This window comes from Crocodylus siamensis, chromosome 1 (genome assembly GCF_052110815.1).
Source record: "Crocodylus siamensis isolate JL-2025a chromosome 1, ASM5211081v1, whole genome shotgun sequence".
Classification (NCBI taxonomy): domain Eukaryota; kingdom Metazoa; phylum Chordata; order Crocodylia; family Crocodylidae; genus Crocodylus; species Crocodylus siamensis.
The window spans coordinates 204,289,197-204,406,452 of record NC_143395.1 but is presented as its reverse complement, the minus strand read 5'-3'; the positions used below and the strand labels follow the sequence as shown (position 1 = coordinate 204,406,452).

The 117,256-nt window shown below is 47.5% G+C and overlaps 1 protein-coding gene across 2 annotated transcripts; it reads left to right on the top strand.

Annotated features, from left to right (window-relative positions):
* The first annotated feature begins 10,499 nt into the window (after positions 1 to 10,499).
* MERTK (MER proto-oncogene, tyrosine kinase) lies at positions 10,500 to 89,622 on the top strand. Of its 2 annotated transcripts, none has more exons than XM_090053089.1 (19): positions 10,500 to 10,945; positions 17,720 to 18,146; positions 20,896 to 20,996; positions 21,340 to 21,513; positions 35,245 to 35,331; positions 37,760 to 37,875; positions 48,072 to 48,255; positions 50,118 to 50,269; positions 65,668 to 65,821; positions 66,844 to 66,997; positions 69,977 to 70,062; positions 70,645 to 70,740; positions 71,810 to 71,890; positions 73,443 to 73,535; positions 75,069 to 75,187; positions 79,931 to 80,040; positions 81,181 to 81,340; positions 81,843 to 81,979; positions 88,763 to 89,622. In XM_090053089.1, the coding sequence occupies exons 1-19, from the start codon at positions 10,870 to 10,872 to the stop codon at positions 89,265 to 89,267; spliced, it is 3,012 nt and encodes a 1,003-aa protein (XP_089909215.1). In that variant the 5' UTR covers positions 10,500 to 10,869; the 3' UTR covers positions 89,268 to 89,622. The 2 variants fall into 2 exon arrangements, with proteins under 2 accessions (XP_089909215.1, XP_089909225.1); XM_090053099.1 differs by having other exon boundaries at positions 10,501 to 10,945; positions 65,671 to 65,821.
* Positions 89,623 to 117,256: the final 27,634 nt, after the last annotated feature.

The following is a 117,256-nucleotide window of genomic DNA, read 5'->3' as shown; positions in this document are numbered from 1 at the left end:
CTCTCTCTCTCTCTCTCTCTCTCTCTCTCAGTGGTGTAGGTTGTAGCCCTGTTCGTCTAAGGATGTAGGCAGACAAGGTTCTTCGGGTAAGTGTGATAAATTTATTAGACCAACTCAGACAGTTGGAAAAAAATTTCTTTGCAAGCTTTCAGGTATTTCATAGATTTCATAGACATTGGGAATGGAAGGGACCCTGGAGGATTGAGTCCAGCCCCCTGCCCCAGGGGCAGGAAGTCCCAGCAAGATGAACATTCAATTATCCCTTTAAGGTGTTCAAGGTGGGTGTTTGAACCGCATCCGGTGGCAGTCTATTCCAAACCTTGGGGGCTCAAGACAGTGAAGTTCTTTCTTATGTCCAGCTTGAATCGGTCGCAGCGGAGTTTGTGACTGTTCGATCTTATCATTCCTTGGGGTGCTCTGGTGAACAGACATTCCCCCAGATCCTGGTGAACACCCCTAATAAACTGGGGGGGGTGGTCGGACTAGATGATCAGACTAGATAATCTACTCAGGTCCCTTCCGACCCTAGAAACTATGAAACTAACAGGTGGCCACCAGATTACACCTGAGCCTGCACTTTTCCAGGCTAAAGAGCTCTCAGCCTCTCATCATAAGGTCTGTTTTCCTGACCTCTGATCATGCACGTAGCTCTCCTATGCACCCTCTCAAGCTTCTCCATGTCCTTTTTGAATTGTGGAGCCCAAAACTGGATGCAGTACTACAGCTATGGCCTCACCAAGGCCAAGTACAATGGGAGAATGACATCCCGGGATTTACTTGAGAAGCATCTGTGGACACAAGCCAGTGTTTTGCTTGCTTTACTAGCTGCAGCATCACATTGCAGGCTCAAGTTCATCTTGTAGTCAATCATAACCCCCAAGTCCCTTTCATCCATAGTGCTAGCCAGTGTAGCACTGCCAAGCCTATAAGGATGCTGCAGGTTTTTCCTCCCAAGTTGGAGAACCTTACATTTTTCGGGGTTAAACACCATCAGATTCTCATCTGCCTATTTCATGAGCCTGTCAAGATCTGCCTGGATCGCCCTCCTGTCCTCAGGTATGGATGCTTTACCCCAGAGTTTGGTGTCGTTGGCAAACCTGGCCAGTCTGCTTCTGACACCAATGTCCACATCATTGATGAAGATGTTAAACAGTATAGGCCCTAGGACAGAGCCTTGTGGGACCCCACTGGTGACCACGCACCAAGACAATTGGCTCCCATCAACTACCACCCTCTGGGTCCTGCCGCAGAGCCAGTTCCCCAGCCAGTGGATCATGGTGAGGTTGAGGCTGCCGTTAGCCAGTTTTGCCAAGAGGTGATCATGGGATACCAGACTGAAGGCTTTTTTAAAGTCAAGATATACAACATCAATCTCTTCCCCCTTGTCCAGGTGATAGGTCACCTGGTCGTAAAAGGAAATGAGATTGGTTAAGCAAGACCTTCATAAGGCTGAGGAAGCTAGAATTTTTTCCAACTATTTGAGTTGGTCTAATAAGAAATAGCAGCTTTACCCAACGAACCTTGTTACAATATATTAGCAGCATTCCATATTAATCATGGAAATGTGGATTTGGGGTAACTTTCTTAAACTGGAAATCGGAGATTTTTTTTCAGAAAAAGCCAGGATCCCTGACAATCAATAATAAAAAAAGTGTTCAGAATGTACCTGTTTTTGAGGCAGCTCATTGACACAGCATGTGCAAAACCCAAGTCACTAGCAAGGAGTCTTAACTGACCTTTGGGTTTGCTGTCAGCATTTTCTTATGACGGCTTACCTTAAAATAAGGAAATGCTTCCACTTGGATGGCCCAGTTCTCATTCACTCACTGGTGACTTATGATGAGCAATATAAAGTAAATAAGAAGGCTTATTTGTATATTCATTTGCAATTTTTTTTCAGTGTATAGTAGTTTTTCAGCAAATACAATAATTTCATACTTAAGACCTGGCAACATTAGACCTCCTGCAAAGCTCCTGGCAGGTATCAGTGGCCCAGAGGGAAGGGACCTGCTGCTGCCACCTGGCTTTGGCCATGGATGTGGAGATGGAGGACAGTGATGCTGTGGCAGGAGGCCCCTGCCCCAGGGTAAGGCAGTGCTCAGGCATGCTAATGGCCCTGTGGTCAGGGATAGGGGTGTGGGGCAGAGCCATCCATTCTATCCATGTCACTGGCAGTGGGGGAGGCAGGTGGGAGGTGAAGCCACTGGTACAGACATACCACCCGACAAGAGCTTCTGAAGACTTTTTAAAGTTCCCAAACACGTAAGCATCCCTGATTTTTCTCTGCATGCTCTAAGGCAGGTGCCCTCCCCTCCCCAGTCACTGCAGCTTTCCCATTTGTCCCAGAGCTGGGGAAGCTTCTGTGCTGGGTACTGTGCAGCAACAGGAAGGGGCTAGGTTCCTCCACACTGCCCGTTCCCCCCAGGAGTAGGCACTGTGCCTGCCCTAAGTGAGGCTACCCCCTGTCCTCCCCCTCTGCCCCTACAGCACAGTTGGAATGAGTAGGATCAGCTCTGAAGACTCCCCCACCCCTGGGGGAATTGGAAACAGGAGCAGGACAGGTGGGGAACAGAGGAAGGGGAAGAGAGGGAATGTGCCTCTGACCCTGGAGGAGAAGGGAGGATTCTCATCCACTTAAAAAGAAGTCCCCGGAGGCTACAGCAGCACAATCCAGTCCAAAAGAGGGATGCAGCCACACTACTGCACCCCCTCTGGATCAACCCTTGGGATGAGGGGGCAGAATGCCTTTGCTGTTATTATTAGAGCAGGGAATCAGCCTTGGAAGAGGGAAGCTATCACTCAGCTTTCACCAAGGCAGTGAGGCTCTCTGTCTTGGAGTTGTCACCATAGTGGCAGGTTTTGCTCAAAGTGGAACTCAGCTGCCACTACTGGGATGTAGAGGTAGGAGCAATGGCAGCTGTTCAAAGACAGGAAAGACAGGGATCTCCAAGAAGTAAGGGAGCTAGGGTCTGTCCATACCCTGGTATCCAGGAGCTGCTGCAGGAGAACCTGGGTACTTCTCAATGGAGAAAGAATGCTCTGCCATCTGGGTTTACTGGGAGAAAGTAAATCAGGCATAATGCAGGAGTCTCAAGCCTGCTATCTAGTTGGGATTCTCAGATACGCATTCTGCCCCTGAAAACAGAATGGGCGAAGCTCCTCTACCTCCAACCTTTTGGCCTGCAAGCCACTTCCCTTCCATTTCTTTGGAAGATGATCTCCCCAGTTATGAAACAAGTAAGAGTGACCAGTTGGTCACTGTATTGTGAACTGGCTACCCACAATGTGAGGGAACCCCATACACCCCTGGTCCCAGCAAACTGCAGCTGCCACAATCCCCCAGGCCCAGGGGACCAAGGCAGCTGCAATCCCCCATGCCTGGGGGTTTCACACTAGGCAAGGTGCACCCCTGTGGCTGGGAGGCCTGTCAGCTGAGGGGATTCCCAGCTGCAGGGGAGACCCTGCTTACACATGCAAATTAAAGCTAGATAGCAACCAGCTGTAAAGTTAGTACACATTTTCAAGGTCTAACTTCATAGTTGGTTGGAGCTTTTCATTGTGTGATATAACTACTTTGCAGGTGTAGCTAGTATCAAGGTAATTGCACAATACCTGTAACATGTAGAGGGGGCCTCAGAGGAAGGTGTTTACAGATATCCCCTAACTGACCAGCCCTTGGCCACAGTCTCAGTTTCCCTGTAATGTCCAGATCACTGAAAATGACCCTAGTGTCACTGCATCACTAATTCACAATCATATTGAACTAGTCTTATGTCATCCCTTTTAAGATCCTAGTCACCTTTATGAGTACAAGTTATTTTCATCAAGCACTTGGCCCTCCTAGCCACAATAAGCTGCCATCTCAAGCAGCCTCCATTAAAAGGGAACATCTCATACTCCCTCCCCCAAGAGGAGGACTGGAGAATGAGTAGCTTTACAGAAAAATCTTTTTTAAGATGCCCTATAAAAATCCTTTCTAAGTTTCCAGATTGTGTCATAAATGTCTTGCAACTAAAAACATTTGGACTAGTAAATTCTTCAGCTCCATACAGCTTAAGAGTTCAACTCCAGATAAAGAACAGCCCAACAAAACCCCAGCATAAAGGGACAGCTCTTAAGTCTCCACTGCTTTCTGATCAAACACCTGTTTTGTTTCCTCTTCCATGAGAGCTATCAGAGCTTCTCTTTAAGCTCCTGCCACAGAGACTCAGCTCTGGGCACTTGGTAAGGCTCAAAAGTGCTCCAGCCTGTTTCTCTGAAACTTCTGATGCTTTTTAAGAGTCCCTGAGTCAACTGCAGGGAAGGGGGCAAAATCTTCCTGTTTTCTAGGGTGGGGGGGGGTTGTTTTTGTTGTTGCCTTTATGCTGCCAGGTGGTTTACTACTTTAGAATGAACTTACATACAGCTGACAAAGACTGTTAGATGCTGTGAGCTAGATTCCATGGGGTGGGTCACAGGAAGACACTTTTGACTTTTGCAGGTCTGTGAACAAGCTGCTTGTGGGAGGGCCCAATCACCAGGCTGGAGCCCCACTGAGTACAGTGTGGCTCCAGGCAGATAGAGATATCTACCTACATGGGACCCAGAGCAGGATCAGGGCCTCTATCATCTTCTCCTAGTTGTGAGGGTCTTTCATACAGCAAATTGAGAATAGGAGAACACTTTAAAAACAGGAAGCTGATTGTAAGCTGGGAGGGGTACTTAGCATCAAATTTAGGAGCCAAAAGTAGTTTTTAACCCTTTTTTAAAATTATGGCTGGCTGACAGGACTTCCCTACAAAATGTACTGTTTGGCCAAGTGCAACAGAGCTGCAGGGTGCTTTCCAAGAGGCACTGAATAATGACTGTAGCATACCCCATCATATTTCTCAAGCATTCTGCCTTACAAGGAGGAAAGTAGGATTTTTAGGATGTCATGGTCTTCTGGAGAGAAAGTACATCGCACCCAGAGCCAGATTACATAGCAACAAAGATTTAAAAGGGACCTCATACCTAGGTCATGGTGTACTGTCCCCTGCTAGAGCAGGGAGCTTTTCCATCTGATCCCTATTTCAGATTTAAAATGTGCAGCTGATGTACATTCATATAATTCCACTGTACTCTGAGCTTCTTCAGCTGACACCAGCAAAGAACCTAGCCCATAATATGCTTTGGGTTGGAGATTTGGAGATGGCTATTCTCTTATCCTTGATGAGACAGAAAGGGTTTGTTGCCTACTGAGTTTTTCTAAATACAGTCTCTGATCTTTCTAAATATCAGTGCTACAAATGAAACCTAATTGCATCTCCAGCTGCCAGCACTAGATGTCAGGCAGTTACCATTTTCTGTTAACTACCGGAACAGCTACTATTTTCTGTTTTTCCAATGAATCTAGTCATTGTTCCAGCGAGCCTATAGGGAACAATGTAATTGCATGCAATTTTATTTAATCAAATATCACAATACATAATTAGGCTATTTGGACTGCTAAGTCCCACTGTTCCAGTAAATCCTCAATTACTGCATCATCTAAATAATATTGCACACTAAGCACAAATCATTCTATAGGATTCAGTTTGTACTCGACTGCCAAAGAAATACAGATGTGTAATTTATTTTTGTTTACAGTAAGAACTAACTGAACCTATGAGGTTGCCATAGTAACATAATGTTGTCCATATTGCATGAACTGTCATTTGTATAAATGTACTAAAACATACATTAAAACATACATAAAATAGCATACTAACATGTTTTATGTGTGGTTAAGTAGTAAACAGTATATGTGCACAGGGAGCAAAGTGTACTCTATGATCATTTTACTCATGGCTGAACATTACAATTACAAACAATATCTTCTCCAACAGTGGTTCCATTACACATATAAATTTAAAAAATAGGAAAAGGACATCATCATTGCACTCCTGACTGTTCAGTCAGGCAAGCGTTAACCGGTACTCAACACTTTATGTCCAAATACAGCATCTGAATCCATCCTATGGATGTGCAGGAGGAAACCCATCCTTTCTAGAGTGGCCAGAATAAATGTGTGCCATGCAATCATGTTTCTTTTCTAAATTCAGCTTAAGTATAGCTACATTCAGTTTCTGACATTGGAAAAGCCAAACCACATCTCTCAGCTGCACTAAGGCTTCATGGATTTGTCTTCCCAGTACCCCACAGACCTGATCCGCCATCCCCCTCCTGATCACTAGGGATCCAGGTTTTCTGTTCACCACAGAAAAATGTGGTGAAATGCAGATTTTCTCATTTTAAGTAGAAAAACACAGATTTTCTCTTTTAAAGATGAAAAATGCAAATCTTCTCCTTTAAGAAGAATGTGGGAAACAGTGGGTTTCCCCTTGCAGACTGGAAGAGTTCTAGCCTGCAAGGGGCTGGGGGGAGCAGGAGGAGGGCAATCAGGGAGGTGGTACCATGTTAATGTGCACACATGTACATGGTAGCCAGGCAGCATCAAGAGCACATACCCCCAGATTTGTGTATGGGATGGGCATGGATGCAGGTTGGCAGCTGTGGGCTCAAGGCTCCCTGCCCTGCTGCCCTCTTCCCAGGGCCTCTCTGGCCCAGCAGGCGGGGCCTGGCATGGCAGGGCAGAATGGGTTGGGATGAGGAGGCTTGATGGGTGGGGAGTGAGGAGCACTGGCAGGGCTGTGGGGCTGTGGCTTGGGAGTGAAGGGCAATGGCATGGGCAGAGCACTGCCATATCAGGGCTGCTCAGTGCCACAAAGTGCGGGGGAAGGGACAGCTGCAGCTGGATCCATGTCTTGGTGAGCGAAGGGGGCAGGGGGAGCTCTGATTTTCCATGATAAAAAACCCCAAAATCAAACATCAAAATGTATATGTATATGTATTTAGAATTTACTTATTATACTGATTGAGGCACTGGTAGGCTTCCAAATTGCTTTAAAATTGTAAATATATCAATAAAACATTGTGTTCAATTGATACATACATATATATATATTATATATATAATATATATAGTGGAGTTTCATTTTAATAGCAAAAAATGTGTATTTGGGGTTTTATCAGAGAATTTACATTCTTTCTTTCAAAACTGAAAAGCAGTGGCATGGGCTCAGGTGTTGGTTGCTGGGGCAACCAGGAGGAGCTAAGGGCCCACACCTGGTGTGTCAGCTGACCAGAAGGGTCAGGGCTGACTACTATAAGAGCCAGGCTGGAGGCTTTGAGTGCTTTCTCTCTCTCTGCCGGCAACTAGGAAGGAGGAGTACTGCCTGGCTAAGGGAAAGAGAATAAGGCCTGAATGTACCAGCTGCTAGTTACATGGGTGAGAGATGACATCATGATCACACCTTTGGAGAGGGGCTAAGAAAGCCTTTACACTTGTGACCTATTAGTGGTATTATCTGATGCCTGGGGAAGATGAGCATTATAAACATGGTACTTGTAGTGCTGTCCATGAAAGGAGCTATACCAAATTAGCTGTGACCTCCTCAAGAGTACTGCAAAAGGACTGGATAATCCAACCTACTAAAAAAGTTGGGCTCCTGTGTACAGCCAGATTTATCTTTTTCTGTGAGCAAGATGGGATGGCTTAATTGTTTATGGCCTACTATATTCTATATAGACATCAGCACATGCTACAAACGCAGTCCATAGTAAAAATGATGATGATAATAATAATTATCATTGTCATTTTGAGAACTTTCTTCTAAACTTGGAGAAAACTGTATGTAGGTTTCCCTATAAAAGGGAAATTCATGGTACAGTTCAAATAACTTTTTTGCATCAGAAGGAAAAAGATCTAAGCATAATATTCTGGGCAATGTTCATGCCCTTGGCCATCTTGTTAATTGCAAACATTTTGCAAATGTAAGCTCCATCCCATTAAGCAATTTTTTTAAAGCTAACCATCTTAAGACAACTTTTTTTTCTAAATCAATCTAAAATGAGAAGTCCCTCAGATCCACAAAATCAAATGTCCAAGTAAACAAACCCACAATGTATGTCAGTCTCTCACTGAAATAGAACATCTCTGTCCCATCCTGGCCACCTTTTGTGGAGTGCTTTCCCATCTGATTTGCTTGGGTAAACCACACGAGAGAGTCAGGTATGACTCGTACTTCTTCAGACACATTACTATATCAATGGTAAGGGTGCTTACCAAGGATGTGGGGAGAGAGATTTGAACCTAGGTCTCCAAGTCAGAGTTGCTGGGGTTTATGCTTGTGAAAAGTTTGCAATAAATAAGGTGCTGGGTACCTGCTTCCCTATGGTCTTCAGGCTCCTGACTGTTCAAGGCCCAGATCAGCTACCACCAAAGCAACAACAGCTCTTTCATCTGATGCACCAGGAATCTCCAGAACTACAGGTGGTGACAACATGTGCTGAGGCTCTGCATTTGCAGGGCCTGTGGACCACAGCCTGTTCCCGATTGACTAACTCTATTCTAGCACTAACACAGATTGCCTCCTGGCTTTTTTAAGACGCTCAGGGGTAGACAACACTGGCAAAAATGTTGATGGCTGGCACACACCTGGCCATCTACCTACAACAGTACAAATCATTGCACATTTTATTCCAACCAAGGGTGGGTGGCAGGGTTGACAGGCTCAGCCTACCTACAGAGGTAGCTTAATGAACCTCATACAGGTTTGATGAACAAAGATGGGTCTTAGGCAGAGAAGCTTATGCTGCAAGAACTGAAAGACCTAAGTTTGATCCCTATTGTAGACAACTGCCCAGAGGAATGTTTACTCTGGTGCTAACATAGTTGTAAAAGACTTTCCTACACTCCCACTGTGGATTTAACTGTAGTAACAAATGCAGCCTCTGTGCTCAGTAGTATAATTTACATTCATCTCCACCAACCCCAAAGGAACCTATTATCAATTCAGAGAATACTAAACTCTCCATTACACAAAACAAAATGAAATAGATGTAGAAATAAGTAGAATAATGTCACAAGAAAGTGATATCACCTACTGTGAGGTTACAGAAATAACAGTGCTTCATAAATAATGATACATCAGTTATGTATTGTTATGACTTTAAATTATGCTTTTGTGGGGGTGGGCCTAATACATTATGCCCCCAGAATCCCAGCTAAGGGACCCACCATGAGGGAAATGAATAGGATTTGGTATCTCACTCAGGACCACCAAACCAATCATCATTGGATGATTTTACTCCTAAAAATGACAGGGAGACATTTTCAATGTGCATGAAAATGATGAAATGAAAACAGAGATAAGTCCTTAAAAATATGTGCAAAGAGAGCATTAAAAGAAAAGAAAGGTGTTTATAAATCTACATAGTGGACTTCCTTAATGTTTTCTTACCTTTGGTGGGAAGCTAGAGGATTTGGGATCATATTCAGATCCCCTGACCACTGCCCCCTAAATGGTATAGAAATACAGTAAATTCATGAAAAATCCTTAAATATAAAAGAATATACGATATGCAGGGGGTGAAGTGTTTCACTGGGTAAAGGTATAAATAACACAGTTCAAGAGCTGAGAAGTATCACTGATGACTGCTGTTGTCTGTCCCTGCTCTTGAGCACCTAAAAGCTTGGCTTTTCTGTTTGAGGCTATAACCTAGCATTCTGATTGCTGTGTGAGGATGACAGAGTAGGCAGTGAGTGCAAACTGCATAATACAACCATCAGGTTCTGCAGTTACAGGAGGTGGCAAAACTGGCCCTGTTTTCTGTTGATAGCCAAGTCATTCATCCTGCTGACTGCGGCATTCACCAGGTGCCTACAGTAGGTGGGAGCCTTTGTGAGTGAGATGAGGTTTAGTTAGTAATGTAGATGGGTCGTTCTCAACCTTTTTTGTACCAAGACTCATTTCTAAAGTTCAATAACCAGTCCTTATCCAGTGCCCCTCACTCCTGACCTGCTGCCCCCAAGTGTGGCAGTCTCCTTTAAAGGAGAATCCATTTTTCAAGTTTGTGACCTATTGTTGTGACCCACTTTTTTTGGGTCCTGACCTACAGGTTGAGAAACACTCCTGTAGATAACGTTGTGCCATTGTGTGTGGATAGTTGGATGCACCCCAACAAAAACAACAAACACTGGTCCTTTTCCATGGACTCCTTGAAAACTAGGGAGCCGCTCTAGGAGAGACAGAAGCCCCAGGAAGAGCAGCAGTGGGAGGGCTTGACAAAGGCACACTGATAGAAAGCAGGGTAGATTTGCACCTCACGGGTTAACTAAATCGGAGATGCATAAACTTTCATGAGCCGTGGCTTATTTCACCAGATGCCGGTGAGGGGGCTTGTAACTAAAACGCACTAAGTAGAATAGGAGATTAGAATAGGAAGGGCAGTGAAAGGGGAGGAAGAAAGGAGGGGGCCCTGCAGGGGTAGGCATAATCTTTTCTCCCGCGGGAACACGCACTGGAACAGGCCTGATGGTTTTGGTAGGAGAGCTGGCTCTTCAGTGGCGCCGAGCTAGCCCCGTTTTCCGAAGCCGCGTGGAGCCTCATAAGGAGGCGAAAGCCTGTAGTTGAACAGGAACAGGTTTCCCAGGCACATTTTGCAGCCAGCATTTTTTTTTCCAGAACCTGCAGTCCCGATTCCGGAGCTATTCCCCATTTCTTTCACGAACAAAACAGGGGCAGAAGGAGTCGGGGCAGGGGGCTCCCCCGTGGAGGCGGTTCTGAGGGAGGGCTCAGCAGCCACGCAGCAGCCCGGCGCCCCCAGGCACAGCTCTCCCGCCTCCGCGGCGCCCGCGGGGGGAGCGCGGGGCGGGCCCGAGCCCGAGCCCGAGCCCGGGCAGGACACTCCGGCCCCGCTCCGCCCCGTCCAGTCCCGTCCTGTCCTGTCCCGCTCGGGGCAGGCATTTGCTGGGCGCTCGGCTGCCCGGGGCGCTCGGCTGCCCGAGGCGCTCGCCAGGCTACCGCCATGGGCCGGGGCTGGGCAGAGCGTCGGCTGCTGCCGCCGCTGTTGCTGTTGTTGCTGCTGCCGGGCTGCGGAGCGGGTGAGTCCGGCGGCGTCCGTGGGCTGTGCTGTTTGGGCAGGGACCTGTGCCCGCGAGCGGGTGCGAGACCATCCCGGCCCCGGAGCTGCCCGCAGGCAGGGGCGGGAGATGTCCGGGGGGCGAGCAGGAGCCTGTGCGCTCATCCAAGCCCCGGGCTGCGGCGGGAAAAGTCTGGGAAAGGGGAAGTGTAACCCTTACTGGCACTCTGGGAATGAGGCTGTCTCTCTCGCTGGCCTCACAACAAACCGTAGGCCCCTTCCCCCCCGTTTGCCTCTTCAGAGTGTAGGGCAGGGCCGGAGTGGCAAAGACATCCCAAGCTCACCCCGCGCCTCGACGTGGCGTGTCCGGGCAGAGGGAGGGGGAACCACGAGGGGCCCACTCCTTGTTGCTGGGCTCGGGTCCCCGCAAACAGCCGGGGATGGGATGGGGCTGAGCTGCTCCAGCTCCTTCCCCACAGTGGGCCCTGGAGGTATGTGAGAAGACACCGAGCCTTAAGCAGGGCTTGCAGCCTCCCTGCCACCTGCTGCGAGTAGCCTGGCCTCTGTAGTCCGCACCAGCTGCCCAGAGCCCAGGCTGGCTGTGGTGTGGCGAGCAAAATGGCACGCCACAAATGGCATGTGATATGCTCTGCTGGCGCATGTACCAGGGGTTGCCAACCTCTGGGGTAGGTTCTTTGGGGCAGGGATGCTGCTGTGCTGGGCTTTAACCAGGTGTAGCAAAATGGGACCCCTTTTCTGTTGGTCCCTAGACATGCTGATGTGATCCAAGTGAAGATGATGGGAACACACCAGTCATTGGGTTCAGTCCTCTGCAACTGTAGATGACTCTGTAACAGATAACAAGACTGTAAGAGTCCATGGGAGTCCATTAGCGGTCCCTCCCACACATCACAAGCTGACAGAAAAAAACCCACAAATATAAAAGCTCCAGCTCCTTCAAAACAACACTGCTATGAAGAGAGAGCAGGAGAAATCAAGAGTGTCACTGATCCCTTGGGCCCTATCAGTGACAGGGAATTTGTTGGGTAAGGTGTGCCTGGGTGATCTTGGGAAGTGCCTTTCTTTACAGAGGAGAGCATAACAACCCCAGTGGTCCCTACCAGTGTGACCTGGAGTAAACTTCCTTTGTGGTCCTGATTAAACTTGAATAGCTGAACAAGCTCCCATCAGTCCGAACAATTTGGTACGCATATGGGACTCTGCCACTCTTCCCCCTCCCCCCCAATCAGCCAGGTGCCTGAGTATTTCCTAGTTCATTTCTCCCTTCTCAACTGTGGCCAATCTCTCATGCTCCAGAGGAAGGCAGGGAAGCAGACTTGTGCACTAAAAGAGGGAGGATAAAAAAGCATGGGATTAAAAACAGTATGATGGTATATCAGTACATGTATTACAGTGCAGCAAATATAGTGAGCATGTGAAAAACTCAGGAGAAAGAAGGATGATCCTGAAAGGGCATTGCAACTGCCTAGCCTGCCCTGGCCTTCCTTATTACCACACCCAAACCATAAAATTCTTCACATTTTGAGTGAAAGCTTCCCTTTGAAAAGAGCCCCATGAAACGGCAAGGCAACCCCAGTGCAAAACCACTCCAGTACTGAACCCAGACACCCGTGGGAAGCTGTCTCTCACTTTGAGACTACTTCCTCTCTCTTCAGCCACTCCCTCAACTCCTGCCTGCACCATCAGCAAAGTCAGAGGCCCCATGACCCCAACAACTTGCAGCACAGTGAGAAAGTGTCCTTTCCGCCTGTCTTGGGGACAATTACAAAATGAACACCCAAAGCTCTGTATCACATGTCCCAGTTGCTCACTCTGAAATCACCCTATCTTAGCCTACTGTCCCTTCAAAGTTCTGCGATGGTCATTTCAGAGGCCCATGATTTGGGTGGGATTAGAAGGAAATGAATTCTCTCTCATGGTGGGCAGGTAAGAGCTCTGTTTCCATATGAGGGGAGCATATCCAAATAGTCCTTTTATCAGGGTAAATATGTAAGTATTTGTTGTGATCACTTGGATATGCATGTTGGATACAGTCAGAGAAATCCTGAATTTATAATACTACAGAGAATGTGTGGAAATCTTCCTGGATTTACACAGTAATCCAGTAATATCTCATTAAAAAAATAATTGGACTCTGTAAGGTTTTCTGATGCAGGGCTCTCAGTTTAGATTCTTTCTTCTATTCTCTGCACATTCCAAAAGTCATTAAGGGAATCTGTTGAGAAAGCAAGACTGCCATTTGGGTGGGTGTGGGGAAAGGGAGAGAGTTTTTTTTCTTTTTTGCTTCAGTAGCTGGGTCTTTATTATTAGCTGGCTAGTTGGTCCCTTCAACTGCAGGCTAGGTGAGGTGATTGTATTGCTGTCTTTTGAAAGTGAAATAATAATAAAACTAAAGTTCTAAATCAGGGGTCAGCAGAGTGCCAAAAACACTTGCAACCTCAACTTGGAAGATGTTGGCATGCCAGGGGTGGAAAGCCATGAGGGGCCTGATCCATGTTGTAGCAGTGCAACCTCAGCCCCTTCCCTTCCATCCACCCCAAGGTGCACGTGCCAAGCAAAGTGCCTTCACGTGCCACTCGGGCACCCATGCTGGGGGTTGCCTACCCTTGTTTTAAAAAGTAACATTTTAGCTTGTATTTCTGCTTCCCTTTCCCCCCCAAACAGTTTGCTGCTGGAATGAGGGGGTGGGTGGCAGGAAGGGAGGGAAGGGTGCTCCAAGGATGAGGATGCTAGCCCAACTCTGGCAAGAATGGAATTCAGTGCCTACTGTGCCATGAGCTCAATGTCTTTAGGACACAGTTCTCCGCCTGTCAGTGGAGAACATTTCTCTTCCTCTCGGAGGTGTTGTGAGGACAAATACCTACTATGTTGATGGGAGCTGTATCAGTCCCCAAGACAGAGTTCTAGATTAGAAAAGGACTCAAGTAGTAAAGGTGGTGGCACCTTTCTGAGTGCATGTATTAAAGGGAAAGGTATTGGACCCTTGGGCTACCAATACTTTTTCTCTGGGTAATAAATGGAGAAACACCGGCTAATATTTTGTTGTTTATGAGAGTAGATTTTTTTTCCTGAAAACAAATCGACTTTAAGAAATAGATATTGCTGTCTCAGCTCAGTGTGAGATTTCTAATTCAAAGGAGAAGGAGGGCTGCCTGGCTGGCCTGTGTCAGGAAATGAGGATCTCAAGTTTCAGAGGTCCCTCGCAAGGCAAAAATCTGTCTTTATTGAGCCATTCAGCCATTTTGCATCTGGTCGCCTGGTTCTTAGCGTGGTATAAGCAAGCAACAGTAAGATGTTGAAGGTTCAGCCATACTCACCTGCTTTTTGTTTGTGTTATGATGGTTTAAGAGATGAGGCACTCTTGAACAGCTTAGTTGTTTTTGTAGGGGAGGATAGTTGTTTAGTAACTTAGACTGGGAGAGCATTTCTGTTTACTCTAAAAGTAGTCGAAACTAGGAGCAAACTGTTGCGACTGTTCAGGAATTTCTTTCTAAAAGTATCATTTTTCATGAGTAAAAATAGAGATCAGCTTAGTAAAGAAATGTATCCAGCCTCAATATTAGGTCACTGGTTCTATGTAATGTACACCGTACTTATCTGAGTGCTCAGTTATTCACAACGGGAAATTTAATGACATACCATTAAACCTTAGAGATGTTTGATTTTTCAGGACTACTTGCTGCCTAAAAAAAGTCTCTTCTGAATACTTGTTGAGTAAAAATGTCCAAACCTTCTACTAATTTTTTGATTTAATTCTAACCACTTAATTCATTTTTTTGAAGTGGCAAGTTAACTAAGATTGATCAAATTTACTTTTTGAAAAGGAAGCATAATTTTACTGATATCAACAAGGTGGATTGATCAGACCTGTAGTTTTGCTTGAGATATCCAGTAGAAGATTTTTAAATCTTCTCAACCTGGAAGGACGTGGGCAGTGGGGTTCCGCAGGGCTCGGTCCTCTGGCCCGCACTGTTCAACATCTTCATCAGTGATTTGGACGAGGGGGTAAAAAGCACCCTGTTCAAATTTGCTGATGACACTAAGATGTGGGGGGACGTGGGCACACTAGAAGGAAGCAACAGGATACAATCAGACCTAGACAGGTTACAAGGGTGGGCGGATGAGAATAGGATGGGGTTCAACACAGACAAGTGCAAGGCGATGCACCTGGGGAGGAAGAACCAGCACCATACCTACCGGTTAGGGAACTCCCCTCTTGTCAGCACGGAGGTGGAAAAGGATCTTGGAGTCATCACTGACTCCAAGATGAACATGGGTCGGCAGTGTGGGGAAGCAGTTAGGAAGGCCAACCGCACCTTGTCATGCATCCACAGATGCATTTCAAGCAGGTCCAAAGAGGTGATCCTCCCCCTCTATGCGGCACTGGTCAGGCCACAGCTGGAGTGCTGCGTCCAGTTCTGGGCACCACACTTCAAGAGGGATGTGGACAGCATGGAGAGGGTCCAGAGGAGGGCCACTCGCATGATCAGGGGACAGCAGGGCAGGCCCTATGAGGAGAGGCTACGGGACCTGAACCTGTTCAGCCTCCACAAGAGAAGGCTGAGGGGGGATCTAGTGGCCTGTTATAAACTAGTTAGGGGGGATCAGCAGGCACTGGGGGAGTCACTGTTCCCCTGAGCACTGCCAGGAGTGACCAGGAATAACGGTCACAAGCTGGCAGAGGGTAGGTTTAGGTTAGACGTCAGGAGCCGCTATTTCACAGTCAGGGCGGCTAGGGCCTGGAACCAACTTCCAAGGGATGTTGTGCAGGCTCCTACCCTGGGGGTTTTTAAGAGGAGGTTAGATGAACACCTTGCTGGGGTCGTTTGACCCCAGTACTCTTTCCTGCCATGGCAGGGGGTCGGACTTCATGATCTGTTCAGGTCCCTTCCGACCCTAGAAACTATGAAACTATGAAAACTAAACTAGTAAAAATATTTATCTGGAAAGTATTCTTCTCTTAAAGTATGCTGCTTTATTTCTTAGAATGTTTTTATTGCTCCTCTTAAAGACTTGTACAGGCAAGAGTGGGAAATGCTAGCAAGCTAGGAGGAAAAAGTAAGTTGAATGCTTAATATTCCTCATCAGTGTTAAATAATATGTCGCACTGTATTTTCAGGAGGCAATGTGTGTTACTTTCAGGCTGCTGCTGACCAGGGTGTCAGCAGGGAAAACCTCCATAGTAATTGCCTCCCAGGTAAAGCACTTTGTAATCATTGGTTCCTTTGCAAAGAGAGGTAGCTATTTATGTTACCTTGAAGTCAAGCGGAAGCTAGAGTAGAAGTGCACTTTATAGACTACCAGAATCAAAACATGCATACGCTTTCATGAGCTACAGTTCACTTAATCAGATTCTATATACAGTACTGTGCTCAGCTTCTGATGAAGTGAGCTGTGGTTCACAAAAATGTATACAGCTCTGATTTTGTTAGTCTTTAAGGTGCATCTCTACCCTGCCTTTTGCCATTAATATTCTATGCAAGGTAGTAGTCCCATTTCATCAATAAGGACACCAAGGCACAGAGGCTAATGGACTTTGCCCACAATCAAACAACCTGGTCCAGGGCAAAGGAAAGAAGAGACTTTGGATTTCAAGCCTTGCTCATGTGTACAAGTTCATCCTTTTGCTTGAGTACTTGCTTTGTTCTGCCAGACTTGGGGTCACCCTTGAGACTCCACAGCTCACATACTGGAAGTCCTTAGACAGCTCTCAGCTGTGAGTGGAAGGCTGCAGTCCAGGCTTGAACCCAGGTTAGAAAAGCACAGAGGCTCAAGTGTATGCTAGGTCTGTATGGTTGGGTGACTTTCCCACCCATTTTTGTTTTGCTGTTGCTGAGTTCACAGTAACTTCAGCTCTAGCATTCTCCCAAGCTTAGCTTTTCCTAGAGGGTTTCTATCCCAAACCTTTTCTGCTCGGGGACCTTCAGATCTGCTTACATTCTAAAACAGGAGCCATTAGGGGGGTTGCCTGACCTGACAGCAGCAATGACTTTGTATCTCAGGGTGGGACACACACCTCAATTTAGCAAGTCAACCAAAATGCCTTGCATTGACCATGCCTGTTCTGTTTCAACACAGTCCACTGCACCAAGCAGAGAACTCTTTTTGCCTCACTCCCTTATACAAAATTACAAATGGTCCTATTAGGATTGGGTGTATGAATAGGAGGGGCTATGAGTTTATATGCCATGAAGCATTTTCTACTCTATAAGACGTTTTTATTAACACAACACAGCCACAAGTTACTCATCTATTTTTGGTGCCAACATCTCAGCTGAGTGCTTCCATGCTCCAGCTCAAATGAGTCCTGGGAGGAGGGCCAGTTGGACTCCTCAAACACAGTGATTCATGCAGAGAGCACATGTTTGTGTGTCTGTCTCATTCTCTTTGTAACTTGGCTTCTCCATTTATGTGGAGTGCTTTTTATAGGGTTATTTCATACCACAGTAAAGGAAGCATTTGAGGAAACATCCTTGGCAGTACACAGCCTAAAGTTTGTAGGTCTAGGGGTTGTGTGGGGAAGGCCCCTAGAGATCCACAAAGGGAGGAGCCACCCTGTGTGGAAGCCAGTCTCTTCAACCAGCTGTGCTCCCTGCTCCCACCAGAGCTTGTAATATGGGTGAGCAGTAGGAACCATGCTGCCACGGATGGAGAGAGTCCTGTAGCTGCTGAGCTGTAGCTGTGAGAGGGTCTCTGCAGGAGATACCCTCAAGTCAGGTGGAAGTCTGCCTTCTGATATTGAAAGAGGTTATAAAGTGTGGGTGTTGTTTTACAGATAAAGATGAAGGAGGATCAGAAACAAGGACATCACACCTGGTGCCACCCAGAAAAGCAGCTTCAGTGGACTCAGCCACTGCATCCCGATTTCCCCGGTCCCTTCTAATCAAGATGAACCGTCCCACCCAGAGCAGTACACAAATGCAACCTGAGGAGTCAAGGACTGGCCATGCAAATGGCGGACTTGTAAACCACTCAATGCAGTCAGTTAAATTTAATCCCACAGTACGACACATAGTAATTAATGAGGATACAGATGTCACTTTTAATTGCTCAATTAATGTACCTCGATTATTAATCAATCAAGATTCTTTTGTTATTGCCTTGTGGAAAGATGGGAAGGAACTGCATGTACCTGACCGCATAGCCAGCCGATATTACGAGGTTTTTGATGGGGAAGAAATAACATTGATCGCTACCTTCAGGTAATTTATAAAGATGTCTGGAGTGGTGCTAACTGATTGCTGTTTTCATTTCAGGAATGTCTAGTGGCTGGTGGCTTAGATCAGTGGTTCCCAAACTTTTTCTATCTGTGGGCCACTGCCACCCCTCCAGTGTTTGTGTAGACCAGTGTTTCTCAACCATTTAAGTAGCATATTATTACTTGGGAATTTAAAGGGCTGTGCGATGCATGGCATGCCAAATCTTTTGCCATAGTTTTGGGAGGAGGAAGGGGCGAGAGAGAGAGGAAAAGAGGGTGAGAGAGAGAGACAGACAAGGAGCCAGCTGCTGCCAGCTGTGGAGCCCAGGCTCTTCCCAGCAGGTGGCTGGGAGTCTGCAAGCCCTGCTGCAAGGAGCCCGAGCTCTGTGGCAGGCAGCAGCTACCCAGAGCCTGGGCTGGCTGCAGCCAGGAGGCTGCAAAGAGCTGCTCTGGGCTCCAGCATCAGGCACCTTGGAGCAGACAGTGTGGAGAGCCCTGAGGTAGCGCAGCCCAAAAGAGCTGGGCAGCTTTTTTGCAGACAATTTTCTGCCCAACATCGCTGGTGGAGGGGAAGGTGTGTGGGGGAGGAAAGCGGTGTGGGGGGTGCAGATCGAGGCCCCCCCCATGGTGAGGGAGGGAGTTAGGCAGGGGCTGAAGCTGGGGTGGAGGTGCTACCCAGTCAGGGTGGTGAATGGGACCTTGGGGCTGGGGCGGGGAGTGGGATGGAGCTGCAGGCAGTTTGTCTAGGGGGTGCAGGGGGAGAGGGTGGAAGTGGCTCCCTGCTGCTGCACGCACTACTCAGTGATGGGACGAGGGCATGTGTCCCCTGCCCCCAGATTTGTGCGTGGGGCAGATGCAGGCTGCCCACTGTGGGCTCAGGGCTCTCTGACTTGCTTCCTTTGCCCTGGGAACTTGGCAGCAGCTGCATGTCCACTGTCCCCCCAGCAGGAGCGGGGGCAGCAAGTTGTGTCCCCTGCCTCTGGGCAAGCAGGGGACACGGCACAGCCAGCATATGGCTCCCAGGGCAAAGGCAGCAGGGTGGAGAGACCCAAGCCCACAGCAGGCATCCCACTTCTTCCCTCACCTCGCATAAGTGTCCCCATGCTTAAAAATGGTGGTGGCAGCGCTTGAACTAAAGCTCATTTGACCAGCTTTAGTTCAAGCACCCCCCTGCCATTTTTAAGTGTCAGGATGCTGATCCTCTGAATGAGCCGCCTGCAGCTGTCCTTCTCCCTGCCCTGGCACCAGGGTCCCATTCACTGCCCTGGCTGGGCAGTGCCCCCCGCCCCTACCCCACTCACTCCCTAAACATGGGGGCCTACCCCCCACACATCCCTTCCCTCCCTTATGCCCCTTCACCTCCACAGACTTACCTGTAGGGCACTGCTCTCCATGCTGCCTGGATGCATTCCTGAATATCAGTTATCAGACTGGTATCAGCTGATATGGTTGGTGAATAATCAGCTATCAGTATCTGTCCTGAAAATCTCTATCGGTGCACCCCTAGTATTAGCTGCTCTGCCAGCCAGCACAGCAGAGCCTCCAGTCCTGCCAATGACCTCAGTGGGTCAGAATGATGCCAGATGATGAAGTTTCTGTTTGCTTATTTTTTTAAACCAGGGCACTTGCATACACAGCACTGCATTTCCAGGACATCCAGGTTGCTCAGTCAAGCACCCAAGATTTAAGAAATGCCTGGGTATTGGTTACCATCCATCTTAATTTGTCTCCCTTGTGCATGTGCATCACAAGGCAGCCTTTAATTACATAAGTGCAGACTAGTTTTCCTAGAGGCCCCTGTGTCCTGCATTGTGCAAGGTAGATGGTGTGCCAGGGCCAAAACAGGTTTATGCCTTTGTTGCAGAAGCCAAAAGGTGTCCAGCAAAGAAGGTGGGGCACTACAGAAACAGAACAGGTGGTCTCATGGTTAATGCACTTGAATGTTTCCCTGGAGACTTGATTTCTGTCCCTGCCTCTGCCACTGAGCTCTCTTGTGATGCTGGGAAAATCATTTACACCATACATTTCACACCTGGCCCCTAAATGCAATTTTCATTTTCTGGGTTCCCAGTTTAACAAATCTAGACTCTGATTTTGCAGAAATTCTGAGCACTCCCTGTAACTACTGAATCAGTGGGAGCTAGGCTTTGAACTTACAAGTCCTTTGTAAGGTTTAATTATGAAAAATCAGGTCTAACTGCATCAAACAGGGCACTGAAAATTAGTGGACACTTTTGACTTTAATCTCTGTCTCTGCTCCCCACCTGTTAAGCAGGTAATAATAATAATGTCTGATCACCTCATGGGTTTGTGAGAACAAAGTAACATCTTTGAAGCACTTCAAAACTGTTGTGAGAAGCAAAAAACCTATGAAGAAATTACTCATTCTGTCTTTGACTAGCAAGCCAAGTAATAAGGCTGGCAGCCAAACACTGACTGAACAACAGAGAAATCAGATGATGAAGAGAAGATTGTGGAGTGAACACTACTTGGCCTACACTGATGCAGCAGCAGCCTGTGTGGAGAAACTCCCTTTTGACTTGAGTCTGAACACTTACCTTTCGTCCTGGTGTTTCTGAACCTTGGAGTGCTTGACTTCAACTGTAAACACCATTTTTGCATTAACATTATTTAGACCAGTTTTGGAAGGATTATGGCATTTCTTTCCATGTGTACCAAGGAACAGAAGCTGTTTGGGGTCAGTCTAGAGGCAAATGACCAAGCACTGGTAACTCTTTCCTTTTCCCCTGCAGCATAATCCGTGCACAGCGCTCCGATAATGGATCCTACAGCTGTAAGCTGAAAATCCACAATGATGAGATCGTGTCAGACCCAATATTTGTTCAGCTGGAAGGTATGCCTAGCTTGGAAAATGCCAATGGCAGAGGGCTGCAGAAGCACTGAGACCAGGGGAGTTCACATGAGAGTGCAGAAATAGAACTGGGCCACTGGGACTGCACCTGGAGAGATCCAGGAGCAGAGAGGGGTGGGAGGCAATGCTGAATTCAGGCCAGCAGGGACTGTGATACTTCTGCTGAGAGCAGGCATCACAGTAGACACAGGACTGAGGGAACTTCCAGCCTATCACCAACACTGCTGCCAAATCCAGGCATGACCGATTATTAAGGCAGTTGCTATAGTGAGTCCCGATCACTGTTGTTTCTAGAGCCCAGTGTTTTTTGTGTCTGTCTGCACAGGTCTCCCACACTTCATCCAGCAGCCCCGGAGCCTGAATGTTAGTAGGAACAGGCCTTTCAATCTCACCTGCCATGCGGTGGGGCCTCCAGAGCCTGTACAGATTCACTGGTTTTGGAACAGCAGCAAAGTGAATGAAAAACCTGACATTTCTCCCTCCATTCTAATTGTGCCAGGTGAGTATAGTGGTGCCACTGAAGGAAAGGGGGTGGGAAGGGATGCACTGCCTGCCCATCACTTGAACAAGAGAATGCTGGACTCTGATTGTAAAGCACCTGGCTTTGTTTATTGTACTTTGTGGCAGGCAGTTAGGTGCCAGTACCCATCTCCTGTTTGCTAATTTAATGGAGGAACAGCTAAACTGCTAATGTGACCATTAGGTTCTAATATCACCTCGTGTGTGAAAGGTCAGGAAGCCTCTTCCCTGGAAAAGTCCTAGCCTGGGCACATGTCCTAGATAAGTCACAGCTCTTGGAAAAGCATTGAATTACATGTCAACCCATGCACTGCATCTCTGAAGGGCTGATGTGCACAGGTAAGGGAATGTGTTCAGACCTGCAGCCATTGAATATGTCCATCTGAGCAGTAAAGACAGGCACTACGACAGCTGATTTTGTGGAGAGGTTCTTTGCAATAGCAGGGGGACCTGCCAGACATGCAGGTACTTGCCATCCACTGCAGCACTCCATTCATTTCACTGTAGCACTCCCTTCATTCAGCACATATTTTGCTTTAAGTGTTTAATTGAATACTGTATCTGTGCAGGGATATGAAAAGGGTGAGCACTGGCTTAATAGATAAAGTGATCTAACTGGGACGTGGTTTCTTTCCTCAGTGTCACTCTGCAATGTACACCCTGGAGCTAGCTGGTTGTTGTAGAAGTTGCTCTTGGACGTTATTTGGCCAGTGGCCTACAATGACTGCAAGCTTCTTTTGGTTTATTTATAGGCTTAGATATAATCCCACAGAATTTGTTAGGAATTTCTCCTGTAAATTAGGAAAATAGAACCACTTCATTTCAGCTAACCTGCCTACCAGAATGAGCTGGAACATTAGTAAGGTTAGTAAGAGGATGAAAAACTCCTAGACACCCATTTTAGCAAAGCAGGTTTCTTTCCCATGTAAGTTCGTCACTGCTCTCAGATGACCTCTTTGAAGGCATCTCCAATTTACTTGGTTGTCCTCAGCGAGCATCCTGTGGGGCTGCTGTGAAAGGGTGTAGAGTCTGAATTTTGAATGGGAAGATTTTTTGTTTGTCGAGCGTAGGTCTCTACACCACAGTGACAGAGAACTCAGTCTTGTTCTCAGAGGAGGTGCCTTGTGATGCACATGCACAAGTGGGCCCCACCCACTCCTGTCTGCATACATCAACGCCAGGGATATGGGGTAGGGAGCTGAGGACACTCTGAGGAATACCTCAAGCTGCTATTCTTGAGTACTTCAGAAACCCAGGTCTTGAGTGCAGCACTGGACAGCAGTACTTTCTGCCTCCCTGGTGTAGACAGACCCTGAGAGCCCAGAGGAACTGATGGAAATGGACCCTGAAACAGTTTGCTTTGTTTCTGGGTCTCTCCAGACACACAACTTAAAGTATACCTCTTGGCCCCCCCCAGCCCCCTGACTGGAGGCCCATGGGCTTCTGTCAGCGTTCAGGATCCCATGGCTGTCCTGCCCTTCCCAACATGGCTGCTACTGCACAGGGTGAAATAATTGGTGGCCACCCAGCCTTTAGTGGAGAATGGGAAGCTGTGAAGAGGCACTGGGTTTTTGGGTGGACCCTGTGCTTTTAATATCAGCAGGGGATGGGATTCCAGGTCCCTGCGCAAAGGCACTGCTTCTCTCTTTACTATGGCGTTCCTTCCTTTAGCCATGACTACCTTTCCTTTACAGCATGCTCTCCTGCTACTGATGACATCTAGGGGTCCATGGGGGACACTGAGGCTGAAGGCTAGCATGTCCAGCATTTTTCCCTTTGTTTTCCTCTAGCAGTGAAGCATGTCCCTGTGGAGTTGTTCCTTAGCTATAACCTCTTGCATGCCTGCACAGTGTGTTCTGCTCAATGCAAATGCGTGGAGAGTCTCCCTAATTCAGAAAAGCTGACTTGGTCTTATTGTTTCTGTGGTGAAAGGCCCCAGATCGTGTCCTGAAGACAGAGGAGGCATTATTGCCATGTCTCAGAGACAAGCTTTTGCGTAGCAGCCGGTCACAGGGCTCAGTCCTGTCGTCCTATTGTGTCCATTGTCCTAATGTAAGGTTGGTAACGATAGTAGAACTGCAGGTTACAAGTGACCTGGGGGAACCTGAGATGAACACACTTCCTCCATGGACACCACAGTGGGAGATTGAGTGCCTTGCTCAAGGCCAGTGGCAGGGCAGGGCAGCACCGGGTCTCCCAGGTGCCAAATGAACACCCTGAGCCATCCTCCCTTCCTCTCCCAGTCAGGTCCAGCTTTCCTGGGGAAGTGCTGTGCCAACCCTGAGTCCTATCTTAGGCATCCAAGTCTGGATTTATTTTCTCAAGTGTGGCAAAAACAGGGAGCTACACTGTTGGTGCCATCCAACTAGGATGTATGGCAAGCTTGGGGTATGCCCCCTACACAGGGCACAACCCAGTCATACTTTGGATGAGCCAGGTGAATCTTTTGTCCCCTGAAGCAAAGTCACTGGAGTTCTGGCTTCTGGCCCATTCTTCAGAGGGACTAATATTTCTTCTGAAAGAGAAGTTTGTGTCAAACTCTTTTCCTTCCTTAGTAGCCAATAAATTAATTTTTCCATCCCTTGGCCAGGCTGATCGGTGCCCAGCAGTTCCCAGCAGCACCAGAGTTGCATCCACAGCAAGCTGCAAGCCCAAAGACTTTGCAGAAGGCTAGAGATGACACTGGTGTAGGGAGCCCAAAACAACAGAGTTGTTGGCTCTGGTTCTGGCCCTGCCACTGCTCCAAGTCAGTCTGACCATCAGCCCATGCAGCAGTTTCCTTCATCTCAAGTAATGTGGGAGGGTGACTTCCTATGTGGCAGCCATGTGTTCTGCCCAGGGCAGGGAACACTATATTTCCTGTCCTCTAAGTGCTGGACCTGTGGGAATGCTGCCATTGGCTTCAGCAGGAACAGGAAGAGGCTGTCCAGGGAATTGGGTGCTCCCTGGCTCACATCCCTGAGAGCTGGATGAGGTCCTGGTGCACTGAGCAAAGCACTGAAACAGGGGGGGTAGAGATCGGAGAAGGTCCTGTGGTGAAATTCTCCCATGTGCTAGAGCAGTCTGTGTCTCTCTGGTATAGGCTGGCTTAGTTGGCCACAGGGGATTGCCCTCACATAGAGCAAGTTGCCCCTTCATTCCAGTGATCTCTGACCACTTGCAGCTCCTGTTGCCATTGAAGCCTGTTCAGGTTAGAACAGCTATGGGACTAGCTGACTGGTTTGGGTATATATATGTACAGATGACTTATTCTACCTGCAGACTCATCTCCCTGGGTGCTTGTGTCTGTGTTAGTGCAAGCAGCATGTCAGAGCAATGTGATTACAAGGTCTCCTATCAATGTGACTGTAAGAGAGGTCACATCTGGTTACTGTCAACTGCTGCTTCTAGCCTCAGAAGACAGAACAAATATAGATGTGGAAGAACCTCGAATACCCAAGGAGACAGGAAGGATTAGCAGAGATCAGGTAGGGGATAGAGCCCCTGGAAACCCAGGATGGATAGAGAAGTCCCTTCATTCCCATTATCACTATCCACAAGAGAAAAGGGAGAGGGGATGCTTGATTCACTCTTTAGAACAAAGTTCCTAGATAATTACCAGAGATGTTATGACTGGCATGTCATGGATTCCAAAGATAGATTTAAAAGGCAGTGAAAGTTGGAACATGTGACTCATTCGTCCTGCATTTTCTATGTCCCTGTTTGGCAAACTTTAGGTTGGATCCATGCAGTGGCCTTAGAAAGGTCAAAGCAACTGCAAATGTGAGTCAGGACTGTGTGGGGTGCAGGCATTTTCAGTGTGAGGCATTCACGTCAATGAACTGTCAAAAGTAGGGGCTTGAAAGTCAGTCAGTTCTTGCTTAGAGATCCACTGCCTGACAGGAAAATAGGTTTGGAAAAAAATATGGTGTTGTCTTTACAGGGGGAGTGAGTGAAAATGGGAAACTTTTGAGTACAAGAAGACAATGGGGGGGGTGTTTTTGTGTGTTTATAAGGTGAGTCCCACAAGCACACCCCATCATACACATGCACTCACACACCTCAGCTACCCTCCCCCCCACATCCCACATATCCACACATGTACCCACAAGCTCCCTCACCCCACAGCCACACCTTCCCCACACCCCACACAGTATACAGCCCTAACACTCAAGGCCTTAATCCTGCAAGATTGAAAGATGGAACAACACTCCTGAAAGACAGTGAATCCATCAATGCTTGCTGGAAAGAACATTTCCAGGACCTTCTGAATCATGACTCAACTGTCAATGAAGATAAGATCAACAATTTTCCACAAAAATCAATCAGAGAAGACCTTGGTTTGCTGTCTACCCTGGCAAAGGTCATAGTTTCGTAGTTTCTAGGGTCGGAAGGGACCTGAGCAGATTATCTAGTCCGACCACCTGCCATGGCAGGAAAGAGTACTGGGGTCAAATGACCCCAGCAAGGTGTTCATCTAACCTCCTCTTAAAAACCCCCAAGGTAGAAGCCTGCACCACTTCTCTTGGAAGTTGGTTCCAGATCCTAGCTGCCCTGACAGTGAAGTAGCGCCTCCTGATATCTAGCCTAAACCTGCCCTCTGCCAGCTTGTGACCGTTATTCCTGGTCACTCCTGGCAGTGCTCGGGGGAACAGTGACTCCCCCAATGCCTGCTGATCCCCCCTGGCTAGTTTATAACAGGCCATGAGATCCCCCCTCAGCCTTCTCTTGTGGAGGCTGAACAGGTTCAGGTCCCGTAGCCTCTCCTCATAGGGCCTGCCCTGCTGTCCCCTGATCATGCGAGTGGCCCTCCTCTGGACCCTCTCCATGTTGTCCACATCCCTCTTGAAGTGTGGCGCCCAGAACTGGACGCAGCACTCCAGCTGTGGCCTGACCAGTGCCGCATAGAGGGGGAGGATCACCTCTTTGGACCTGCTTGAAATGCATCTGTGGATGCATGACAAGGTGCGGTTGGCCTTCCTAACTGCCTCCCCACACTGCTGGCCCATGTTCATCTTGGAGTCAGTGATGACTCCAAGATCCTTTTCCACCTCCGTGCTGACAAGAGGGGAGTTCCCTAACCGGTAGGTATGGTGCTGGTTCTTCCTCCCCAGGTGCATCGCCTTGCACTTGTCTGTGTTGAACCCCATCCTATTCTTATCCGCCCACCTTTGTAACCTGTCTAGGTCTGATTGTATCCTGTTGCTTCCTTCTAGTGTGCCCACATCCCCCCACATCTTAGTGTCATCAGCAAATTTGAACAGGGTGCTTTTTACCCCCTCGTCCAAATCACTGATGAAGATGTTGAACAGCGCGGGCCAGAGGACCGAGCCCTGCAGAACCCCACTGCCCACGTCCTTCCAGGTTGAGAAGGACCCATCCACTACCACCCTCTGGGTGTGGCCCTCCAGCCAGTTGGCGACCCATTTGACTGTGTGGGTGTCTACACCACAGCCCCCCAGTTTCTTAATGAGAACGGGGTGAGAGACAGTGTCAAAAGCCTTCCGGAAGTCCAGGAAGACTATGTCCACTGCTACCCCTGCATCTAATGATCTGGTGATCATCATAAAAGGCCACCAGGTTGGTCTGACGGGACCTGCCACTAATGAGCCCATGTTGGTTGCCCCTAAGCATGCAGTCCCCTGCTGGCCCCTCCTGGATGTGTGCCAGAATAATTTTCTCGAACAGCTTGCCTAGGATCGAGGTAAGACTAACTGGCCTATAGCTTCCCGAGTCCTCTTTCATCCCTTTTTTGAAGATGGAAACCACTTTGGCCCTCTTCCAATCCTCCGGCACCACTCCTGAGCCCCACAAGTGCTCGTAAAGCTGTGCCAGGGGTCTTGCAATGACCTCGGCCAATTCCTTTAGAACTCTAGGGTGGAGATCATCCGGACTGGCTGACTTGAATATGTCCAGCCCCTCCAGAAGCTCCCTAACTAAATCCTCGCTAACCCTTGGCCCAGGTGTGCCTCCCCCGGGGCCCGAAGGGGGCCCAGCAGGGAGGTGGCTGTTCTGGTCCCTACTTAGGAAGACAGAGGCAAAGAAATCATTAAACATGTTAGCTTTGCCATCTGGTGTGACGACCAAATTTCCCAACGCGTCCTGCGAGGGCCCCACATTACCTGGGACCTTCTTTTTACCCCCTATGTATTTAAAAAAGGACTTCTTATTGTCCTTAATTAGTCGGGAGTGCCATCGGGAAAATGAAGAATAACAAGGTAGCCGGTGTTGATGGAATACAACAGAGATAGAGATTTACAATAGAGATTTTCAAAGGAGGAGAACATCTTGCATGTGTGTGTGTGTGAAACCCTCATCTCTATGGAAGAGCTGTAGAGCATTGCAACAAGCCTTTAATACTGTAATGACAGAAAAACAGCTCAGTTGACTTGCCACTGAATAAGGCTTATTAATCCAACGTATCATAGTCCAGTGGTTTCCAAACTGTGTTCTGTTGAACCTGTGGTTTCATGATAGCTCATCAGGAGTTCTGCAAAGAGATTGGAGATAATGGCAGAGCAGGCTGGAAGACAGTGGACCACCATTGCGGGGTTGGGTCACTGGCTCCGTGTTAGTCTTTAGATAGGAGTAGGGGTTCTGCAGCAGAAGTGATATGAAAGGGTTCTGTGATTTCAGGAGTTCTAGTCATCCTGGACAGGAACAAATTCTGCTCCTGCTGAAGTTTGTGATAAAATTTCCACAGACTTGAAGGTGGTATTGACTCACAGCAAGCAGATTTATTTTAGTTTTGCACTAGACACTGGTAAGAGGCTGTTTAATCTGTTTAATCTCCCTCACCTGGATGTCTGTGGCCAGATTACTGATCAACAGCCCTGCTATATCTGGGGTAGGACTCACTGGAATGCAGTGCTAGGGACCCAGCCACCCCAGATCAGAGGGTGGAGGTGCAGGCATGAAAACTTCCTCCTCCAGGTCTCATTTTGAGCAATGAAAGGTACAGCTTCCCTCCTCTACAGCCAGGCTCCCACCCTCCCACTCTGCAGGCACCAGGGCAAGTAAAAGTAGAATCTGAGCCCCTGAAATCCTCTGTGGTTCCCAGTAGTGGATGAGGACACAGCTGCTTAACAGCCATGCCTGAGGCAGAGAATTGTCCAGTGGCAAAAAATTTCCTGTGTGGACAGCTGTGTGCAGCAGCAAAATTGCTACTGGGCTCCCCAACTCCCATGACTGAGCAGGTCAGTAGTAGCTTTAGAGCTCTTTGTATCCTTTCTATTTGACATGTGGCACTTAAGTGTGGGAGCCAACAACTAATCCTCTGGGGAGCCCAAATCTCAGGTCCTTGCCTTCCTTCCAGGCCAAGGAGCCAGTGTCCCAAAGAGTACTGTGAAGGATCAGGCAGAGAAGGAGTGTGACACACAGGGCAGGGCCTTTTGAACTTCATGTCAACAACAGCTGATAAAGAATTCTCCAGTCTAGTGTGTGAGAATACTTCCCCTTTCTTCTGGATTCTGAAAATAAAGCCTGGTTTTGTGGCTTCTACCCCTAAGGGAAGACTGGTGTCTACGATAAGGCCATTGAAAGGTGGCTGCTGTGCACCAGTCTAGGACAGGATTCCAGACAGCTGTGCACATGTCTGATTCACTGCAGATCTTGGCACCAGATTGCAGAACATAGAATCATAGAAAATTAGTGTTGGAAGGGCCCTCAGGAAGTCATCTAGTTAATCCCCCTTCTCAAACCAGGACCATCCCCAACTAGATAATTCCAGACAGGGTTTTGTCAAGCTGAGCCTTAAAAACCTCCAAGGATGGAGCTTCCACTACCTCTCTGGGTAACCTGTTCCAATGCTTCATCACCCTCCTAGTGAGAGAGTTTTTCCTAATATCCATCCTAAACCTTTCTTGCTGCAACTTGAGCCCATTGCTCCTTGTTCTGTCATCTGTCACCACTGAGAACAGTCTAGCTCCATCCTCTTTGGAACCAGCCTTCAGTTAGTTAAAGGGTGCTGTCAAATCCCTCCTCACTCTTCCTTTTTGCAGACTAAATACATCCATTTCTTTCAGTGTCTTCTCAGAAGTCATGTGCCCCAGCCCCATAACCATTTTTGTTGCCCTCTGCTGGACTTTCCAACTTGTCCACATCCTTTCTATAGTGGGGGACCCAAAACTGGACACGGTACTCTGATGTGGCCTCACCAGTGGAATAATTACTTCCCTTGATCTGCTGGCAACACTCATACTAATGCAGCCCAGTATGCTGTTAGATTTCTTGGCAACAAAGACACACCACTGACTCATATCCATCTTATTCTAACATAAAATGGCTGCGTCCACACATGTAGGGATGTGAGTTTGCAACAGCACAAATAGTGGCACAGTTTTGTGTTGCTACTTTGTGCCACAGTGCATGCGCCTGCCCATGCACTTTGCAGTGGGACACATTGTCCCACTGCTCCATATGCTGTAGGGAAGGCTGGCTGGGGCACAGGGTGCCTCAGCACAGGGCTAGCTGGCAGGCAGCCCCTGCACTGAGGCATGCTGTGCCCCAGCAATCCAGGCAGCAGTACATGGAGATGGGGGAGCGGCAGCCCTGAGTTGCTGCTCCCCTGTCTCCACATGCCTCAGTGCGGGTGTCGATTATGGAGGCCTGGGGCTGCCTACTCCCCTGTCTCAAGGCACACTACACCCCAGCAAGCTGCAATGTTCAATTACAGTGTTCTTCAGAAAGAGAGCAGGGGAGTTGAGGGTACTATCAGTGCCTGGACCCCAGCAGTGAATGGTAGGGGATTTGTTACGTATAGTCTCCTCAGGGCATCCTTTCTGCAAAGCCCTTTCTTCTGAGCTCAGTCAGCCTCTACACCAGGGGTTGGCAATGTTTTGGGGCAGAAAACACCTACAACTTTGACTTGTAAGATGTTGGCATGCCAGGGCATGCAGTGAGGGAGATATAAAGGGCCTGATCCTTGTTGTGGCAATACAACCCCAGCACCTTTCTGACTGTCTGCCATCAGGCATGTATGCTAAGCAAAATGCCTTAGTGTGCTATGCTCTAGCACCCGTGCTAGGGGTTGCTTACCTCTGCTCTACACAAACATCCCAACTCCCAGGCCCAGATACCTGTTCTCAGTGTGGCTCTACCTGAAGAGTGACCTTCCTGGTTTCCCAGCTGTACAGGGGCATACAGGTTTCTCTGCTGGCTAAACTCAGCTCTCTTTTACATGCACGTCTCTGCCTTGACCATGTTCTGGGAGTAGAACTAGGCCTTTCAAACTGACCTGTACTGATTGTGCTGTGTGTTTTCAGCACTTTAATGCAATATCACTAAATCAAAACAAACCAAAACTGCAGGAGGGGCCTATAAGCACTGGAGACCAGAAGAACCAAAGAAACACAGGCCCCCTTCCTTCAAACACCCACATGTGAGCACAGTTAAGCATGTGCATTACTTGGCAGGACTGGAGCCATGTGGTTTACGGAGTGAACGTGCCTTGGAAAATAGTCAGGAACACTTCAAGAAAGCCTGAGTATTGCATAAAACAAAGCCAGCTTTAGAGAAGGTGGGCCAGATTCTCCTCTTGATTTCCTCATGTGACTGAGATCTGTGGAGATGCAGGAACAGGAGAGTATGTCACATATTGTTAAGTTTTAATCACAGAATTTTAGGACCTACTTGAATGAAACAGTTGCCAGTAGAAATACTGACCATCACATGATCATGGTCTAAAGCTGCTGGGAAAAGCAATGGCATGATCTGTAGGCAGTATTTCTGCCCTGTTAGCGCCGCCTCCTCTCCCCCCAACCATTTTGGTACCAAAGTGAACTGCAGCCTAAACACAACTGGAAGATTATTTGCCCTGGGCATGAAGATTAAATGGAAAGTATGTATTGTTTGCTGCTTGAAGAATTCTATATAGGTCTGAGTTTCTGCACTGTGCTTTTCAATCCATGCTTGGGCATTGGGTTTGATTGACAGGGAGATGGGTAGAAAACTGATTGCTTCCAATCTGGCTAAAATAGTCTTATAGGATTTAACATTCCTTGGGGGCAGCAAAAGGGCTTTCAGGGGAGTGAGAGCTGAAAGGATGGCCAAAGAAGTCACTGATAAAAGCAGAGGAGCCAGTGTGCCTCAGCAAGGCCATTGACTCCATGTCATTTCATATCAATTGAGCATCTCAGCCATAGTGTGTGTGTTTATGGCTCAGAGGAATGACAAAACTAACAAACCCTGGTGGAGGTGGACTTAATGGTAGGGCTGTGCAAAGCTTCAGTAGCTGATTTGATTTGGAGGAGGTTCGACCCGATTCAGCAGCCAAATCTCCAAATCGAAGTGGGAGACCTCTTAAAAGGTCGGAATTGAATCAGAAGCCTCTGAATTGATTCAGAGAGATTCAGAGATTTGGAAGGCTTGCAGCAGACAAACTGAGAAGAAGGAGGGAGATGGGGTGACCATGGGCATGAATGGGAGTGGGCATGAATGGGAGCAGTTGATCAGGTTGTATTCAATCTTAGGAACTGGTCTCCAGCATTGATTAACTCAAACCAGAGGCCTTGTTGCGCTGACAATCATGGGTGACTGGTGCCACCTTAGTTGGGCGGGGGGGGGGGGGGGGGGGGCACATTCCTCCCACCCCACCCCATGATCAGTCAGCAACCAGGCGGGTCCCCGCATGGCCAATGTTGCTGACTGGGGCGGGGTTCCCTCAGTGGCTGATCACGCTGACTGGGAAGCGACCACGGCACTTCTGGAAGTGGCTGAGGTGCTTCATCTGGTGCTCCCACTCCCCGACTGGTGCTCACAGGGTGGGGCACCGACACTCCCACCTGCCCCCCTGCCTGTCACTTAAATGGGGGGCTCAGCCTTTCAGGGGTGCACCAGCACTCTCAGGGAGTATACATGCATCCCTGTGCACCCCCTAGGCATCACCACTGCTGACAATAGAGTTAAATGAACTCCTAGTGCTGGTATTGATTTCTTCCTTTTCATGTCTGCAGGTGTTAATCACTGCTCCTTACCTTGTTATCACAGCCTGCTATGCCTGTTACTCAATCATTTGTTCATTCACCCCATTCCCATTATTTAGAGATCAACCCGACACAGAGGAGCAGCAGTTTGATTCCCCACTTTCAACAATGGTTTCTAATATTGTTACAGGATACAACTTACTTCTGAAGTAAAATATATTCAGTAAAAGTTTAGAAGTATAAAATATGAAATATAAAGGTAAAATGACATGGCACAGTGAGATAGATAATGGGAAAAATATAAGAATACAGAATAATACATTATACTTATACAAATGCCTTTTAAGTATAATTTCATAAAGATACAATTTAATTCCCTATAAAATACCTATATAATTTTATATCCTTATGCTTATATTTTATAAAATACTTATTAGACTGTAATTTCATTACCTATGCTTTATGATGGAGGGAGAGAAGAAGAGGGGGAGGGGAGGAAGGAAGTAAAGGTGGAAGGATGAAAAGATGAAAAGAGAAATGCATCAAAAGGGGGAGGGTGCAGGCAAGGGGCTTCTTGCTACAGCTTCATGCCCGCACGAGCAGCTTCCATCCCTGCTGTTTTTGTCCCACTCTGCCTTAACACACACAAGTGATATGAGTTTTAACAGTTTGAGGAGCACTTTCACAGAAACCCCTGCACCTATCTCCGTGAAACTTGGCAGGCTTCATGCCCTCAGAAGGGGCTACCTTCCCTGCGTTTTCATCTGAATCTGCAAAAATATGGTAAAAGAGCTATAGCTATTTTAATGATTCCCCATTATAGTCTATGGCCAAATCCCTAAATTGGTGCTGAATCTCCAAATCTGAATCAGTGAGATTGAATCGGGACAGCGATTTGAATCACCAAATTGAATCACTGTCCCTCCAATTCGGCCAAATCCAAATCTGAATCAAATACTTGTTGCTTCGTATAGGCCTAGTAGACATATCTCAGACAGCTTTAAATGAGCTAGCGTGGGGTCCTCTGGGCAGTGCAGCCAGAGCCCCACAGAGTGCAGTGTAGGCTGCAGAACTCCCTGCAATGCCACCCACCCCAGGAAGCTAATTAGTACTTAGGTGGTTCATCTGCCCTGAGCTCCATTCTGCTTTAGCTGTACTGCCATGACCCCCTGGCCCAGCAAGTGTAAGGCTGGCTGTGGCATGTGTCTGAGTTGTGTGAAGACATTTCCCCAAAAGTCACACCCAGAGAGGAGCATCACACTCACCTGCCATGCTGGAATGGGAGTCACACCCAGAGGACTGGCAGAGAGACAGCCCCCTGCTTCAGAGGACAAAGCGTGCTTTATGTGTAGAAGACAGCAGTGTTCATAAAGTGGCTCTTTGGGCTCTTATAGAAGTTTCTGAACTTCCTGTTTGTTGCAGATGTAGGAGGGTGCAGAACCATGGAAATGCTTCAGCTGAGTGTGACCTGAGCCCCACACAGCCTAGGGTCCCCAGGCTACTGTAACTGGAGGCAACAGCAGTCAGGTTGGGGTTTTCAACCTCTCAGGTGACTTCACCTTGAGAATTCAGTCCAGCAGTGGCTTTCCAGGGTGCCCCCTTTCAGATGGCGGGTCCTGAACTTTGTATGAGGCATCCCCATGGCCATCCTATGTATTACCAGTCTGGACCCTGGCAAAGACTAAAAAGACTAGACCTATTCAGTTTAGAAAAGAGATACTTGAAGCGGGGACATGAGAAGGGTTTAAAAACTACTCAATGGCGAAGAAAAAGTAAATAGGGATTTCTTTACTTGTTTCTCTCAATATAAGAAGTAGGAGTCAGAAAATGAAACTAATAGGTAGTAAGTTTAAAACTAATAAAAGGAAGTTCTTTTTCATGCAGTATAAAATTAAAGTGTGGAATTCATTGCCACTAGATGTTGTGGAAATTGACAGTTCAAAAAGGGATTGAACACATTCTTGGAGGAAAGAGGCATCAATAGCTATTGAGCATGGGAGTTAGAGACACAGCCTCTGAATTAGAACTTCCTAGATCTTAAATGCTGGAAGCTGCAAGTGAGAGACAAACAGTGGGGAAAAGCCCTATTCATACCTGGTTCTTTCTTCCTTTCAGCACCCACTCTCAGCCACTGTGTGACACAGGATACTGGGCAAGGTAGACCTATGGTCTCACCCAGTCAGTGGCAATTCTTATGTTCTTAGTAATTCTGCCAGTTCACAGAGTTGCTTGGCTTGAGCAACCTTCAAGGAATAACCTAAATTGTCTTGGATCCTCCCTTGAATTTCCTGTCCTGGAAATGTGCCCTGATATCGGAGATTGAGCACCGTCCACATCCAGGTTTGCTTTTAATCGGATAACTGAGACAGGCTGTAAGACCTGAAAGACTGGGTCTACCCCTTGCTTCTCATTCTCGTATGCTTTCTGGTTCTTCTTTAGAGGCTTTCAGTGCCATAAGTGGGATCAGGATGTTGACCTTTCAGTCTAGGCCCCAATGCCCTGCTGAAGCAGAAATGTAGCCTGAGACAAATTGGATGTGGCTAGTGCAAAGAGAACTTGGTTGTATTTCTGGGAAAAGAAAGAAGCATTAAAATGAGGAGAAGCTTTGATTTTTCTATTGAATTACCCTCCTGGTGCCTGGAGGAGTGCTCCTGGGCATGCATGGGCTGTGGGAATGACACCTGGAAATCTGTTCCTTCGTGTAATCTGAGACTCTGAGTCAAGAGCAGAATGAAACTGAAAGTAAAACAGGGTAGAAAAATCATGTTTTTGTCACTCTTCACTTGAGTGTCCATATTATCTGATTTCAGGGCTTAATGAACCAGCAGTCTTCAGCTGTGAAGCTCACAACAGAAAAGGACTGAGTACATCAACTGAAGGGCAGATTAACATAAAAGGTAAGGAATGAAGAGGCAGCCCATCTCGCTGCTGATACTACCATCTCTGAAGGATGCCTGGCTTCTTCCCTACTGCCATGTGTGGCTAGGGAGACTGTGGAATGAGGATATTTTCCTGGAAGCTGTGTTCCAAATACCCATGTCGTTCCTTCTCACTTAGGATATATCTATGTTAGGGCCAGAGATGACACCAGTCACCTCACCAGACATTTCTTTGGGCTGTTTTCCTCAGGGAGAGAAGGTGCTTCCATCCTCTCCTTGGGATAAGAGAGGCCAAACCACAAGTGTTCCAAGAACTGGAGGATGTCCTTTCAATGGAAGGGTTCAGGGAAGTGGGTAGTCACAGTGCACCACACTGTGGCCAGAGAGCCTTACCTTCACAGTAGAGCATGTCACCTTAATTTACCTCCCTGACCGTTGTGACAAGAGCAAAGAAAACAAATGCCTGACGTTTTTACCTACTCAAAGAGGGTCTTCTAGTGGCAGCATGAAGGGTCACCCCTTCAGCATTGTCTGCAAGAAGGAACCCCACGTGAGCTGGCAAAGGAAAAAAAACATGTCGCAGAGAGCCAAGAGCATGGAGCCTACTGTGGCAACACCCTTGCCCTGCCCGCTCAGCGCCAGTGGTGCACACCAGGCTCCACAGGACTGACCCTCAGAGAGGAAGTGCCTGGAAGTTCATTTGAAAAGAGAACTGTCAACTGAAAGTCTGTTTTGGAAGGGCTGTATCACTCTCTTCCTTCCTTTGTATGCTGAGCCCGCCTCAGAGTTTCCATAGGAAATGATGGAAATTCTTGAAATGCTTTTGCAGGAGTCACTTGGGCAGTCACAGGGAAGTTTTCTCTGAAATGTAACATTCACTCCACATCGAGGCTGAATTCTATTTTCAGTTCACAACCATAGGGCACTCACAAACTGCCCCAGAAATAGTCCTCTTCCACTCAGCAGCTTCTCTGCCCTGCTGTCAGCATTTCAAAATAGCACTGCTCCGACACCGAGGGCTGCAAACATTTCTCTTGACAGTGTAAGAACATACATGCACTTCTCTAGGGCTTCTGCAGCAGGCCAACAGAGCTCTGGGACAAAAGCTATCATGTGCTTAAAGCCAGGCCAGGCTGGCTTGCAACATTTTTCCAGGGAAACTAATTGGATGGCCTCTTTTTAAAATGGTTTATCCTGCAAATTGGGGCACCTCATAATACCATTGTATATGTATTCACCCTGGCCTCATGGCAGCAGCACATTCAAGCAGAGGGAGCAGTGGGTCTAGGTACAACTCCAAACCCAGATAGCCACTGCACTCTGTTGGCAGGTAGCTGGATCCAGGAAGGATGGGATGGAGCAGTGTCAGGACTGGATGCCCTGTGCAAAGGGAGACATTATTCTGGCTCATGAGAGAAGTTCAGAGCATGGTAAGAGCTACTCCCAGCTCTCTGCAGTGTCAGCACCAGGGACATAGCCCAAGATGACAGGAAATCAAGGCCCTTCTTTGTAAAATTACTGTCTTGGCAAGTGTACTGCCTTTTACCTGTCCTTTTCCCCCAGAGGGGAACATTTGCTGGCTGTTGGGCCCAGCACAAGACTGCTGGGGAGAAGAGTTGCCAATGGTCCCAATGGCACCTGTTCAAGTGACAGCCCCCCTGCCACTTCCTGCAGCTTTCTCTGTGCCTTCAAACCCACCATTTGGCATCTCCGCTGCCATGCTCTATTATAACGCCTTCCATATCTCTGTAGCCAGCCTATCTGCCCCCTCCGTGAGTCAGGCAATCCATCCCCTACCTCTGAGTGGTGTGCCTATGAGGATAAATATATTTCTGACTGTCAGACACTGAATCCAACCAATTTTCTGTGTTACTTGTGCAGTTCTGACCTGGCATATGCAGTAGATCAGTGATACCTGGCCAGGAGAGCTGCTTTTCAAGGGGCTGGAGGGAATACAGCTTTCCAAACACATTTAACTATGTGACACCTGCATCATGAGCATGTACAGTTTCTAAATTGCCTGGATACCCATGAGCTTGCATAAAGCACCTCTGCCGCAGAGAATGAGCATTTGCAGGACATCCACCATGTCTGGAGCTGTCGGGAAACCTTGGGGTGCCATGGTTCTCTACCTCTCTGCATGGCTTGGGTGTTGCTACTTGAATATGCTTTCTAGAATCTTCTGGTTGTGAGTGTCTCCCTTGTACCACAAACAGCCAGCGGGCACCATGAGGAAGGCTGAACCTATTCCTGTGTAGTGAGGCAAGAGTCTCTTGCAGGCCTCCTCTTTACTGAATTAGTGGTATTCCCTGCCCACACAAATGCCTAAATCTGCTGTTTTTGAACTGCAGCCTGATGCCTGCCTGCTACACGAGATAAGCATTGTGTTCATCAAGGATAGCATTTATGTACACCAGATCTGAACCTGCCTGGCTTTTTCCTGTAGGAATACCATCTCCACCCACAAATGTGCATGTTCGGAACAGATCAGCCCATGACATTTTGATTGCCTGGATCCCAGGCTTTGATGGCTATTCTCCTTTCAACAGCTGCAGTGTCCAGGTAAGCACGCACTTACAGTTTCATAGTTTCTAGGGTCGGAAGGGACCTGAGTAGATCATCTAGTCCGACCCCCTGCCATGGCAGGAAAGAGTACTAGGGTCAAACAACCCCAGCAAGGTGTACATCTAACCTCCACTTAAAGACCCCCAGGGTAGGATCCAGCACCACTTCTCTTGGAAGTTGGTTCCAGATCCTAGCCGCCCTGACCGTGAAGTAGCGCCTCCTGATATCTAGCCTAAATCTACCCTCTGCCAGCTTGTGACCGTTATTCCTGGTCACTCCTGGCAGTGCTTGGGGGAACAGGGACTCCCCGAATGCCTGCTGATCCCCCCTGACTAGTTTGTAACAGGCCACTAGATCTCCCCTCAGCCTTCTCTTGTGGAGGCTGAACAGATTCAGGTCCCATAGCCTCTCCTCATAGGGCCTGCCCGGCTGCCCCCTGATCATGCGAGTGGCCCTCCTCTGGACCCTGTCCATGCTGTCCACATCCCTCCTGAAGTGCGGCACCCAGAACTGGATACAGTACTCCAGCTGCGGCCTGACCCATACCGCATAGAGGGGGAGGATCACCTCCTTGGACCTGCTTGAGATGCATCTGTGGATGTATGACAAGGTATGTTTGGCCTTCCTGACTGCCTCCCCACACTGCCGGCCCAAGTTCATCTTGGAGTCAATGATGACTCCAAGATCCTTTTCCACCTTTATACTGACAAGAAAGGAGTTCCCCAGCCTGTAGGTATGGTAGTTCCGCAGCCTGTAGGTATGGCACTTATACCCTGTCCTCATTCTTTACATGGTGCATTGCAGGGGCCCTCAGAGGCTGCACACAGGAAATCAATCCTTTTTGGCCCTGCCTGTCTGCTTCTGGGCATCTGGGGAGAGCCCTTGGGCAAGGCTGTGTTGATTGCAGGGTGCATATGTTTAACAAATCAGAACGTGGGGTCCTCTTCCACCTGGGGCAAGTACTATAATTGGCTCAAGCATGGGATATGTGTTTTGTCTTTGTGGGGCACTTGGCAAGCCAGGTATCTCTCCTCTTGATGGGAAGGTGGTTTGAGGTGACACAAGGGTCCTAGCCTGATGATTTTATGGAGTTGATGCCGGAAGGTCCCTGGTGTCCAGATATTTGATGCTCAGTTGTGTGTAGTACACACTTTCAAGTATGTCATAGCAGTTGTGAGGTTGTGGTGATCAGGACAGGCCAGTGTTGCCCCTGGGGAGGCTCATGGATTGGGGGTAGTAAAAGAAGGAAAGGTGATGCTTCATTAGAGATCCTTAGAAGGCCCCAGTTCACCCCCAAACCAGGTTGGGTTTGTTGTTATTGTTTGGGGCGGGGGGAGGGTTTGGGGGCGAGGGAAGGTTAGGACATGCTTTAATGACAATTTGCTAAACCCATTGTGAAATCCATGCAAACTATTTTATATACCTCATGGTCCCTATATTTGCAATCTGTGTAGCTTCTAGTCAGTCTTGTGTTGTAATGGCATGAGGCAGAGCAGGGATGTGATAGGAATGCACTCCTGTGTTCAGGACAGGGGTGGGTTGCACTTTTACTGAACTGGAAGACTCATCCTTGTATCAAGGGACTACCAATGATGTGAGCAGGTTGCATCCAGAGGTGCTCACCAGCAGTGTGCCTGGCCTGCATAGCAGGCATCTTACTGAGCCCTCAGTCCAAAATATATGAGGAAGCAAGGAAAGGGGAGAGACCCCAGACAGGCATCATTTAGGCTCCAGCTCTGTGTGCAGCATGGGGCAGGGTCTGTGAGGAACTGACAGACTGTTTCCTGTACCTGGGGCAGTAGCTGGGTATAGGAGCAACAGGATGGGCCCGGGGCCAGCAGATGCCTCTTCTTCCAGTAGAGCGTAGTTGAAGATCTGGAATCTACAGGTATTGGTTGCCAGGAAATACCCAGTAAGTATGCTGCAGCTGATTGTTTCACACTTGAGCCATCTGTGTGTCATCCATGGAGCTTCAGGCTGTAGCTGCTCAGTGTCTTGAAAAGCTGCTCATTGTAGAGAAAGTCCATGTGCTAACATAAATCTAGGTGATGACTAACTGAACAGGGGTGGCACATGAGCACGAATCCTGACACCACAAGACTCCTAGAAGCTAGATGGCCATGGCACTTTTCCAGGGAGGGGAGAGAGTGGGTTGGAGGGGTGTAGGAAGCTGTCCTGCTGAGATTGGTGGGAAATACTTTTAGCTTGAAAGAGACCTTTGCCCAAGTCTCATCAAGTGGGAATGCACCCTTTCAGCTGGAGCCTGATGTTAGGGAGGCTGTCAGTGAGCTGGAAATGTACAGGGAGGTTGAGGCAGGAACTGCCAAAAAGGCAGGTGGGGTGACATTGTGTGTCCCAGTGGGGTGGAGGCCAGGGCTGAGAGGGTGGCTGAGAAGCCCCCATGCTGCCTGGCAGTGTGAGTAGGAGAAATCCTGCTCCCACATCAACCCAGTGCAATGAGGAAAACAGACTGGAAACTGTAGTAAATCCCTTATTTTTGAGGGCTGGTGGAAGCCTCCAGCAACTGTGTGCCTGAGTCACAATGTGATAGCACAGATGTGCAGTGGGAGAGCAGTGTATCAGAACAGCAGCCAACAGAAAGGGCAGTCAGTGCCTCATCTGTGGCTCTGAGGAGCTTGGTCTGTGAAGCACGAGACCCCTGCTACATGGTATCACTGTCTCCAGTGAGGCATCAGAGCTGGTGTGTAGCAATTCTCCAAATCTGAGCACTCAGAGAAAAGTTGTCTGGCATTTGTGCATTGCGTCACACAGTGGGAGGCATGAAAAGTTTAGAAAGGGCAAGACATTAAAAGGGTTGTATGAGGTCAGATGCAGGGTGGTGGCAGCTCCCACATCAGCGCTCACATAATTTCCACTTAATTTAGTTAAGAGATGCCAGTGGTTTGGCATCTTGCCAGTGGGCAAAGATCAGCAGCTGCTCTCTCTGAGCTGATGCAAACCCAGGGAGTTCACTTTAAAAGCAGGAGGTATTTGTGCAGGGATCCTATGCAGGGGCACTAACTCCAGTGTCCAAGGTAGTAATCATGTTATCTGGGAACCCTGGGTGCTGAAGAATATGGCTCCCTGGGCTGCTGTCTTTAGCTTGCTTGAGAAATGGAGTTCTGCTCTGTGCTGTAGCCCACTAGGGGCCAGTTCATTGGAAGAGTATGAGAAGATTATAATTTTGTGATAACAGTCTTCAAATACCTGAAGGCTGATTTCAGAGAAGATGGAAATGAGCTTTTTTCTAGGACCATAGGGAGCAGGACTAGGACCAATGGCTTCAAGTTTCAGCAGGGAGAATTTAGGTTAGAGATTAGGAGGAACTTTCTGACTATGAGGGTGATCAGGCATTGGAACAGGCTACCTAGAGATATCATGGAATCTCCATCTTTGGAAGTTTTTAAGGGCAGTTTAGACAGACACTTGCCTGGGATGGTTTAGTCAGGGATGATCCTGCCTTGACCAGGTGCCTGGACTGTATATTCTTGTGAGGTCCCTCCAAGCCCTATTGTTCTATGATTCCTAAGACAATGTGAGTTAATGGTTATACTGCTCTATGGCTGGCCTCAGCTTGTGTTAATGTTTAATCAGTGGATTGTGAACACCCCACTGTAGGCTCACATTTCACCTGGAGCAACTGAATGCAGGTTGTGAAGCAGTGAGTCGTGCCCCAGCCTCTGTAGCCACAGCAGCTTTGCTAGCAGCTGTAGCACTGCAGATCTGTCACATGGGAGTGGGTAGATACTTTGCATGACAGTGTTCAGCTGCATTTGGGGTCCTGGTGGGCCAGCACACAGGCCGAGGGTACTGAACAGTATACATGCCTGTCTCTACCTCTGTCCCTGGGAAAGCACAGTGAGGACATGTCTGCAGGGCAGGTACCTTTCTGCCAGGCCTCAAGCACAGCTCCCTCCTCATTGCTCCTTATTCCATAGTTGGGAGGACAAGGGACAGCAGCACCTGTATGCTTGTGCCACAGCCATTCTGTTGCTATGCCAGTACCCAGTCTGACCTTTTGGGTAGGCACAGGGTGGAAAGAACAGGAAGTGAGTGTCAGGCCATGGAGGATCCTGAGACACAAGTGCCTGAATCTTATTTCACTTTATACAACCAAGTGGCAGTTTTCCAGCTGCATAAGTGGCATTTTTGGCCCTTGAACACAGTGTGTGATTCTGTTCTCTATGCACTGCGAACATTTAAGTGTCCACACAACTTCTGAGCATGCTCAGTAGGCCATGTACTGTCAGGACAGGCACACACTTACATTTTTTTTTTATCGACTATCCCTTGTTAGGAGGATAATGTCTGCTGCGGGGATGGGGGAATTACTGGTGAGTTTTAAGGTGGCTGAGGAGTCCAATCTGTGCTCTGCAAGTTTTTCCACAGATATGACAAATGGTGCCTGAGTGGGGGCACAACTGTTGGCCAGGACGTTGTGCACTTTTTTTCCTCCTCTGTCATTTCTTGGCTTCCTGAGCAAGACAGTTCTCTTTGAATTAGGCTTGATGTATGGTGCAGCACCACTGAGACCTGTTCCCATCCAGCACTTCCCAATTTGTAGGGTTGATGCCACCCTTCTTAAGGTATGCTTTCAGGGTGTCCTTGTAGCTCTTCTGCTGTCTTCCACGGGTCCTCTTACCATGACTGAGTTGAGAGAAGAGAACTTGCTTCGGGAGATGAGAGTCAGCCATCTGCACACAGTGGCCAGCCAAGCAGAGTTGATGCTTCATGTTCTTTGCCTCAATGCTGGTTATGTTAGCTGCAGAGAGCATGCTGGCATTGGCTTAGTGGTCTTCCCATCTAATATGAAGAATTTTCTTGAGGCAACACTGATGGAACCATTTCAAGCGCTTAAGACCTTCAATATTGTCAGTCACATCTCACATCCATAGAGAAGCATAGGGATAACCACTCCACTGTAGACCAGGATCTTAGTTTCCATTTGCAGATCTCAGTCAGAAAAGAGATGGCGAAGCAGCTTTCCACAGGACACCCTATGTTTGATTTCTACATCAAGACTGACTGACTGTGATAGGTGACTGCCAAAGTATGGGAAATGCTTAATATTTGCCAGGTGTTCTCCACCAATGATAATTTGTGGGAGAGGGGGAAGCTTGTTCTGGGGCAGGCTGATGGAGTACCTTGGTCTTTCCAATGTTAAGGGAGAGTCCCAGGCTGTGATAGACACCTGAGAAATGGTCAAGGGTGAAAGTCAGTGATGCCAGTTTTGGTAATTTTCATTTTGCTGTGAAGGCACTGCAGGTTGAAAAGCTGACTGTCCATTTGATACTCAAGCCCAATTCCAGGAGGAAGGTGGTCATGAATGAGAATCAAAATCACAGCAAGATAGATGGAAAAAACAGTTGAGGCAATGACACAGCTCTGCTTGACACCAGTACAGATAGTAAATGGGTCTGTCTCTGATCCACTACAAAGGACTGTGGCATTCATCCTGTCATGGAGTCCACTGAACTTTAGTGGACAACCAAACCTAGCCAGCACCTTCCACAAAGCTTCAGAATTGATGGAGTCAAAGGTCTTGGGTAGGCCAACGAATGCCATAAACAGCTCCTGGTGTTGTGCTCTACACTTCTCCTGGATCTGTCATACAACAAAAATCATGTCAGTGGTACCCCAAGATGGTCTAAAGCCACACTAGGATTCTGAAAGTACATCTTTGGCAAGGGAGAGGAGGTGATTCAGAAGGATGCGAGTAAGAATCTTCCTGGCAAGAGGGGAGGACAATGCCTTGGTAGTTCCCACACGCTGACTTTTCCCCTTTCTTAAAGATGGTCATGGAGCCTGCTCCAACACACTGGAAATCCAGCATGTTGGAGTAGACTCAATTAATCAAGTCAGCTGGAGTACTGAAATTAACGTGCTCCAGCAGACTCTAGTACCATGTGTATCAGTGTCCCTGCACTGAAAAATGGAAGTGGAGCACTTTGAATTATAGCTCGTCAAATGAACTTTAGTTCAAAGTGCCCCACATGATGTTTAGGCATTTTTAATTAGCATGGCTCAGTAATTAAAGCGCCTCCCCATGCTTCCTGGCACACATGTAAAAATGCCTAAAGTTGGCATTTTTTAAGTCAGGTGGAACTTCCTCGTTAACCCATATTTTGATGAGAAGTTGGTGAAATTTTTGTGCTAGTGCTGTTCCACCAGCTTTGAAGACATCTGCCTTCATCTGCCCAGCGGGTCTTGTTTAGGGCAGCAATATCAATGTCATAGTTTACAAGTTCTCTAGCCACTATGGTGGTTCTTCTTTCAGGACGCTCGCTGTCTGGGGAGTCCATGAGAGTGCGGACATTCCGTGTGGCAAACTTCAGTATACACGTGTATACTTGGCATAGATAAGTCACGAAGTTCCACCTGGCAAAAAACCCACAACTGGTGGGTATGGTAAGGAGGACTCACTTGTGTTTGAATCCTGATAACTGAGTAACTATAGTACTTCCCCAGGAAGCAGGATATATAGCTTGTATGACCTCTCATCCCTCTCCCAGATGGTTTTTGAACCTGCATTTCTTTGATTTTCCAGCACAGCACTCTATTGGAGGTCAGTGTAGAGGTCAGGCATTTCTCAGTTCGCTCTCTAGCCCTCCTTTTGAAGCTGGCCCCCTGGGCACCAAGAGAAGGAGCTGTGTGGAGCAAGGGGATTGGTGGCCTTATCGAATGGCTGCTACCTTGGAAGGAAGGAGGCCCCTGCGTTCTAGTCTGGGCCTTTGTTCCTAATGGGAAAGAAACTTCCTCATTGCACTGTTATGCATACATTTTATCCAGAGACTATTAAATGCAAGGAGAAGTGATCGGACAGAGGTCTAGATAGTGGTCTGGTTGCTAGACATTCTGTGCTGGGAAGTCAGGACGATAAAGGTCCTACCCAGTAGGACATAAGTACATAAGTAATTGCATACCTGTATAGTTTACTGCACACATCCACACTGAAGTTGGAAAAGAATCACAAACTATGTGTAAGGGCAAAAAACATTACTTATGTGGCTTGGATTAGTGTCATTTTGGTGCAAAAAGGGCTATAGAATTCTTCCTCGAATGTCTGCTTGATACATTCACAGATTAGCACTGCAGCAAATCTTCCATTAAAGTAACGTATTGCCACTATAGTAATTGGAAAAAGAAGGCTTTTAATGCTCTGTAACATGCCCTCAACACATCTTGCTCATGAAGCGAATTCAAGATAGCAGGTACAGTTTTTTCACTGTAGTTTTCAAGATGCATTTCTTCCTTTTTTGTGCATGATCAGACACCCCAAAGTGAACTAGTTTTCAAAGCCAATGGAACTCCCTCCTGGATTCCCAGTTTCTGTTGTGGAATTTAACAGTGGAGGCATTTCATACCTCTCTGGCCCTGAGACTGAGGACAATGGAAACAAGTACAGTAAATGGAGGTTTGTTCCTGATGACTGATTGGCCAAGTATAGATAATCATTTATTTGGATCCTGTCTTTGAAGTTAAAGAGAGTTCCAAATCCAAGTCTATGTTCTACTGTTTTTTTAATAAGCTATTTTATAATTGATTCATTTAACTAGCAATGGGGAAAGAAATGGTAGGGGGCAAGTGGCAGAGGAATCAGGCAGCCTTAACTCCCCCTGCCTTTCCCCCCCTGCACCTTGTCCCCTAAAACCTGCTCCTCCCACCACTTTCCCCCACTGCTGCCTGCCTTTCCCTGCTCCCCCACCTCGCCAGGCAGCTCTCCCACTGCAGTGCTTGTGCTCCCTGAAGCCTGCCCCCCTGATCCTGCATTCTCCTGTGCCTGCCCACTCCTGCACCATGCTTACTCCTTGGCCTGGGAGGGCCTGGAGCACCCATGTTCTCCAAGCCCTGGACTAAATTGTGGCCAGATGCAGAGCTGCAACTCAGGGTAAGGAGCAGTGGTGGCGGGGACACAAGGCAGGACAGCACAGAGCAGAGGCAGTCAAGGTGGTGTCAGGATGGAGATGATGCAGGGCAGAAGTCTTGGAGTGGGGGGCAGAGGCTGTGGTAGGGGGGCAGAGCAATGGTTGCAACATACTCCTACCCTTGTGCTCAAATCCAAGATGAGGTAGTTTTTCCTCCATGTTGAATGAGGGGGAAACAGGGGGGATGACTCATCTTGGAAATCAAGCAATTACAGTAACTTTTCTGTTGCCTTTTATTAGGAATGTTAACATTTATAAATTCTATATTTTTTAAACTTCTTATTTGGGGAACATTTATCTTAGGAAATATGTTTTCAAGTTGCACATTTTAACAAAAAGTGTAGTTTGGTTAGAACTTACGTTGTGCAGAATGTTATTTTTAAAAAGCCAATGCCATGCCACGGAGAGAACCTTTGGTTCTAGGTGGCACTGTTGGGAATGCCTAGTACTTAGATATTCAGGACTGGTTAGGTCGAATCTTCAGTCCATTGCCTGCCCATGAGTCACAGCTCTTTTAGCACCTGCTGATGAATGTGAGTTTTGAACAGGATATACCATGAAATGAGTGAGTGAGCCACACTGCCTCTTTCCATTTCCTCTCAGTTATCTCCCCTTTACCTACATTTAAATGATACTTTCTCTGATACCATCTTGGAGACTGTGTGTCAAGTATAATGAAAGTGAAAGGGGTTATGGAAAGCATCCTGTGGAGAAAGATAATAAGTCTAATATAAGTGTTATAACAGTATCTAATAGCATATCCAACAATACTTTCCTACTGAAGCTCAGGAAATGGGCTGGAAGGTCAAAGGATTTCCTATGACTTACTTTTCATGACCTGCATTTAGAAAATAGCCTTTTAAATCAGAAAACAAGACGTGATTCCTGCAGAAACGCTGCTGTGACTAAGCCATTTTCCTCCTGCCCCTGGAAATATTCAGGCTGGCTTAGCTGAGCACTGTCTTATCAACAGTGTAGCTAATTCTTTAACAGGACAGTGATTAAATAGGATGCTCTCCTTGTGACATCCCTCAAAAGTGGAGTTACCTGTTCTTTTTCTGAAGGATCCAGGTAAACCCATCTTCTTGGGAAGGAACCATTTAGAGTTGAGATAACACCGATGCATGTAGAATTCACAATGAAGACTAGTCTCAGCTGTGTCTTGAGCATCCATTTGTACGTTCTTTTGGTCACTCATCATACATTCTAGATCTGCTTTGGACATTCTAATTGAGTGTTTTGTTGATATGAACTTCCTTTGCATTTTGTAAGCCAAATTGAACACTGACATATGCTACCATATGCAGCCATTTTCCATTTACTTTTATCAGAGTTATGGGCATTGGTTCAAATATAGCATTTGGCTCCATTTTTATTTAGTATAAGTTCACTGGTATTCAGTATGTAGTAATGTAAATTATATCAGGCAAATTCCCTTTACTTGCAGTTGACCTTGAAAGTGCACAAGAGATCATAGACTGGTAGCAATGAGCTAGAGAGATTCCCTATGAGCAGGATGTTGATAGGCTGGCTCATGCCATCACTTTAAGAATAGCCATGTGAGCAAAGTCTTTGTGTGGCAGGGCCTATTGACACTGCAGGGTGCCAGTGAGTAAAACACTTGCAAGTTCAAGAGAAGAATCCTGATCCTTCTGGGCTTCTGTCTGACCCCATTGTGTGTGCTTTGTGTTATGGCTGATCTCATCAGGACTTCTCCCCCAGTTAATTGAACAGTTTGAAAGATGCCTCAGTGCAGGGAATATGATCTTTTACACAGATCTGCCTAGTATGTTCTGTGATTTGCTGCTTTTTTCACATCCTTAAAATATTGGGATCATTAATAGAAAATAACTTTCTCTGAGTCATGGTGAACTTGAGAGCCTCTTATTGACATTTTAGAGTGGGGTGTTCAGTGCCAAATGTGATCTTCTTAAAGTTGCTTCTTTATTATGTTTTATGTGTCTTCCTTTGTTAACATGGGTGCACACAAAATATGCATTATTTTTGCTGTTCTACTGTGAGGCTCCAAAATGAACATGCAAGGTTGGAGTCTGAGGCCTGGCTGTCATTAGTGTCTTCCTCCCCAAATCTCTCTTCCATGTGGGCTGAGGCAGCATCAAGAAAACAACAGCTGCCTCCATGCTTATTGTTCTGAGAAAGAGAGTCAGACTTCTGAATCCTGTTTACAGGCTTAAAATTCCCGCCATCCTTCTGATACAGCAGGTTGTTGCTGACTAATCCCTGTTTATGAACTGTTTTTCTATGTAGGTCAAGGAAGCTGTTCCACAAAGTGTTGGCTCACTGATGATCTACAACATCTCTGTGCCGCCTCATCTGTATAACATCCAGCAGCTGTTGCCCATGGTGAATTATAGTGTTCGTGTTTCCTGTATGAATGAGGTTGCCTGGTCTGCATTTAGCTCCTGGATTCCAGCCAGCACAACTGAAGGAGGTAGGAAAAGAGCAGCTAATATGTACAGAAGGAAATCTGTGCAATGTAGGGTGCTCTCCAGCTCTCCATAAGTAGGGCCCTAATGGATTCATGGCAGAAATAGGCTGCACTGTGGTTCCTTTAATTTTGCAGGTTCTCCTGCGTGCCCTCCCCATCAGCAGGAAAGTGAAAACCACAGTTTTAAACATAGCGCCATTTTTGCCTTCCCGCCAGTTGGCAGCAAGCAGCAGGGCTGCCAGGGCCCCTTAGTCAATCAGCAATGGGGAGGCAAAAACGGTGCCATGTTTATTTAAAATCATGGTTTTTGCTTTCCTGCCAATCAGGAGTGAGCCACAAGCAGGGCTCCTCCACAGATCAGCAGTGGGGGGAGCGGGAGCACGCAGGGGAACCTGCAAGATTAAAGGAGCTGCAGCGCAGCCCGCTTTTGCCATGAATCCACTACGGTCCTATCCATAAGGCATTACATTGGTTTATGGGGCACTGACAGCTCCCCCAGCAGCACTAGAGGCAGCTCTAGTTTGTAGTTTGCATTGGGAATGTGTGGGCTGAACCAATTCCCCTTCCTCCAGCACTGAGATTTGAAGTGGAGGTCTATGTGGTCCCAGTGGGAGCAAGAGCAGGGCCAGGGCCGGATCCAGTGGGAACATGCAGTGGTTTGATTCCTGCTTCACTAAAGTTTAAATCCCACTATCTGGGAGGGGCACCAGCATTTCTATTCAGGCAGCAGTGAGGGAATCACTTGACTTAGTGGCTCATTATAATCAACCTGATTCCTGTTAATCTCTCTTCACTCCATAGGTGTTAATAACCCTCACCCTCTCTCTTTATTAATTGTCTCAGTGTTCCATTAATCAAGTCATCCTTTCTTCTGCAATTTTGCTGTATATTAACCAGTCCTGGTAATATGTCTTATTTCACAGCCCTGCAGCACAACTAGATTGTTTGGTTAATTGAGTATTGCTGTAGTTTTTGGCTAATTTCAATGTTAGGAACAGCAGGGAACCTCTTTCTCCACTCCAGGAGGAGTGACTCCTATGCTGCTGTGGGCAGCTAGGGCCATGTCCTATCCTTCCTGTTCAGAGGGGCAGGGAAGAGAACAGGATTCCTACTCAGCTGCATTTCAATTGAGCAGCTTGAGAAAGATATTTGAGCAGTGTTCATCAGTTTCACCTGGGAAGTGATTGTGAACCCTCCTCTGTAATCCAGGTGTATTTCATGTTCCTGTTGAGTTCTGATGTGGGTATCAGTAATCTCATAATGGGTGTGGTAAATTCAGTCCTTGGTCAGACAGACTCTACTGTTATTTTAAGGCCCACTTCTGCTCCATGGATGTCAATCGTTTGGCTGTCAGATTGAATCTTTTAAAGAGGCAACATATGCTCAGCTCAGCACATGCTGCACAGAGCGAAAAATATGGGAGTTCCTTCCATGCTGTGCACTGTGGTGCTTAGGGTGGTAAAAGGCTAGTAGGTGTAATGCCTGGCCTGCCCACTGGCCTATCTTGGTGCAGAGTTCCAAACCCTGCTGCATTTATGGTGCACTCTTGTAAGAGTGAAGGGAGAGGGCAGGGTCTGGCCCTTGTAGAACAAAGTTCTGGCACCGTTAGTACGGAGAAGGGCTTGGAAAGGAAGCTAACTCCCGAAGGAGCACTACCCTGTTGTGAGCCCCTGGAAGAGTACTGTTGTTCTTCAGTGGAATGTGCTGTAGGATCAGGCCCCCATACAAGACGTGCAGATCCCTGACACTGAGCTTCCCAGGTCTGGTTCTGTGACCTGGGAGCCCATCACACCCTTGCAGCTGGTGATGGACCTGCTTGCCTGGTGTTCTCCCCTCTAACTCTGGGATCTCTCTGTTTCTTATAGCCCCGTCTATTCCACCTCTGAATGTAACAGTGTCATTCAATGAGTCCAGCTCCTCCCTGGAAATCAGATGGGTCAAGCCACCCATTGGGCCAATGCATGGTGAGCTGCAGGGATACAAGATTTTGCATCAGTGGCAGAACTCCAAGTTAACTGTAAGTATGAAAAACACAGTAGCAATCAAACATATAGCTAAAGTATAATGTAGTGCTGACAGGAGTCCCAGCTCTGATTAAGCAGCCAGAGTGCGGTGACTGCTACCCTTCTTGCTGGCTTGCTGTTCCCAGTGCTTTCATCATGAAGTGGTCTCTTCCCTGTGTATTTATACAGTATCTAGCTCAGCAGAGCCTGGTTCTTGGTTCTACCTTTGTAAGTAACAGCAGTTGCAATAATAGTTTGGGTTATTCTTGTCTTAAAAGAGAACTGCAAACCTGGAAAACTTGTTTGACCACAACTACTTCCATCTCATCTCTAGCATAGCATCAAGGCACTGTGTATCATGTGTTTGCTTATGTTGGAAGGCTTGGGGAAAAGCTTTGAAGGAGGAGTTTGGATTTAGTAGGTTTTTTGCACCCGTTTTGTGAATGAAAATGATGATGAGGCTTGTGGCAAGGGAGTCACATCCAAGTCAAATCTTCCTGGTATGGGACTGACTCCAGGCCAGTTCCATAGGCTTGCCCCTGATTTACGCTGGAGGTGGCTCTTCAGCTGCACAGTCTCTTAGAGCAGGGGTTCACAGCTTATGGCCGGCACAGCCTTTGGACCTGGCCTGTAAAACTGTGGCTGCAGCAGCATTTGGCAGCAGGGGGCTCTGCCCATGTTGTGCCACAGCTGGGCGCCAAGGGCTTCAGTAGAGAGGCATCTCTCTCTGAGCTATGCTGCAGTTGAGTGCCCAAGACTTCAGCAGAGGGGAGCTCTCCTTGCACCGTGCCACAGCTGAGTGACAAAGAGAACCGGTGGAGATGTTCAGGTCCTAGGACCCATAAGTTTTAGACCTGAGGTGGGTCATTCTGCCTCTGCTGGAAAATACTGCTGAGCCTTGTCTTTGTGCATGCCAAGAGTGCTGTTTGGCATCATAACTCAGCAGCTTAAGTTCAGGGAGTGGTTTGAAGGGAAACTTTTGGATCTTGAATTTAAAACACAGAACTTTGCTGTGTGTCATTTTTGCTTTTACTGCGCTACCAAAACATTGGTTATTGGGGAGGACAATGGGCAGAACTGCACTTGAGACTGAAGTTATTGCACTGTGGAAATGCCCTGCATGTGACACGTGAACATACCATATCACTATAAACTAAGCCCGCTGGGGGATGGGGGGACTACTGCCACTGCTGGCCTGCTGAGCAACCCTTGCAAAGCCAGCAGACCAAGGCACTTAAGGGAGCCCACTCCTGCCCCAGCCCTAGCACAATCTGTGGGCAAGGCAAGAGCCCCCAAGGGGACACTTGCCTGCCTGTACACTAATGCCAGGAGCCTGGGCAACAAGCAGGAGGAGCTCATCCTCCTGCTTAGTGCAAAGAATTATGACGTCATTGGGATAACGGAGACCTGGTGGGACTCCACCCATGACTGGACCATGGGTATAGAGGGCTATACCCTGTACAGGAGGGATCGTGTTGACAAAAGGGGCGGGGGTGTAGCTCTCTATGTGAAGGAAAGCTACATGTCCCTGCAAGCTGATGTTGGTGACCGGCATGGACAGCTAGAGACCCTCTGGGTAGAAATTCGTGGGGAATACGGCACAGGGGACATAACGGTGGGAGTCTACTACAGACCTCCCACTCAAAGTCCTGAGCTTGACCAGGAGTTTGCCCGGGAACTGACTAAGGCCGCTTGCTCCAGGACCATGGTTGTCATGGGTGACTTCAATTACCTGGACATCTCGTGGGAAGATCACTCAGCAAAATCTGAGTGGTCGCAAAGCTTTCTCTCGTGCATGGATGACCTCTACCTGACTCAAGAAGTCTATGGGCCAACGAGAGGCAAAGCACTGCTCGACCTGGTACTGGCTATGGGGGACGACCTAATCGGCGACCTAGTGATCGATGGGAAGTTGGGTGACAGCGACCGCGAGCTGATCACCTTCACCATCCGCCATAAAGCTGGCAAGTCAGTCAGTAACACAGAAGTCCTTGACTTCAGAAAAGCCGACTTTGACAAGCTCAAGAGGCTTGTCGGTCAGGCCCTTAGAGACCATGACCCCAGGGAGATGGGAGTTCAAGAAGAGTGGTTGCTTCTCAAGGAAGTGATCCTCAATGCACAAGCTAAATCTATTCCAACACGGAGGAAAGGCAGCAAGAATGCACAGCAGCCCTCCTGGCTCTCCAGGGACCTAGCAGACCTCCTGCGGCTAAAAAGGAAAGCCTACAAAGGATGGAGGACGGGATTCACCTCCAAGGAGGATTATTCTGCGCTGGTCCGGTCCTGCAGGGAGCAAACCAGGAAAGCCAAGGCTGCAACTGAACTCCAACTAGCTTCAAGCATCAAGGACAACAAAAAGTCCTTTTTCAGATATGTGGGGAGCCGGAGGAAAAGCAAGGGCAACGTTGGACCCCTGCTAAACCAAGAGGCAACTGGCAACTGACGCCCAGGAAAAAGCCAACCTATTCAATAGGTACTTTGCGTCAGTCTTTCATCAGTCACACGGGATGCCCATGCCTGCTATGGGACAGGGAAATCTGGGTGAGGGGGATCCCCTACCCTCCATCAATGCTGACCTCGTGAAGGAACACCTTGAGAAGCTGGATACCTTCAAGTCAGCTGGCCCTGACAATCTGCACCCCAGGGTACTCAAGGAGCTGGGGAACGTCATAGCCCAGCCCCTGGCATGGATCTTTGAAAACTCCTGGCACTCTGGTGTAGTGCCCGAAGACTGGAAGAAGGCCAATGTGGTGCCGATCTTCAAGAAAGGGAAGAGAGTGGATCCGGCTAACTACAGGCCCATTAGCCTGACTTCTATCCTGGGGAAGATCTTAGAAAAGTTTATTAAGGAGGCTATCCTTGAGGGACTGGCCCAGACTAACATTCTAAGGGACAGCCAGCACAGGTTTGTTGCGGGTAGGTCTTGTTTGACCAATCTCATTTCCTTCTATGACCAGGTGACCTATCACCTGGACAAGGGAGAAGAGATTGATGTCATATATCTTGACTTCAAAAAAGCTTTTGATCTGGTATCCCATGATCACCTCTTGGCCAAACTGGCCAGTGGTGGCCTTGGCTCCACCACGATCCACTGGCTGGGAAATTGGCTTCGTGGTCGGACCCAGAGGGTTGTGATTGATGGCAGTCACTCATCGTGGTGCCCTGTGACCAGTGGGGTCCCTCAAGGCTCTGTCCTTGGACCCATACTGTTCAACATCTTCATTAACAATGTGGACATTGGAGTCAGGAGTGGACTGGCCAAGTTCGCCGATGACACCAAACTTTGGGGCAAAGCATCCACGCCAGAAGATAGGCGGGTGATCCAGGCTGACCTGGACAAGCTCAGCAAATGGGCAGCTGAGAACCTCATGGTGTTTAACACCGAAAAATGCAAGGTTCTCCACCTTGGGAGGAAAAACCTGCAGCACCCTTATAGGCTCGGCAGTGCTACGTTGGTTAGCACTACAGAAGAAAGAGACTTGGGGGTCATCATTGACCACAAGATGAACATGAGCCTGCAATGCGATGCTGCGGCTAGTAAAGCAACCAAAATGCTGGCATGCATCCATAGATGCTTCTCGAGCAAATCCCGGGACGTCATTCTCCCCTTGTACTCGGCCTTGGTGAGGCCGCAGCTGGAGTACTGCGTTCAGTTTTGGGCTTCACAATTCAAAAAGGACGTGGAGAAGCTTGAGAGAGTCCAGAGGAGAGCCATGCGCATGATCAGAAGTCAGGAAAACAGATCTTACGATGACAGGCTGAGAGCCATGGGACTCTTTAGCCTGGAAAAGCGCAGGCTCAGGGGTGATCTGATGGCCACCTATAAGTTTATCAGGGGTGACTACCAGGATCTGGGGGAACGTCTGTTCACCAGAGCGCCCCAAGGGATGACGAGGTCGAACGGTCACAAACTCCTGCAAGACCGTTTCAGGCTGGACATAAGGAAGAATTTCTTTACTGTCTGAGCCCCCAAGGTCTGGAACAGTCTGCCAGCGGAGGTGGTTCAAGCACCTACATTGAACACCTTCAAGAGTAAATTGGATGGTTATCTTGCTGGGATCCTATGACCCCAGCTGACTTCCTGCCCTTTGGGCAGGGGCTGGACTTGATGATCTCCCAAGGTCCCTTCCAGCCCTGAAAAAAAAAAAAAGAAAAAGAAAAAATATAGCTGAGACGAAAGGAACTGGGCAAATTTTGTCCAGACAGATGTTTCTGTCCAGATGTTGCCTGCTTGTTTGTGTGGTTTGCTGTGCTTTTCTTGTCGCCTTTATCAACTCAAAGTTTAAATCATATAAAGACACTGGATGCGCTCAGTCTTGAAATTCTTTGTGGAAGAAGTGATTCATGCTCTTTCTGTGGGACACTGCATTTTCTGTTCCCCTTTTATGCCTCCCAGGAGCCTATATGGATCAAGTATGATAAAGTCAGGAAGACACTATTATGGTCTTGTGACTTGCATGAAAAGGAAACGCTGACACTTTAACTGCCTTACAAGCAGCAAGTTAAGGACGGAGAGGCCTTCATTTCCCAGGAACATAACATCTGAGTATACAAATAAAACTGTTACACAACAGAAAGGTTTCTTTTCAGTCTCTAGTTCCCAGAACAACCCTTCAGCAGGGCTCTTTAATGTTCCCAAGTGACCTGTGTTCATTGTGAAAAAGCTGCTAATCTTCCATAGGGTCTAACAAACCCTATCCATGAGGAGGAGGTGTTGTTAGGAACTCAAGAGTGGAGCCTCAGTGAACAGGACAAGACCCTTTATAGAACTGAGGCCAATGCCTATTTTTATTAATGAATCATGCATCAATTTATGCCAGAGGCAGGCAATTATTTTTGGTGGCGGGCCGCTTATTGAGTTTTGGCAAGCCATTGAGAGCCTCACGACAGACAGCCGGGGCAAAGAAATATTTATTTTCTAAATGTTTTAGGGGCCCCATGGGCCAGATAGAATGGCCTGGCAGCCTTTATCCAGGCTGCAGGCCACGTTTTGGCCACCCCTGATTTATGCCATCCATTAAGACTAGGGACAGGCATTGTGCATAAACCAGTTTAAGTGATCAGAAACTCGTTTAAACCTGTAACAGAACATAAGTTCAGTGTATATAAACCAGTTTCAAAATGGCTGAAACTGGTTTAAAATAAATGTGGTTGAATGTAGTATCAGACTTAACTGATTTGGGTCAAACTAGTTTATGCAATGTCTGTCCTAGACCCCTTTCTGTTTTAAGTTAAATCAGAGTCCACCAGCATCTCAGATGCTGGGATGTGCTGTGCTGTCTGCTCCACCCCTCTGCTCCCTGGCTGGAGCTCCAGTGGAGACTGCAGACATAGCAGGGTCTGCCTAGCTTTCCTCTGCTCCTACTTCCTCGCTCGTCAAGCAGGGATCCTCCCTCCCTCCCTCCCAATCTCCCACAGCATGAACCCCAGCCCCACAGACCCTTGGCATGTGGTATGCAAGCTAATGCAGAGAGGTGTCTGTGTGTTTGTCTCCAATTTCACTGGGACAGGACAAAGGCAGACAGGACAGTGTCAGCTTAGGGCTTTTTGGAGCTAATCAACAGGTCAGCAAGTAATGACTCTCCATTTCTTCCTTGGAAAAAGCAGTTTAAGAAGAGCTTGAAATAATAAAAGAAGCTTTTGTTTTCTTGATGGGCTGATAAATGCTGTGTTATCAGCTCCCTGCTGGCTTCCTTGCCTATCAGGTTTGCAGACAGTATGAAGAAACAGGAACAAGGAGGTTGAAAAGCTCAGTATCATCAACAGATGCATGAACTCCACACGCCCCCTTTGCCTCAGAGTGCTAGCTGGGGGCTGGCAATACTCCTTGAGCAGCGAGTGTGGAAAAGCCTGGGACTGTGCAGGCCAAGGTGGGGGTTTAAACCCCACCCCCTAATCAAAGCTTCCTTCCGGGGCCTGGCCACACCTCAGCTCAGCATTGTAGAAGGGAAAGGAGGGCTGCTCTAATACCTGCCAGCTTCTAGCCTGAGCCACTGCAGGCATATGCTTGCATTTCTTCAGTCCAGAAGAAAAGTCTATATAGTTGCAAACTGATTCAGTTAAGGCAGGTTAGACTAACCTGCAAAGATTGAATCAATTCAGGCTCAGGCTTTTTGAATGTCTGTCCCTAGCCTAAAGAACAGAAAGGCATGCTGCTGTTACACAGCATCCCAGCATCAGAATGTAGACAGCCCAGGACAAAAATGTGGAGCCTGTCTTACTTCTCTTCATCCTTCCAAATGTGGAAGTCTCTGTATTCTTATGCTGACTTGCAGGACAAATACACAAAAGACCAGAACCATGGAGACACAGAGGCTATGGGCAGACATTACACATAAACTGGTTTAAGTGATCAGAAACTGGTTTAAACCTGTAACAGAACAGATATTCAGTGTAAATAAACCAGTTTGAAAATGGCTGAAACCAGTTTGATATAAACCTGGTTGAATGTAGCATCAGACTTAGCTGATTTGGCTCAAACTGGTTTATACAATGTCTGTCCCAGACCCTTTGCTGGTTTAAGCTAAACTAGACACCTCCAGCATGCTCTCTGGGCTGGACTCTCTGCTCCACAACAGAGCTGGCCCCTCCCATCTGCACCTTGGCTGTAGCTCTGTCAGAGACTTTCAGGCACAGGAGGGTCTGCTGGCTTCCCTGTATCTCCTCCCCCTCCCAGCACCACTCGCTGCTAAAGCAGAGATCCATTCCTCCTCTCTCCCACAGCACAGACTAGCCAGCATGTGGTATGCTAGCTAATGCTGTGTAAGGCAGATAGGACAGTGTCCACTTAAGGTTTTTTGGAGGTAATCAATGGCTCAGATGATAATGTCACTGCATTCCTCCCTAATCACAGCATCCTGTCCAGGCCTGGCCACACCCCGGGAAGGGAAGGCAAGGGAGGGCTGTGCTACCACCCCCTGGCTTCTAGCCTGAGCCACTGCAGGCACATGCCTGCATTTCTGGAATGACAAGGGAACGTCTATCCACGTCCAAATCAGTTCAAGCTTTGTAGGTTAGACCAGTGCTTTTCAGCTGGTGTGCCTTGAAGAGCTCCCTGGTGTGCCACGAGAATTTTGGGAAAATGAGAAGAAAGTTCTCCAGCAGCCTAGCACTGATGAATAAGCCATGTCAATGAGACATTCACAGAAGATTCAGTCATGTGTTGGCTGTTGGGGAGAGAGAGACCCAGCCAAGCAGAAGGAAATCATCTACTGCGCATGTGTTAGCAGTAGGGGACACACAGTTTGTGAACCTCTAAACAGCTGTGCCACAGAATTGTGCCACGGCAATGAGCTACAATGAGCTCATAAGTAAGGAAATGGGGAATGACTTAATAGGTGTGCCACGGAATACTTTTATTAATGTATGTGTGCCTTGGGCTGGGAAAGGTTGGGAAACACTGGGTTAGACTAACAGGCAAAGATTGAATCAATTCAGGCTCACGCTTTTTGAATGTTTATTCCTAGCCAGAGAGTAATGGTCTGAGCCCAGCATTCCTTTGGGAAGCCTCATGCTGGCCTCACAAAGCTCATTACAGCCAACATAGCCTCCACAGACTAGTGTGTGCATCCGAGAGGCTATTGCAAAAAATAATCTGATTTTCAGGGTTAGTAGAACTGGGTCACTGCTTGATTTGCTCCTTAGCCCCTACCCACAGCAGCCAGTTTGCTGGATAACCAGATTGTATTGTTGTGGGGTGCATATGGCCTGGAAGGTGCAGCCTGTCCTCTAGCAAAGGCAGACCTATGGAAGACCTCCTTTGCTGCCACATCTGGAAAAGCAGACTTAGAAGGGCTTGCTAATGATTCCCTTCTTGCATTGAAGGGGATGTTTACCTCTCTAATTGGACCTCTTTGAAGGAAATGCTCAGGATTAAGTTTTGAGACAAGTTGTATTGGACATGGATATATACATCCTTAATGCACATAAGGAAGTTTGCTGGTGTGAGAAGTCCCATTGCTTCCAGTGGCAGTGTTTATGCCATATGGGTCCTTTGTGGCGATATGTATTTAAAATGTTCTCACAAGATAATTCTTGGATGAGGGGAGTGAGGGATGATACCATCCAGGAAGTTGTTGTTTAGTAGCTTTGTATTCTAAACTCAAACTAGAATTCACCACTAGAGCCAGCAGCAGTGGAGGCTATAATGCAAACAGGATTGGGGTCATGTTAACCTTGTGTTATCTATCCCTACAAATGTGGCTATAGAGGAAAGAGGCTGAATTTAAAGAGCAGTACTCTTTCTGCTAAAATTAATTCTTTTATGCTAAGAAAAAAACCCTGTTTTTTCCATTTCCTGTTACTTCTGATTATCAAAAATGAAAAATACCAAATGTTTGTTTATGTGCTGGGCTTTTTGCTGTGGGACCAGAATCTTAAAGAGACCCTGCCAGAGTAGTCGAACCCAAGCATTCACAAATTGATTCATATCCCCAAAATAGCATGAGGTTGGCCTAAAGCTATAATAATTTCTAAATATCATATTGTTCTGATTTTAGTAGTCCCGCATATAAACTGACCCCATAGTATCATTTTCAATTTTGCAAAAAAATAGCTTTTTTTCTGACTATATGTCAGTTACTTCAGATAAAAGCCGTGAACTCCTCTTACCTTACAAAGTTCAATTGTATTAATTGAACAAATAACCAAGGAAAAGATCTAAACCATTAATTGTATTTCTTTCTTTTTTCATGTCTTTATGACAGGTATTTAGCAGAATTTTCAGATTCATTGAAATCTGACAGGGCTGTGCCATGAATTTTTCTGTTATGGCCTTGAACTTGTGACCTGTCAACATTGCGACTTAGTGCCCACACCACCTCAGCCTTCATTAATTATGGTACAAATACTAAAATAAAAAATAACGTTTTGGATTTGCTGTTTTTATTGTATACACAATACTTCTTGGGCAAAAGTCAAGACTGTAAGGTGCTGAATTATAGGTTAAGATCATATACAAGTTGAGTACAATATTTAGGGTTCTTTTGGAGAAAAGAAAAGATAGAATTACTGGTATTATCAGAACAATACAGTATTGTGAGATTTTTGTATAAATTACATTTTGGCTATTAGGGTCACATGCAGCTCTTATTTGCAAGCTTTTCCCTGCAACCATAAGAACTAGAAACCTGCTTTTTTAAACATGAGATTCTCACATAATCACAGGACTCCTGAAGTTGGAGCTTTGAGAAATGCATCAAATCTCACAAAAGAAAAGATTTGGCCATACTACATTGCAAAAATGGTTAATGGTATTGCTCTTACTGTTGAGTGATAATTAGAGCTTAGCTGTATCAGAAAAGAAGGAGGGGTTGGAGGTGTGGGCAGTGTTACCATTATCCTGATAACCCTGTTTCATTTGTAGTAAAAATTTCAGCATTTTAGCTCACTTTTACCACTAGAGGAACACTCAGGCATAACAGTTAAATCATAACAGCTGATGTGCACTCCTCAAACTGCAGCTCCCCCTCCCCTTTTAAAGCACTTGAAAGTCTGTCCACAGCCTGACAGACGCAACAAACAGTGTTTTTGTGATTTTTGCAAAGTAATCAGTTAGAGCAGGCTGTTGTTTCCTTTGTTCTCTGTGAAGTTGAGCTTTAGTTCTTTAGTATCAAGAGAGTTGGAGGGACAGATGGATTTAAACAGTACAGCATCCACTTGAAGCTTGTCAACTTTTGTGTTTATGGTCTTCAAAAGCGTGCATGTTTTCCCATGGTTGCCTTCTGCCCTAAATACTAATGCTGCACCATGGGAAGTATACTGAAGAACAAAGACACAGCAGTCTGAAGTGATGCAGGTGGGTAACTCCTCTTCTGGGAGATGTAGTAGTTGCGTTCAGTGTAGAGAACATTTGTACAGCCCCATGGGTGTACAGTGTATGTGGTGACAACCCCAGAATAACAGTGATTGTAAAGTGTGTCCTGTGCTGGGCCTGCTGTCTTGTGTCTGCTCTCCCATCCCTCTGCTTTGGCTCCAGCTCTGCACTGTCTTGTCTGGTTATGGACTGTGACTACCAGCTTAGATGGCTAAGCACAGGTATCCAGGCCCCTAATTTCACTCTGAACCCAGTGTGAAAACATATAAATATCAAATAGAACTTCCCCACAGCATGAGCTACTGCTATTGGTTTCCTTCCTTTGGGGGGGCGGCACGTAATGCAGGCTCCATCAGCCATTTCACAGTGTCACTAGGGGTGCACTGATAGAGATTTTTGGGGCCAATACCAATAACTGATTTTTAAGGAGGCATATTAGCCAATACCGATCCAATTTCCAATAGCAGCCCAGCAGCTTGGAGAGCTGTGGGCAGCTGGCAACTCTGGTGTGGTGGAAGGCAAGTGGGGCAGATCAAGGCCCCTGCAGTGAGGGAGGAGTGGGGCTGGTGCAAGCACTGCCCAGCCAAGGCAGGGCAGGCACGGGACAGAACAATAGCTCATCCGGGGCGTGGGGGCGGCTCCCGCCGTTGTGTACTCATCTGGGAGCCACTGCTTCGGTGCTGGCCGCTCATCCGGTGGCTCCCACCGTTCATTCAGGAGGGCATAAAGGGGGAGGGCATGTGTCCCCAGATCTGTGCAGGGCAGGGCAGGCTGGGGGCTGGGCAGCACTTGCCCCAGTCCCACTCCTCCCTCACCATGGGGGCCTTGATCTGCCCCCTCCAGGCCCATTCCCTCCCCCCTCCCCTTCCACCACACCAGAATTACCAGCTTCACAGAGTTGCTGGGCTGTTCTCTTCGCTGCCTACATGCTGCACTGCAGCTGTGTGGATGCACAGGCATTTATCAGTCAAATTATCAGCCACATCAGGCCAATTTCCGATATGATCAATTTTCTTTATATTGGTGCCGATCTGATATTGGACTGATGTATTGGTGCACCTCTAAGGCTAAGGACAGACATTCAAAAAGCCCGAGACTGAATTGATTCAGTCTTTGCAGGTTAGTCTAACCTGACTAGGCTGAACTGGTTTGAAACTGGACAGACATTCTTTCTGGACTGAGGAGATTCAGGCACATACCTACAGTGGCTCAGGCTAGAGCTGGGGAGCACTAGAGCAGCCCTCCCTTCCCTTCTGCAGGGAGCTGAGCTGAGTGGGGTGTAGCCAGGCCCTGGCAGGACTTTCTCATTCGGGATGTTTGCTTGTATGGTCCCAGGCCTTTCCCCACTGACTGCTCAAGGGGCGGGAATGTTGCAAGCCCCCAGCCCTGGGTTAGCACTCTGAGGCAAGGGTTGGGGAGGGTTCAGTGCATGCATCTGTTGATGATACAGAGCTCTTCAATCTCCATTCCTGCTTTGTCATACTGTCTGCAGCAAACTGACAGGAGAGCAAGCCAGCCTGGGAAGGAAGGGCTGATAACAGTCCTTATCACCTGACTAGAAAAACAATGGCCTCTCTCCATATTACTTCAAACTTCTTAAACAGCTTACGGGCTGACCTGTTGATTAACTCCTGCCTATTCCAGTGAAACTGGAGACAGACACACACACACAGACACCTCTCGGCATTAGCTAGTGTACCACATGCTGGCTATGGTCCATGTTGTGGCAGAGAGTGATGCACGGCGGGTTGGGGGGAAGAAGGGAAGGCAGTTGGAAAAGAACTCTAAAAATAAGTTTTTCTGAATCTCAAATTTCAATTTCATGATTAATGAAGATCCCAAAATACTGGTGTTTGCAAGCTTAAAGTTGACAATATGATCTGCTGTCTGAAGAGCAGACATCAGCATGTCTCTGGTACTTGTGTGCAGTTGGTTATGCAAAGTGATTGTAAGGGTATAATAGGCTGTTATCTGGTCCCAGTGAGGGACAAGACTCTATTGTGTTGGTCCCTGAACGTACATCTATGAAAAGACATTGTGTATGCTGCGTGGCATTGCTTGATCTGCTAGTCACAGGCAGCTGGTCACAGGAAGCACCATTGACTAACATGAGCACCTTGAAAGGAGTGGAAGGACCTGCTTTATTCTGAGGTGAACTAGAAAGGAGGCACATCTACACGATGCACTACGGCACCATAGCATCCGTTGGCAAAAACCATGACGCCACTGTTACATTGCCATAGCAACACACTCCCTCATTATAGTACATTGCTACAGCGACGTAGCAGACAAAAATAACCATGCACAACCGGCATGGTGCAGTATGGGCTGTCATCATGCTATCTTTTAGCACTTCTTTTAATGCTACTTTAGTACTTAATCAAATATGCTGGCACATGGACTTGGAGACCTGTTGTGGGAATGGTTGGCTACCCACAGGCTAGCAAGGTCTCTTCAGCAGAAGCACGAGCAGTTCGCTAGTGTACATATTTTACTGTGGCCTGGCAGCTTGGGGTGGCATTTTTAGCAATTAAATCCACTGGGGCAGATCCTTGAGCCAGGCCATTTCCTGACCCTGGGGCAGCTGCTCCCTAGGGTTCACTTAGTCAACCATGGATAACTGCGAAGTTAAGGTGACACCTCTCTCTTCACCAGGACCTTTCTGGAGTCCAGGGGCAAAAGGAGGTCTTCATAGTATTAGTTAAGCCAGTCCCTTTATGCCATGTGGCACCTTCTCTGTCCTAAGGGATTTTTCCATTAGAGTCACCTGACGGGACAGGTGATCTAATCCAGTCCCTTTTCATTTGACACTAGAGTCAACACTCCTCTGGCCTAATACTATGCACCATCTGTTTATACAAGCTAAGTCCTCAGATGTTACAGCAGTCACACAAAAACATGAACTTTTTAAATGACTTTGGGGGTTGGCTAATAAACAGCAATGTGAAAACAGTCTTGGAGGCATTTGTTTGCCAGAGGGCATCAGGAAAACCAAGCAGGAAGGAATCGAGAACATAGGAAAAGAGAAGCAGTGAGTTATTTCCTTCACTTGCCGAGCATAGTTTCATAGTTGTTGGCGGGGCTGGAAGGAATCTTGTAGATCATCATTCTTTAGCAGTTCTCTCCAGAACACAGTTGTTTTACTGGCACTTAAATGTGGCTAATATATGGCATGTTTTATTTCAATTTTTATAGTTCTTTTGGTAAATTGGATTTGGCCATGAAAGATTTCTTTCTATTTTTACCCAACTTTCCTCTGTTATTGCTTTCTCTTGGCTGCATTGTGTTAGGAAATGGTAGGCAGCTGAGCTAAAGTTGTTTGCTGCACACTAGTCTGCCAGATGTGTTATAAGAACAGTTGTTTTGGAGTAGTAAGTTACTGTAAAGCAATGCCAGTTGCTTTTTCAGCTAGTATGCTGACTCAAGAAATTCAGAAAATAACGGTGAATTTGTGGGAAAGGGAATCGCTTGTATTTCTGTCCAGAGAAATAATCTGTCATAGCATTAGACAAATCCAACATCATGATGGTGACAAGAAAGAAATTCACCCTAAAAACTGAAGGATCGGGAGCTCAACAGAAAAAAAAACATGTCAGTATTAAACTACCTGTTATAACATGTGCCTTATTCCTTTAATTATAGCATACACGGTCATTCTGACTTAATATCCAGAGAGGCACTCTGCTTGGGGAAGTGGGTGGGTGTCTCACTGTCTGCTGGTCCAAACAATGCTCCCTGATTTCAGCAGGGTTTGCTGACATACCCCATTGGATAGTTTGGCCTTGAATTTGGCAGCAATGATAAGACCTAAAGCTAAAATAAACATGAGAAGAGGATCTACAAGAGAGATCCATCTGTGTTGTACAGTGCATTCAAATGGCAAGACAGCCAGATAGCTCTCCACTAGGGAAAGAGAAACCTCTCTGAGTAAGAGAGCAGCACACACAAAGCCAGTCCTAACAGACAGTTATGTGTACTACTTGTAACCACTGGGCAGTATTCTCTGGTCTCTTCTCTGGCTCGTATTTGTCAGGGTAGATTTGCATTTTATAGACTAGCTAAATCAGAGATGTATAACATAAGCCTTTATTAGCCCAAGCTCGCTTCATCAGCTGGGGAAACACTTTAAAGAGGCTTAAACCAAAGAAGACTTGCTCTGACTAGCTCCTGATTTAGAGCTCAGCTGGGCACTAAATAGAGAAGGCTGCCCCCTCCTTTTGTAGTTTCACCATCAGAGGAGTGATGGCATCAAGGGAGAGATGTCCTGCCAAGAAGGCATGCCTTCCCAGCATATCTTCAAAGAGGCATGTGGCTGTTCCACTCCCACCTTTAGCAAAATGTGTTTTTCACAGGCTGGGCTCCACAGGTGACTAATCTCCTCACTGGTTCCCTGCAGCTAAACTTCTCACCCACCCAGCGCCCAGGTGAGGGACACAGGGTATGACAAACCCAACACAGAGCTTCCTACAGGGAACTTAAAATTCTTCAGGGTTCCCACCTTCCCAGGTCTTGTCTAGACTAGGAGAAAGAACCTTCCCTCTGCCCAGGAGAATCTAGGGCAAACAGCATCCAGCCAGTGACACTTGCCATAATGGAACCAGTCCTTGCAGGGTAGGCTGCTCTGAACCATTAGGGTGGCCCATGTTAAAAGTGTATACTAGTCCTTCCAGTTATGCTGACTAGCACACCTGTAAGTCCTCATCTCTGTAAGGCCTCAGTGGTTTTTCTTGTGCTCTCAGCACCATCAGTCCTTGTTTTCACTGTAAATTCTTTCCAGCCAAAGGGATCAAGAGAGAGTATAGTTTGAAGGTATGCCAGGGCATGTGTTAGTTACTCCAGGCTGCAGTCTGTAGTGATTTCAGCAAGCTCAGTAGCTCCAGCAGAGGTGGAGGAGAAAGGATAAGAAATAACAACATGCAGAGTTCATAAACTGCCCTCACTGCCCCAACCTGCAAATTATTAGCATTCCGCTGCCCAGCCACTTCAGATTTATTTTCCTGGTTTAGCCAGCAGCTTGTTTCCCTGTTGACATGGTCAGCCTGTTGCTCTGTTGGAGAGGCCATGAACTGGTGCTTCCTGAGACTGGGAGAGGCACCATTTGTAGTTGGTGGCAAGCGGAGACTGCCTGCAGATGCTGGTGGTGGTGGCGAGGAGGGGAAAGGTGGCGAGCAGCGACCACCTACAGAAGCTGGTGGCGACTTCGGCAGCGGCCAATCTTAAGGCGAGCACGTGCCCCACATCCCCCTCAGTGCATCGCCTGTGGGGGAGGCTATGTAGCAATTGTTTTGAAACCTGATTTGGACAGTGAAACAGTTAAGAGGAAATGCTGTTCAGCTATTTTATTATTTTCATCCAGTTCTTGAAGAACTATTATTCTCTATAAATAGCTTGTTGTGGCATTACACATGGTCATGATTCCTGCAGGCTATAAGGGCAAGTAACCATAGTACTTAATAAAGGGAAAATGTCAAGATAAAAATGTCCTAGATTTTCAGTCCTCATTCACTGTTTGACATTGCCAGGAAAAATAAACTTTTCCCTTCTGTTTGCTCCCACAGTATCAGTATTTGACTTGTTCTCTCCTTTGTCTGTGCTCAGCAGAATCTTTCTTCTGAAGTCAAGCAGAATGCCAGCTCTGCCACCATCCCTGTGGTTGCTACCAATGCCACATGTTCTGTGCAAGTTGCTGCCTTCACAAAGGGAGGAGTTGGGCCCTTCAGTGACCCTGTGGAAGTCTTCATTCCATGGAATGGTGAGAAAAAAGCAAGCATGTTTGTGGAATTAAAAGACTGCATCTTCATGTATAAGGGAGTTGAATTACAGTTGCCTTGGCAGCTTCCATTATGGCATTTTCTAACTTTAGTGTGCTTAACTTTGGAGTTTCAACAACTTTCTTTTAATGAAGATATTGTTTGCAGACTCACCCCACCTCCTTTCTCATAGGCCCCCCAGCCCTCACCCCACCTCCTTTCTCATAGGCCCCCCAGCCCTAGCATTTAGCCCACCTACCTGGGAGGGGAAGAACATGGTAGTTACTTGCTGGTTGCTGCTATCAACCTGTTTCTCCTTCTTGGACGTGATCATATTTACCCATTGGGTGTTGCCTGGGATATTTGGATTGCAAGCTCCTGCAGGGCCTGTCTATTATTACATGTACAGCACTAAGCAGTGACACTCAAGGCATTTTTACATATTCAAGTACCACAGCACCAGGCGCTTTGAAAAGAGCCTGGTGATCAATGTTTGCAGTTGTATAAGTGGCGAAATGCACATCAGTGCTGAGAAAATGGCAGTGATGCGCTTTTGAACTAAAACACTTTGGAGGTGCTTTAGTTCAAAAGTGCACCATGGCCGTTTTCTGCATGCTGATGTGCATTTTGCCACTTATACACCCTTAAGATGTGGCATGGCACAGTTTGCTTCAGCTTGTCTGCTAATCAAATCTGCTGTGAAGCAGCAGATCTCCGGTGCACTGCGGGAAAAAAAGTATGTGTATAAATGCCCAAAGGTGCTGCCCTGTTATAAAAAGTAAGCAGTTTCACAAGGAGAACCAGTTCCCCTAAACACCCTCAGGCCTTGATAGTTAAGTAAACCAGCATATCAAGTAATTCCACTGACATGCAGTAGTTTCCTCGGGCTTATATATTTCTTTTATATCTTTTATTTTTTATTTTGAAGGTATTGTTTAGTTTCAGTTGTTAACAGCCCCATTGTACACTCCAAGCACTACGGACTGATTCCCTTATATGTCTCTATTTTGGGATGTTTTATCAGGTTTAATAACCTTGGCACCTTCTTCAATGCCAGCATCTGGAAATACAGAGCCCTTTGTCATAGTCCTTGGCGTTTTCTGTGGGCTTGCTTCTGTTGGACTGATCCTGTATCTCTCGGTGATTATCAAGAAAAGGTTGACAGAAACAAAATTTGGGTAAGTCAGAGTAAACCTAACATGGGTGTTCAGAACTGTATAAATGCCACAATGAGCAGCTTGGGCTGGGCTGGGCTGTGGCATTCAGACAACGGCTCATGTTGGAGCAGGGTGAGAGGGCCTCCAGTATGAAATATATCCTCACCTGTCACTTTTGCTACAGTTGCCACATGCTAATTTACAGCATGCACAGTATCACCTGTGCAGGGCATTTCCCAGCCTCTCTGCTGTAAGGCATTTAATGTATACTCTGTTTGGGACCTTTCTCTGATCTCTTGGCCTCCAGTGCCTTCCCATCCATCACATCTCACAGCATCTGGTTTCGTTTTGTAGTCCCCAGTGCCATGGTACCTGATTCTTGTAAACACTGACCAGTTCATCTCTGTAACTGTAACATTCCAGTGAGGTCAAGTGGTGGAATTTATAGATGGAAACCAGGCACAGAGGGGTTTAGGGACTGATAGTTGCAGGTAGATACCAGGAACTTTTGGCATACTCACTTTTGATATCCTGCTAGGTGCCACCTGCATCTTTAGGCACATAAATACTCCCAAAATTTGCCCAGACAGATCAGCGCATCCTTCACACACATGTGCACTGCCTGCCTTCCTGAACCAAGGAGCCTCTTGGAGCCCATAGTGACTCATGCACATGTGTTTGCAGGCTTCAGGCACAAGTGATCTGCCCAGTCAATGAGTCGGGGGCAAAACCTATTACTGACCTAGTGTTCCCAGGCTCCCAGGGCCAGTCCCTTAAGCACAACCCCCCCACCATTGCTCGCTGTTTAACTCATGTACCAAATAAGATTTCTCTACTATTTACCCAGATCAACTGAAAAAGATGGATCACAAACGAATAAAGGCCAAATGCTCTCATACAGTTACCCAGCTATAATGCCATGGAAGGCAGGGGATTCCTTTCAGACTGCTATAGTCCTTACACAGCCAAAATTCCCACTGAAGGACCTGGGACTGTTTCCTGCATGCAACCTGAAGGGCCAGGGTATATTTTTACTGTGACACTGCAAGCTTTCATTTCCTTCCTCTGAGCATAGCATTTCGCTTTTCATTCTGTATTCTTCCTTACACTGGAGCAGTCTAGAAGGAAGCAGCATTGAGGAACTGAGTAGGATGTAGTCTTTCACCTTTCTTTTCTGGGATACAGTAGCAAGAGAGAGTAAATGCAACATATTCAGGTTAGTAGCTGAAGAGTGAAATCCCCTGTGTCATTTTCTATTGAGTCCTTTGTGACAGTGCTTTAATTATTGCACAGAATAGCTGTCTTCAAAGAGCAATTGTCAAACAGTTCATTTTCCTGGCTATTTTTAGTGCATCACCAGTATTGGAAATATGATCAATCTAGCCTTACGTGTAACATATCTGTGAAGAAAGGTTTTGCAATTGTCCACTTTTAAAAAAGATCAGGGAAATCTTTTTGTTCAACTCTAAAACCCATCTGAACTTTAGCACAGGAGCAGGCAAGTACTGAATGGAGTGGAACAGTGTTTTTCTGCTGCATTGCAAATAGTCATACTCTGAGAGAGGACTTTGACCTTTGTGGAAGCAGAGGGGTTGATCTGAGCCAGAGCACTGTGATGCAGCAAAGTCCACACAGTTCTGAGCCTTGAGTGAGGACATGCTGTGCAGGCTGTCCTGTACAACACTGCTAGAAAACTTGAGTGTTTCTGTCAGGGCATTGTTCTAATCCTTTGCCACCTCAAAGCCAAGAGACTGCCAGTACTGCTGCACATTTTGGTGTTTTTCCAATGGTGGGGACAAAGGTCCATTATGGACAATATTAAGTCAACAACACTCATTCTCCCTTGTGACTTTCTAAGAAGGATTTCAAAATAGGTCAACCCCTGCGCTTTAGTGGGAAAACAATTTAATTCTTTATAGCTTAAATGCTAAATAGTCCATTATGCACGTGTAATAGCATATCTTCAGGAAGTTGGCCCACAGGAATCCTAATGTAGAGCTTTGCTAAGTTATTTGTAAGGCTTTATAACTTCCTGCAAATGTAGCTGTGGCCCAAAAGACCACTTCCAGTCCTAAGTCCTTATTCCCATGCCTTTGAATTTCTGGAGTAGAGTGAGAAGCTTTCCTTAAAATGGTCACATTCCATACCACAACACTTTTCAAAGTCAAAATAAAGCGGTGTGTCCTTTGGGAGCATAGCATTGCCAAAAAAGAGTTTATCAAGCTGCATAAATGAGTCCTAGCTGCTGGATTTCCAAGGGAGTTGTAGTGGATCCCTGTCTGGCAACTGATGGTGTCTCTGGGTCCCTTCCTCCATCTGGCTGGCTTTCTTGGAAATGACCATTCCCTTGTATGACTTGATTAGCACTTGTTGATCTGTACTTCTTTATTTTTCCCTAATGCTGCCTTGCTGCAAAAGAACCTGAAGGTTTCAGTGTCTCAGCAGCATCACACCAGGCAGATTGCTCAGCACTGTCCAGCATCCTGCATGGAGGTCTGGTTTCACTAACCATTTTGCTGTAATTTCTTTTTGTTTGTAAAATATTCCTGTGCTAATGTTGAGAATTAGCATTGTAGTTCTTCTCATGGGAGAAAGGAGCTCTCAGTTTCTCTGTGAGACATTATAGTTGCACAAACTATAGGGGAAAACTGAAGTAAGTAATTGAGCATAACACCATATGATTATCAATAGAGCCTTTGCTTTATGATTAGGATATGAGTAACAAGTGTAGATGAGGTGGTTTTTCCCTCCAATAATTCTGTGACTCACCCTTTCTTATAGATCAGTTTAGTTTATCAAGCAGCTGTTCTGACAAGGCATTGTAAACAAGGATATGGTGTAAGGCAGCAGGAGGAAAATAAAATACATTTGGGAAAATGATTGTTTTCTTTTCACTATTAGTTGTTTCAGTAGTCTGAATGTCAGAGCCTCTTGCAGCTGCAGTCCCATCTTTTTGATTAGATAAGAAAATTTTTACCTGTTATGGTTCTCTCCTGCTAGGAATGCTTTCAGCCCCAGTGATTCAGACCTGGCAGTAAACATCACAGCGAAGAAATCCTACTGTCGGAGAGCTGTTGAACTTACATGTAAGCTATACTGACTGTCATTTAAACAGCAGAGAAATAAGGGAAGATCTGGTGTGGTGTCTGACCAGAGAACATTAGTGAAGGAAAGAAACCTCTGCATGCATTTATGCAATCCAGTTAATAACAATGAGCAGACTCTGGCCCCTTCTGGGGTCCTCTCTTGCTGGCCTGTCAGACAGAGTGTCAGGAAGCTGACTGAGTTGTCTGCCTGAGTGTCCTCATCAAGCTTCTCAGGGCTCCCTTCCTCCAGCATGCTCCACAGAGCGCATGGGTTGCACAATACTCAGTGCAAGACGGATATGACAACACCTACTGTCAGATATCACGAGCTTGAGTGGAAGCTGATGAAGATGTGTGGTCCCTGGGAACCAGGCCACAGTTAACTTGCACAGCACCTGCCACTGGGGACATAATGCAGGGACTAGTACATTAAGGAGTGTCAAGTAGAGAGGGCTTCTATTTCAAGCACCAATGCTGGACTTAGCCCTGAACAGGTTGATGATGTAGAATAGTCTGTGGGAGTTTCAGAGCAAATAGAACACGTACTGTTCATCCCAATTCACCCACCGGCCTGTCTTACAGTGGGCAGCCTGGGCGTCAGCGAGGAACTGCAGCAGAAGCTCCAGGACGTTGTGATTGATAGAAATTCCCTTACCCTGGGCAAGATTCTGGGAGAAGGTAAGAGGCAGAGAACAGGCCCAAAGGGCCTGGTCAGACTGGGAGGGTTTAGGCATTGAATTGAATCTACTTGATGGGAGCTGTATGGGAGCTGTAGCACTGGCCTGTGGCCAGCTACATCATCCAGAACTCAGCACACTGGGGAGTGACAGAGAGTGCCTGGGGACCAGCCCATGACCTGAGGATGAAGGGGCTTAGGTTTATTCCTAGCTTTGCTGCTGACTTGTTTGTGCACCCATGGGCTGGTCAGTTCCCTGCCATGTGCTTCATTCCCTCCTCCCACACCTTGTCTGTTGATGCTGTATGCTTTGCAAGGCAAGGGCTGTCCCTGTGCATCCACACAGCATACAGTGGAGTAGAGCCTGGATTTCTTTTAAGCATCTGGGGCCATTGTAGTAGCAATGAAAGCTGCAAGGACCCATTTGTAGAGCCGTGTCCCTATCAGGCCTTTGAAGAACAGGGAGGAAACTGGGTGCCTGCCTCAGGTCCCCATTGCATTGGGAGTGGCCTGCAAGTCCAAGTGGCCTGCAAGTCCTTGGCACGGGGCACAGCCCTGTCTATTTTCCATCCCTTTTTGGGATAGTATTGGTCCCAAGAGAGTTGAGTGGAACAGTCTAGTACTGCAGGGGTGTAGCTGTGCTTGTCCCTCATGAGGCAGTACAAGCGATGTGGATGGCTGCATCTGCTCCAGCTAAGCCTCGTGGGAGAGGCCTTGTGATTGATATGCCTTGGGAGAGGTTCTGCCTTTCCATGTGCCCTGGCCTTCCTTCCCTTGGGCTGTTGACTTGGCTTGTATGTCCTCCATCCCATGCTAGAATGGGTGGCAAGCTGGCCTTGAGACACAGCAGTGCATCATCTCTCCGCTTGTGCATGAGCAGTGGCACTGTAGTGAGTCAGGCACAAGCCAGATCAGCCCTATGTGTTCCACCTGTTGTTTGCTCAAACAGCAGCATCTCACAGCTCCCATGTCCCTGCTGCAGGTGTTGTGCAGACTTTGGCTTCTTCTGCTGAGGGTTTTAGGCTGTATGTGGGGGGAAACATGTATTCTTTCTTCTTCTCTCTGGTGCAGGAGAGTTTGGGTCAGTGATGGAAGGGCATCTGAGCTTGCCCGATGGGAGGACTCAGAAAGTAGCCGTAAAGACCATGAAGTGTGAGTACCAGGGACTACTACAAAACGCATTGTTGGTTGTTTCCCCAGTATGAGTGCTAGGATGCTTCCCACCCTTGTATAATGCTGGTTTGCCTTATACCATGCAGTAGGCTTCTTCTAGACAGTGGAACTCATTACCCATTCTTCTGACGGTCACTGTTGTGTTTTAGAGATTAATGAAGGAAGAGATGGGGGGCATCAATGCACCTGTGTTCAGTCCTCTTTGCAAGGGCTAGTACTGGAAGAAGTAATTGAAATAAATTGAAATATAGAGGACATGTGCAGAGCAGTGTCCATAATTGTGATCAGTATGTATCTAGGGAACAGTGTGTTATACTCCAGCGCACTTCTGGGAAGCTACCACAACATGCAGCCCAACACAGTGGAAACTGGAAATTCTGCCTACTTAATGAAGCAAAAGGGCCAGGTCCTCCCTCTGCAAGGTCCTCCTTCTGCAAGGAATTGGGTTGAGGACTGGGCTGTGCTGAAGCTCTTCCATCTTACTGCATGAAAGGATGAAAGGATGGTTCTCCCCATGGAAAGGGCCCATCTTTGGAAAGTGCCTATCTTTAGCCAAAGTGAAAGTGGGCCACCTGCTAAAGAGTTTCTTATAGGCTTTGTGGGCAAGAATCATTATTGTGCGTGCCTCAAGTGGCTACTTCTGTTTGCCCATTCTTCCTCCCCACCTCCAATCCTGTGGTTCACAAGGCCCTAGCAGATTAAGTGTCTTCCCCAAACAGCTCCCCAAGTTATATTTTGGCATGTTGCCAGACAAATATTAACCCAACTCCAGGGAGTGGGAGGAGGGATAGTGGGTTCCATGGGGCTGGTGGTAAGCCACTGGACTGGGACCATATTTGCATTGCACAGATGCTGGGACAGGATTAGAAAGACAAACAGAGTGTAGAAGGAAAGTGTTGCTGCAGTATGCAACAGTAGAGTCAGCACAGAAACTGAGCTCCCACATGGCAGCCCAAGCAGGCGTTTCCTCTGGTAGGTTCAGGCCAGGTTCCCTCCTGATAGACATAAGCTGAGCCAGAGCCCTGCCACTTCTAATGGGTGCAACCTCACACACAATGCATGCTTGGGAACCTGACAGTTATCATTCCTTTCCCCCCCACACCCAGCCAGCTGTGCACATGCTGAACACAGTACCCTGCTCACTTGTGAGCTCCTAAACTTTTGCTCTTCCTGTAACCCTTTGGTCCTCTGTCCCCCTCAAACCAGCCTTCCCAGCAGGCATTCCAAACAATTCTTTGCTTTCCTTAGGGCCCTGTTGCCCTGCCTGATATCTCTCTAGGAGAAGAACTGGGTCCTGGTACCCTCTCCCACACTGTAGTTGGTCTTAGCTTCTCTTCAAGAAAGCTGACAGCCTGGGCCTCTGTTACACCAGCTAGGAATGGGCTGGGCAGGGGATGCCTTTCTATCAAGCTGCAGCTTCTTCCCTGCAGATGCTGAAACTGATAAAAACCCCATTGCCATAGAGTGGTCCCAAGTGTGAGCATTCAAGTATGTTGGTTAATGAGGACTCCTTTGTTTGGTGTGTTTTCAGTGGATAGCTTTTCCCAACGAGAGATTGAAGAGTTCCTCAGTGAAGCAGCCTGCATGAAGGACTTTGACCATCCAAACGTCATCAGACTCCTAGGTAAGCAGGAAGGGTAGCTGGCTATGGGCAGGAAAAGACTTTTGGGTCACTGACTGATTCTGTCATTATCAAAGCCAGAGGGTCCTGCTCTGCTCTCAGTCCCACCTGGACCATCTCAGCTCTTCAGAGTGTACAAATCTTTCAGCCTTTTATAGACTAAGATGATGTGTAGTTCCTGAAGGCTCAGATCAAGCATAGTGGCTTCTTAATCTGGCAGGGAAAATACCAGATTATAATCTGTGTCCATGACGGCATTTTTCCTGAACCACATTGCAGAAGAACTGCTCTTTTGGCATAGTTCAGTACCCACCAAGGTGCAGCTGCTTTATGCCCAGTTTATGGAAATGGGAGTCTCCTCCCTTGCTTGCTCCAAGGGCCTTATGGCTGAGGGCAAGCAAAACTCTGGGGCATCTGAACCCCAAGCCTCTGCTCTTGGGCCTGCAAGTAGAATGCCTGCCAAAGGTTTTGGAAACATCTGAAGCCCCAGGTGTGCGTGTAAGATGTTTGCTGGTACTAGGACCTCTTATGGTTCTGGACTCTTGGATTTGGAATTAGTTTTGGCTAATTTGGCCTTGGATACAAGTAAAAAAAAAAACTCAGCTCTGATACTTCGCTATCCAAACATCCACAGGGTTCTCCACAGAAATGGTGGTGCCTGTCAGCTTTGTCAGGCCAAGCATGACACTGAAATCCAATTGGAAAGTGAACTCCTGCTGGGGAGGGTGCAGCACACTAAAGCCCAGATCCAGTGCCCTCTGTCCAAGGGGCATAGCACACTACATAGAGTCTACAATGAAGGAACAGTTCTCCATGAGTACTGTTTGCATAGCACCTTACACTTGGTGACTACTTTGGGAGACAGCTACTCTGCAGCTGAGGCAGAACGTAGTTCGAGAGAGCAGGGGACACTGTCGCTACATGGAGACTTGGGCATTGTTCTTTCTGTTGTGAAAAGTCCTTCATACTAAAGGTTGTTTGTGATTAGATAAGCCTCACAAATAGGTCATATGAGTGGAGCTAAGATGGGCTAGTCAAGAATTGCCATCCTCCACCTGTATCAGGGTAAGAGTGGAAAAACAGGAGAGGGTGCTGACGATCCAGCTGTGCCAGCTTTAGGGGACCTTCCCATCTCCCTTGCAAGGGCAGTCCCCAGGTTTTTGCATTAGTCAGACCCAGTCAGGCAGCACTTGGATGTGACCAATGCGACTGTATAGTCATGGGGTCCTCCTTGCGCACAGCTTTGGGATGTACAGGGTTGCATCCACAGTCCCAGGCTCCCTATCACACATCTCCTCCACATGCAGCAGAGCCACATGGATTTAGGGCTTCATGTTGCTATGGAAGGTAAATACAAGATTTTCCCTGCTGATAGTTTCATCTATATGCATAAGAGGGGTTCAGCTAGTAGATACATGGCATTAGCCACAAGGGCTGCAACTCATGCATGCACAGATATGTTAAGGGCAGCCAAAGCATTTTACTATTAAACCACACCTGCCAGGGGTGTGACACTGACTCTCATTCTTTTTCCAGGTGTCTGTATAGAGCTGAGCTCTCACCAGGTCCCCAAGCCCATGGTTATTCTCCCATTCATGCAATACGGGGACCTGCACAGCTTCCTGCTTCGCTCAAGGCTTGAAACAGGTCCTCAGGTAACTGACTGTGATTAACAAACTGAGCAATGGGGAAGAACCAGAATGCTAAGTACACAGGGCTACTTGGGGACAATGGGACAACAGATTGTATTCTACACTAAATCAGCTACTCAAAGCAAGAAATTTACTCTTCCTCTGAGAACACTAAGAGAACGCTGGCTTTATTTTTCTGAAGCATAAAAAGACACTGATTGTAATAGCACTTCCTGCCTCTGTAAGACACCTGGGATGAAATTCTGGTTCCATGGAAATCACTGAGAGTTTTGCCACTGAGTTCACGTCTGAGGGCCTACACACAAAGATGACAAAATAATTTTTTTATCTGGCTACATGGCTGAGGATCAAAAGTATGCAGGGGCCACATGATTGGTAGGCATTGTGTCTGAACCTCAGAGGTTTGAGGAAAGTTGATAGGAAAAGTGAAATCTAGCTGCATACTTACATGGGCGGAACCAAGGGGGGGGGTTGGGGAGTGTGACCACACCTCTCTTTGGCTGAGTGGAGCATGAGCAATGAACTCTCTGAGCTTATCGGTGTGACTCCAGAACCCTAGGGGTGAATGCTCCTGCTGCTCCCTGCCCACCTCTTTTCCCCTGCTGCTAAATTTGCCAGTGGGCAACGGGTTGAGGGGCAAGTGGCTACAGTGTTAACCCCAGGGTTCTAGAGCCTCACTCAATGCATGCACTGCACAGCCAAAGGGAGGTACAACCACATGCCCCTGGATCTACCCCTGTATGCTTATGGACAAGAGGAGGAGGCATGAAGGAAGAAGCAACCTACTATTGCAGTGCTAGGCTTCCCATCAAGCACGAAGGCCTTGACTCTGCAACACAGTTTTGCCATTGGCCTAAATGAGTGTACAAAGTCCTAAGAGCAGCAGAGTATGGCCAGCCAATTTCCCTACAACTCTGTTAATATAGACTTCAGGCAGTGCTCAGAGACTCATTGCCTCCAAGGTCACATTGTAGTACTAGGTTCGGTTGCTGTTTTCACTCATTAGGCCAGACTGGAATAACCTATAATGAGGTTAGACTGGATTTGGGAATGGTATAGCATGGCAGATAGTTCTTTTCAGTGTTTCCAAGACAGTGGGTTTGGCTCAGATACTTTTCCTACATGTTTGACTAAACAAATACTGTCCTTAGCTGCCTAAAGCTCCTATGTGGAGCATGGAATCATAGGGCTGGAAGGGACCCTGAAGGATCATCGGGTCCAGCCCTCTGCATGAGCAAGAAAGACATCTGGGGTCAGACAACCCCAGCCAGGTGATTGCACCACCTCTGGGGGGGGGCTTGTTCCATAGTTTGGACACCCAAGTTGTAAAGAACTTTTTCCTAATGTTCAGCCTGAAACTATCTTCCAGGAGTTTGTGGCTGTTGTTTCTAGTTTTCCCCCAGGGTGCCCTGGTAAACAGTTGTTCACAGAGCCCCTGAGGTACACCTGTGATATAGCGGTAAGCTGCAATCAGGTCCCCTCTCAGCCTTCATAGAATCATAGAAGTTGGGTCGGAAGGGACCTTGTAGATCTTCAAGTCCAACCCCCTGTCTGGGCAGGAGAAAAACTTGGCTCAAATGACTCCAGCCAGGTAGGCATCTAGCCTCTTCTTAAAGACCCCCAGGGTAGGAGCCAGCACCACTTCCCTTGGAAGTTGGTTCCAGATCCTAGCCGCCCTAACTGTGTAGTAGTTCTTACGGATGTCTAATCTAAACCTACTCTCCAGCAACTTGTGGCCGTTATTCCTTGCTATGCTGGGGGCACTGGGGGAAACAAGGTCTCTCCCAAACTCTTCTGGTCCCCCCAGTGAGTTTATAGAAGGTCACCAGGCCCCCTCTCAGCCTTCTCTTGTGAAGACTGAACAGGTTCAGGTCCCACAGTCTCTCACCGTAGGGTCTGCCCTGTTGTCTCCAGATCATGCAGGTGCCCTCCTCTGGATCCTCTCAATGTTGTCCACATCCCTCCTGAAGCGGGGCACACAGAAGTGGACACAGTACTCCATCTGTGGTCTGACCAGTGTCGTGTAGAGGGGGAGGATCATCTCCTTGTCCCTTCTAGAGATGCACCTGTGGATGCACGACAAGGTCTGGTTAGCCCTGCCAACCATGACCTCACATTGGCAGCCCATGTTCATCTTGGAGTCAATAATGATGACTCCAAGATCCCTTTCTACCTCCGTGCTCTCAAAAGGGAGTTTCCCATCTTATAAGTGTGCTGCTGGTTACTACTGCCCAAGTCCAGCACCCTGCACTTGTCGGTATTGAAACGCATCCTGTTTTTGTTAGCCCACCCCTGTAACCTATCCAGGTCTGGCTGTAGTCTTTCCCTCCCTACTAGCGTGCTCACCTTACCCCAAATTTTGGTATCATCAGCAAATTTAAACAGGTTGCTTTTCACCCCATTGTCCAAATCGCTGATAAAGAAATTGGACAGGACCGAGCCCTGGGGGACTCCACTGCCCACTTCTCCCCAGGTCGAATATGACCTGTCCACCACCACCCTCTGAGTACAACCATTCAGCCAATCTGCAATCCTTTTAACTGTGTAGGCATCAATGCCACAGTCATCTAGTTTTTTAATGAGGATGGGGTGGCAGATGGTGTCAAAGGCCTTGCTGAAGTCCAGAAAGACTACGTCCATGGCGACACCTGCTTCCAATGCTTTTGTGACCTGATCATAAAAGGCAATCAGGTTGGTCTGATGTGACCTGCCCCCATAATGAAACCACCCTGGTTGCCCTTGAGCATCATCCCTGAAACTGGCCCATCGCAGATGTGCTCCTTGATGATCTTCTCAAAGAGTTTCCCTAAGACTGACAGGCCCATAGTTGCCCAGTTCCTCCCTCCTCCCTTTTTTAAAGATGGGGACCACGTTGGCTATCTTCCAATCATCTGGCACCTGCCCCGAGCACCACGAGCACTCGTAAAGCTGTGCCAAGGGTCCTGCAATAACCCCTGCTAGCTCCCTCAACACCCTGGGGTGGAGAGCATCTGGACCCGCTGATTTGAACATATCCAGCCCCTCCAGAAGCTCTCTAACCCGGTCCTCCCCAACCTGAGGTCTGGAGGCATTCCCCTTGAGTCCGTCTTGCATCACAGTGAGGAAGTCCCGGTCCCTGCACAAGAAAACGGAGGTGAAGAATTGGTTAAAGAGGTCTGCTTTCTCCTCTGGCGCAACCACCAGATTGCCCAGTGTATCTTGCAGGGGCCCCACGTTTCCCAGTGCCTTCTTCATCCTCCCTATATACTTGAAAAAGGACTTTTTATTATCTTTGATCTTGGATGCTAGTCCTAGCTCTATGTCCACCTTAGCTTTCCTGACAGCCCCCCTACAGGCCCAAGCAGAGGAGGTATACTCCTCTTTGGAGATAGCACCCCCCTTCCACCAGGTGTACGCCGCCTTTTTGGCAACCAGGCATTCCTGGATGCCCTTGATGAGCCAGGGAGTCTTTTGGGCACTCTTGCCCCCCTTGCTTCTTGTTGGGATGGTCACCCCTTGGGCCCTGAGTATTGTTTCCTTAAGGAACAACCACTCATCTTGGGGACTGAGTTCCCTTGCCCTTGAGAACCCCAGCGCCTCTCCCACTAATCTCAACTCATTGAAGTTGGCCCTCTTGAAGTCTAGGGCTACCGCCTTGCTGCAGGCCCTTGACACCCTGTGCTGGATGGTGAATTCCAGCAAGTGATGATCGCTATCACCTGGGTGGTCAAGAACCTGGAGGCCCCTTACCAGGTCATCGCCTGTGGCCAGGACCAGATCCAACAGGGCATTTCCTCTGGTGGGACTGTGCACCTCCTGAATTAAGTGGAGGTCCTGTATCTCAGCCTTCTTTTCTTTAGGCTGAAAAGTCTGAGATCCTTCAGCCTTCCCTCATATGGCTTGACATGCAAGGCTCATATCTGGACCCTCTTAAGGGTGACTCTTCTCTGGACCCTCTCAAGCTTTAGCATGTCCTTGTTGAAGTGTGGCACCTAGAACTGGACGCAGTACTCCAGTTGTGGCTGCACCAATGTTGAGTAAAGCAGGAGAATCACTTCTTTGGGTTTACTGGAAATACATCAATTGATGCATGCCAGATTTTTATTGGCCCTAGCAGCTACTGCATCACATTGACGGCTCATATTCATGCTGGGGTCTATTGTTACCCTTAGATCCCTTTCATCTGTAGTGCTGGTCATGTTAGCAATGCCCAGCCTGTAGGTGTGCTGGGGGTTCTTCCATCCCAGATGCAGCACTTTGTGTTTCTCTGCGTTGAACCTCATCTGGTTGTGTTCTGCCCAACATGCCAGCCTGTCTAGGTCTGCTTGTATCTAGCAGTGTTAAGTGCCACACAATGCAGCAGAGTTGTTTGTGTTGTTCCTGTGACATTGTTTCATTTGACTCCTTGTTGTCAGTACCAGTGAGGTATTTCAGCATTTCTTCTCTGGATAGGTCTGCATGTTCTGTAAACCAAGGGAAAGCTAACTGGTGTTGTACCATGAATTTCTGCAGTAATCAGAGAGCCTTGTCCATTGTCCACTGTGTGGAAATGGAAAATGGGCTTCCCTTTCTCCCTCTAGAAACGGGAAGTGTATCATTCCTATTCAGGGCCAAATCCTGTGTACCACTGAGTACTTTTTCCAACATTTTAAATTGGCTTCCCTCTTACTGATTTAAATGGGAGATGAGGGTGTAATGCCTGGAGCCTGTAATGTTGCCTCCCTTATGTACTGCTTACATGTGTTAATCCCCTTCTTCTCTTCCCAGTATGTACCACTGCAGACTTTGCTGAAGTTTATGGTTGATATTGCACTAGGAATGGAGTACCTGAGTAGCAAGCATTTTCTCCACAGAGATTTAGCTGCTCGAAACTGCATGTAAGTTTGGTTTTCTCTGTCTCACTATGGATAGCTAGACCCTAGCCTGAAAAATTTCTGTTGGAGTGAAAATAAACCTTCCTCAGCATACTACTACCGCACAGGTCAGGCATTTTCATGACCCTTCTCTGAAAGTCCATTTCAAGTTGTCCCCCTGGGCAGCCACAAAAGAAGAATATGTGGGGCCAGGAGGAAGAGAATAAGCCAGAGGGTATGTGGCTCAGTGAGACAGCTTCTGTCCTAGAAGAGCATGTCTTGGATTTTAGCCTTGAGCCTTGTTCCTAGTGACATAGAGCCCTTGCCCTAGCCCAGTCCTCTAGCCATCTTTTCCAATAACTAGTAAATTCAAGGGGAAGTGGCTCAGTTTCAGAAGTGCTGGAGAGGATATTGTCTATCCTGTGACATAGTAGATGGAGCACTGCTGGGAAGTCAGAGAAACATGTTCAAACCCCCTCCTCGATAAGGTCCATGGTTTGAAATTCAGGGGGGCTCATGGAACTGAGCCCCTCTATAAGAGACCAAAGTGCCCTCATAAGAGCTCCCCCATAAGAAATGAGAGCCCCTAGCATACTCTGTGCCTTTCTAAGCAGCTCAGGTGGTGGTGGCAGCTTCTTCCAGCTGCCACCACCATAGATCCCCCCAGTCCAAGTGTAATTTGAGCCCTGATGAAGTCTAGAATCTGGGGTTTTCAGCTTCCCACAAGATTGCCATAACCACTCCATAGAGGAGCTTTGGACTTTTAGCCACTGTTGGGGCTAAAATTGAGGAGTGCCTTCCCCCTCCATTATTTTGTTTCTGGGACTTGTATCCAGGTGCATATGTACACAGTTATCTATATGTGCAGGATAACTCATCTGGGAATAGAATGGGTACCTGCATGCAAAAATGCCTCTTAGATAACGAAAAGGAAATAGACTTCCACCCAAACTGCAATAGAAATGGGGGAAAGAGAGAACATAAAATATCACTTCTACCTCTCTCATTTGAAATGCCCATTCACCCTAGTCAAAACAGTTGGGAGGTGCTCGAAGGGCCCTGGTTCCAGTAGCCAGTATGTGTACAGGTAACATTATACCTGGGAATAAATAAACATTGCCTGTATAGGCATTTATGTTAGTATTTTCTTTCTAATACTGACAGGTTACGGAACGACATGACTGTGTGTGTAGCAGATTTTGGTTTATCAAAGAAGATTTATAGTGGAGATTATTATCGTCAGGGGCGTATCGCAAAAATGCCTGTAAAATGGATTGCAATAGAGAGCCTTGCAGATCGGGTGTACACAACCAAGAGTGATGTGGTATGTAAACAGGGCACTGACCTCTACCACCCCACCATTAGAAATCTAGTCTTCAGTAATGCAGACAATGGTGCTAAAGGCGGGTCACTAAGGATATTTTAATATTCTGTATTTTTAGAACCTGTGTTAATAACAGTGCATGAGAGTTTGTGTGTGTGTGGGTGCGTTTGTGTTCATTTCTTGTAAATGTGAAAGCCAAATAAGAGAAAAAATTATGACAGTTCCTGACAGTCATCACAAGCAATATTTCTGAGTAGTGCATTGCTCTTTCCCTGCCTATATAATGTCCTGGAAAAAAGATTTATTCAGTGGGCTCTGAGCTATTATCTGATGTTTCATGTTGTTTCCAACTAAGACTGTGCTACTGTGGATATAGCTAACAACATTGTACAAGATCCTGATGGACTTTAGGAAATGACCTTTCCTAATGAAACGAGTCATTCATTCTTTCTGGAAATGTCAGCTTCAGCTTACCATGCTTTCTTTTCTTTGTTCTTTGTAGTGGGCGTTTGGTGTCACAATGTGGGAGATAGCAACCCGTGGAATGACTCCCTACCCAGGAGTGCAAAACCATGAAATCTATGACTACCTTTTTCATGGTCACAGGTTGAAACAACCAGAAGGTTGCTTAGATGAGATGTGAGTATTTGTGTGCATCCCTTGGGTTTTTAAGCGTGGCATGTGGACAACCACATTGCACACCAACGTGCTTGTCCTTGTCAGTCATGGCTGTTTAAATAATTCATGTAGTGTTTGTGTTTGACCTCGTTTGCTGCATAGTTCTGCTGCATATTATTCATCACACTGTTGTCATATTTATGTGGTTCTTGATAATTAAGCGGTTCTTTTTGTGAACACAGCAGCTAACCCCTATCGTACATTTGCAGCTGAGCCCTGAGTTTGGGGGAAGAAAATGCTGGCTGATGGCTGATTGATACAAATTATATGAATTAGTTTTTTCTTTTGAGAATTGTGAAAAGAATGTCTGGGGCTAGATTCTCAGCTGCCGAAAATCCACTGGTGTCAGTGGAGCTTTGGTGATTTACACCAGTGGAGGGCCAACCCTTTTCTTTAGGGGTTCCCAAGTCTACCAGAAACTAAAGCCATTGTTTCTGTTTGAATTTTATAAATGGCAAGCAAGTAGCCATTGAAGCAGCTTGAAACTACTTGGGAATAGGTTTGCAGAGGTGCAGTTAATTCAGATGTACTCTTAGAATGCAGGTGGTCTTAAAATAATTGTCATATCAATAGCATGTCTCTAACAATTCCTTTAATTTACCAGTAAAACCAAAATCAGGGGAAAAATGTTCTGTTTTATCTGGAGGTGCACCAATACATCGGTCTGATATTGGATCGGTACCGATATAAAGAAAACTGTCTGTATTAGAAATTGACCCAATGAAGCCGATAATTTGGCCAATAAATGTTTGTGCATGTGTGCAGCCACAGTGCAGCATGTAGGCAGCAAGGAGCAAAGCACAACACTGGAGAGCTGCCTTCAGCTGGTAAGTTCTTTGTGGTGGAAGGGGAGGGCAGGGACATGGGGTGGAGGCAGACCAATGATCCCATGGTGAGGGAGGGGGCAGGCAAGCACTGCCCAGTGCAGGTGGGTTGGGGTGCAGGACGAAGTTGCGGCTCATTGGATGGGTGGCTTCCACTGCTGTGCACACCCTGGGAGAGCCAAGCTCTTCTTGTAGGGGGCTGGCTTTGAGGCAGGGGCTGTGGAGTGGGCTGCAGCCACCCCAAATTTCACTATAGCCCTGCTCCCAGCACCGCTGCCTGCCTGGTGCAGCCCTGGGTCTTTCTGGTGCATGGGTGGAGGCGGGGCATTGAGCAGGGAAGAGCTGGGGCTGTGCCAGGCAGGTGGTGGCAGCAGTGCTGGGAGTGGGGCTATGGCAGAATTTGGGGTGGCTGCAGCCCCCTCTGCAGCCCCCACCCCAAGTCCAGCCCCACTAAGAAGAGCCCAGTGCAGCCCTGGCTTCAGCCTGCAGCTGCAGCCCACTTGCCCCACCCCACACAGATCCAGGGGCACATGCCCTCCCCTCCCCCCATGCCCTCCTGGGGTGTGTGCAGCAATGGGAGCTACCCCCTCCCTCCGCAAGCCATGGCTCCATCCCATGTCCCACCCCTCCCTGGCTGGGCAGTGCCTGCCTCTGTCCTTGCCCTCTTCCTCACTATGCGGAGCGTTGATCTACCCCTGCACACTCCTTCCCTCCCCTCTCCCCTTCCACCATGATGCACTTACCAGTTGAACGCAGCTGTATCAGAAATTGGATCGGTATCAGTCGATATGCCTCCTTAAAAATCAGCTATCGGTATTGGCCCCTAAGACCTCTATCAGTGAACCCCTAGTTTTATCCAAAACAACAATCAGTTGCATTTTAGATTATTAAACCCCTTTTTATTTCTTCAATATTAAAAGGAATTTAGTGAGAAGCAAAGTTTTCTTGGTGATATCTTTTATTAGACTAACTATATATTTGGGAGAGATTTTAAACAAGCTTTTGGGCACCAAGTACCTCTCTTCAGGTTCTCCAAAACAAGTCTAGCATCTCCCAACTATGCTGTTCCAATAAAAAAAATCACCAAAAAACCCATGCTTCTCTTATATTTTCTGGTCCATTGTGGCTACGAAAGCACTTATCCTCTACTAAAAATTTAAAACATTTTCAGATTAAATGATCATTTTAAAACAAAAAGTCAAATAAATAAAACTCTCTGTGAAGTAATTTTTAATTTTTTGCCTGGACTAATTTTTTAAGCAATCCAAATTTAAAAAGTTATAGTGGTCCTTAAACTGTTTTCTGTACTTAAACCTGGGGTGCACAACTCCTATCCCACAGGCTAGTCTCAATCTCACCACACAGGACTGGGCAGGGGTGGTGCTGGGTCCGAGGGCCCAATCTTAGTGTGGGACACTAGGAGGTGGTGGTGCCAGGTTCCCCATGCCCAGTCGTGGCATATGGGGAGCCAGAGTGGGCAGCACCGGTTCCCAGGGCCCAATCCCAGTGTGTGGGGTAGGGAGGGGGTGGTGCCTAGCCCCAGGGCCTGATCCATCCTGGAGACTGGCCCTGCACCACTCATTTAGCCTTCAGGGCCAAAGGCTGAGGATCACTGCCTAAACAATATTGCTATCTTTGCTGAAAAGCACTCCAGACCTGTGCAACTGCCACTTGCAGCACCTCCGTAGAATTGGAAAAGGAGCTGCACCTGCTTCTGCAGATCAAGATATCGCTAGAATATACATAAACATGGGGTGACTGGCTGGTGTTTTTAATATGAAAAATCCTTTTAGTTTCAATGGAGGTACAGATAAGAAAGGGCCAAGCTGGTCTCATCTTCTTGTGTGCTTAACTTGTTCTGATAGAGTTTGACTCAAGGAGTCAAGCACATTGTTTTGGTTCCAAAGGAGCTGTTGAGTTAATAAGAGAAATGTATGTATTTTCACTGACACTGGTCAGAACAATGTTATTAGTAGCCCGTTGGCTCTAGGCAGCTTGGTAGGACCAAAGAGTAGGCGTCTCTCCCTTAGATGTTATGGGTTTTATTGTATTTGTGTGCAAGCTTGGGATTCTATAGGTGTCTAGCATCAAACCTCCACCATTATGCTGTACAACATGCTGTTTAAAGGAAATACAAATAGACCAGTCTTCTGGCAAGAATTTTTTTCAGTAGGACATATAAAGCACATGCAGAGCTCTTTTCAGAAGAGAGCCCATGTTACTAATTAGCTGGTAAGAGCCACTGAGCTGTTTCACTGATGTGGCACAGTGCTTTGTAGGATCTTCCAGATCTGTTGTGTTTTCCCCTTTGCTTTGAACACTCTTCTACCAGCATCCTCCTTAGATCAATGCCAAGTCTTTTTCCTAAGTTTCAGTGAACTACTGGTGAGGATTCATTGCCTTTTAACAGAGAAGATCCACAAAAATGGTCTCAGGAATAGAAAAATGACCAACAGGCTCAAACTGTCTGCAGTATGAAACAGAAGACTGAGAAGTGACCTAATTAGTTACTTGAGGTTTCTTCAGGGAGCAGAAGGACCAGGTTCTCAGGAGCTCACTGACAGCGTAGAATGCAGAAAGCACTAATTTTTAATAGAGGGTGATTAACCACTGGTTCTAACTACCAAGAGGAGTGCTGTATTCTCCATCTCTTGGTGTCTTCAGATCAAGACTGGGTCCCTTTCCAGGAGATGGGGTTCAGTCAAACACAGGATATTAGGCTTAGCACAGGGGTAGCTGGAGGTTTTATAAGTCGCATGAGATGTGATGGCCTTCTTCTACAGTTAGGTCCCCATCAGATCTGCTCAGCAGTAGCCTGATTTCCTAGGCTCTGGAGCAGAGTCCTGCTCAGTGGGTGTGGACTAGTGTGGGTAAGAGGATTGCCACCTTTTCTCTTTAGTCAGAATGTGAACCTGTGCCTACTGAGAGAGAAGGATTCTACTACCCACCGATAGCCCCCCAATTTTGATTGCTTATTTTTACAAGATAAGAGAACCACTACTGCTTTCCTGGGGGTGCTGTAAAATACCTCAGAAAGCAACCTGCTCCAAACATATAAATATTCCCTTATGAATGTGTGAGGTTTTGACGGTGAATTTGCCCAGGCACTGATTGCAAAGCAAAGCTGCAGTGGGCTGATGACCTAACCCGGCAAGCTCCTTTGTGGTAGTTCTGTTATTCCCCTGAGTAGGCCCATTGGAGCTGGTGGGATTAGTGTATGCAAAGGCTTGCAGGATCAAGTCCTAATCTGACTTTGCTATCTCAACAGAGAGCCTTGTCATTAGGAGGGCTGGCCATCAGGGCCCCGGTGGAAGCACAGGGGCAGCGCAGAGAGATCCCCAGCCTCCCACTGATCCCCAGGACCTGCCAGGGTCTCTGCTTTTCTGGCACAGCTGGCTCTTCACTGTATCAGGGACACAAGGCCAGGTTTGAAGGGCGTTGAGGTGTTAAGCCACTGTCTCCTCTGCCCCAGGTTTGTTGAGAGTTCCTGGACCACCACACAGGACTTAGCGCAGGGAAGTGCAAGGAGTGGGAAGCATGTTCAGGAGCAGCAATTCAGCCCTTTCAGCTGAGTGAAGAGAGGATATAAATACAGCTGTGTAGACAAGATTGATTCTTTGATCTGTCAGACAAAGGGAGAGCCAGCACAATGGCTGGAAGTTGAAGTCAGGAGAGTTCAAATGGGGAATGAATGTCAGTTTTTTAACATTAAAGCTAATTAACCATAGGCCTGGGCTAGCTGGGATTCTCTCCAGATTGCCTATGGCTTCCAAAAGACATGCTTTGGCTCCACCAGTCTTATGGGTAGGGTGCAGGGTTCTTCGACTGCTGGTGTCTGGCTCCTAGTGGTGCACTGTGAGAGGTCAACAGAGGTAATTATAGTGGACCCTCCTGCACATTATATCTATAAATCGTGGTCCTGGCAGGCAGGAGAAAGGGAGGGGAGGGGACCTGCCTCTGAGCACAGAGGGGAAGGAGGGGGATTCTTACATCTCTTGGGGACTTTAAAAAGTCCCCAAAGACTCCCTCAGTGTGATCCAATCTAAAAGGTAGTGCAGCTACACCACTGCACCCCCTCTGAATCTGTCCCAGTATCAGCTTAAAAACACTAAATCACTGGATATGCAATATAATTTGCCAGCCAAGAGGGTGAACCAACTTCTGACTATTTGCTTTGGGGAAAAGCATTTAAAATACACAACTTCAGGGCTGGAATAAGAGTCATGACAATGGTAATTGGGCAGGAGTCCCACTGAGAAAGTCAGGCTTTCCATGCAGTTCTTTTGCCAAACAATTGTTACAACTGTGCTGATGGAAGGGTGGGTGTGGAGAGAGTGCAAAGGGAGCTCTATGACCTACTCCCATGTTAAATCCAAATGAGCTGCACACAGGGCACTATGGAGAACGTGCTCAAGAAATATGTCCTGCTCAACTCATAGGTGTGCCACTCCTTTCACAGAGCAGGTAGAAAATTATTACCTGAAAAGTTTAGTGAAGGCAAGAGCCAGAAACTTTTGTCAACAGAATCTTTGCTTAGAGCTCTTGGCTACTATCTTTGAGTAGGTCCCCTTTTAGGAGGGTTGTAATGTAACTTCTAGTGGCTTGTTTATTTAAATGATTTCCTGCTCCTGGCCACTGGGGGTTTTTTAAATATTTTCAGCTGTAATTACACACAACAAACCCTTGCAGACAAAAGCGGTTTAGCCAACTTTTAATACAAACCCTCTGTGATCTGTCCAGAAACGTAAAACTCCTACTGTTCTCTGTAACATGACAACATCTCTTTCCTCACAGATTTATAGATATAATGCGCAAGAGGGTCCACTATAATTACCTCTGTTGACCTCTCACAGTGCACCACTAGGAGCCAGACACCAGCAGTCGAAGAACCCTGCACCCTACCCATAAGACTGGTGGAGCCAAAGCATGTCTTTTGGAAGCCATAGGCAATCTGGAGAGAATCCCAGCTAGCCCAGGCCTATGGTTAATTAGCTTTAATGTTAAAAAACTGACATTCATTCCCCATTTGAACTCTCCTGACTTCAACTTCCAGCCATTGTGCTGGCTCTCCCTTTGTCTGACAGATCAAAGAATCAATCTTGTCTACACAGCTGTATTTATATCCTCTCTTCACTCAGCTGAAAGGGCTGAATTGCTGCTCCTGAACATGCTTCCCACTCCTTGCACTTCCCTGCGCTAAGTCCTGTGTGGTGGTCCAGGAACTCTCAACAAACCTGGGGCAGAGGAGACAGTGGCTTAACACCTCAACGCCCTTCAAACCTGGCCTTGTGTCCCTGATACAGTGAAGAGCCAGCTGTGCCAGAAAAGCAGAGAAATCAGTAGCAGTAGGCAGGCTGGGGAGAGGGGAAGGGGATGTGCCTCTGGGCATGGAGGAAAGGAGCAATCACCTAATTTGGAGACTAAAAAAGTCCCCTGAGGCTCCAGTGGCACAGTCTACCCACACTGCTGGGAGCGGGGTGAAACCACTCCTGCAGCACAGGTGGTTGCTTCTTACCCCTCTGTGCCAAATCTTGGCTCTGCCCCTGAACTCAGGTGTGGTAATATTAGCTCAGGTGTAGAAATGACTTGACAGTGAAGTATTGGAGGCACTTTCAAGATGCTAAAGAAGGCCAACTTTTGTTTTATGAATCTGAGATATACATTTAACTGTAATGACTACAGGACTAGTGACACAATATTGTGTGACTATTTTTTGCCTGGTTTGTTGTGTTTTTTAAAACTTTATATATCTCTAGCAAATTAATGCACATTTCAGTAGTTATGTATCCTCCTGGGTCCATCTCTTTTGTTTTGAATAATGTTCTTCTATCTGCATGCATGGTGTAACTCAGTACTACTGAGCTAACAGTTCTGTCTCCTGAGGAGCTAGTCATTTGTAACAACTTCCTTGTGCTTGCAGGTATAAGATAATGTACTCCTGCTGGAAAGCAGATCCTGTGGACCGACCTACATTCTCACAGTTAAAAATCCAGCTAGAGAAGTTACTGGAAAGTTTGCCTGAGGTGAAGGGGTCTGAAGATGTCATTTACATCAACACAAGCCTGCTAGAGGAAGACGAGGAGGAGGAGTTGACAAAAGATTCAGGATTCCCTGAGATAGACACAGATCTCAATCCCAATGATATCATTGAGTCCTGCTCCCAAGAACCACATGCAGCTGTTGTCAAGGTTGATGTCCATGAAAGTGAGCAGCAGGAGGAAAGGTATATTGTAGAACGGATTACTGAAAACCCGGTGGCTGGTGCCAGGACAGTGGAGCAGGTGAACACTCCTTTGCTGCAACATGATGTTTCTCCAAATGGAACTTCTTGGCCTGAGGCAGACGCACTGCCCTTGAGCAGCCTGCTAGCAGACATGATGTTGTATGCAGATGATTCATTTGAGGATTCTGAAGTTCTGCTGTGAAACAAAAACTGGGCTCTCGGACTCCGAAAATTGGAGAACTGAGCTGTTCTGTGGCTCAAAGATTTCACTTGGTATGTTTGTGTGTTACAGAATGAGCATTATAGGAAAATATGCTCTTCAAATACGGTCTAACTGGTGGCCACAGAAGCATGAACTCTCTGAACTTGTATAAAGTGTTATCTATAGCAATCTATATATAGAAAGAGAGATGAGATTATATTTTAATAAACGACAGCCTGTCTATTTTGGTCTATTTTATTTCTTCTGTTATTACTATTTTTGTATCAGTTTTTTTCCCTTTCCTAGAGGATTTTTCTATGTATATATGTCAATATTAAAATGATGTTTCTCATGCTGTTCTTTTTATTATTAAATGGAGTAAATGCTAGTATAGTTTTGAAACATTTCTGATGCTTAAAACCTGTTTGATTAGGGGTTTATAATGGAAGAGGCACAATTATATCATCTACTATGGAATTGCACTTCTTGATAGGACAGATAGGTAAAACTGATCTCCATATATTTCCCCTGGTATTTTGGAAGGCTTGTCATATTGGGAAATAGTAAAAAGTAGGGACTGCTATGTTATAGCTTCTGATGACACTTTATACTGACAACAAGTCAATCGCTTGTGTATATGTGCACACACACATAGTTCCTCCCTGCACAAACACCATGAAGTCCCATATATGCATATGGCTCTACAAAGAACTGTGTCTCTTTGGTAGCTCTTTCTCAGAGCAGCTCCCCTACTGTGTGCCTGAGCTAACACCTTCTCTGAATTATATCATCAGCACCCTAAAGAGGGTTGCACAGAAATCTTGGTCCTGTGTGTGTGTGTGTGCAGGTGTGCACGTGCAATTACAAAATCATCACTTCACTGGAAAATCAGGCAGCCCCTTACAGCTGCAAGCTGGACATGGGAGAATATTCCATGAGGGACTCCACCAGTATCAATCTTGAGTCTGATCTTGTTCAGGATTTTGATTTAATGTCTAGGGTATACTAATGTGCAAATGAAATTTATCCATGAGGCAGAGTTAGGAGGCATTTCGGCTACAAGGGGAGCTTATCAGTTGGAAATAGCTGAGGAGGATCCCAGGGTATCAGATGAGTGTGAGACACCAGCATGATGCAGCTATGAAAGATGTGATTCTAGAATGCACCCAGAAAAGTATGTCCAGCCAAGGGGGCAACATCACTGCCATCGTACAGGACCCTGATGAGATGTCCCCTAGAATTATACATGCTGTCTGGCTACCTAACAAAGAAAAGATAGCTTCTAATCAGAGCAGTAAGGTTGTAGAGCAGCCTCCCAGTTAAAGCAGTCTGGGCTGGTACCCCCACCTAGTTTCAAGTTGTAGCTCACGTAGGTTATAAAAGGAATTACGTGACTTGACAGCAGGGCCCTAAACTCAGTCCAAAAGGTTCCTTCCAGTCCTATGTAACTATGTTTTCTTTAAGTTCAGTTGGCAGCTGTCTCAGGGCTGGTGTTAGGCACTGCAGCTCAGAGCCAGCTGCAAACTTTATACAGCTTTTGGCTCAACAGCATAGTACAATTGGAAAGCTGGGAGGAAGCTATTTTTGCTGTATGAACAGCTTTACCTGTCTGCAAGAAGCTGAGGAAGCACCCAACAGTAACAGGGACCAATTGTCAACTATATTTAAAGAAAATAGGACTGTCCTATAGGGAGCTGTGCAAATCATCAGAAAATTTGCTGTTCAGAAGCTGCACCTGACAGCTCAGTTCTGGTCAACCCCAAACTACATTTTTTTCCAAGGTTTTTTTTTCCTTTGCCCAAATAAATAACAAAAGTATTTCTGACCAACTGGGATGTTTTATTGGACCCAAACTTTTCTATGTCATTTCAGTTGACATATTTTTATGTGCACAGTTGTATCAAATCCCAAACAGACATTCTGAAATAAGTCACCACATTGTATATTAAAAAAGTTAAAATTCACATTTTCAATTTTTTGTTTCCTTTCTGGGTCAAAATTAGTCAACAAATTCAGCCCCAAAAATCACTTGGTTTGGATGAAGTTCCTTATTTGCTAAGCTTTCTTCCAGCTCTACTTCTGTGCCCAGTGGGAAAGGCCTCTTCTAGCTCATCACATTTGCAAAACACTTCTAGCAGTTAATTCCACAATGCAACAAAGTAGAGGAAAATGCAATCAGGACTCATAGATTTCATATATTTTCAGGGTTGGAAGGGACCTCAGTAAATCATTGAGTCCCACCCCCTGCCCTGGGCAGGAAAGAGTGCTGGGGTTAGAAGACCCCAGCCAGGTGTATGTCCAGTCTCTTAAAGACCTCCAAGGTAGGGGAGAGCACCACCTCCCTTGGAAGCCCACTCCAGATTCTGGTAACCCTACCGTAAAGAAGTTCTTCCTTATGTCTAGTCTAAATCTGCTCTCTCTCAGTTTGTGGCCATTGTTTCTAGATGCTCCAAGGGACATCTTGGTAAACAGAGTATCTCCTGTTTCTTGCCGCACCCCCCCAAAAATCTAAATCTGTAGATGGCCACCAGATCCCCTCTCAGCCTTCTTTTACGGAGGCCGAAGAGATCCAGGTCCCTCAACCTCCCCTCATAGGACCTATCATGCAGCCCCCTAAGCATATGAGTGACCCTCCTTTGGACCCTCTCAAGGTTATCCATGTCCCTCTTGAAGTGCAGCGTCCAAAACTGAATGCAGTACTCCAGCTGCGGCCTTGCCAGTGCCGCATAGAGAGGAAGTATCACCTCCTTAGATTTGTTTGTGGTGCATCTGTTAATGCATGATAGAGTGCAGTTAGCTCCATTGATCATTTTGTCACATTGTCAACTCATGTTCATCTTTGAGTCACCTATGACTGAGATCCTTTCCTGCTTCTGTCCTACTTAGAAAGTCATCTCCCAATCTGTATGTGTGCTGGTGATCTCTTCTCCCTAGGTGCTGTACTCTACACTTATCCTTATTAAACTGCATCCTATTTTGTTCTGCCCACTTTTCCAGCCTGTCCAACTTCACCTGAATCTGTTCCCTGCCCTCCAGCTTGTCTACTTTGCCCCATAATTTAGTGTCATCCATGAATTTGAACAGTGTGCTCACCATGCCTTCATTCAAATCACTGATGAAGATGTTGAATAGTAGTGGCCTGAGGACTGAGCCTTGGGTGACACCACTGCCCACATCTTTCCAGGTCAATACCAACCCATTCACCACCACCCTCTGGGTGTGTCCCATTAGCCCATTTGCCACCCCGCCCCCCCAACTGTGTAATTACCTAAGTCACAGCAGCTCGGTTTTTTTTATGAGAATGGGATGTGATACTGTATCAAAGGCTGTTTTTAAATCCAAGTATATGACATCCACCATGACTCCTGCATCTAAGTGGTTCGTGACTTGTGGTAGAGGTGACATCTTTTAATAGACCAACTAGATTTTTGCAAAAAAAAATAATTCTTTAATTGCAAGCTTTTGGATACAAGCACCCTTCTTTGGGCATGAGAAAAGATTATAAAAGTTCTCCTGGGTAGAAATGAAAGTTCATATTTCACAGGAGAGTTGAAGATGTTCACAGACAGGATGCAAGAACCAGCTAAGAGATGGGGACCTTGGAGCCACAGCTTGCTGGGTCTCTCAGCTCCCTGGAGGAACAAACCCAGGCTTTGATTACCTAGCAAGAGCTGGGGCACCTTCCCCTGAAGCAGGAAACCAGTATGCCCTGTATCCCATGGGAGGGGGCAGGGTGGGACTGCCTTGGTCCCACAGACCCTGCACCACAGCAAGGGTCTATTGGCCCCTGCCTGTGTGTTGTCAAGAGTTTGTTTTAACCATGAAGCTTCTGCAGACTGTTCTGGTTTTTGGTAAACTGGCTTTTTCCAACAAAAACCTGCCTTTTCAAGCAGTTCAAGAGCATCCCTAGAGCTGAGAGCATTCTTGTACTCCCAGCTTTCTTGGTGAAGCGCCACAACCCTATGGAAGCAGGAGCAGGGTTTCTCTTAGGCTTTGGAGAGCAGGTCAACCAGCTGGCTTTGTGCACCAGCCAACCTGGGGGTATGCAAGGACCTCCAGACTTTGACAGCCACAGCTAAATCACACTGTGCAGCTCCCTGATAACTGGCAACAAGCCACAGTCCCTCTTTCCTGTCCCTCTGCCCAGCAGGCTTGTGATGAAAATATGCAAATAATGCAATGATTTTAGTTCAGCTCAGCATGTCAGATGCATTTTTTTCTTTTGCTTGTTTCATAATGGCACCAGGCCAAAGACAGATCCTTGTGATGTTCTAGTTCCAGCTTATGTACCTCTGGAAGGTTACCCTTTTCCGGCAGGTTCTGGGGGGCATAATACCCATGATGCCACAAGAGCTGGGAGCGTGTGCCCTATCTTGGTTGTCACAGCAATGTAAATGTTCAGATTTTAATGGCAATTCCAGTAGATTGTGTGGCAGAATGCCATCTCTGTCTCACCCCAAACTCTGTAGTCAGGCGGATGACCAATCTGACAATTTGGTTACCATGGTCACTGCAGAAGGCAGACACCCCTGGCCCCATCAGCTTCAGGTAACCCTGAGTTGTAACCTGAACTGGATACATTCCTGAGGGAGGGTGAAACCTGTTCCCTCTGCCTACATGACTGGTCTCACACACCTGGGTGGGGGCTTAAACTCCCTATTGTTCTAAGCAATGTCTTCATGACTGGGAGAGAGCTAGAGACCCTACCAACCTATCTGGCAGCCAGTGATGCATTTCAAATTGGTTGGATAGCAGCCAACTGTTGCTGGCCTTCATTGGATCAGGTAAATGAGGTCATAAGGTCTATATAAGTTAAGGACTGCCCAGGAGGGGATCAGCAGCCATGATGAGAACTCTCAGAGAAGCTGGACCATCTGAAACTTGCTGTCTCTTTTGAAACTCATGGTCAATGAGCTGCTTGCCTCCTGAAATCTCCACCTCCCTCTGGATGGTACTTGTGAGTAATCTGGTTAGATCTCAAGTAGCTATATACTATACCTTGCAGTAACACAGATGCATAATGAAAGGCTACCATGCCACTGTTTGCTCTAAGGGATTTCTCGGATATTGCTCTTCCCTGTACCCTATTCCAGACCTACTCCTTGTAACCAATAAAGTTCTCCTTTGTACCTAGCATGGGAGACTTATTGGGAGAGGGCCTAGATTATGCCTTGGGGTCCCCTTGGTTCAGCTGACTAAGGGAGACCACTATTTGTGCTTCTGACTGAGAGAAACAGCCCAAGTTCTTGTAGTAGGTCAAGTACTCTCAAGGACTACTAGGCCTGTGTTTCCCAGGAGTCACAGGGCCAAGATCAGTCCAGGCCCTGGGTGGTAGTGGCATTACCCCCAGGCTTGTGGGTGTGCTCCAGGAAGGGGGTTGGATGGACATGAGGTGCGCCTAGGGAGGTACTTGCACCCCCTACTGACCTGCCACAGACTGTTCTCTGGGAATGTAGAAAAGACGTGATTTTTAAATCTGCACAGATGTTTTTTCTGCAAGCCACCCTAGTCAAACACTGCAACAGTTCCCTAAACACAGAACGATCAGGGCTTCGGAAACCCCCTCCTTGCCTTTATGAGGTTTCCATATGACCAGGCTGCAATATTGCGAAGTTGTCAGTACAGCCTCAGCATAGTTACATTAAAGGAAACATTCCCCAATGAGGGGTCAGAAAGCAATGGTGGATTCTCTTTTCTACTGATCTATAAAAAGGTCACACTGCACATCAAGCCAAACACAGAGTAGGAGCTAGTTCTAGTTAAAGAGGAGACATTTTAAAGTTGTGAGACAACGTGTGGGTCTCATTCCTTTCTGGTTGGCTCTACAAACTGTGTCCCTGCTGCTGTCAGCAATTTTACAGTTAGTAGATCTCTGCTAATGTTTAACATGTGGATTGGGAAAGGTACATGCAAAGACTGAGCTCTTGATCTAGCAAGATCTCTATGTGTATCTAACTGAGAAGTCCCAGTGACATCTGTAGGACTTTTCACCTGCTTTTGTGTCTTGTTGGGTCCAATGCATTGTTGTCTGCCTTTTCTGTGACTGCCATCTGGCTAGATCACATTCAGGGTCACCCAGGGGCAGGCAGATCCAGGTGGGTGCAGTAATGTGGTCATACCCCACTTTGGCTGTGCCCTGCATGTACCGTGAGGTCTCTAAGCTCACTACCTAATCATCATGGGCTCTAGCCAAAGCCCAGGGGATGAGCACCACTAGTGCCACTAGTCTCCTTGTTTCCTTTGCTTCTGAATTAAATAGGGTGGGGGAAAGGGAGGAGGGCAAATAGGAGCTGCGCTCACCCCCTGGGCTCCAGAGCCATAAAAAGGTCCAGAGCCCATGCCAAACAGCCAGTGAGCTCAAAGAGGTCACAGGACATGCGAAGGGAGGGGATGTGGCTACACCCCTCTTGCTGTAGATCCACTCATGGGGTAATCCCTTTGGGGGAACCAATGACCCACACAATTGCAAAGCCTAAGTGAAGCCCCTAGCAAACAGTCCTGCCCAGCACTATGTCTTCAGACTTCCTCAGTTCTTTTCTTCTTTCAGAGTCCCTGACACACACGAAACGGGGCATTAGCAAGAGAACACCATTCCACAACACCCCATATTCAGCAGCATAGATGCTGCCCTGGAAATGAGCACGGTTCAAACCCCTGCAACAGATCAAGCTAAGGCAATAGAGGGATTTGAACCTGGTGCTCCTAAGTCCTCAGTAAGTGAGCTAATCACTCAGTTATCAGGGATAGCACCTCTTCCTACTTGTGTTTGGTGTAAGGCTCACCTGGCAGCCACAGTCTGAGGATGGTTATGAGATTGTCAAGAAGGTGGTGGAGCAATCACACTGTGAGTCCTGCACGGCTTTAAGCAGTGGGCAATGCAGCACTGTTGGGACTTGCATGGTTGGGTGCATACCTGCCAAATGCCCCACATGGGGCTAAGCAGAGAATGCTCCAAAGAGGAAAAAGTTGTTCTTTGAAAGTCTTATATGTCTTATACTTCTCACATGTCTCCTGACCCGCATGATCAGAGGTCAGGAAAGCAGACCTTACGATGACAGGCTGAGAGCCATGGGACTCTTCAGCCTGGAAAAGCATAGGCTCAGGGGTGATCTGGTGGCCACCTATAAGTTTATCAGGGGTGACCACCAGGATCTGGGGGAACATCTGTTCACCAGAGCACCCCAAGGGATGACGAGGCCGAACGGTTATAAAATGTTCTTGAGTTCAGCCACCTCACTAACTAGCCTTCTAAGTTTACTAAAATTAGCTCTTCTGAAGTCTAACACTTTAGTCTCACTGATTATTTTTCCCACCCTTCACTGGATTGTGAATTTGACTAAATGATGGTCACTATCTCCCAGGTTACCCACGAGATCATCTCCTGTTGCTAAGACCAGGTCTAGCAAGGCATTATCCGTGGTGGGACTGGACACCTCCTGGGTTAGGTGGAGGTCCTATATGCAGTTTAAGAACCTATGTGAGCGGTTTGTTTTGGCCGTCTGCTCCTCCCAGCAGATGTCTGGGTAATTTAGGTCCCCCATGACCACCTCCTCTCTTGCCTGAACGGCCTCTGAAAGCTACCTGGAGAATACCAGGTCTAGCTCATTATCCTGATGAGGACGTCTGTAGTAGAACCCCACTACCAAGTCCTTTTCCCCCGGACCGCGCTGTATCCTAACCCACAATACCTTGGTATTCCCCTCCTCTACCCCTGCCTCAATGATGGAAGATGTGGGCTTCCACAACAGCTTTCCCGTGCTTCAGTCTTGATAACCCTGCATAGTTCTGAATACAAAGTCATTGCACAGCAATTCTGGACACCATGGAAAGGAGCATGATTGCCAGCCCCTGCTCTGACAGATGCCAAAAGCACTGGGGAGCAAAGAACCCAGTTTCATCTTCATTAATGACTAGGGCACCAAAAAGTAGAAGTGCGCTAGTAAAATTTGCAGATGAGATGAAGATAGGAGGCCTCATCCATACAGAGGAGGATCAGAATATCCTGCAGGAAAAGCTGAATGATTCTGATCACAAAGTAGCAGCATTAAAAATGGACCCACCTGAAGGAATAGGAAGAGGGACAGAATGTGAAGAGACAGAGTTTGTCTCAGTAGAGACACCGTTTGCCCTACAGGAGAGTGAAGCTGCTTTGGAGGCAGCCATCTTTGAAGCGGGAGGGTTTGAAGGAGAGATGTTAGCAAAAGCCTGGGAAAAGTCTTGGCCTGGGATTGTCTGAGAGGCTTGTTTAAAAGAGGGGAGCAGTTTACCTGGGGAGGAGGGCAAAGGGGAGAGAGGGAGGGTGAAAGACAGGCTGGAGACCAGGGAAAGGATCTCCCCACAGCTGCTCCTCTGAGAGCCCCTGTCAGAGCCCTGCAGAAGTAGCAGCGAGAGGCTGCACCGAGAGTGCTGCACTGTGTCTGTTCTCTCTCCTTTCTCCCTCAGAGCCCTGTGGGGCAGGCACAAGAGAGGAGCTGCCTGTGAGGAGACTCCAAGCCTGGGAAGACCCTCCTGCAAGCCCCTCTGTGGCTGAGCACAGCAAGGGAGGGGAACGCGGGACCGGGGGAGACTGCTGGAGACTGCCCTGGTGTTTCCCCATGAGTGAGAAGGCCCTGGGAGGGGCAGGCTCAGGTGCTGGAGGGAGCCCTGGGCTAGAGGGGCAGGGACTGCCCCAGCCACCAGAAGCCCCAGGGCAGGCAGGGCCAGGGTGGGGCTACCTTTACCTGATCCTGTGAGGCTGTGCTGGGCAGGGGAAACTGTTACACCTGCAGCCCAGACACTGCTCCCTGCTGTGCCAGGAACGGGGGCCTGGGCAGAAATAAGGTCTCTTGCAGAGACTGCATGGGAGGAGCCACCGCCTCCTGCACTGAGACCCCCTCAAACTTGGAGAGAGATGCCAGCAGCAGGGGCCACCCACACCTCTTGGGCAGGGACACAGATACAGTCCTGCTCTCTGAGACCCTGCCAGGGCTAGTGCACACAGGGTCCTCTGTACACAGTGTACACGTTATAGACTGTGTAAATAAGTTCTTGATGGCTTTTTCGTTGGAGTATCAATGTAGTTAGTTATTGGTTCCTGATTTATTGTGGATAATTTGTATACCTTCCCCTAGTGTAATGTGTATCCAAGAAGTATTAACCCTTAAGCCACCATCGACAGGTCATGCAGTGTAATATTTGTTTTATTGCATTGGTTATATATTACCTTGTAAATAATTAAATCCTGTAAATAGTTTTATAATGGTCTGCAAGGTTGTTGATTGTAAGGGGAGGCTTTTTGCTTGGGGACCCTGCAGCAGCTACCCAGGGAGCTTAGCAGGGCCACCCGTTACCGATACCCCAGGATCCCACTATTCAGCTGAGGCCATGGGTAGCATCATGCCCAGGGTTACAACTAGATTAATGAACATATCATAAATTTAAGAGTAAATACAACGCTGTTCTGTGCCACAATTAAAATGACCAGCACCACATGGTTGGAGAAGGAGCCACCAGTTGGCCCAGAGGCTGAAGGCCATGGGCTCAAAATGGCTCCAAAAGCTGGAGCAGAGGCAGGATGCATCTGGGCCCTGGGGCTGGAGGTGGATGCTCTCCCCACTGCTGAAAGAGACCCAGCACATCCCAGCATGCTCAGGGGAACAGCACAACCATATGCTAGAAGGGAAATGGCCAGGGAAGACTCAGATGCCTTCCTGATGGCCAGCTGGAGGCCAGCCATGTTTCCCAGGTCTAAAAAGCCTGAGTGAATGCCAGAGGACTCCTTCAACCCCAGAGCCTGGAGGACAGAAGAGGATGCCAGCCTGCCCAACCCAACTGATGAGTGGCTTGGCATGAAAGCGGGCCCGCCTGCCACTAATGACAGAAAAATGCCTGAGAACAGGCAGCTCAGTGGGCCCTGTGGTCCTGGACTGGGGTGGACTTGATGGGAGGCCTAACAGAACCTGCATACTCTGCTAGGGTGGCAGCAAACCCAAAGCATGCTGACAGGAGACCGGTGGGGCACCAGGTCCCATACAAGCACTGTGTGGTATGCCATGGGGCTGTAGCACAGCTGACCTGGTCACTGGATGGGGAAAACCATTAATAGAAAGCCAGCCTGGCAAGAAGTAAATTTAGCCCAAAGTGGGGAAGAGATTGAGGAGTGCAGTGGGCACCCACCTACCCACCCCCTTGTGCTCAGGAGTGAGCTGCTCAGTGCAGAGGCAACATTGCCCTGCCCACCTTCCAGGCAGGCTCTTTTTGGTTAAGTTTTCTCTTTTGTGTTGCCATTCTCTGTAAGCAAATGAATAGCAGCAAGTAACCAGCAGTGTCTCTTTTCACCGGCCCTCCCTGCTGAGGAAGAAACCTATGATTGTGACAAGGTGCTGCCAGAATTCATTGTAACACCTGAGTGGAAAGGGGTGGAGTGTAGGGGAGGAGAAGCCCCATAGAAGACATGCCAAGGGAATTGCCCCTGGGTCTCAAAGGAACCACTGAGCAACATCTCTAGAGGTATACTAGTAACAATATATTGTGGCAGGTGAATAGGTTCAAGTACAACATGGCCCAAGGCAGTAAGACATGCCCTCCCTTTTGGAGGGTGTGGGCCTCCCACCCCTGTGGGCCGCTGCTGGCTTCTGCAGGCTGTCACTGCCTGCACCTGCCCCTCCTCGCAGGTGGAGCCTGGGAGCGGACCCCACTTGCCACTCACCCCCCCGCTGCCAACACTGCCAGTGGCAGCTACAGGCAGTCACTGCTCACCACTGCCAACACCGACACTGGTGGCTGTGGACAGTTCCCGCTTGCAGCCATGATGCGCCCCCAGTCTTGGGAGGCACCAGTCGTTCATGCCTAAACTGATAGATGATCAGATCAGCTGAGGGTCTGAGACCATAGCAATCTCCATGCAATGCAACAGATTCCCCAGAATTGTAATATTTGTGCTCTGGATTCATCACACTTTAGAAGCCAAGCAAGAGCCAACATTATGAGCTCACACGGCTGGATTGGCCTCCACAGTCCTAGTACCATGGGCCTTGGCCTGTGCCTGGGGCTCCTGGTTGTAGTGTCAATGTATGGCACAGTAAAGAACAACAGCTTGTTTACAGAGAAAGCAAAAGCTGCTTACCACCAGATTTCCTGTCATCAGACACTCAAGAGAAGTGCAAAAAAGTGCTCCAAAGTTCCTGTTCTGGACATGGCGTAATGTGTGAAACTGTCACTTCATTTCTAATAAGCTATGATAGCTTAACCATATCCTCTCAAAGACTGAATTTCTGTAAAGCCAAAAGTGTCTTCTGCTTTGATATTTCAGGTTTTTCCATGCTGATTCATGGGAAAGAAGGAAGTCGATCTTCTAGACTCTGAAACACCAGAGGAAAAGTCATGTAGGTGTATATTGGGACAGCTTGTCAGCTCAGGTAAATCTATGATTCCTTAGAGCAAAGCCCATCTGTGCCAGCACAGTGTCTGGCCCACTGCCCACAGAGCAGCATGGGCTGAAAGTAGAGCTTGGCCGCATCTTTTGTTTACTTGATTCTTGTTTTGCATCACGATCTGCAGTTTGTTCTGTTTTCTCCGTGTGATGTTGCAAACAGAATGGATCTCACAGAACCCTGTGACTGAACTACAATTAGGAGACAATGTGATTTCCCAGAAGGAGGGACAAGGAGAGCCTGCTTCCCTTCCTTACATGGCTGTGCTGAGTTTCTGAACGGGGCCCCCACCAAGTTAGCAAGAAGGGACTGGAGAGCTTTCCAAGGCAGAGCAGGAGAGTCCATTGCCAGGTTTGCCCCCTAAAAAGCAGTTCATGAAAGTAAGGACAGGAGAATTCTGTGGTTTCCATGAGCATCCCAAGCTAGTGGGGATAATAATATCAAGATTTGGGGAAAGCTAGATTATACCCCTCTGCTGACTGAGGGGTGTTTTCTTTACCACGCTGGTGGTGGCCATTGTTCGAGCCTGCAGTAGATGGACCTTGGGTTTGAGCAGCTCTGGCAGTGCCTGCATTTTTGTGTAAACAAAGCCCAGGCCAGATGATTTCTCTGGAGCCTGCGTTTCTCCATACTGCCTTCTCAAGAGCTTGGACTTGGGACTGCTTTTCTCAAGGAAAACTGCTTTTCTCAAGGCTTTAATACACAAAAGCACTCTGGTTCTGGAAAATTTGACTGATCCCCAGTGTGGGAAAGGAGATGGCAAAGGACCATGTACTGGGACTATTTAAAGCCTCAGGAAGTCATTGCTCACACATGTGCTGGCTCCCTAGAGCTCTTGGGAATATTCAGAGTTAGCTTGGGGCTTCTGGAAGGCAGGGTGTCAGTTGTAACCCTGCTAGCCAGATCAGGGGGTGGGCACATAGTTGTTTTCCTCTGTATTTTCCAACTTTGTCTTTGATGAAACGCTGTGTTTTTGTTTTTCTTTTTCCTAATAAGTTAATTTTGTGAAATCTTCCCCTATGGCCAGAGACCAAGGGGTTATGACTGAGACTTGAGGGATCTTGTGCGGTTGCTGGCTGAGATGCTCATGTCACAATGTAAGGCTTTCAGACTGGGAGCGCACTGTCTTGGAGATGGATGCTCCTGGGGGTTGAGTTATGAGCCCTGTACACCACCTGCTGGTAGCTGCTCACTGCTGGTTGGTTAATGCTGTGCTATGCAGCAAAGTGCCTGGCTTCCTTTCCATTTTCTTCCTTCTCCTCCTCAGTATCTAGGGTGAAGCAGGGCTATTCCTACCTTGTGGACATGCCACTGGTTGTGCAGTGCTGCTAAATCATTGGCATGTGCTTTGCTCTCTAACACCTGGTGGTAGGTTCCCAGCAGATGTGCTGCTTACAGCCCCCTGCTCACCCAGGGCAATTTGAAGGCCATTTGCTCTGCCCAGAGCTGGCCCAAGAGCTTAGGGTCAAAGAAGGGCCCAAGGAACAGTTGTGGTCCTTTCATGTCACTTGTTCAGGAGCTACAGCTGGCTGGAAATCTTAAAGCAGTTTTTGGTTAAAACTTCTGATGCCCAGGCTCAAGGTACTTTGTAAAACCACCTTACGTTTGAGTTTTCATTGAGTCATCTACAGTTTCCCCACAGAATCCTGCCTGGCTGCCCAGGAGAGGCCCAGCCATGGAGGGTTCTTGCTTCCAGAGCAGGCTGCCCCAAGGCCAGAGACACCAGGCTTGTAGTGTCTGTGTCTTTGGGCATACAGTCATGTTGACTACCTGGGGACGGGGGATCCAGGGTTGCATAACCCCAGAGTATCCCCACTAGTCCAGAGCTCCCAGGCTCCCTGAAGCCCCAACTCTAAGCAGACCTTGGATCCACCCTGCAGTAGAAAGCCTGGAAGCCCTGAAAACATTAGCTTGAGCTGTGGTTCCTAACTTCCCCGCAGAGCCACTCTCCAAGGGCAGCTTTCAGAGTTTGCCCAACTTCATAGCAGGAAACCTGAAACCCCCACATCAAACTCCATGGCTCTATCCCAGGCTTTTAGATGGCCAAGCTCCTGCACAGCCAGCTCAAAGAGCCATCTGGCTTTGAAGCTTGGAAGCCAGGTAGTGCCCATCTCTACCCCATTCTAGTCCCATGAACCACCTTGCTCTTAACAGGTCTCAGGTGCTTCTACCTCTCAAATCATCAGCCCAACACTGCTGCCTGCAGCCTACAGGCTGGGTCATGCAGCCCATTTAACTGCTGCTCATGCCTGGTGCCCCTTGCAGCTAAGTTCCCTGCCTGAAGCACTTACTTTGCTGGCTCTGTCCTGCATGCCTGGCACTTGCATGGTGTCAGAACTGTCCAAGCCCCAGCACTGACTCCTGCCCTTTGAGCAGCACCAAGACTCCCCATGATCATGCAAGAGGCAGGGGGCATTCTCCCATGGCTTCAGTCATTCTGGAAAGTCCTAGGATGATTTGAACAGCATAGGCCACTGCTCCCCACCCCTTGCAGAGTCCCTTGCAGAATACCCGCAAAGCGGCAGGGGGTGGAGAGCAGTTCTCACCCTTGTCACTTCTACAGGGCAGGGAACTGATACTGGCAGCTGCTGCTTTTCAGTAGAGGCCACCCACTAATTGACACCTTGCCCCCTTTCCAGGCTGGGAGACAGGTGAGCTGTCAATGACCTGGCTCCCTTGGGGATTTGAGAAGTCAAGTGGACCAGGGAGCAGCCCTTTATTGCCCCCTGCCACTGTGTACCTTTCCAACCACAGGGCTGGAGTGCCTGCATGCCCCCTTCTCTCCACATTTCCATGTTGCTGGAAATGTTGGCACTCCAAATGAAGCCTGTCCACACAGTGGAACTTCAGGTCTTTGGGAACCAGCTTTCTGTCTGGAACTCGCATGTTATCCTGTCACCCAGTAGATGGAGCCAGAACTCAGCAGAAATGTTCTTTAGTTTAAGTTTCTTCTGTGAAAACAGGTTGATTGGCATATCTTTTCTAGCTCTAGGATTACATGGACTACATATACTGATAATTCTTTATCTGACTGAGGAAATAGTCTTGTAATATAAAACCAGGGACCTGTCTAACATTTAACTATGGACAGTGTTGGGGCACAAAATTTGCGCTCAAGTCAATGAGTGGAATTGTATTTCTTCTTAGTGGTCTAAGTAGCAGTTTTCTAGTTGTCTACATGGCTTTTTAAGCAGTTAAATGCAGATAGCCATTCTACTCCTGGAGGCATCACCCTGTACGCTAGATAACTACATACATGTACATCTCAGTAGTAACAAAATGTAAGAGGAAGAGAGGGCTTCCATGTTTTGGTCTCAATAGCTGATTGCTTAGGGCACTCACCTAAGAAACTTGAGATCCAAGGTCTAGGCCCTGCTTGTCCAGTGGGAGTTTGTACCTGGCTCTCTCAGACTTCTTGGTACAACACTAAAACCACCACAAGTCAGGCAATAGCTAGGGACCTCTCTGATGTTCGTTTTGAGGCTGAGCCTCTGTCCCTTGCATTTAATATAGTCAATGGGAAAACTGGATGGAGAGTAGTACAAGGGGAAGTCTCTGTCTTACTGGGAGCAAGGCTCCAGGCTAGGATTTAGGCCCTCCTCCATTCCAGTCTAGCAACCACTTCCTTGAGCTGCACACCCTCTGCCTGCTGTCTTCTTCCTGGCCCTACATACATCTGTCTTGTGGCTGCCCGTGGGCCCAGTTCAAAAAGACGACCAGAAAAGGGTTTGGGTAATGCCTGACCTTGGCATGATGACCACAGTGTTGTGCTAGGGAGCCAGAGAGATTTGTGGTTAAAACTCCTTTAACTTGGAGAGCCAGAAGCTTGGTGAATAGCTTCCTAGACAAGTATCCCGGCCACTAGGTAGTGAGGCCTAAAACACAGGCATGTCCCCCACTTCTCTGGGACACACTTGGGAGTTGTGGTTTTCACCAGTTGCATTTTCAGGCTAAGAATGCCCATAACTGTCTACAAGGGGTGCACCCACATTGCTGAAGGGCACATCCTCTGTACATATCTGTAACAGGGACCCTACCCCATTACTAGGGCCACTGGGTGGTTTAGGGTTTGCTCTCACTGCTACCTCTCCCACCCCTCTCCTTGCCACATTCATTCTCCACCTTCTCTCCAGTCAGTGCCAGTGTGGCCCTTCTCATTTGTTTCCCCAGGTTGGCACTTCCCCCCTTTCTCAATCTGTGCCCATCTTTCTCTATCTATACACACACACACTGCTTCACTTTGCCTATATTATGGGGTCTGAGTTGGTGGGCTTCCAGGTGCTGCCACAGTTTGCATGCAGGCTGAGGATGTGAAACAAGGTGGCCAGCAAGTGTAGGTGCTGACAGAACCTGATGACCCAGGAGGTGGAAGTGAAGGCTCAGGTGGCCCAGAGCCTGCTACAGTAGCCCAAGCTGCAGGCCAGAGAGGGGCACTCTGGCTGAGGGAGCTGACGGGGACAGAGTGTACCCCCCTTTCCTCGAGAGGCACAAGGGCAGAAGCACAGACTGTGGCAAGCAGGGCTTGGAAAGAAGTCCAAGTGAAGAGAGGCTATGGACCTGCACAGGAAACAGGCTAAGTACCTTGTGCATTTTCCTGTTTTGTTTTCTCTCTACTTGGTGCTTTCCACACAGGGGTGAGCTGAAGCCCTGCTGAATATTACTGTGCCCAGGGATGGGTGTTGGCATCGTGGTGCTTTTCATTTTGTTCCCTGGAGGATCAGACTGCCGCTGAAAGGGGTGATTTGGACACCCCAAACTTGAAACTCAGGCAAGCAGGAAGAGCACAAAGACTGGGTACAATCTGGGACCACCAGTATACAACATGGTGGATATCATGAGTTTTGGAACCAGGGGTCACGATGCATGAAGCTGAGCTGAGGGCCAGTGACCCTGAACTGTGAGCCTAGAAGTCTCAGCTAAAGTAGGTGGGATGCGGCCAGGAGCTTCAGACCAGACAAGGGCCCATTTCTTTAAAAACATACCTTACGCTCCAGGCAGCCTCCCCTACTAAATTTACATCAAGATATAGCACATAAGAATACTGGAAGGGAGGTGAGGGCAGAGAGTACAGATACTGGGAAGCCTCTAAAGGCAGGAATGTGATAGTGACACTTGTGGGGTGTCTAGCATACCCAGTTTATGTGCATGTGTTCACTAGGCATCCATGCTGCTGAGAAATAAAATGCCTACCTTTGTATAATTGCCAAAAAGGCCAGGTAAATGATCGAAAAGTGGCCACTTAGACAACCAGAAAGAAATAGAATACCATCCATGGGGTCTACTCATATGACTAAGGCTTGCAAGATCAAGTCCATGACCAGGGGTGTGTACCTAGGCAATTTTTAAACAGTATTTACTTTAACTGTTGAAATTATACAGATCACAATTGATCATCATATTTATAGCAGGGTCAGTGTATGGGCCATTCCATGGTGATATAAAGGACCTCTTCTGACAAGGAGCATGAAGGCAATAGAAATGGTCAGCTGGGGGAGTATAAAACAAATGCAGCTATCAGAATTTCTATTAGTGGCACACTCTCGAATGTGATTTAGATGTTCTTAATTAGCCTGACTTTGGATGAGAACATGGAGCTCAAACAAATCTTGTCTACTTGTCCCACCTTGTCACTCCTGTGGGATATGAAAAAATATATTTATTAAATAGTAAGTCCCACATGAACTTCTCATAAACAGATTGGAGAAATGTGGGCTCAACAAAACTGCTATAAGGTGGATAGACAAGCGGCTTGATAGCAGCAAGCAAAGGGTAATTTTAAGTGGATCTATGTCAAAATGGCAGAGGTTTCACGTGGAGTCCCACAATGATCTATCCTGGGCTCTGTGCTGTTTAACATGTTTATTAATGATTTGGAGACAGGAATTGAGCACTTCTTGAGCAGATCTGCAGATGACACAAAACTGGGTAGGACTGTGAACACACTGGAGGACAGAAGTGCAATTCAGAAGGATCTCAAGAGATTGGAAAGCTGGCTGGAGCTAAGTGGATGAAGTTCACTGCAGACAAATGCAAGGTGCTACACCTTAGGAAGAATAATCAGAAACACAAATACAAAAGGTGTAGGGGAAAATCCAGAGGGCGTGCAGCAACATGGTTGCACCGTGCTTTGGCTGTGTGCCATATGTACAGTGAGATCTTAGAGCTCAGAAATTTCAGGGCAGCTCCTGCTGAGAGCTCTGAATGTGCTGTGAGCTCCGTGAGCTCACTGATGCAGGTCCAGCCTCGAGTCCCTTCTTTCAAGCAGCTCTGCAGCCTGCTATTATTCCCTTTTTCCCTCCCTCCGCCCCAGCAGGAGCTCTGAGGGTTCATTGGCATCCAGGATCACAGCAAGAGAGTATAGTCGCACTTGCTTCAGCTGTGTGGCACATGATCAATGAGCTCTGTACTGCCACTGTAACAATCCTGGATGTGCCCATGAAAATAAGTGATACATGACTGAATAGCAGCAATGTGAAAAGGATCTAGGGTTCTTGTTGGATCACAGACCCAATATGACTCTGCAGTGTGATGCAGCTGCACGAAGATTTTGGGCTATGTTGGGGTGCAAAAAGGTGCCACTGGCACTGCTGGTAGTGCCTGGAGATGGTCACTGCCTGCCACCCCTCTTCCCCCCTTGCTGCCGACACCACCGGTGGCGTCTGTGGGTGATCCAAAATTGCCACTGGCTGCCGCTGCAGCAACAACTGCAGGTGGCGTCTGCAGGTAGTTGTCAACTGCTGGTCAGTGCTAATCCCCCAGCCCTCCCCACTAGTTCCATAGATGCCTGCAGGAGCTCACCACTTGCCACCGCCATGCTCCCACTGCCGACAGCGCTGCCACCACCTGTGGGAGCTTGCTGTGCCCCACCAGCCTCTGGGGGCATGCGGTATTCATGAGCTACATCAAAAAGAGCATTAGGTGGAAGACGTGGGAGGTGATAGTGCCTCTTCAGACAGCACTGGTTTGGCCGCATCTAGAGTACTGGGTGCAGTTTTGGGTTCCACATTTCAAAAATGACATGGAGAAGTCAGAGAGGGTCCAGAAGCAGGAGACAAAAATGATAAAGGGCTTGGAAGGAAAGTCATATGAGGAGAGGTTGAAGGAAATGGGCACATTCAGCTTGTGGAAAAAGCACTTAAGAGGGGACATGACAACAGTGTTCAAATATCTGAAAAGCTGCCATAAAGAAGAGGGAGAACACTGTTTTTACATTGCTGCAAAGAGCATATGTGTAGTGATGGCTTGAAGTTACAGCAAAGCAGGTTTAGACTGCGTATCAGAAAAAAACTTCTTCACTGTTACAATAGTGATGCAGTGGAATAGACTGCCTGGGGGGTTGTCGAATCTTGGTTACTGTAGTTAGGGACACACATTACACATAAACCTGTTTAAGTGATCAGAAACTGGTTTAAACCTGTAACAGAACAGATGCTCAGTGCACATAAACCAGTTTCAAAATGGCTGAAACCAGTTTGAGATAAACCTGGTTGAATGTAGTATCAGACTTAACTGATTTGGCTCAGACCAGTTTATGTCATGTCTGTGCCAGACCCTTTGCTGATTTAAGATAAACCAGACTCCCCCGGCATCCCGGTATGCTCTCTGAGCTGGGTGGGGCTCTGCTCCACAGCAGGGCTCCCCTCTGATCCCTGGCTGCAGCTCTGGCACAGACTGCAGGTACAGCAGGGTCTGCCTGGCTTCCCTCTGCCCCCGCACCTCCCCCCCCACTGCTCACTGCTCAAAGCAGGAATCCCTCCTCCCTCCCTTCTATCTCAGCACAGATCCCAGCCCCACAGACCCTAGGCATGTGGTATGCTAGCTAATGCTGAGAGGTATCTGAGTGTGTGTCTCCAGTTTCACTGAGACAGGCAGACAGAACAGTGACCACTTAGGGCTTTTTGGAGCTAATCAACAGGTCAGCTGCTATTAAGAGGAGTTTGAACTAATGGAGAGAGGCTATTGTTTTGCTGATAGGGTGATAAACCCTGTTATCAGCCTCCTGCTGGCCTCCCAGCCTGTCAGTTTACTGAAGATAGTATAAAGAAGCAGGGAGGGAAATCAACAGATTCATGCACTGCACCCCACCACCTGCCTTGCCTCAGAGTGCTAGCAGGGGGCTGGGGCTTGCAACACTCCCGCCCATTGAGCAGCCAGCAGGGAAGAGCCTGGGATGGTGTAGGCAGACCTCCCTAATCAGAAGTCCTGCTGCAGCCTGGCCACACACCCGTCAGCTCAGCACTGCCAGGGAAGGGAGGGCTGCTCTAGTGCACCCTGACTTGAACCCTGAGTCATTACAGGCATGTGCCTGGATTTCCTCAGCCCAGAGAGAATGTATGTCCAGTTACAAACTGGTTCAGCCTAGCCAGGTTAGACTAACTTGAAAAGATTGAATCAATTCAGGCTCAGGCTTTTTGAATGTCTGTTCCTAGCCTGCAAGTGTTTAAGAAGAGGCTGGATAAGCATCGGTCAAAAGGCTGGATAAGCATTGGTCACAGATGATATGAGTATTCCCCATGCTTCTGGATCTGGCTGGTTGCCATATGAGGCTGGAAATTATTTTCCGCCCCCCCCCCCCATGTTGGTAGACTTGTTAGGGGTCTTTTTTTTCCCCCTTCCTCCTAAGCATTGGGTTTTGGCAGTAGCCAAGGCTGGGAATTTTGACTAGGGTGCTCCTGCTGGGATGACTCAGACCCAAAGGTTCCTGAGTAAAGGATCTTACCCCCACTGTTCAGAGTCAAACTGATTGCTACATCTGGGGTCAGGAAGGAATTATACCCCACAGATTGATAAGGACTGGGGGAGGTTAGGTGGGCTCTTCCTTGGATCTCTCTGGTGTATTTTAACAACCCTCAAAACAGCATGGCACTGGCCACTATGCTCCACCTGGTTTATCTGTAGCAGGTTAGGACACTCTGCCTTGTAGTTCTGTGACAAGTTTGATTGTGCAGTTTTAATAATAAGTTAGACTAGGATTTGCATTGGATGGTTTAGATAAGGATGATCCTGCCTCAGGCAGAAGGTTAGATTAGATGACTCCTCTAGCCCTACTTTTCTATGATTCTATAATTAAATATTACTTTCATGCCCAGGGGCCCCAGTTTTGGACCAAGGCCCCACTGTGCTAGATGCTGTACAAACATAAAAGCAGTCCCAGCCCTGGTTGGTAACCATATACCTGAGATTTTCTTTTTACATTTACAGTTTTGTACTTTTGCTTTTGCTGAAGCAAGAGTCAAAACCTTCCACTTAAATGAGATCAAAATGAGGCCCCAGTTTTTCCCTGTGTGGCAGCTGCCAGGTGTCTGATGAGGGCAACCATTTTGAATCAGTGGCTGCTCATATAAACAGGGCCATCCTGGTCCTGGGCATGACCTAAAACTGCACCCTGCTGGAAGTGGGTGGCCTGGTGGGGCTCCCAGTGGAACGGGAGCCCACAGGAAATACCAGGCCAGTTACCAACCTGGTGAAAGGTGGGTTGGGGCAACTTAACCACTAGCCCCCACAACCAGGTAGGTTACCCCTTGTTTGCAGGGTCTGGAAGGTGGACCCCAGGAAGAAGAGTGTGAGGCCATGGACTCATTAACCTGTCTGACATTTCCCCTGACTGGTCCATGCTGGGGCCAGGACCAGAAGGGTTGAAGGACCAGGGGCCCACTGTGAGGAACGCCCGAGAGCCGAGGGCCTGGGGTTCCAGCTGGCCTGGAGGTGGGCCAGGGCTAATACCCAAGGTCCCAGGAGGGACCGCACCTATGAGGGGGAAGCAGCTCAGGGAGCCATGTTTGCTGAGGATGATGGCGGAATAGGCCACCTGAAGAGAGGAATCCAGGAGGATTCTGGGGCCCAGTGTGAGGGGGCTGTTGATTATAATAAGGTCAAGATGCCATCTATGAGGTTTGGGCTGTGTTGTAGGGGAGGAATGGAGTTGCAGATAGCGCCCCCTGGCATCGGGGCAGAAAATGGGCAGCCTCCCGCTTGATTAACATCTATTACATAATTAACAACAAGGCATGGCAGGAGAGAATGTGGGCAGTTAGCCCAGAAACAGGTTGGCGGGCCACAGTTAAATCGGCTCCGAGAAGGCCCCCTGTTACACCCTGTCACTGAGACTTGCATTCTAGTGTTCCATGGTTGTATGGTGATGACCAAAACATGTGTCCATGGCATTTCATAGCATTGTTGTAATAAATTAAATGAAAAAGAGCAGTTGAAACAACCACAAAAGCAAACTATCCAAACATCACACATGTCCAACTGTTTCTAGCTGGGAGATCAGAAAGGGTGTCAGAGGTCAAACCATGTATGTCTTTTGTCTATTTCTAGCTGGGATGGGGCAGAGGGCCCAAGGAAGTGGCTATCCTAACATGATTGGGAGTACCATGCTGCTTTCCCCACCCTGCCCCCACCTTGCTAGAAAGGGGTCAGGGATGGCAAAGGAGGTTGCTAGCGATGACCCAGCTAGTTCCTGAAGAATTCATGCTTTTGTTTCAAATACAGAGGCCCTAATGCTGGACCCCAAACTCCTATTCTTCATGTTTTCAGCTCCAACGGAAATGTCGGCCTGTCCTGCTTTCTGCCAAACATGCCCAGCTACAAAGATGAGTTGGTTGTCTCTGAGAGCTGTGAACTGTCACTTTCCACTGTAATAGGGAACTAGCTTGCACTTTGCTTCTGTCCTGGGACAGTAACTATTTCACTGCTGCTCTTACTCAGACTGCTTTGCTTAGAGCTTTTAGTGCTTCTCTATCTGTTTAGACAGGAGGCACTCTTCAATAACTCTTCTGAATTTAGCAGTACTCAATTTTGCAAACTAATTTATTTCTTATAGTGCTTACTTCCTCTCACAACAGTCCGGGGTGCTGCAGCACTACAGTTGGGGGTGGGGTTGGTGTTTTTGGGGTTATTTTTTTTTAATTTTTTTGAGTGGGATGGGGACAGTGTTGTGTGTGTGTGTGGGGGGGGGGTGTTATAGGAAAAATGTTTGTGTCCCCAGTCAAAGCAGCCAAATCAATTCCAAATCCATATGAATCATTCAAGAACCATATGTGGCCCTGCTACTGGCAAGCATCCTCCATCCCTGCCTGGGGCTTCAGATACTTCCAAATCCTTCGGCAGGTATCCTATGTGCAGGCCCAAGCCTGGAGGCTTGGGGTTCAGATGCCCCTGAGTTTTGCTTGCCCTTAGCTGCATGGCCACAGAAGCAAGCTAGGGAGGAGTCTCCCATTTCTATAAAGTCGGCATATAGCTGAGATCCTCCTCTGGAACTCAAAATGGGAGGCTAACTATGAGACTGTCATAGGGAGTCCCATCTGCAAGCAGACAAGAGTTCAACTCTCCCTTACCACAGTGCCATTTTAATTGCCTTACCTCAGTCAGGGTACTATCCCCTGCCATGTTCATGGTTCTCTGGTACCAGTAGGAAAATCACCTTGCTGGTCATGGTATTCTCCCTGAAACACATCACACGTCACCATGGGCAGATCTAGATTTTTGTGAAGCAGGGTACAGGAGTAGCAACCAGCACTGCAGAGGTAGCTGTCCCCCTGTTCCCAGCTCTCCATCCCCACCCAGGCAGGGCGCACCAGGACAGCAACAGAGGGAACTTTTTTTGAAGTCCCCAAATCACTTCAGAAACGCATCTCCGTCCCCACCCTGCTCTCGGCACCCATTGCCTCCCCTCTGTCCTCGGCAGCATGTCCCCTCCGTAGGGTTGCCAACTCTGCTCAGATCTATTCTGGGAGGTTTCATCACGACATAATGACTTTAATAACTGATCTACTTTACTCTAAAACTCATTCACTGAGCCATCATTGGAACCATCATTTTGCCTTCAGTGGAAATAAGGAGCATTGTATGCCACGTAATTTCTCATTTTAAGCATAGTGCATAAATAAACAATACTGAAAAATCTCAAGTTGTACTGCGAACCTTATTTTTAAAAAGCGAGATCTGGTTAGGGATGCTTTGCTTGTAAATACAAAATGCATTCTGCTGTAAATTCATGAACTTTGCAAAGCCAGTTTTTATAATCATTGGCTTTGTTTTGAAAGGCCCTCACAACCAGCTATTTCTGGGGTTTGTTTTTTGGTTTGTTTTTTTTGAAAGTATGAGGCAGTTGTATTGGAGAGTAGTTAGTAGACGAAAGAGACAACGCCAGTGTGCCCGCAACACAACACTAACGTATCTACAAGAGACAATGCCAATGTGCCCACGACACACAGCAACTTGCCCATGTGCTTGCGTATATCACTTACAGATTACAGTGCATAGACTTTACATCAACAAGGCAAATACACATTATTGTTACATTTTTAAAAACCAACTGGACTACTGTATAAATCACATTCAACATTTAATATGTATTTTAATGAATGCCCTATCGTATATTTGACCTGGAGGGATGTGAGCAGTGGGGTCCCCAGGGCTCAGTCCTCGGGCCCGCACTGTTCAACATCTTCATCAGCGACTTGGACGAGAGGGTGAAAAGCACCTTGTTTAAGTTCGCAGATGACACTAAGATGTGGAGAGAAGTGAGCACACCAGAAGAGAGGGACAGGCTACAACTAGATCTGGACAGGTTATAGGGGTGGGCGGATAAGAATAGGATGGGATTCAACACTGACAAGTGCAAGGTGCTGCACCTGGGGAGGAAGAACCAGCAGCATACCTACAGGCTGGGGAACTCCCTTGTCATCAGTGCAGAGGCAGAAAAGGATCTTGGAGTCATCATTGATGCCAAGATGAACATGGGCTGCCAATGTGGGGACGCAGTCAGGAAGGCCAACTGTACCTTGTCGTGCATGCACAGATGCATTACAAGTAGGTCCAAGGAGGTGATCCTCCCTGTCTATGCGACACTAGTCAGACTGCAGCTGGAGTATTGCATCCAGTTCTGGGCACCGCACTTCAGGGGGATGTCTAGAGGAGGGCCACTTGCATGATCAGGGGGCAGCAGAGCAGGCCCTATGAGAGGGACCTGAAACTGTTCAGCCTACATAAAAGAAGGCTGAGAGGGGATGTGGTGGCCACCTACAAACTTGCCAAGGGGGATCAGCAGGCAGTGAGAGAGTCCCTGTTCCCCTGAGCACTACTGGGAGTTACAAGGAATAACGGCCATAAGCTGACTGAGAGTAGGTTCAGGCTAGACATCAGGAGGCGCTACTTCACTGTCAGGGCGGCTAGGATCTGGAACTAATTTCCAAGTGAAGTGGTGCTGGCTCCTACCCTGGGGGTCTTCAAAAGGAGGCTAGATGAACACCTGGCCGGGGTCATTTGACCCTGGGGTCATTTGCCCATGGCAGGGGCTCCGACTTGATGATCTCCTCAGGTCCCTTCCAACCCTACCAACCAACTATGAAACTATGAAAGTATATCTCCCAGGTGATTTTCAGCACTCTCCCAGAGATTTACATCTAATTCCTGGCGGGTTGGTAACCCTGCCCCTCCCCTCCCATTTATCCCCCCCTTGTCTGCTACCACTGCTGTTCCCGCTGTCCCCAGCTGATTGGGTGGAGAGGGGCAGGCATCCAGAGCTGCTCCTGTCCTCTCTAGCAGGGCTCAGCAGGTCGCAACAATGGTGGCAGTAGGGAGGTTCCTCCTCTTTGCCTGTCCCTGCTCCCTCCCGGAAGAAGCCTGGGGCAGGGGAACCCACCCACTGCTGATACTGTCTCTTGCTGAGCCCAGCCACTGTGGCTGCTCCCCCTTGAGAAATGAGAGTTCTGGTTTGAGAGTGGGAGGGAGGACTACAAGATTCTTACCTGATTTGAGGACTTTTTAAAAAGTCCCTGCTTCTCCTGTGGCATGTGCTGAAAGCAGAGTGCATCGGTGCCGTTGCACCCCCTCTGGTTCCATGCACTTCATCACTAAGAATTTGCTAAAATAGCTAAGATCATCATTAATTGCATCTTATACAGTGAAGAAGAAATAATACACTATACATAGTGTACACTAGTATTTTGGAGGAATAATGAAGTCCCTTGCAGGGTATGGGATGAAATTCTGGTGGCACTGAAACCAATGGCAAAACTCCTACTGACTTCACCCAGAGTCTCTGCATGCTCTGTATGGATAAGAAGTTAAGAAATGTCTTGTGTCTTGGGGTTTCCTTGCTCTTAAGGATCATTGGCTATCTCTCCATATGAAGATGATGTCTGTTGTGGGGCAGGATTACTGGTGAGTTTTAAGGTGGCTGAGGAGTCCAATCCATGCTCTGCAAGTTTTTCCACAGATAGGATATGTGCTGCCCTGGTGGGGTGGGGCACAACTTTTGGCCAGGTTGTTGTGCGCTTTCCTTTCTCTCTGCTGTTTCTCAGCTTCCTGAGCAAGACAGTTCTATTCAAAGTGGACTGTAGCTTGATGTATGGTGCAGCGCCACTGAGACCTGTTACCAGCCAGCACTTCCCAATTCATAGGGTTGATGCCATGCTTCTTAAGGTATGCTTTCAGGGCGTCTTTGTAGCACTTCCTCTGTCCTCTGTGGGTCCTCTTACCATGACTAAGTTGAGAGAAGAGGACTTGCTTCGGGAGACGAGTATCAGTCATTCATATACAGTGGCCTGCCCAGCAGAGTTGATGTTTCATGCTCTTTGCCTCAATGCTGGTTATGTTAGTTGCAGAGAGGATGCTGGCATTGGTGCAGTGGTCTTCCCATCTAATGCAAAAGATCTTCCTGAGGCAATGCTGATGGAACCATTCCAGGCACTTAAGATGACTTCAATATGTCACCCACGTCTCACACCCATAGAGGAGTATGGGGATAACCACTGCATTGTAGGCCGGGATCTTAGTTTCCATCTGCATATCTCAGTCAGAAAAGACACACCAAAGCAGCTTTCTGAAGGATACGCTGGCACAGAGAATCTTGTGTTTGATTTCTACATCAAGACGGACTGCCAGTGAGAGGTGACTGCCAAGGAATGGGAAATGTTCAGTGTTTGCCAGGGGTTCTTCACCAATGGTAATTTGTGGGAGTGGGGGAAGCTTGTGCTGGGGCAGGCTGATGGAGCACCTTGGTCTTCCCAGTGTTAAGGGAGAGTCCCAGGCTGTGATAGACACCTGAGAAAAGGTCAAAGGTGGACTGCAGAGAGATTTCACTGAGCACAAGTTGGGTAGAAAAGCACAGTGTTGCAACCCCCTTCCCGCCCCACATTGCTCAGAGCACTTTGCAGGGGGAAGGATGGGGGTGGGGGAGCAGCAGGGAGAGTCCCTAGAGAAGCCCTGCAAGCTCCACTTGACTGTAGACATGGGGTAGGTGCAGAGAACCAGGTAGGGGAGCACTTATCTCTTCAGAGGGGTCACTACTGCAGCACCCTTAAGAGGATATTGTAGCGACCCAGGGTGCCACATCACCGCAGGTGGGATTAACACCCCTGGTGTAGGATGCAGCAGAAGGCAGAGATGGAAAACTCCCATTCGGGATCAAGCCTTCATTCTTGCCCTGCAGGTTTGTTCCTTACAATCTATGTCATGGGTGGGCAACTATTTTGGCTGGCGGGCCACTTAACGAGTTTTGGTGAGCTGTCGAGAGCTGCACATACAAAATCTTTCAGAAGATAGCATTTTAACAAATTATCGATAAAAAAATTATATATGTACGAAATGAAGTATACATCTGTATATTTGCTTGTAACTCAAAAATGGCTGGTCCTATCTACTCTAAACCTTCCAAAATCATTGAATACTATCCGAAGAAAATTATATGTGGGTTATTTTTCACTTGACCCTTTATGGTGCTTCCTTTGACTGGGATTATTTCACTTCTCAGATTACAAACTGGTACCATTTTGGATACGGTGAATTAAGTTCAATTGTCACTATTATATTGGTGCTTGCCTTTTTTTGGATACGGTGAATTAAATTCAATTGTCATTATTATATTGGTGCTTGCCTTTTTTTGCTCCACATTAAATATTAAATGTTAAATATGTTGTACTACGTTCTTTAAAAATAAACAATATTTTTGACCTAAATATGTTGTAGTAAGTTCTTTGAAAAATAAACAAGCACTGCAATTACAAAAAAAAAAAATAACAACCTGGGCAAAGAACAGGTACTTCAGCTAGTCATCTACTAAAAATCAAGCATTCTACTGTAACACATTTTAATTTTATTTCTAAAAATATTTTTTGTTCTGATTTACATTTGTTGTTGAATAGTGTATATAGAAGTGATTGCATAATAGGTCATAATAAAGTCTAACTCTTGTAGATTGTGGGGTGGTTTTTGGGGGGTGCACATGGTGAGGGGGGCTGCCATGCTCTAGGTCCCGGGAGTGGGCCCAGGGTGGGGAGAGGGAGGAGGGAACTGTGTGTTGCAGAGCTCACCCAGGTGGTGTGGTGCAGGTGTGGTGTTCCCTGGCCTCAACCCTGGCCAGCACACACACCTTCCTGGCAGGGCTACTTCCAGTGCAACTGCAGTCTCCCAGGTGGTGCTCAGTTTCCCCCAACTCCAGCTGCTCCCCCTCCCCTCCTCCTCCTGGCCCTGCTGTACCACTCCAGGCAGGGGGGAAGCCATAGACCCGGGAGGCTCCTGCCCCTGCTCATGGGGCTCCAGCTCCATCTCCTGGCTGCCTTCCACTTGCTT

Excerpts from the sequence above, each read along its gene's own strand:
- MERTK (XM_090053089.1), top strand. The coding sequence starts at position 10,870 with ATGGGCCGGGGCTGGGCAGAGCGTCGGCTGCTGCCGCCGCTGTTGCTG. Across the intron at positions 20,997-21,339 it reads AATATTTGTTCAGCTGGAAG|GTCTCCCACACTTCATCCAG; the intron begins GTATGCCTAGCT and ends CTGTCTGCACAG. Across the intron at positions 80,041-81,180 it reads TTAGCTGCTCGAAACTGCAT|GTTACGGAACGACATGACTG; the intron begins GTAAGTTTGGTT and ends TAATACTGACAG.